The 142,364-nt window shown below is 52.3% G+C and overlaps 2 long non-coding RNA genes and 1 pseudogene across 10 annotated transcripts; 2 read left to right on the forward strand and 1 right to left on the reverse strand.

Annotated features, from left to right (window-relative positions):
• The first annotated feature begins 8,813 nt into the window (after positions 1–8,813).
• On the forward strand, positions 8,814–9,681 carry LOC140636358 (rRNA-processing protein FCF1 homolog pseudogene; annotated as a pseudogene).
• Positions 9,682–52,294: 42,613 nt separating this feature from the next.
• On the reverse strand, positions 52,295–86,017 carry LOC140637186 (uncharacterized). 9 transcript variants are annotated; one of them, XR_012034434.1, is made up of 6 exons: positions 79,749–86,017; positions 75,833–77,842; positions 66,194–70,003; positions 55,421–65,466; positions 54,875–55,001; positions 52,295–54,315 (listed from the first exon to the last, which is right to left on the reverse strand). It is a non-coding gene; the product is annotated as an uncharacterized lncRNA (long non-coding RNA). The 9 variants fall into 9 exon arrangements; XR_012034432.1 differs by having other exon boundaries at positions 55,421–65,493; XR_012034433.1 differs by having other exon boundaries at positions 52,299–54,315; positions 55,421–66,368; positions 69,368–70,003; positions 79,749–86,012.
• Positions 86,018–97,465: 11,448 nt separating this feature from the next.
• Positions 97,466–110,097, forward strand: LOC140637187 (uncharacterized). The gene is made up of 3 exons (XR_012034436.1): positions 97,466–105,919; positions 107,948–108,059; positions 109,445–110,097. It is a non-coding gene; the product is annotated as an uncharacterized lncRNA (long non-coding RNA).
• Positions 110,098–142,364: the final 32,267 nt, after the last annotated feature.

Below are 142,364 nucleotides of genomic sequence, written 5' to 3' on the forward strand. Positions count from 1 at the left end.
CTTTCTCAGCTCCTTATCTGGGTGAGACCAGATTTTCTTTATCTACTTCAACCAAAACGGCATGTGGCAGGAGATGGAATGTAGAAGCACATACAAGGATTTAGCTGTCTTCTATTTAGCCATTTATTTTTATTTTTTAAAAAAGATTTTATTTATTTATCTGAGGAGAGTGAGTGAGCACTAGCAGGGGGAGTGGCAAAGGCAGAGGGAGAAGAGGCTCCCTGCTGAGCAGAAAGCCCCATGCAGGGCTCCATCCCAGGACCCTGCGATCATGACCCAAGCCAAAGGCAGACGCTTAATGGACTGAACCACTATTAATAGGCACCCCTATTAAGCCAGACATTTAAAGAGATTTGTGAAAATGTGAACAATTTTGTTCTCTCTTTCCCCCAAATAGTCATCTTTCACAAAAATATATTACTTATATTAACATGTACTGAGTTTATCATTTTTATCTTTAAATGAGTTAATAAATGAATATTTATAATTTTCTCAGTTTTATTTTCAAATGTAGTAAAATATTGATAAACCTACATAAACAAAAGCTCTTTGGGGGCCTTAAATAATTTTTAAGAGTGTAAAGGGGCCCTGACGACAAAAGGTCTGAGAACTAGTGGTCCAGTACATGTGGGGTGGGAAGAAGCAAGTTATACCCAGGGCTAATGTGGGAGGCAGATGGACTGACTGCTGTAAGGTAAAAGGGCAAGCCAGGAGGGCTTCCGGAAGGAGGTGACCCTAAAAATCAGCTACCTGTGGCTGACAGGAGTCTGTCCAGGTTGCTAGAACAGAGGCTGATACGAATGTTCCCGATCCATATATAATAGCCACTGACTCAGGAAAGAAACAGGTAAGCCCCTGTGTGCTGCTGCAGACAACTGCTCTGGCCTGGGGAATCCAGAGGGGTCTGGAAAAATCAAAAGCAAGCTCCTGGCTGGGTTTGCCAACCCCATTGCCAAACAAACTTGGATAAACTCACTTGTTGTAAATGAAGCCAGTAACTCAAGAGAAGGGGCTTTGGAAGACAGAAAGGGAGAAATTTATTTTGGGTGTTGACAGCAGGGGGTGGTAGCAGGCCCAAGCCTTAACAACTGAGCCCTCTACCTCCCAGGTGGATGCCTAGAGTTTAAAAGGAGAGGTTCAGGGGAGTATGTGCAAGAGAGCAGCAGGCAGAGGGTGTGTGTTCAGTATGTGATCCTGGGCAGGGGAGGGGACGTGTGGGATGTGCTCTTCTAGGCTTTCTGTTGGCCTTCCCTGATCTGGCTGTTGGGAAGCTCCAGGCATTACAAACCATCTTTATCAACGCTTCAAGAAAGCACCATCAGACATAAACACAATGGGCTAGAGCATGAGTTAGGGAGTCCCGTCTATGTCTGGTTTTAACTGTTGGGATCTATAGTGGAGCAAGAAGGCTTGCAGACCTGAGGAATCTCCAAAACAGCAAGAAGAACCCCAGAAAACCACGTGAGAGGTTAACCGAGATCAAAGCATCTGACCAGCAATTTGAGCTGTTTTCCCCAGACCGCACTCAAGCCTTTAGGGACTCCTCCCTCCTAGGGTGCTGTGTGCACATGCACACTGCATGGTCAGATGCAGCTGAACACCCCCCCACCCCCCCACCTCCCCCTCCCGTCTCCGCGCGGTTCCCTCCCTCTGACCCCAGGCAGAGGGGCTCCTGGACACCCTGACCAGGATTGGGCCATTCAGCAAGCCCACACCCTGTCCACACCCCGCCCACCGCCAGGCCTCCAAACTGGGGTCCGCACCCATCCACTCTGCTGGCCTCCCCACAGCTTCAGGGCTTTTGCTAACCCCCCACCCCCACCCCGCCGCCTAGTGTCCCAGGGGGCTCCCTGCATCCCTGAATCTGTCGGGAATGTGTGCAGCCGCAGCAGCAAGCAAGGAAGATTGGACTGCCGGCCACCTTTCGTTTTTTCTCACATAACAAGAAGTCTGGAGGGCTGGCCCAGCTGCCTGCAGATGTCACGTGGCCAGCACCAGCTGCAAGGGAGGTTGGTTGGGAAGGTTTGTTTTACTGGTGTTCTTCCCATTACTGGCACAGGGCTCCTAAAACTCTGGAGTTTCCCTTTGGAAGGCAACAGAGTGACTTTTGTTATGTTAATGAGGCAATTTGGAGACCACACCTAAACCCGTTAGGCTGGTTGCCAGGAGCACCAACCCTGGGATTAGAAGGTTAGAATTTCCAGTCCCACCCCTAGACCTCCAGGGTGGGGAGCGGGGAGATTGAGCCAATGGCCAAATGGCTCATGATTTCATCAATCCTATCCGTGTAATGAAGCCTCCACAAAACCCCAAAGGGATGTGGGTTCAGAGAGCTTCCAGGAAGACAGTACCCCAATTGCGATGACTCGTAGGACACCCAGCTGATGTCACAGAATGCTTGGTGTGCAGAATATCCTAAACATTGGAATTAGGTTCAGACTGGACGGTGATAGGGTAACGAGCCCTAATGGGCACAAATGTCTACTCTTGGAGAACTCTTCTCCCATGGGCCCCTGCGTGCCAATGCCTCTGAAATTGTTTTAAACCACTGACATCGGGGATCCCTGGGTGGCTCAACTGTTTGGTGCCTGCCTTTGGCCCAGGGTGCGATCCTGGAGTCCTGGGATCGAGTCCCGCGTCGGGCCCCCTGCATGGAGCCTGCTTCTCCCTCTGCCTGTGTCTCTGCCTCTCTCTCTCTCTCTTTCTCTCTATGTCTATCATGAATAAATAAAAAATAAAATCTTTAAACCACTGACTTCTCTCCTGGGCTCTTGATCAGTAACTCCAGTTGCCTGGTCTGGTTTTTCCTTAAAAACACAGGTCCCAAATCCAACCACCCAAGATGAGCTCTCTTCCTGGGTTAATAGCCCTATAGTTGCCTTGGTTGTCCAAGTTGGAAATAGGAATCCAATGCCAGGCTTCTGGCAATGTCCTCCCAGCATGGCCAGCTCTCATCCTGACTCTCCCACTGCCCCCGCCCCCCAGCTCCCCATGCCATAGCTGTGTCCAGCCTCTCTCCACCGGGCCAGCTCTGTCTAGGACACACATCCACGTGCTCACAGTACTTCCTGATGCTCTGATGCCTCTCCCCACCCCCCGCCCCGTTATCTGGCCCCAGCCCACTCTTCTGGCCTCTGACCCCATTTGACATTCTGATCTTCTGCATCTCTGAGCCTTGTAGGGACAAATGGGGGTCAGAGGCCACTCTTCTGGCCTCTGACCCCATTTGACATTCTGATCTTCTGCATCTCTGAGCCTTGTAGGGACAGGTGCACATTTGTGCACACATGGACAACATACGTGTGGCCCCCGTACCTCACTCTCTTCTAGCTTGGGTGGACCACCCACCATCCTTATGCTGGGAACACCTCTTTTAACTGTCTTGCCTTTGTATCTTTGCCTACACTGTGCTCAGGGCTGGGAATGACCTTCCCGCTCAAGTCCTAGTTCAGGTATTTTGGCTTCAAAGAAAAGAGAAACTCAAGTTACCTTAATCAAAGGTTTGTTGAAGGATATATGTGGCCGGGGGCCAGAGCCTACTCATCGAGTGTCTCCAGTCCTGGCTGGGGCCCCCTGTCTGTGCCCGGTCCACTCCCTTTGTGGCCCCGGGAGGTTTTCTGCTCACCCATTACTCATAGAATGTGCTGTCCTCTGGTTTTGAGTCCATGGGGCCCATCGTGGCCTCTCCTCGTACTTCCTCTGCCCATCCTGCACTGAGAACTGCCCTGTCTCCTGCATTTTGGTCAAGATCCTGAGCAGATAACAGCATAAGCCATAGGTCAAGGCAGCCTCCATCACAAGTGATTAACTGCCCTAGAATGCGATCATGTGGTCCTCACCAAGCTCACCTTCCAAAGGGGCTGGGGCGGAGCCATGGGGGCAGGGGGGGTGACCCTCAGCAATCCTGTCCCCATGACCCCAGGTCCTCCACTCTGTCAAAGCCCTTCTCAAATATAAATCTCTCCAAGAAGGTGAACTTTTTTGTGGTTTCCTGCTGCAGGTACAGGGGCTGGCTTGGAAAGAAGGCCCATGGCAGGAAGGAGGAGAGAAGGGGTGGGCCAGCTTACCTACGGAGGGCAAAGAAGCTTCCCCAGCTATAGTTAGGTCAGAGACAGTGGGGGGAGACAGGTATGGGGCAAGATGGAGGGAGCAAGGTGCCCCCTTTGGCAGCTTGGCAGCCCAACTCGCTTCCTTACTTTGTCATTACCTGCTGCCCTGAGGGCTGCTAAGTTTGTGAACCTTGCCAGCAGCACCTGATCCTTTTATAGAGGACACTGAGGCCCAGAGACAGGGAAGGCCAGAGACCTCAGCTAAGATCACGCTGCTGTGCTGGGCCAGGACCCCTCACTCCCAGGGGAGCACTCCCAGCCACCTGCTCTCTATACCCTCCCACCCCAGGATTCTTTCTGCCTCAGGAACACAGGGGCTCTGACTAGGTCCCTCTCCCCTCTTCCCAGCTGCCTTGGGACAGAATCTAGTAAATAACATGCTGCCCATCAATCAGAGGTCACTCAGGCCAGGGCCGATCGATGGCCGCAGACAGCTGGGCAGGTGGGTAATGTAGGGCCAGCTCCTTGGTGGGGGCGAGGCTGGCCCTGGGACTTAATCCCCTTGCCTCCCTGACAAGCCTCCAGCTCTGGTGACAGGAGAGAAGACAGATGAGACTCTGAGGTCGTTGGGGGTGGGGGCAGGGGCAGGGAGGAGTTGGCGAAGCTCACCAGATGGTGGGGAGGGGGGGTGCACAGTCTTCTTTGCTACAGTCTTCTTTGTGGGCAGACTCTCCAGGCAGTCCTCCTTTAGTGACCTCCCAGGGGGATGCACACTCCCCACCCCACCCCACCCCTGCCCACTTATCCCTGCAGGCATAAGACTGTCTGTCCCTCTAAAATGGGGGTGCTCTGGGGGCAGAGAAGGACACAAGCATTGTTGCACATTTGGTATGTCAGCTCCATGTCATCTTATTTGGTCTTCACAGCAGCCCGGCTTGATAAATATTATGTCCATCCTGTAGATAAGGAAACAGGCTCAGAGAGGAAGCAATGTTTAACAAGTAGAGCGGCCCCATCATGGACCAGGCCAGGCAGCTTCAGAAGGAGGCGAGCTCTCCATCACTTCAGGTATTCAGGCAGAGACTGGAAGAGTAGCTGTTTGGGGGACTCTGGAGGAATTCCTGCAGAAGATGGGCTCTACTGGGGCCCCCTGCTTCAAAGCCTTCTGTGTTAGACTTTGGAAAACAGAATCAGCTGGATTTTGGGGTCAGGGCCCAGAGCCCCAGGTGGAGGGATTGCTGAGTGAGATGTGGCTGTGAAGCTACAGCTTCCAAAGCATGTGCACATGGAGCCTTGGGTACTCTGGAGGCACTGAAGAGTCTAGAAATGTTTGACTCAAGTTCATTTCTGATACCATTTTATGGTAAACCAGTATTTAAAAACAGATAGAAGCTGGCAATTAGATTACATGACTTTTAGCCCATTTGAAATCACAAGAAAGAGGGGCAGCCCGGGTGGCTCAGCGGTTTAGTGCCACCTTCAGCCCAGGGCCTGATCCTGGAGACCCAGGATCAAGTCTCACATTGAGATTCATGCATGGAGCCTGCTTCTCCCTCTCTCTCTGTCTCTCATGAATGAATGAATGAATGAATAAATAAATAAAATCTTTATAAAAAAAAAAGAAATCACCAGAAAGTTTGCTTTGAGTGGGGCTATAGATTCCCCTGCACCTGTGTTTAATTGAAGATTATTGCAAGAAGGGATGATAGAAGAAACAGAAAAGCCTCTTTTAACTTGCAATTACTTCTCTGCGTGAATAAATTGCGTACAACACTAAATGTGAAACAAGTTGGAAGCAAGGACAGAAAACATCATCCATAAGCCCTTACTTTTATTTTATATTCAACAAAACAACCTTGTTCTCATCTTATCTGATCTTGTTATAATTGTTCTCTCTTATTACAATAAGAATATGGCAAACGTGTGAGCATATCAAGTGCACTTATACCAGCAAAATACTTTGATCTGTTTTTCCCATCCTACTTCTACCTTGATTTCATTCCAGAAAAGAGCTCTGCTGTTGAAAATGCTGGAATGTCACCATAGCAAAGTGACCTAGGCTGCCACCCCCAGGCTCTTTCCCAGTGAGGTGGGGTGAGGGAGTTGGGATTCGGATTTACAGCCCCTGCCTCTTCTGATACGCAGGCCACAGGCTCGGTGAGTTTGGCCAGAGGCTGAGGAAGAGCTCCACGTGTTCGCTGCAGCTGCAGGGATAAAACTAGGGCAGCTGGAGCATTCTGGCTGGTTCTTCCCTGGGACGGGGGTGGGGGGTGGGGGTGGGGGGGTGTCTGGAGGAGAGTCAGTGGTGATAAAAGGGGAAGCTCTGGCCCTTCAGAGAAGGTTGTATGCAGGCTTCAAAGCAGGGTCCGTGGTTGAGGAGAAATAATGTGGGAGAAGAGGCCACGGACAGGAGATTACACAAAGATGGTGATGACTTGCTTTGGGAAAAGAAGGGTGGGTAGATGGGAGCCGGTCTCCACCCTTGACACTTTGTGTGTCAAGGTCAGAGAATAAGTAGGACAGATAGATACACAACATAGAAATGAAGCCAATAGGCATCTTTGTGATCCCATAAATAGCCTTAAAGCCTGGTAGGCCCCAGAAGGGAATTCTGGAAGAGAAGAAAGAGTCCATCTGGCCTGACCAATAAGACTCAAGGTCCCCCTCTCCAAACACCCCCAAGATATGGCCTTGATTCAATGAAGGTTTAGGAATCAAAATATCAAGCTCACCTCTAATCACTCACTCCTTCTCTCCCTACCTTTCAGCAACTCCAGTCTTTGGTCTGCCTCTCCAACCCCCTCTAGGCATGCTCCCACCTCAGGACCTTTGCACTCACTTTGTCCTTTCCCTGGAAGTTCTTTCCTGCAAAGCTTTATGCAGTGGGCTGCTTCCCAGTCTGGGTCTCAGCTCAGGTGTCACCTCTCCAGATAGCTTCCCCTAACCACCACATCCAATGTAGCCTCCCCTGCCCCATCACCACCCATTTCATCACTTGGGTTCTCTTTTCTTCATAGCACATGCCATGTTTTCTACAATTGTCTTGTTTCTTACCTGTTTCTTTTTTTTCCCTTAAAAAAAAAATTCTTTGCTTATTCATGAGAGAGGCAGAGACAGGCAGAGGGAGTAGCAAGCTCCCACAGCAAGCCCAATACAGGACTCAATCCCAGGTCCCTGGGATCATGACCTGAGCCAAAGGCAGACGCTCAACCACTGAGCCACCCAGGCATCCCTACTTTCTTGTTTCATTGAGCATTTTGTTTCTCCACACTAGAATGTCAACTGCTCCACAGGGCAGGGGGACCCCGTCTGCCTGATTCGCTGCTGCATCTCTTGCTCCCAGCACTGTGCCTGGCGCATAGTAGGTACTCGACAGATGTGTGTATCATCAAGGAGCTCAGAGCTTTGGAGCTGTGCTTGCTTTTCAGAGATGATGTCCTGAGAAATGGGGGACTTCATTTTTCAGCACAGAAACTTGGACCTTTCAATGGGGGAAATGGAGAGAGGGGCTTGCAGCAGGAGAGTGGAGGGAAGAGAGTGGCTGCGTAGACGGGGAAGCCTTGGTACGGAGGGGCAGCAGGAGTTCTGGAGGGTGGCAAGAGCTAAATCTTGCTTAGGGGGGAAAGCCAGCCGGAAGGCAGGAGGTTCTGGTTCTAAATGATGTGAGAGGAAGACACCGGGGCAAGGCGGCACAACGGAGGGGCCCTGTTTCTGGCCCTCATTAGACCCTACTTTCTAGGGGAGTGAGGCCCAGAGCTGACTACTTAGCTGAGAGAAAAGTGGAAGGAGAAATGCAAGGAGGCAGATCATCGGAATAAAGAGCTTTTAAGACACCAAAATAATATCCAGTCACATCATTATCCAGCGGATGCAGCAGACATGGCAGCTTTGCATTTCTCAGAACCATAGTGGAGCCCCATCTTTCCCTCAGGGGTCCCACCCCTCAGAGGAAGGGCCACTGGCTCTGCCTGGGGGGATCTGGGAGGGCTTTTGAGAGGTGGGGGGAGTTTGCTTGGTGAAGGGAGAACAGCCCCTTAGTTAAAGTTGAGCACAGACTAGGAAGAGCAGAGCACCTTCTGGAAAGGTGTCTAGACTGGTCTGACTGGCCTGGAGGAGCGTGTGGGGTGGGAAGGATCACTTTCTGATCCCCTTTAGTACAGCAATTACATTTTAGAGGCCCGTCAGCACAGCCCCTCGTATGCCGGCTTCTTCCCCGACAGAATTATTTAATAGACTGGATGGTAACTCTGCGGGCTCCGACTGGGGCTGCAGACCCACCGAAGCCTGGGTGGCTCAGTGGTTGAGCGTCTGCCTTTGGCTCAGGGCATGATCCTGGGGTCTGGGATCAAGTCCTGCATAGGGCTCCTTGTGGGGGCCCTGCTTCTCCCTCTGCCTATGTCTCTGCCTCTCTCTCTCTGTCTCTCATGAATAAATAAATAAAATCTTAAAAAAAAAAAAAAAGGCTACCCTTTCTCCTTGAATTGCCTTTGTACATTTGCAAAAATCAATTGGCCGCATTTATGTGGGTCTACTTCTGCGCTTTCTATTCTGTTCCATTTCCCTTGTTGTTTATCCCTTGCTTACTACCTTACCTTTATTATTGCAGCTTTATTAGGTCTTAAAATTGGGTGGTGTGATTCATCTGACTTTCTTTTATCAAAATTGTTTTGGCTATTCTAGTTTCATTGTCTTTCCATATGAATTTTAGAATCAGCTTGCATGTATCTGCCAAAAAATCTTTCCAGGATTATGATAGGAGAGAATTGACATTAAACTGCCTTGAGTGAAGAAATAAGAGTGCGGCGTGAACATGGGGAAGCAAAAGAAAGCAAGAAAGTATGCGACCATGAAGCGAATGCTTAGTCTCCGAGATCAGAGGCTTAAAGAAAAGGATAGATTAAAACCTAAAAAGAAAGAAAAGAAAGATCCCAGTGCACTCAAGGAAAGAGAAGTCCCCCAACATCCTTCCTGCTTATTCTTCCAATATAACACACAGCTGGGCCCACCTTACCACATCCTGGTTGATACCAACTTTATCAACTTTTCCATTAAAGCCAAACTTGACTTAGTACAGTCAATGATGGACTGTCTGTATGCCAAGTGTATCCCTTGTATAACTGACTGTGTAATGGCTGAAATTGAGAAACTGGGACAAAAGTATCGAGTGGCTCTAAGGATTGCCAAGGATCCAAGATTTGAACGACTGCCATGCACACACAAAGGAACCTATGCAGATGACTGCTTAGTACAGAGAGTAACTCAGCACAAGTGTTACATTGTGGCCACAGTTGACCGGGACCTTAAACAAAGGATCCGGAAGATCCCTGGAGTTCCCATCATGTACATTTCTAACCATAGGTACAACATTGAGCGGATGCCAGATGATTATGGAGCCCCTCGGTTCTAATTCTTAAAAGATCGTTTTTCTGTCTTCTTATACCAACTTTTTCTGTTGCCAGTTCATATTAGCAATATGCTATAGTATGAATTATTCTTCTTACCCATTTGCTCAGTTATGAGCTGAGTATGGTTAAATATATTCATTTTTTTATGTTTTGAAATCAGTATTTTGTATCATTTTAAGTATTGTTGCATCTTTCTATAAATCAGATGATTGTATAAAAAAAATAAACTGCCTTGAGTCTTCCAATTCATGAACATGGTATGTCACTCCATTTATTTAGGTCTTCTTTGCTTTCTTTCATCTGTGTTTGTAGTTTTCAGCCTACAGATGCTGCTTATGTTTTGCTATATTAACACGTGAGTATTTTGTTTTAGGGAACTATTATAAATGATATTTTTTTTCTAAAATTTTGGTCTCCAAGTGTTCATTGCTAGTATATGGAAAAATAATTGATTTTTGTAAATTGATCTTATATTCTGCAAACTTGCTCAACTCATTTGTTAGTTCTAGGAGTTTTGGGGTAGATTCCATATTTTCTGCAAAGACAATCCTGTTGAGGAGGGAAGTGAGGACCATTTTATTTCCTCCTTTCCAACCTCTTATCTCTTTTGCTTGCTTCACTGCATGGGCTAGGACTTCCAGCATGATGTTGAATAAGAGTGATGGGAGTAGACACCCTTGCCTTGCTCTTGATTTTGAAAAAAGCATTCTGTTCTTCATTATTAGGTATGATGTTAATTATAAGTTTTTTGTAGATGTCCCTTATCAGATTAAGAAAATTCCTTTCTATTCCTAATTTGCCAAGAGCTTTTTACTATAGATTGATGAAGTTGGTCAAATGATTTTTTTCTGTTTCAATTAATATGATCATGTGATTTTTCTTCTTTAGTCTATTAATATGGTGGACTATATTCATTGATTTTTCAAATACTGAACCAGCCTTGCATTCCTGGGATACCTCACTTAGTTATGGTACATTATTCAATTGATTTATTGCTGATTCTATTTGCAAATATTTTTCTGAGGATTTTTAAAAATCTGTGTTCATGAGGGATATTGGTCTGTAGTTTCCTTTTCCTTTACTATCTATAGTAAAGGTAATGCTGGCTTCATGAAATAGGTTGGGAAGTGTTCCCTGTTCTATATTCTGGAAGAGATAGGTATGTCTTCTTTAAATGCTTGGTTAAATTTGCTAATGGAGCTATCTGGGCTGGGAGATTTACTTTTTTGGAAGATTTTAAATTACAAATTCAATTTTTTAAATAGATACTCTTTGGATAATCTGTTCCTTCTTCTCCTTTTTCCTCCCCCTCTTCCTTCTCTTCTTCCTCTGATCTGTTTCTTCTTGAGTGAGTTTTGCTAGTTGTGTCTTTTGAGAAGTCAGTCATTTCATCTGCCCTGTTGAATGTAATAATGTGTGTAGAGTTGGTAATAGTATTATCTCATTATCCTTCTTTTTTTTTTCATTATCCTTCTAATGTCAGAGTCTGTAGTGACATTTATCTTTCATTACTGATATTGATAATTTGTGCCCTCTCCTTTGTTCCTTGTCAGTTTGGCTAGTTATTTAAAATTCTATTGATGTTTTCAAATAATCAACTTTTTGTTTTACTGATTTTTTCCATTGCTTTTTCTATTTTTAGTTTCATGGCTTTCTGTTCTTAATTCCTTCCTTCTGCTTGCTTTGGGTATATTTTGCCCTCTGCTGCCCTCACCCCCAGTCTTGTAGTTTCTCAAGATGGAACTGGATTGATGTTTTGAGACCCTTCTAATGTAAACAGTTTTAAAGCTATGACTTTCCCTCTATGCCCTGCTTTAGCCACATGTCACAAATTTTGACTTGTAATTTAATTTTTGTTCAGTTCGAATGTTCTTGAGACATTCTCTTTGACTTGTAGATTATTTATAAGTGTGTTGTTTTATTTCCAGTGTTTGGAAATTTACCAGTTGTCTTTTTGTTATTGACTTTAATTTAATTTCATTATGGCTGGAGAATAAATATACTTTGTATAACTTCAACTTTTAAAATTTGTTAACATTTGTTTTGTGACCCAGGGTATGGTCTATACTGGTGAATGTTCTATGTGCACTTGAAAAGAATGCATATTTGGTTGTTGATGGTTGGGTCCTAAAAATGTTAATTAGATCCAGTTTGTTGATGGTGTTGTTCAGTTCTACATCCTTATTAATCTGTATACTTTTTCTATCAAATGCTCTGAGAATTGTTGAAATCTCCACCCAAATTTTTCTATTTTTTTGTTCCATTCTGTTAGTTTTTGCTTCATGTATTTTTTAAAATATATTTTATTTATTTATTCATGAGAGACACACAGAGAGAGAGGCAGAGACATAGACAGAGGGAGAAGCAGGCTCCATGCAGGGAGCCCAATGTGGGACTCGATCCTGGGACTCCAGGATCACGCTCTGGGCCAAAGGCAGGTGCTAAACCACTGAGCCACCCAGGGATCTCCCTGCTTCGTGTATTTTAAAGCTTTGTTGTTAGGTGCATACACATTTAGGAGTGTTATGTCTTCTTGATGAATTGACCATTTTATCAGTATAAAATGCCTCTCTTTATTGCTGATAATTTTCCTTACTCTGAAATCCATCTTGCCTGTTATTAAAATAACCACTGTAGTTTTCTTTTGCTTACTGTTTACAAGGTATATCTTTTTCCACCCTTTTACTATTAAATATCTATTATAAAGTGGGTTTTTTAGAGACAACATATTGTTGACTCTTGCTAGTTTTTTATTCATTCTGATAATCTCTGATTTTTAATTGATATATTTAGATCGTATGCATTTAATGTAATTATTGATATAATTGGATTAGAACTTCCTTTTTAAAAGAAGATTTATTTATTTATTTATTTATTTTAGAGAGAAGAGAGAGAGTGTGAGCACAATGGGGAGGGGCAAAGGGAGAGGGAGAGAAAATCTTAAGCAGACTACTTGCTGAGTGCAGAGCCCAACAAGGAGCTTGGTCCAATGGCCCTGAGATCACAACCTGAGTTGAAACCAAGAGTCAGCCATTCAACCAACTGCACCACCCCTAGAACTTCCATTTTATAATTTGCTTTCCATTTGTTCCCTATGTTATTAGTTCCTCTATTTCCCCTTTTATGCTTTCAGTGGATCATTTGACTATTTTTCTGTATTCTATTTTATTTATTGAGGATTTGTTATGTTTATTTTTTTACTGTTATCTCCTGGTATACTTTTTTCCCCCTTTTACCTTAGGAAGACTGAGTAGATTCTAAATTATTTTCCCAAGTTTTCACAAACTCCTTGAGATAATTCAAGCTAAATCTAATAAATAATCTGTCAAGAGTCTCATTTTTTTAGACTTTTGAGAGAAACAGAAGTTACCACTTGAAAACACATTGTAATATTTTACTATGTGCATGCCTTCAAGGAACTGGATCCACCTGAGTTTCTCTGAACTAGGAAGAAGGTGCTCTGCTTAAAACTTCTTCTTCAGACTCTGGCATCCCATCTCATAGATGTTGGCTTCAGTAGATCCTGAAGATTTTTCTTTAGGGACCTATGCCCTTGGAATTAATGACATCTAATATCTGCTCTATACTTGGATTTCTTGGGCCCTATAAAAATCTCTTAATTCATTTCCATTCTTCCAGAATCAAAATAAATTGACTGTATTTTCTCAGGTCCAATGATGATAAATCTTTTTCCCTCAAAGATACGAAGTTACAGGTTTTTCATTTTTATAGAACTATAGTAGAAACTAGTATATTCAGCATTTTCTCAACAGAAACACCATGAGGCAGCACTTCTTCAATCTATCACACTATAAGGTGATTGAATCAGAGCCAGAAGAGCTTTTAGAGTTCATTTAGTGTAGCCCCTCATTTCATAGAGGAGGAAACTGCAACAGAGAGAAGTAAAATGATTTGCTCAAATCCAACAACAAGGTAAGAATGAGACCAGGACCTGACTCTTGTGTCCTTGGCATTCAGTCATATGTACTTTCCAGATTCTATGCTAATGTTTATGTGCTCCTAAAATATTTTATGGTGGTAACTCTGAAACATCATATGGTCTCATATGATGTGCTGAATTCAATCTTAGTGCTGCTTATATTGTTATATCCTTGCAAATAGTGATGTCAAGTAGATATATATTATATATGATAATTTGACTAATCAGACTATTTGGTTAAACAGAACATTTCATTTTCCAGGCATTTCTGGCACACAATGGGCACTCAATATAATATATATTATATTGATTTTATTTATTTATTCATGAGAGACACAGAGAGAGAGAGGCAGAGGCATAGACAGAGGGAGAAGTAGGCTCCATGCAGGGAGCCTCATATGGGACTTGATCCTGGGACTCCAGGATCACACCCTGGGCCAAAGGCAGGCGCTAAACTGCTGAGCCACCCAGGGATCCCCCACTCAATATAATATTAACTAATTTAAGTTGTTGCCATTAATAACATTTTCTTCTTTAACAGAATTTCCTGTACTTAGATTTTTTTTCTCAAAAAGAAAATTTTATTTTAATTATTATTTTTAAAAATGGAAATATGATTTATATGTAATATTAGTATCAGGTGTACAACATATTGATTCAATATTTGTATATATTGGGAAGTGATCACCACAATAAATCTAGTTAACATCCGTCACCATGCATAGTCACCATGCATACTCACGAATTTTTTCTTGTTTTTTTTTTTAAGATTTTATTTATTTATTCATGACAGACAGAGAGAGAAAGAGAGAGAGGCAGAGACACAGGAAGAGGGAGAAGCAGGCTCCATTCAGGGAGCCTGACGTGGGACTTGATCCCTGGACTCCAGGATCACACGCTGGGCTGAAGGCAGGCACTAAACCAGTGCCTGAGCCACCCAGGGATCCCTACAAATTTTTTCTTGTGATGAGAATTTTTAAAATGTACTCTCTAGTAACCTTCAAATATACAATCCAGTATTATTAACTATAGTCACTATGCTGTACATTACATATATATATTTTTAGACTTTATTTATTTACTCATGAGAGACACAGAGAGACAGGCAGAAACGTAGGCAGAGGGAGAAGCAGGCTCCCTGTAAGGAGTCCACTGTGGGACTTGATCCCAGGACCCCAGGATAATGACCCAAGCCAAAGGCAGACCTCAACCACGGAGCCACCCAGGCATACCACATATATATATTTTTAAAGTGGTGGATCTAGCAATTACATACATATACTTAACATTTTGACTACTCAGCAAATTTTGTTTGAACAAGGTCATCTGGCCACAGTGTGGGGTTACAGGGAGATCAGTGAAGATTAGGATTGCCAGATTTAGCAAATAAAAATACAAGATGATCCTTGAAATACTATGAGAATTTCATAGAATGTTAACTAAAAAAGAACATTTAAAAATACATTTGAATTTCAAATAAGCAATGAAAAATTGTTCATTGTAAGTATGTCCCATGCAATATTGGGAAATATTTATACTTTAAAAATATTTTTTAAAAAATATGAAATTCAAATTTTATTGGGCATCCTGCATTTTTATCTGGTAACCTTGGTTAGGATGTTATTTTTAGTGAAGGTGCTCAGGATGAAGGGTGGTAGTGATGAAACACATGCAAGTAGACTGATCCATAAAGATTTAGGAGGTGAAATCTAGAGGATGTGGTAATGAATGGGACCTGATTGAGAGAGAGAATGGAGTCACGATGGCTCCAGGGCAGCATGTGATCTGTGCATCATTGGATGGAGACTAGCACCCTCGCTAAGATGGGGAACCTAGAAGGAGTGGGTTGAGATACAGTGGGCAGTTTGGGATGTACTGATTTTTTGTACCTTTGAGACATGATAGTGGGGGCAAAAGGCAGGTGCTTGGCTATCTCTGGGTGTGTGCCTGAGAGAGCAGTCTGGGCTGGACACACACAGGTGCAGATGTTTGCGGGGTCCTCCAGACAGCACAGTGTGAGGATAGGAGGACCAGGACCTCTCCTCTAGGAGCAGGACCTGGCAGAGGAGGCTGAGAAGAGGTATCTGAAGGAGGGAAGCCAGCAGAGAGTGTGTCTCAAGGTGTAGGGAGTGAGCAGTGGTGCCAAACCCACCTGAGAGGTGGAGCAAGATGAGTCCTTAGAAGCCAGAGGGAAATGGGGTTGAAGAATGTTTCATTTTTCCTTTGGACAGGAAACTCGGCTGTATTTAAACATAAATGATGGGAGAGAGAGAATAAGTGAACGTAGGGGAGCGACTGGCAGCTGGATTGTGGAGAGTCTCCAGAAAAGGGGAGAAATTATACTGCATGGGTGGCTGGTGGCACGTGTGCCCTTGGCCGGGAGGAAGGACCCCTTCTCCATTACGTAACCACAAAAACTGGCTTCATTTGTGTTCCATGAAAGCAGAGCCCGAGACAAGACTTGGTACAAGTTAAACTCCAAGTTTAGCTTGGAGACTAGTTTGTCTGTGAGGCGATCCCAGGAAATAAATAAGAATGAGGGAGTGGAAGGAGTGAGAGCTAAGGTGGGACAGGATTATTGAGCTGGTCACTGGCTGTGGGCAATGGGAGGTAGCTCCTTCGGGAACCCCAGAGGAACACGTAGAATGTATCTCAGTACTGTCTCTCGCAGGGACAGTTATCCCTCTACCCCCATCTCCCATGAACAAGGTTGCCTCTGGGGTATTGACCTCCACCCCTTCGGACGCTATGTCTGCGGGCTGCCTGAGTCCCACCCCTGCCCCCTGGCCCAGAGAGCGGATGGGCTCCAGTGGGATGCTTCAGTGTGGAGCTGGCTGCAGCTAGAATCCCAGGAGGGCCGGTGGGCGATGGAGCAGGGTGCTCAAACCATCATTACAGGGATGGAGGGGGTCAGTCAACAGGCAGGGAGGTGAGGGGATCACTGGGGGTTGCCCCAGGGGGAAGGAAGGAGATGCTGTGTTGAGGGGGTCTGGGGGTGATGGAAAAGCCAAGGGGTAAGGGGCAGGAGGCCTGGAAGGATGAAGCTGTTCATTGAAGGAGAGAGAGAGAAGCCAGAGTAGGTGGATGGGAGTGGGAGGTGGGCTTCAGGGCAAAGCGAGGGTGGGGGGACTTGGGCGGGGTTTCCGCTACAGCCTATCCGACCCCTGACCCACCCCCATGTTCCTCCTTGACCTCATCCATCTTCCATCCTCCCCCTCACTCGTGCTGCCCTGGCCACACTGCTGGGACTCACCCTTTGCCCTCCCTGGCCTTCTATTTGGAACCCCCCCTACGCCCCTCACTTGCTTCAGGAGAGTCTCCTTGCTAGAGAGGCCTTCCTGGGCACCGCTATGGGGCAGCACCCCCATCCCTCTCTGACCTGCCATGGACTGTCTTCTCTGCATGCTTCCAGGGGATGTTGTCATGGGTGTTCATTCACTGTGCATCATTCATGCTTGTCACCCCTCCTGCCCATCTCCCTCCCTGAGGCTGGGGTTTGGGTCTGGTTGGATGTTGGCTGCAGGGCAGGTGCCTGCTCAGCGCCTGGCACAGAGAGTGCTCAGGGCATGTTGCTGAAGGAAGGAACAGGAGGACTGAGGCCCAGAGAGGAGGAGTGGCTTTTGGTGCCCCGGGGGTTAGCCCTCCCTCGCGCCACACCCCCCACCGCTGCACCCAGAGGCTTTGTGCTGGATGCCAAGGACACGGGGAGGAGACAAGTGGATCATTAAGGCCACCATGCGGAGAGGCCCTCCGGGCTGTGGGCACAGGGGGAGGCTTTCTGGAGGAGGTGGCACTTGAGTTCTGAAGGTGTCAGGAGTTAGCTGGATGCAGAACTGGAGACAGAGCGCTCAGCAGCAGAAACAGCGTGTGCAGAGACACAGGCACGAAGGGCCCCTTCTGGGCATCAAAAGAGATGCTGCGAGTACGGGTGGAGGGAGGCTTGCGGGAGCCGGGAGCGCATGGCTTGGGATGATTTCTCGATACAGAGTCAGGGGCTGGACCAGGAAATGCTTTGTGCCTTAGGCCACAGGGGCTTGGAATTTATAGCTTAAGCTGCTGGGAGCCCCTGAGATGCTATAAGCAGGTGAGGGACATGATCCGATTTGTAATTTAGAAAGATCTTGGTGGCTGCTGCGCAGAAGGGGAAGAGGCCTGAAGCCAGGAGACTGGTTAGGGACGATTACAGCCAGTGCTCCAGGCCAGGACGGGAATCTGAACCCAGGAGGTGGCGGTGGGGAGGGGTGCTTGCGAGGCTGTGCCAGGGCGGGGGAGGGGAGGTGTTCAGGTGGCCACGACTGAGGGCAGCACCTGCTGGAACCAGGGGAAGGACGTCTGTGCACTGGGTCCGTGGTGGCAAGAACAGAAACCCCAGTGCAGGCAGCCTGGATGAAGGGCAGGGCTGGCTCCATTATTTATAGGACCTGATGGGGTCCCTTGTTGGAAAATCAGTAATTTCAAGGCAGCAACAGCAGGACATTAGGCTGGGTGTGGGGCCTGGGACACTGCCCAGGTCACAGGGCTGTGAAGCCAGCCTGGGAAGGGTAAGCTTTGGCTCACAGAATCAGGGCAGGAGACTCAAAGTCTAGGAGAGTCAGGGATGCCACCTGGCCTTCAGACAGCTGGTATCAAGACACTGAAGTGCTCAACACTTCAACCACCAACACTACAGTTTTACCAGGGGATAGGTGTGGATCTTCACAGCACGATTGGGGAGGGCATGTCTAGTTATAGAACTGGCCCTTAGATAGTCCCCAAGGGGAGTTGCGGTGCACAGAGCCTCACCTCCAGGTGCTCTTCGGCGACAGGACATCCTGCTCTGCTCCCTGTTCACACTTTATTCCCTCTGTAACGGACTTACATTTGGCCCTTTGAGCCAAGATAGTGTGTGTGGGGTGATGGCACTGCTAGAGATGAGGGGGTGTGCCCCCCACCAGACCACACAGATGCCAGCCATCCCCCTAGATAAGCCAGAGGCTCTGAGGCTCCAGATCCTTCCAAGTCTGCACATTTACCCTCCACCCCATATAGGTTCCTCTGTGTCAGCTTTTTAGCTCCTGCCTTCTGTTGAAGGAGCTCATTCTTCACCATCCAAGTGTCAGAAAAGCCAATTCAAAGGGGCTCATTTTTTTTTACTATTTTTATTTATTTAACACCGATATTTCCAGGTGTATTTGCAGGCATGTATAGCTAAGGGTTTGCTTTTCTCTGCATAGCAACCCTATGAGATGGGTCTTCTCCTTCTCTTTCTTCTGAATTTGACAAAGGAGGCCAAAGTAGCTTGCTTAACAAGATATCAGGAGGTTGAGCAGATCCAGGGTAGTACAGTGGCTCAGCACATTATCTTGGCCCTCATTTCTGCTCATTGTTCCATTCAGCTACTCTCTGTGTGTCAGCTATGTTTCCCCTCACGGTCACAAAGTGGCTGCCACATCACATGCTCACAACTCTCTATCCAAAAGCAGAAAAGCAGAGTTCCTCTTCTAGCACAGGGCTTTCTTTTCATCAGGGAGCCAAACCTTTCCCAGAATCCCTCCACAAACTTCTTTTCATGACTTATTGGCCTAAACTGGGTCACATGCTCACCTTTTAATCGAAGGGAAGCAATGGGCTAGCTGTGATTGGTTTTGGCTTCAGGAGAAGAGGGTTCCTTCCCTGAGCCCCCTCAGCAGAAGGTGGGTGCCCCATAGCTGTTGGGTGGGTGTAACTGTTTGGCTTCTCAAAGGGTCAAACCTTTTTGCTTCCCCACATTTCTAAAACTATCAGGGGAACTCAAACAAGTGTTCAGGAGTCAAAAATAGCTTCTTCACAGGCATGAGGGACTGGCCTTTCTGGAGGAAATCAAGCCAGAGTGGTTTGGCTGCAGCAGTGTGCTTTTCAGTTAGGAAGGAGCAGGGCAAATGGTTGGGAAGTTAGTCAGTGGGGAGATTGGGGTGGGCTCTGAGTGGGGGAGTGCAAGGAGCCAGGGGCCTTGTTTTGGGCCATGGAGAGCCAGTGAGTGATTCGGAGTCAGGGAGAGGTGTGGTGTGGTGGGCTTGAGCTCACTCTGATTTGCCTCCAGGGTGCACTGGGAGAGGGAGACTGGCCAGCGTGGTTGTCCCCAGTCTGGGTGATGGTAGGAGTGGAGGGGAGGGAGTACCTCCTCAGTCTCCCCCTCCTCCTGGTCTCTAGTTCTTCTCTCATCCTCCTCCCCACCAGGAGAAAGCGGTGCCTGGCTTTTGGCCCTGCCTCCCGTTCCTACTCTCTCCCCTTCCCCATACCCTGCACACTTGGGGAAAGAGCAGCTTTCTCTCCAATCCAGGACTCCCACCCGCTCCTCCGTCCCTCACAATGGCCTCTGCTCTCTATCTTATATTGACAATTTTCTCAAGAAGCCCACCGAAGAGCCAAATTTGTAAGTAAACCCTTGAGGAAACTGAGATAATGGTAACATTTCGCTTCCCCTGAAGCCTTGTATGCAGGAGGCTGCTGGCTACAAGTAGCCTCTTAATAGGATGGGAAGGTTTGTCCCGGTGCCTGTGACTTCCTTGACTTCCTAGAGGCGTCTAACACCATCTGACCCAGTCTAACACTGCTGGTGGCTTTCCATGACCCTGCTGCTATCACTGTGAGGTGACATCCCATTCCCTTCCTGTCTTCTCAGACCTCTCCTTGAGTTGCTTTCCCACCATCTGCCCCTTAAATGTCAGGGTTTGTCAGAGTTTATCCTGGGACCTCCTTCTTCCCTCAGCCTACAGCCTCCCATCCATCTCCCACTCCCCACCCCAAGGCTGGAATCCCCACCTCTGGGCCAGCACCTCCCAGTCTTCCCCCCTACACTCCAGACTCCAGTCTGCACCTGCCTACTGGTGACACCTCCATCTGAATGCCCCCCCAGGTCCTCAAGCCAGTGGGCCAACTCAAAATCTTTACCTTCCTCCCTATTCCTGCTCTTCCTTCCTTCTTCCCTATCTTGACCAGTGGCTTGCTCCGTCTTCTCCCAGCCATGCAGACTAGAATATTTAGGGTCATTTTTAATCGCCTCATCTACCACCAGGAGATCAGTGAGCCAAGTGGACTCTTCAGAATTGTCTTCCAAATCTATTGTCAAATCTGCAGCCTGTGCCACAGCCCTGGTTCAAGCTGTTAGCCATCTCTTGCCTAGACCACTCCCGAAGCCCCCCTGCTGGCTCCCCTATCTCGGGCCTTCAGGTGCTGACCCTGTCTTTGGAAGAGCTGGTGGGAATGACACCCACACTCACCGCAGAACTGGCCCAGGAGAGCGGCGCCTCTGCATGACGGGGCAGGTGGGGGATCCCAAGGCCAACATGAGAGCTGTTAGTTTAAGAACACATCCCGCATGCTGGAGCAGCTGTGGAGTTTGACCCATTACATTTTGGGTCGATTATGGCAGTTTAGTCCCACCCCCGACTAATGCAGTGGAGGCTATGGTCATTCCCACGTGAGTATCTGCTTTCTGGAATAGGGAAACTGAGGCACGGAGCCTTGGGGTCACACAGCTAGTAAGTGGAGTGCCAGGATGAATTCAGGCAGCTCGGTCTGCACACTCTGTGCCCTCAGTAGACTCTGAGGAAGGTGGGGCCAGAGAGGAGGCAGTAGGGACCTGGAGACTGCTAGCGGAGGGGCTGGACCAGGAGGCTGGGAGAAACCAGAGGACAGAAACAGAAGCAGAAGGGGGACATAGCTCTGGGGAACACGCACGGAGGGAGCATGGGCAGGGGATGGGTGGAGGGGAAAGAGGTGCAAGGGGTGTGGTTAGCAGCCCCCCCCCCCCCCCGGGCCTCTGAGGTGGGGCCGAGTGGACTGAGGCGGTCCTTGTGTGTGGAGATGGAGATATGCGGATCAATGCAGATCTGAGCAGCACAGACGGAACCCATGCGTTCAGGACTCCAGGGAGCCTTGGTGACCCCCTGGCCCACCTGCTACTGAAGAGACAGGCTGGGTGGGAAGGGCTTAAGTGGCTTGCTGCACATCCCAGTGTGTGTGTGTGTATGTGTGTGTGTGTGTGTGTGTGTGTTAACACCAGAAGATGGCTTGTGTGACACATGCTCAACTCCAGATTCACATCTGGGGCCCGGGGAACCCAGGGCGCCCCCCGCCAGCCCCCCAGGTCCTCCTGGCGTCACTGCGCTATTAACTGTTGCACTCACAGAGAAATACTGCCAGCACGTTAAAGACGCCGTTAATTAATTAACCAGGCACTTCATTGAGAGTCAGTGGCATAATTGTTGTTCGTGGTGGATAAATACTAATTGAATATTAAGAACATATTTGTGCAGAAGCAGTCGCTTTGGGAGCCAGCCGTGCCCTTTGTCAGCCAGATGTTTGGACTCGTTACGGAGGCTGAGTCATTAGCCAGGAGCACCCTGGCATTCAGGCTCTGCTACTCCGTGTCGGAGAAGGCAGCCGTGGAACGACGGGCTCTCAGGCAGTGCGTGCAGGGACTGGGGGGGTCCCCACAGACAGACCCGGGAAAAATGGTTGTATTAAGCAGATGGCAAATATGTATTGAGCTTTAACTTAGGCAATTCTCCGTGTGATTTTAGGCATGGAGAATACCTCCTTCCCTCTGAAATCCTTCAAACATCTGGCTTAATCCTAGCCAGCAAGACAGGCAGGATGGAACATCTAGACTCCATTTTACAGTGAGAAAATTGAGGCTGTGTGAGGTGAGGTGACTTGCTCAGGATCACAAAGCCACAGAAGTCCAGTCTCCTTGCTTTTCGCTATGGCCTCATCCCTCGTGGCAGGGAGCTCAGGCTCGGCCCCCAGAGCCCTGGTCAGCTGAGGGGAGAGGACTGTCTTTCCTTGGTTCTTTGGAGACCCCATGTCTCAGGACTGACTTGGCCCCCAAGAGTCAAACCCCTCCCCCCAACTTTCCAGCTGTCCTACTGGCTCAGCCTGCCAAGGCTGTGTGAAGTAGTATAGTAAGGAGTGAAGGCTCTGAAGTCAGAATTCCTGGAATTAGAGTTTTAGTTAACTAGGCCTCTTACATGCTGAGAATCTTGGGCAAATTACTTAAGGGCTCTGTGCCTCAGTTTCCAAATTATGAAAAGCTTTCCTCTTCTTCCCCTCACCATCCGAAGGGTCACAGATATGGGCCAGGTATGCTGCTTGATAGGAAGAGCATCTGCTCTCCTCTTGGCCAGATGCTCTTGTGCAGTGAACAACCTGCCCAACTGTATGTGGCAGCCTTGCTTCCGGGGTTGTCATGAGAGTAAAAAAGACATCACACCTAATGTATGTTAGTAATCCTCCAGTTTTCTGACTCTACTTCCTCAAGAACTGAGCATGACTTCACTGCTACCGCATGCTGCTGGCAGCCTCCTTTACAAGGGCTGATAAAAGAATGTTGACATGTGAAGCGAGAACATGAGAGAAGATGGCTCTTGACGCAGCACCAAAGGCAGCAGGAAGTCTGCAGAGCCTGGTCACAAAGCATCTCCTTAAAGCCCTCGCCCGGGCCCCTCAGAGCCCCTGAAGGAGGAGCTCTCTGTCCCAGTTCCAGCCTCTGAGTCACTTGGTTGTAGGGAGAGCTGGCTCACAACCATGTGAAACTCTTAGTTTGGGCTCCCCCAGAGGCAGACCCTGAGATAAGAATTCAAATCCAATTACGCTCAATTTTAGTTGAGAGGGGATCCCAGGAGAGGCTGGGAGGCTGGGAGGCTGGCAGGTGGTGCCGTGGGCCGTCAGGGCTTGAGCCCTCTAGGGGCCTCTGGGAGAAGTGCTGAGCAAGCCCGCAGTTGCCCCACCGGGGGCTTCTAGTCCTGGCTGGCCGGGCTGAGCAGGGCGGCCAAGTAGGAGGATGGCGCTGCCCTGTCAATAGTGCTCAGAGGTCCCTGGCTTGACACGGAGTGGGCAGGTGCAGAGTGGAAAGGGCCTGGGGGGTACGGTCAGCCCATAGCAAAGCACTTTCTCGCTGCTTAGCAGGAGCACCCTACGAGGCCAGCGGGGCCTCTTCCAACCCAAGAATCATCCAAAGAGGAGCCCCAGGGGCTTCTGCCTAGGGACAGTCCTTGCTGTATGATGTCATCCGCATGATGCAGGTCCTCTTATGAGTCCCCTCAGAGGAAGAGAGGCTCAGAGGGGTTAAGTGCCTTTTCCATCATCACAGAGCTAGTGAGTGCAAAGTCCAGTGGCTCCAGAGCCCAAGCTCTCTGTCCTACATGATCCACACTGTTCCACACCCACCGGGCACAGAGGGATCCTCAGCCTCTTGTCAGCTTGTCCCAAGACTTCCCGCCTCCTCCTCTGTGGATGTTTGAACCTATTTCCCCAGGGTGAGGGAGGGCCCCCGGTCACTGCCTGGCTGGTCTTCCCTTCACACCCGACTGACGCCAGTGGCTGGAAGTGGGGGTGGGGAACAGGCTCTGGCCTCCCAGTGCCTCTCTCCTAAGCAAAACCCTCCTAAGAACATTCTAGGCCTGAGGTCTCAGGGTCTGGGTGAACACCACCAGCCCCCAGAGCCCTCAAGGGCCCCCCAGAGCCTTTCTCTTCTTTTTCTTTTTTTCTTTCTTTTCTTTCTTTCTTTCTTTCTTTCTTTCTTTCTTTCTTTCTTCTCTTTCTTTCTTCTTTTTTTTCTTTCTTTCTTCTTTCTTCTTTCTTTCTTTTTTCTCTTTCTTTCTTTCTTTCTTTCTTTCTTTCTTTCTTCTTTCTTTTTCTCTTTCTTCTTTCTTTCTTTCTTTCTTTCTTTCTTTCTTTCTTTCTTTCTTTCTTTCTTTCTTCTTTCTTTCTTTCTATTTTATTTATTTATTCACGAGAGACACCGAGAGAGAACGAGAGAGAGGCAGAGACACAGGCAGAGGGAGAAGCAGGCTCTCTGCTGGGAGCCCGATGTGAACTCGATCCCAGGACCCCAGGATCACTCCCTGAGCTGAAGGCAGACACTCAACCACTGAGCCATCCAGGCGTCCTGTCCCCTCCAAGCCCCGGACTCTCAAGGACAGATCAGGCTCTTGAGACAGAATCCCAAGGGACACCATCAGCGGGCCAGCAGGACCACCTTCTATGAAGGCAACTCCACTCTCAGGACAGAGGCAGGGAACCTCCACGAGCTTGATGGGAGGAGCAGTCCCTGTTCTCTGGGAGCTCCCAGGTGGTCTCCTTCCTCTGCCGTGTTGACAGGGTAGCAGGGTCTGACGAAGCCCGCACTGACACTCAGAAATAGTAGACAGGAAAAAAAAAAAAAAAAGAAATAGTAGACAGCAGCTTGGCAAAAGGGGGGTGGCGTGGCGTGGTGTGCATGAGGGTCTTCCCCCCGCCCCCCGAGTGGACAGAGCCGGGTCCAGGCAGAGCCATGCCGAGGAGGGTGAGGCCAGCATGGCAAGAGCCAGGAGCCATCTGTGTCTCTCGCTAAAATTTTTTGTCATTTCTTGTGCCTGGCCCCAGCTCACAGAGAGGTGGGGATCTCCATGAGGCGGCAAGTGTCCTCAAAGTCCCCCAAGAGCAGCCTTCCTGAGCCCTGGGCTTGGTGAGATCAGGGGGGAGTAATTTGGGGGTGACATCAAGGAAGAGGGGCTCACGCCGTGACCCACGGGGCCTGTGGTGCTGGGTCTCTGACAACCAAGGGGATGCTTGAAAGAGGCCAGGACTGCCCAAGGCATTGGCCCCGAGGCACGTGGCCTGGGGTGGGGTGGGGTGGGGTGGGGTGGGGGTGGGGGGTTGGGGTGGAGGGTTTCATCACAGGCCCCCTGCTCCACCGGTGGAGCTCTCCTGGGAAGCCCAGGACATCAGAAGTGTCCCAGAAAGTCGCCCGCCCCCAGGGAGACAGACGGGCCTATTTATGTGGATGAAATGCAGCCCTCTCCCCCTGCAGCTCCAAGATGTCTTCTGCTTCCCCCGCAGCGCCCCGGCTGCCACTGCCTAAATGCGGAGCTTGGCAGATGGAAGCAGCCGGGACCCTCCCCCACGCCCTGGGCTCCCTGCACGTGCCAGGAGGGCCCTGAGCCAGCCAGGGCCTGGCCCGCCCTCCCTCGGCTGCCTGCACCTGCCCAGGCCCCAGCAGGTAAGGACTCCAGGTCACGCTGATTCCCGGGGAGGGGGGCGGGGATGAGGGAGGGCAGGGGACAAACAAAAGAGACCCACGGAGAGAGGGTATGGAGAGAGGGTACGAGAGGTGGTGGATAATGTCTGGAAGACGCAGAGCAAGGAGGGGGTACAGGGAACCGAGTGGAGACATGGGGGTGGTGGGAAACCAAGGAGCAGGGAGGGAAGGGAAAACCTGAGAGGCAGGTGTAGAAGGGCTGGAGAGAAGGCCGAGGTCTCGGGGCACCCCCCAACCCACACCTGTACCGCGACTGTGTGCAAATTAGGAAAAGGCGCCCTCTGTGGGAGGATTGGATTAGGAGAGGGTGTAAGTCCAGCGCGTCTGCGTGTGAAGAGGAAGACGCCCTTCTTCCCAGAGGATCTGGTGCCAGGTGACCCAGCTCGGGGAACGGGCCCTATCGCAGCCCCCCTGGTGACCCGGACAGCTGTGCCGGCAGCCTGCTCCAGGGCCAAAGAGAGAGTCAAGCCCGCCTTGGGGCCTGAGCTCAGGGCTGGAGGCGGCTCTGGGTGGGCTGCGACGCTCTGCTCCCTGCAGCCGGATTCAACCATCCAAGACATGATCTGTTGAACCGGGTTGGCAAGTAGACAAACGATTCTTACCATCTCCCAAAGGAGGGCTCCAGGCTCACCGGAGCCCGGCTCATTAGGAAACCACAAAGCATGTTGCCCCAGCCAGGCAGAGAGCCAGTGGACGACCCACAGCAAGCTCCAGCCTGGTCTACTATGGGGGCAGCAATCCAGACCTCCGGCCCCCCACTTCTGGCCTCGCCCTGAAGCCCTGGAGGCAGGATGAACATCTGGCTCAGCATCTCAAGCCCACCCAGGGCCCATCTTCTGTCCCCTGTTTCTTCCTAGATCCACCAAGTGGGGCCTCTCACCATCCCAGGTGATTGGGGGTCCTGCAGCTTTGATTCCTGAAAGTGTTCCGTGGCTTTGGCACTGGGAGGTGTGAGACTGAAGTGCAATTTGCATGTTAATACAGAAAGTTGTATTTCAGTCATTTGCATTTAAATAAGGTGCTGCTTCCTCCCTCTCTCCCTCCCTCCCCTGCTGATGGTGGCACCTTTGGGAGATGGCTTCCCAGGCCTCCCTTCCCCGCTCAGCCTCCTCAGCCAGCTTCAGTGGGGGATGATGGGAAAGCGGGGATCCTCTCCCCATTCCGTGAGTACTCTCTGCGGAGCTCTTTAGCACGGGCACACATGCGTGCGTACGCGTGCATTGACACAGCATACGCGCCCACACCCCTCCTGCCACCGCGTGTACATGCACACTTGCACGACTGTCCACACTCAATACTTGCTCATGCGCATAGCACATGCACATGTACATGCAAACACTGGAGGGGGCCCGTGCACGAAGACATGCACAGAACCACACACTTGGTGCACACATACACACGCACACCCAGCCACCAAAAGTGACAAGGCACCCTCTTGCCTTGTGCTCTCCAGCTACCCAACATCAGGGAACCAACCCTCAGAGACTTACACCTACCTGTCTACCCTCACACCTACTCTAATGCATCCGATTATCCCTGGGTCTTAACTCTGGACTCAGGGGAGGATGGTGTGAGTCAGGATGGGCTGAGATCCCTGGCGGAGCAAGGATGGTGAGTAGTGGGGTTCATGACTCTGCATCTCCCCAGTGTCCCTAGGAGCCTCCTCCTCACTCCGGCTTTGAGTGCCTCTTGGGCTCTCCAGAGTGCAGATGTGCATGTGCTGGCAGTTACCTTCTTCCTCGGCCCAGCTGAGGCTTCCTGGGTTGCTCCGGAGTGGCTGCCAGCTTGCTTTTCCTGGCTAGAGCTCTGTCTCCCGAATCGGCACCCCAGTCTGCCTCCCCTCCGGTGTGCCCGACTCTCCAGACTTCAAGTTTCTTCAAGACGGCACTCTCTTTCCTCTTCACGCCCTCCTCTCTGTCCTCGCCTCCCCTTCTCTGCCAGGCATGCTTCGTGCTTCGGGAGGGAGCACAGACTTCCACATCACGAACACCAGCCTTCACTCCTCCCGGCGCTGGCTTCCTCCTCTCTGCATGGGACAGCTGCGCCTATTCCTAGATGTGTGAGGATTAACAAGTCCAGAGTCAAACATGTGGCTCCACGTTGGAGCCTCTGCCCATGGTCATTGTTTCCTGTGTGTGTTATAATGGGCAGAAGGTCAGGAAGCAGGGCCTCGGGCAAGGGAGCTGAGAGACCAATCCAGGCTTCCCTGAGCAGGAAGGGCAAGGATTTTGTCCTCTCAGACAGCAGTTGTAGTGTAAAATGGAAACCCAGGCTGCAGGGCAGCAAGGAGGGAGCTCAGGAGCCCCTGTCCTACTGGTTTGCCCCAGATGCCTTCCTGGCTTGGCTGCTCTCATAATTGCCTCCAGACTCATCAGTTGGGGTTTTGGAGGATTTCCCCTTCTAGGGGCATGATTAGAATTCCACCCCACTCCCCCAGACAAGAGTACCCGTGTAGGCACGACCCCCAGCCCACCCTCAATGGACACCCTGCCCATGGCCCAGCCCTGGCCCGCTCTCAGACATCTGCAGGGTGGAGGGGAGAGCTCTGTGGAATGCCTTTGCCTTCCTGGCTGAGGAGCCAGACCCTCAGGCAAAAGCCTAGAACTAGGGAAGCCACAACATTGACTAAAATATGTTATAATTTACTGAGCATTTACCATGTGCCAGGCCATGTACCAAGCACACTATTTTATCTCCACAATGACCCTATGAAGCAGGTATGACTGTGCATCTTACAGATGAAGAAATCGAGGCTCTGGCCGGTTCATGACAAACCAAGTCTCTGTGCTGAGCATGCTAGTGAGCAGGGCTCACCCAGGGCACTTTGACTCAGGCTCTGCTCCTGCCCCTAAGCTATATTCACTTTCGTGCTGTATTCACTCCCTCCTTCCCTCTCACCCTTCCTCCTTCCCTCCCTTCTTCCTCCGCACTTTCTTCCTTCCATCCATATATCTTGCTTTGCGTTGGGCCCTCTCTGCACAGAGTTGACCTTCTAGAACGGTGGCCCTTCACTGTCACTACGCTGTGGACTCTCTGGCATCTGAAGAAGCCTAAGGACCTCTTTTCAGAATAACATTTATACATCCACACAATAAAAGTTATAGGATTCAGAGGACACTGATTATATAAAATGCAGTTATCAAAATATTAAGAAATTGGGATGGAGTAATACATGAGCTTCTTTATTAATGCACTAAATAATACAATTGAGCAGTGGGCCTAATAAAACTACCATCACTTTGAAGTAGGGTTGAGCATAAATGGTATTTCAAAACTGGTTCTGCAATTATAATACGATTTGAAATTATCTGTGCTTTCTATGTGTGACAGAGCCACAGGGTTTCGTGACAACTGCTATGGTCTGTTGCTAACAGACACAATGGAAGCAAGTGTTAAATTTCAGCCCAAAATGAGTAAAATAAAGACGTGATTTTTTTTTCCCATTCACCTTCACTGACCCCCTGAATCCTCAGGGAGCCATGTTAATCCCTAGACCTGAGGCCCTCTCGAGTTGCTGGGGGCAAAGGGAGACTAGCCAGGGGGTGAAAAGCAGGGAAAATCAGTGAGGAAGAGGTCAGGGAGGGAGCCAGGGGGACCCCTGCTGGAAGTGAGGGGGGGTGCCTGGGGGCATCTGGGGGAAGAGGGATCAGAGGGAACAGGGAGGAGGCCAGTGAGGTTGGGGGTGCCTGAGTGTGTAGAGAGCAGCGGACATGAGGTTGTGGTATTTTGAGCCATGCTAAAAATGTGGATTCACCCTAGGAATGGCAGGGCTGTGAGACCATGGAGGCAGGCAGTCTGACCAATGCTCTCACAGGGGCGCTCTGGCTGCATGCAACCTATTGCATTCCTCCAGCCTCCAGTCCTGTGTGGCAGCCATAGGGTGGGAGGAGTGGTTGGATTTGGGGGCACACTTTTCAGGCAGAGCTGGCAGTTCTGAGGATTGCAGATCAGAGTGAGAGGAGAGGCACTTGGGTCTTACTCCCTGACCCCACCCGGAGGGCTGGCGGGACAGCCGAGGCTTGGGTTGTTTCACCCAGCTGCAAAGATGCGGTGTTGGAGCTCCGGTCCCACCACCTGTCCCCCGCCCCTCAAAGCCTCCTGTGGAAGCTGAGGCAGGAGGCAGGGACAAGGGGGGAGCCCCTGCCAGGGGCCAGATTGCAAACTCACTTCGCTGTTCCAAAGCTAATGTTCTCCCTCTCCCATCAATCAGTATTGCCTTTTACAGAAGTCTTTGAGGACACCTTCCTGCTTCCTCTACCTAGTACTGGCTTTGCTAAATTACTTGCTTTGCCAACACCCAGGGATTTCTTCAAGAGATTACTTATCTGCTCTGTTGACACGGATGTCCTCTATTTACTCTTATTTTCCAGGCAGCTCAGAAACGTCCTCAAACACACACACACACACACACACACACACACACACACACACACCCTCCAGGGTCATTTCCAAAGACAGCTGCAAGGCTTTGTCCCAAACTGAAAAACAAGGCACTCTTAGTAGATGCTCAGAACATGCTTGTTGATGGAATGAATGAGGTGAATGATGAGGAGAGAAAGCCACCTTCTCAGCCCCTTCTGAGTCTGTTCTCTCTCGTTTACCTTGAAGTCCCAGAACATCAGTGCTGAAGCTTGACCACCATTGTGGATTGTCCATGCCTTGCCCTGAAGTCAGCTGGATGGCAGAAGAACTGGTGGTACCACTCCTTGTCTGTCTCTCTACACTTACACCCCTTCCTCTGTCTGCCTCTGCATCACATCCTGCCTATCAGCCCGTCTCTGTCCCTCATTGTGGCCATGCTTGTGACCATGCATGTGGTTCTCTGGTGAAACAGGGTCTGGCACCTCATTTTTTGCCCTCCCAGCTCTCCGCCAATAAGACCGTATCGTGGGACTTCAAACTCCCTGCCCCAGGAGGGATCATATCCCAGGAACATGCCCTTTGGGATACTCAGGGAATCTGGAAGGTTCCTAAAGCCTAGATCAGGGGTTGGCCAACATGGCCTGTAGGCCCAGTCTGGCTCACCACCTGTTTTTGGACGGTCTGTGAGCTAAGAATGGTTTTTACATATTTAAATATGTGAAAAAGAATCAAAATAAAGAAAATATATTGTGGTGTGAAAATTACATGGAATTAAAATTTCACTGTCCATAAATAAAGTTTTGTTGGCACACAGCCATGTTCCTTTGTTTACATATTGTTTATGGCAGCTTTTGTACCACGTCTGCAGAGCTGGGTGGCTGTGACAGACGGTATGTGGTCTGTGAACCTGAAATATTTATATCTGGCCCTCTACAGAGCAAGTCTGCAGACCCCTGGCCTAGAGCCTGTGGCCTGTGGAGCCTGAACCTGGGGTCACGTCCAGGCCCCTGCCCCTGCCCCCCACCTGCTGGCTGACAGAGTGCTTGGGTCACGTAACCAAGCTCCCTCACCCTTGGAGGCATGTGTTTTCCCATGTAATCCATACCTCCAGCTAAGGTCTGTTTGAGGATTTCATGAGATGGGTTTGGGTGTCATCTGGCACTAAGGGGGCACAGAGCAGAAGCTCACAAAGCAACCCCTGAAAGTTGTCCTGAAGAGGCTAAGTGTGCAGGACGCCCAGGTGGCTCAGTGGATTAGGTGTCTGCCTACGGCTCAGGTCATGATCCTAGGGTTCTGGGATGGAGCCCCACATCAGGTTCCCTGGGGAGTCTTGCTTCTCCTTCTACCCCTCCCCTCCTTCTCTCCTTCAAATAAATAAATAAAATCTTTAAAAAAATAGAGCTAGGGGGGGCCCATTTTATACTAGAGAGTGGCTACCAGAGGCCATGGTGGGACCATGGCGGTGCCAGCCTGATAAGCAGGGGCAGTCAACTGGCTTCTCCTCAGAGGTTCAATAACTGGCCTTGGATAGGAAAGGAGACCCATCAGGGTGGGCCACCACCTGGCCAAGGGGGCAGGCAGGGGAAGAAGGGTGTGGTTTAAAGAGCACTGAGGGGTGGCTGGGATTTTGGGTGAGCCCCTGTCCTTTCTGGGACTGGGGTCTATTGGTATCACTGGGGTGAACTTGCAGCCTCCCCCCCTCCAGTTTTGAGACTGGGGAGACCCTGCCAGCAGCACCCGCCCTCGCATCCCCCTACCCTTCCCAGGTGTTTACCCCTAACCACCTACTCCCAGGGCAGAGCCCTCTGAGTGGTAGAGCCTGCGGGGAGAGAGGGTATTCGGGAATAGGTGGAGCTTGCCCAGGCTGGGGCATTGAATCCCTTCCTCTCGCCTCCCATGGTGGCTTTATTAATTGTTTATATTGAAGTCTGTTAATTGGCAATAAGCAGTGCGCTGAAGTGTCTTTTAATCACCCCCTCTCAGGGCCCTGAGGCTGTGAAGGATTGGTGGATTCAATAAAGTGAGAAGGAATTAGCACCCCCCCCATCCTCTTTATTATCACAGTTAGATAAACTGCCAACACCTGTCACACAAATGGAGTGGGAAAGAAAACCAGCCCCTCCTCCTGGCCCTGCCAGAAAGTTCTGTGGGTGAGGTGAGATGCAGACCTGGCCACATTGGGCACTGCACACCCGCGTGCACACCCACGTGCCCCCCCACGTGCCCCCCCACAGGTGTACACAGACCCACAGACACCTCCTGTGCTGTCCCAGAGCACATGCATTCAGTCACTGGGCATTTCTTGAGCACCTACTATATGCCAGGTGCTGCACTCCCTGAGATACCATAGTATTCTGTCATTGCCCTGGTGGAAATTGCAGACCAGATGAGATCAGACCAAAAAGTAACGTTAGGACAAGGACAGAGGTCGCTGTGGGGTGCTGTGGGAGGCCAGAGGGCCAGGGACTCTGTTCTTGGGGCACAAGGGCCGATAGTTCATATGGCCTCACACCCTCCTGCAGGTGCATACACAAGTGCACATGTGTGCTCTGCTCCACCTGCTAGAGCCTCTGGAGCTCCTATCTTTGTCCTTAGGGGAAGCTCTGTTACACCCACACTCCTGTGGTTACCAGGTCTCTACCACTGGGCTAGGGCAGCAAGGACAGCTTTGTAACAGGTGGGGGCTGGAGCAGGGGGTGCTGCCTGGGTGGGAGGGGCTGCAGTGGGAGGCTCTGGGCCAGTGTGAGGCCCACACACACTGTTCTGAATAGCAGGCAGTGGTTCCGCATTACCAGGGTCTTGGGCTCACATTTAAGCCCTGGCGATATCTGAGCAGGGTCTGCTCTCTGCCTGCCACCCCGCCCCCCCAGGGCCCGGCTCCTCCCGCAGCCTCCTCTAACGTACCCTGTGCTCCAGGCACAGGACCCTCAGTACCCCGGGGCCTTGCTTACAGATCAACTGCTCTGTGCTGCTCCCCTCTGCCCAAACGCCTCCCATACACCCCTCGAGGCTCTGTTTAGTCTCTTTTCATGGGGGAGGGAGGCAAGGGGGCAGTAGGGACCACAGTGGAAACAGGACAGGGCCTGCCCTTGTTCAGCCGTCGTGCCAGATAGTGAAGGAGCTGCTTCAGTGAGGGACATGAGAGTATCTGCATGTGGAAGAAGCCAGGTCAGAGAGGGACCGTTCTGCACCTTTACCCAGGGGACACGTGTGTCTTGTTGATGCCACTACAGTGTGCACATAGAAAACACGGTCCCAAGTTGCCAGGACTTGAGAAGGTGCTGCCTGCAGCCTATATGGGCCAGCCCTGGGGTCTCCCTGGGGATGGGGCCTCCGTGAGACGCTGAGAGACTCACTGAGCTGATGGGGGGCCGGCAACAAGCAGAGGCCTAACAGTCGATGTGACCATTCTTGTACTAGGAAGTGCCTCCATCTGCAGTTGTCTACAGGTCCAGTTTCTCCTCTGGGCTGTGAGCTCCTGAGGACAGGGACAGGGCTTTACTTATCCCCATGTCCCTGGCCAGGATCTGGCACCACGGAGGAGCTGACAGGGACAGTTCTACAGCTCATGCCTGATACTCTGGTACCTGATCAGAGCAGGAGTCAACCCTGACCCTTGGGCCTAGGGGCCTGGACAGGCCCTTCTCCCGAATGGCACGGCTTCCACGAGGCCCAGTGGTCTTCCTCGCTGGCTCCAGCTCCTCAGGTAACCTGCTGTGGCCCAGCAAGGCAGGGGCAGCACTGTGTACCTGTCCCTGGGCCGGGCCGGGCAGGCAACTGGGAGTAAGGACAAAGGATGAAGCGAGCTGTATTCCTCCGATGCGCCTCTCTGCCTGAAAGCAGGGTGGGCTGGCCGATGGTGGGGGGCAGCTCTGCACATCTAGGGCTCATGTGTCCTGGGAACCTCTGATAAACACGTGACCGAACTTCAGGGCTGTCCATAGTTAGACAGCCCTCTCTTTAGAAACCTCTCTTTAGAAACCGTGCATCCGCCCCATCTTGGCACTCCGTGCCTGCCATCACCCCCCCGATACAGAACTTCCAGAGGAGCCATGCCATGTTGGCTATCTACCCCCAAGACCTACATGGAGTCGTGCACAGTACCTATTTGCCAAGGGGGTGAGGTGGCACAAGGTGCTCCCTGAGGTCTGCTCTGGCTATGGGATCCTGATGTGGGCATGTATATGTGGGAGGAGGTGAGAATCAGTAGTTAGGGGATGGTGAGGTGGGGAAGCTGTGTCTTTGAGGAATGACCTCAGGTCCTGGAGCTCAGTGTAGCCCCAGCACCCACTGCCCCCCAGGCTTTCATACTGGGCCCACTAGGAGAGTCATAGGACTGAAGCATGAATTCAATAGGATTAGGTTTGACAGGGAGTAATAGGGACAGAATATCAATAAATTATATAATATAAATGTGCATTTCTCTCTCATGGAAAAGTCTAAGGATGACATGGCAGTTCTGCTCTACAGTCCTTGGAGACCTGAGCTCTTTCTTATTGCTTTGCTATCTATGGTCTCCGCTCTAGGGTCACCTCATGACCCAACATAGTTGCCACAGCTCTAGCCATCTCATCTTCATTCCATCATCAGAAAAGAAGGGATGAAGAAGAAGAGGCAAAGTGTGTATATGCCAACTGTCTTTAAGCAAAATTCCTGGAAGCTCCACATATGTCCCATTGGCCAGAACTTAGTCAGATGACCCCTCCTAGCTGCAAGGAAAACATCCTGACACTCCATATGGCCAACTAGAAGACGGGGTAAAGAGATATTGGGGCATCAGTAGCAGATTTTTCCCCAGGGGTCAGCTCCTGCATTCAGTGCATTCTCTCTTTCCACTGTTCCTGAGTCCCCAGGGGGACACAGGCTGGGAGTGTGTCCTTGTCTAGCCTCTCTGTGGACATAACCCGAGAGAGAGGCAGTGCTAGTCTGTCTGCCATGGCATCCCCTGGTCCAGGGCAGCGGGGAGTGGGGATGGGACAGCCTGAGCCGGGAAGGCCTGCTGAGCCCAAGAGCCAACCGGCCAGAGGGAAGCCTCCAGGCTTCATGGGCTCTGTCTCCATATCTCTGTGTTCAGCTCCAGGGGGGCAACTTCTGGTGAGGACAGGGCCACCACCTGTCTTTCTTTTGAGTGGTCAGTATTTCCAAAGTACTCGGCACCCGGCAGGTGCTGGGGGTGCAAAGGAGCTTAAGGAGCCTCTTGGCGAGTTAGAGAAGGAGTCTACATGTCACTGCAGGGAACATAGAGGACTCAATGGGACTCTGATCCTGGGCCTGAAGGCCCTGGGCTAGTCACCCCCCTCCTACCTTGCCCACAGAGGCCCCACATCCCACCTTCTCCTCTCACGACCTGGCTGACCTCAAAGCTAAGCTTATCTTCAGTGGCTCCTCAACCCCCCAACAGGCCACATCTTTGCCTTCTTTATTCTTCACACTAAGTGCCCCACAGAGGCTGGCCTCAAGGAAAATCTGTTTTTTCCCAGGTTTCCAGACCAGGTTTCCAGACCTTGTCTGATAGCTTAGCTTGGTTGATTGATTGACTGACTGATTGATTGATTGATTGATTCATTCATTCATTCATTCATCCATCCAACAATGTGTTCTAGGCCAGGAAGACACAGCAGACACAAAGTTCCTGCCCTCTGAGAACTTATGTGCTAGGGTAAGGGCCTTGCTTCCAGCCTCAGCTCCAGCTGCCAATTTCTACCTTTTACTTGGGGATCTCCCTCCTTTTAGTCTGTGTGGATTGAATGGACCCCACTCCTGGCTCAGGCGGCCACATGACCCCAGCCTCACCAAACCCATCGATACCAGGGCTTTGAAGACATTTTCCCTTCCCGTGGGGGTTTTCCCTCTAGTAGAAGGAAAAGCTGGGCTGCCAGCCTTCCCTGCCTGCCCGCGAGTGAAGCCAGCTCACAGGAGTCAAGACAATCCTGATGACATTGCTTGAGCATCTGGATCCAGCTGTACCTGAAATTCCAGACTTTATATTGGTTTAAGGAAATAAATCCACCTCCTCCCTTTTTATTTTGCTTGAGCTAAAAGTTTTTGGGACACACCTGGGTGGTTCGGTGGTTTAGCGTCTGCCTTCGGCTCAGGTCGTGATCCCAGAGTCCTGGAATCCAGTCCTGCATCGGGCTCCCGGTCTCCCTCTGTCTGTGTCTCTGCCTCTCTATTTCTGTGTCTCTCATGAATAAATAAATAAAATAAAATCTTTTAAACAAAATGAATACAGTTTCTATGACTTACAGCTTGATTACTACAAGGGTTTAGGATGTCACCTCTCCATGGGTCTTTGGATTTAAATAGAAAGAGCTCTGGAGGTGGAGATGTATTTAAGCCCTAAAGGAATAAGCTAAGGAAAGGAATATATTAGAGTATTTAGAATGGGCCTGGCCTCTCCAGTGAGCCTGGGCAGCTGGCTCCATCCTCCATCCGATTCACTGCTGAACCCCAGATCCACTCTACCTCTGCCTGGACCTCCCTCGGGGCTCCAGAGCTGCACGCTCCCCCTAGCTTCCCGCCGGACGAGCCTGCTTAAACAGCCTCATACCCACCCCACCTGCTACACATCCCAAATTCAGTACATCCGCGCCTGCCTCCCCTGTAGCCCTCTGTCTCCTTGGCCACTCTGGGCACCCCCCAGCCCCTCCCAGCCCAGCACCCCCGCCCAGGAAGGCCCGCCCTTGTGCTCTGGCTTCCTCCACTTCCCGCTGCCACCTGCTCCCGAGCTAGCACCCGCTTGTTCTCTCTCCCAACCTAGGTCTGCCCTCTTCCCACCCATTCCTGGTACCTGCCAGCGCCTCGTTCTGAGCACAGGTGTGTTTGGGACAGACTCTTTGGTCTCTAATGTCCAGGTGGGGTGCTGGGGCTGGGCAGGACTGCTCCAAATGGCCCTGATGGGGGAGATGGGGAAACTCTGGGAAGATCCTGGTTCCCGGTGCCTGGGAGACAGGAAAGGCCGTGGGTAGAGCCTCTGGTGGAGGGAGATGGAAGGATCCCCTGAAAGGTGGAACTGTCCAGAACATCCCACTCTGCCCAGTGCTGGCTAGATTTGGCTGAACCTTGTTGGCCCACACCTACCTCCCTACTCCTGAGGCCGGGGAGTGCGGGGTCTGGGGTGGCGGTGGAGGGGTGAGGGGGAGACGAAGGTGGGGGACGACCAACACTCTGGTGACAGGAGGAGAAAATGTGGGGCCTGGAGGCCCCACTGGGGACAGCCCCTGCCTCTCCAAGAGGCCTCGTAAGCATCAGTGGAGGTTTTTCTTTTTGGTCAGGAGAGAGGTGCAGGGAGGAGGCAAAGCTCCAGGGCAAACACACCTATCTCTCACTCGGTGACTTTAATTAATTTCTAAAAGCCCTGCCCCCGGCTGCAAAGCCATAAAGATGAAAAAATGTTTTCATTAATTTTAATGAAAAAATTACCTGTGTTCCATCCCATACCAAGACACTCAATTTCTCACAGACAGAAAAACACAGCGATTGTACATGGGGAAACATGTTTATGGAAGGAATAAACAGCGACCTGAAATTAAACACTGGTCTGTAACTAAAATGTACTGGGACGAAGGCTTCTCTTTCCCGCTGGGAGGGAAGGAAGGCAGCAGGGGCGGGACCCACCTCCAGGCAGTGCCTTTTGGGGCTCGTGGTTATCTTGCACTGAGAAGTAGTTAGAGGAAGTGAACTTCAGGCCAAAGTCAAGGCTTGCCCCAGAGCACCTGCAAACAAGTGGACAGGGCAGCGCGGGCAGCAGCCAGAGAAGCGGAGGAAGGCACCTCCCACCTCTGCTCTGCTCAGTGCACGCTCACAAAACGAACGGGTCCGGTCTGTGTAGACATGGCCGGTGACTCTGATGTATTATTCCATAGGATGACCTCTGCCTCGGGACTGCAGGGATGACTAAACAGATGGTGACAGTGTCTTTGTCTGAAAACAGCATGCAGAACTATCACTTTTTTTTTTTCTAACTATCACTTTCTTAGAGTTGATTTGATTATTGGGTTTGGGGGTGAAATGCTTTTATCACGACAAAAGGGAGGAGTTGTCTGAAAAGCTGTGTACCCTGTTTAAGAGCCATTAGGGCACAGTCTCCAAGTGTAGAACCCGAGGCAAAGGGCTATATCTTCCCAGGACTCGGCTCCCAGAGACCCCGCCTTATTGGTAGGTGGCTCCTACGCCCCCCAGGCACCCACCAGACTGGGGGGATTTGAGAGGAGAAGCCAGCCCTCGGGGTAGTGGAGGAGGGTCCGTCTGGGAATTCAGGAGAAACAGAGCTAGGTCCGAAGCACGTGGGTTTTCCCTTCCGCCCTCCCCGGCCCGGGTGGGGGTGGGGGGAACCACAGCTCCATCCCCTCCAAGCAGCTAGCTGAGGACACATGAACACGGGTCCCCCCTCATGAACATGGCTGGAGTCTGAGCTTCTAAGATTCCAGCCAAAACACCGGGCTGTGATTCTATAATCATGTGGAGAGGGGCAAACCTGATTCCTCTCTTCACCCCACCCCCATGTTGAGGCCCAGCAACCATTCCCCCCACTTGATGGCAATAAGGGCCTCTTACTTCCTTTAGAGGACCACCCCCTCTACCCTTGGTCATGCTGCTTGGATAGGATTGGCTCCCCTCAGACCACCTCCCCCTGGGTGGGCGGTGCAGTGGGGGTGGGCCTAGGTGTCTGCAACAAATCAGTGAAGCTCCCCAGCCACAGCAATTGGTCTACAAGGGATACATGACCCAATTTAAGCCAAGGTGACACAAGGATGCTGGGGGATTCCAGGAAAGGAGACTCTCTGCTTTCCTAAGAGTGGCCAGCAGGGCTGTGCTCTCTGCCAGCAGACTTGAAGGGAGTGTGCAAAATGCTGACAGCCATTCTGTGGGGGCCCGAGAGGGTAATGTTAGCATGAGGTCAATACCACAGGAGGCAGAAGAGGCATGGCAGAAATAAGGTCTTTAGTGATATCACTGGGCTGCTGGATCCAGCCTCACCTGAAGCAGCTAAGTACTTTGTATTTTTAAAAATTGTGTGAGTCCTACTTTTTAAGAGAGCATAGAGGGTCACTCCCATGTGGGACAAAAAGGAGAGGCCCTGACACAGGGTTACTCATGGGGTTACTGGAGATGGAGCTCTGCTGGGCACACCCCACATAGGGCTGGAGGCATCAATGCTATCTGCTTCAAGATGGTGAGTTCAGGCTGTCAACTGCTTAGTGACTCGGGTTTAGGTATTCTCATCTCTCTGGAGCCCGAGGCAAGAACCCATTTCCTCAAAGAAGAATAGTTTCTTATTCAGAAGCTCTACGGACTCCACTGGAGAAGTTTTGCCTGCCACAGGCTCCACGAGGCACCGTGCCCTGCCCCGGATACTCTGAGCACTGCTGGGCAAGCTCCGAGGTCAGAGGCTTGTGCCACAGCCCAGGCCACCTGCAGAGGACCCCACTTGCTTGGGACCCCACTCAAAGCTGCTCGAGACCCCACTTGCTCCACTTGCTCGGGACCCCACTCAAAGCTGGATGCTTTCCAGCCTGCTTACAAGTTGTGTCAGCAGATTTGGCCTCAGGGCTGCTTCCAAGATCCAAAGAAGTCCACCAAGCATTGTGTCTCCTTTTCAGAGGTAGCGGGGTTCAAGTTGCAGCAAATTCTCCTTCACTTTGAAGAGAGTATTCCAGCATATTCCAGCATATCCCAGACCATGGACCTGCAGGATCCTCACTGTGGTGGCGTGCCCTGAATTATGCCCCCGTCTCTGTCACATGCATCTTACCGAGAGGTCTAGGGCACCTGTGACTTCCTTCGTGTTGGATGCCATCAGTGTGTTGCTCTCCATTCAGAGCACAAGGCCTTGGGCAGAGGGTGCCCCGTGGAAGGGGGAGGGCATCCAGGGAGGAGCTGGAAGGCCAGCATCCCTGGGGCAGGCCAGTGACATTCTCCTACTGCCCCGCTCAGGGGCAAGCAGACTGCTCTTGGGGGGGTCTCTGTTTCCGAGACAGAGTGTGTTCCATTTTCCAAATCAGCAGCTGAATACCAAGTGCTGGGGCCACATTAATTTGCTCTACCAAGGAGACCACATCTGGAACCAGCAGCTGCAAATGGAGTCACCACCCGAATAACTACCGTGAGCCGTTGCGGTTTGCCGTGATCTAGCTGTTTCCGCACTGGCTGGTGGTGGGTGGCCTCACTCTAGTGAGGGCGTGATCAGGATCATCACAGCTCTGTCTTTCCAGTGTTTGAGGGTGGCACTCAGCTCTGCTGTCTCCTCAGGGTCGTGGTGTTGCTTGGGTTCACTGTGTCTGTAGGTAATGGGAGTGCAGTGGCTTCCTCCTGGGCCCTCTTCCTATGAGATCCCAGTCTTCTGTGCAGGACACTGGTGTGGGTTTACTGTCACCCACAGGACCTTTATTTCCTCTCGGGAACTGGAGACATAACCCGTGAAGGGGGTTGAGGCCCCAATGACCTAGCATAGGGTGAATTCAGCAGGGAACACAGTGCCCCCTGAACTCCGAAAGGGCAGCTCTGATCTCCAGACCATGTGGTATTCCTGTCCCCAGAGGTGAGACTTAGCCAGATGTTCATCTTACTGCCCCTCATTCTGGGCTCAGCAGTGCAGGTAAAGGGCAGTAATTTCCTTTGGGGGGAAGCTGGATGCAAGATTCATCATGTTTTCTGCGTGCTCTCATAAGGTCCTTGCTCAGAGGCACTGCCCACCCCTACATTTGAGAGGTCCTGGGTCTGGCCCACTCCTGGATTGGGAACCCTACCCCCAAGGGAGCCCATTACTTGGCAAACCCAGAGGTGAAGAAGGCCCCAGTGGTCTCCTTGCTCATCCCTTCCCAAGGGACCCTCGAGCAAGTACCTCTGCCTCCCAGAGGCCCTCTGCCTCTTCGGGATGACCATGCCTACCACCTTCCCATGATTTGACTGGACTGGGCCACCAGAGCTCCTTCCTTCCACCCACTCTAAGATTAGAAACCCCCTTGCAAAAGCAGCCCCTCTGCCAGAATTCCTCAACTACAGAGAGGAGGTAGCTGAGCCCATTTTAGACTTGGAAGGTTAACACTTGATAAGGAGTTTGATTGGTATCGGCCACGTTTCATGTGTGGCCATGAAAACGCCGCACAGGGCCTACTGCATGATTCATAATGACCCGTGGCCCTTGCTACTGCGCTGAGTCCTCCACTGGATTTGTGTTAAGGCCGCACATCCCCAGGCTGTACCCAGCCCAACTATGCCTGGCAGGGACACCCTGTCCTGTGCCACATGCAGGGCTCGCGCCTCTTGTGAGTGACTTTGGCTCCAGGACCTCCCACTGGCCTTGATGAACTATATCAGAACTGCGCTGCTGTCTGGGATTCTTCCCAGTGAGCCTCCCTCCCTCTGCACTGCCCTTCCCAGGCGTCCAGCTGTGCTGTGACCTGCTGGCCCTGCCGGCCCTGCCCACCCCTCCGTTGCCCTCCCCATTCTCCTTCACAGATGTTTCCAGGTCCCGTCCTCATGTCTACTTTCCTGGAGGACTCAAATTCACATGTTTCATGTGTTAGGTTGGATAAAGAGGTTTATGGATGTTTGTTACATTATTCTTTATACCTTTTGTCTGAAATATGTTACTGATTTTGATTAAAAAAGAAAGGTTATGATCCCCTCTCACTGGCAGTATCCTCCTGGGAAGCAGGAAGGGAGCATCCCGGCAGTGATGGGGATTGATAGATCTAGTCAGCATTCTTGTCTTGTTTTGCCTCCATCCCTCTAATTATGCCGGGGATTTTTCAGATCTTTTTACCCAATTCATGAGGATCACCGTTTGGCCCAGGTTTGCACTAGTGACTTCTGCAAAATGTCAGAACTTGTGCCAATTGCCCGAGTGTCGTGAATGCGGAATTTCTGGTGACTACACCCATCTCCATAAATGTAGTCAAATCCACGCTTCCATCCTGCTCCGCTTGATGGAGGCACCCTCAAAGTTCATTCCCACATGTATCCCTCATACCTTAGAAACACAAACTAGTGACTTCCCGCAGATCATTTTGGATATAACTTTTCCAGCCCCCTGATTCTACTTTGTTTCATCTGGACCACAGGGAGCCCAGATCCCCAGTATTCTGGGAGAAACTGAAGGATGTCACGAGGGAAGTCACAGGTTGGACAGTGAGCCACCTGGGGGCTTAGGGTCCTCCAAGTCCTCATAATCCTTCCAGATATCACCATTCCAATAGGATTTGAGTGCTTCCTGACCGATGCCCGCCCTCCTGCAGAGGGGGACTGGTAAGGTTGGGAATTCAACTGTCACTCAGTGACTTCAGAATCAATCCGTAAGTTAGTCTTCTGCAATTTCAACTCCATGGCTATCCTCAATAAAAGATTCCTTCAGCACAGTCATCTTAATGGCCCTAAATTTTATTCTGTGCCTTGGGGCAAATGTTTTGATTTGAACCTGTCATTTTCTTGCTTTAAATTATCCAGTGTTAGGGACAAGCACCCAGCGTATGAGTTCAGCATTCCTCATCCTTTATGCACTGGCCATGGCAGTTGCCAGTTCTCTCACGTTCAGTTGGTACATGGTCCCGGGTGACTGGAGGGTAGAACATGATTAGCTGTTCACCACTGTGTCCCCTGGGTTAACCTCTTTTCTATCCAATAATTTGAACCCGAGGCTTCCTGATTTGGGCCTTGGTGAGTTATGAAAACCAATTCTAAGTAGCTCATACATCCTCCAGGGGTTTTCATGAATCTCATTCCTGGTACTAATTTCTGAATCAGGATTATTTGGTTGCAAGCATCAAAAGTTGATTCTGAAAATGAGAAACAAGAGCAGGTGATTTATTGAAGAGGCAGCAAAGCAGGTCACAGAGCAGAAGGAAAAGCTAGACCACGGGTCTTGGGATGGATGGAAGCTGGGGCAGCTCTGGGGGTCTGAGGAGCATAGGTATTCTCTCTGGCGTACCGCCACGAGGTACCTCAGCTCATACCACCTTCCAACCTTGTGTCTCCATTAGAGATGCAGATTCTTGAGAGAGGTGCTGATTGGACTAGACTGGGTCATGGACCTAGCCCTATGGTGAGGGACACAGAGATGTGATTGGGCATCTCCCAGAAGCGACGCAGAGCCAGAGAAGCTGTGCCTCCACTTCCCCTGACCACCCAGAAGATGCTGAGCAGATAAAACCAGACTGATTCCAAAACTCCCTTTCAGTTCCGAGCCTTTGGCATTCTATCCCATCTTCTTATAGGGCTCCGCTCTTCTGCAGGCCTAGGCATAAATGTCACTACCCCCAGGAAGTTTCTGTGAGGTTCCACACCCAGGGTAAGTGACCCCCTAAGTGGTTCCATAGCATTTGTCATCCTGCATTGTCATTGTTTCTTTACTTGTCTTTTTCTCTCACGGGATTGTGAGTCAACAATAAAGGGGATTATGTTTGCCTTGCTTACAAATTATAACCGGAGAGGTGCCTGGGTGGCTCAGTTGGTTAAGCGTCTGCCTTTGGATTAAGTCATGATCCCAGGGTCCTGGGATGGAACTCCTAGTCAGGCTTCCAGCTCAGCGGTGTGTGTGTGTGTGTGTGTGTGTGTGTGTGTGTGTGTGTCTCCCTCTGCTTCCCCCCCCCCAGCTCTTGCTCCCTCTCTCTCTCAAATAAATAAATAAAATCTTTAAAAAAACCCCAACAAGTTATAACCCTCAAATCGACAAAATTCATGGCACACAGTAGGACCTCAATAGCTATTCATTACATAAATAAATGGTGAAGAGCCAGCTCTTTCACTAACCAGCTGTGACCTCAGGGAAGGCCCCTTTGCTCTGGACTTGGGTTTCTTATTCATAAAACACGGAATAACAGCATGTCTTATTCCGGGACACTCTGATGGCAAGAAGTAGAAATCCACTCAAGCTAGCTCAACAAAGGGAGGGTGTATTATGCAGAACCGGGGGTGTCTCACAGAACCCGAGGGCTTCCTCAGGGGTTGGGCAATGTCAGGAATCAGCACAGACACAGACTTCATCTTACTGCTCATGGGCTGTGTGGTCTCACATCTGCCTCTCACTGTTCCAAGTTCTTGCTCCTCATCTCTGTTCATGGATGATGGGGCCTCTCCGGCCCACACATCTCAGATCTTTCCAGCTCTCATGTCATGGGCTGGGTTCCCATGAGGCAGACTCTGAAATGGAGAAAGTGAGCTTGATGATAGCTTTTGGATGGCTCATTCACTATGTGGGCCGCAACCACTTGCTGCTGGTGAAACCTTGGGCAGGTCACTTAACTGTCCCAGCCTCAATGTCTCCATCAGTGAAATGGGGATAACTGTAATGCCCAAACCATTAGGTGAGTTCATAGCACCTGGTAGGTGGGAACCTCTCAACAAATGTCAGCCAGTATTATTACCCTGATGATCAATAGCTCTGATGGTGGCATCTGAAGCACTGTGGCACCATGTTGGGGGTGAGGCATCTATTACACTCTGTGCTCCCACATCCTGTGGGGTTCTGCCCCAGAAAGCACGGCTCACTGAGCTACAAGGGGTGTGACATGCTCCGCAGAGGCAGGTGGGGTCAGGATTTGGTTTCAATTTGAGATGTCTGAGGCCGGAGAGCCGAGCACCTGGGTGTGGGTGTGCCCCATCTTGGGAGCAGGGTGGCCAAAGTGGCCTCCAGCTTGGGAGATGGGGCTGCTCAGTGGGTGGGGTGGGAATGGCATGTGACAGGCTGGCTGCGCCCCCTAGGGCCAGCCGGAGTTCACTTCAATGAGTGAAATTTGGCCCTGGGGCCCCAACGCCTCATTTCTCTTCTTTACTGTTGGGGAATCAGAATAAGTTGATTGTGAGCAACTTCAATAAATTGATTCAATTTGGTGAACAAAAAAGGCAAAAGAGAGGGAAATATGTATTGCTTCTAGTCACAGGGCCAGTGGTTAATCTCAGCTTCCTAACCCCGTCCCGGTGGTGGCTTAAATAACCAAGCGGAGTGCCGGCGGGCTAAATGACCCCTCCTCTGAGCGATGGCTTTCCTGGGGAGCCAATGGCCAGTGTACCCTGATGCCCTTGGGGACCTGGGATGGTGTGTGGGCCAGGCCCCGAGATGGGCTCAGGGCATGCGCGCATCCCTCATGCCTGCAGACCCGTGCGCACACCCCTGCACACACACACACATACACACACAGAGGCATGTGTACCCTGCACACACACCCGCGCAGGTGCATACATTCTCACACACCTGTGAGCACACACACTGGATGATTCGGGAAGGAATACCTCCTACCCCAGCACTCTGCACATTCTCACATGCAGCTCCAGCCCAACGTGCCTAGGCCTGAGAGGTTGGCCTGGCCCCTCACCACTCCTAGCCTCAGTTTCCCCATCGGTAATGTGGGCACTGGAAGAGGTAACTGGTAACTTGGTCACTGCCCGGGCCTTTGATCAAGGCTTGCCTGGGATTTCTTTTGCACCCCTTGCCGTCTCCTGGTGACTTCTCTGGCCCCTGCCCTGAGTTGCATCTGGTCTCAGACAAGGACCTGGTCGCTGATGGCCTGGCTGCACATGGCCTTGTCTTGTCCCAAGAGACTCGCAGCTTGAGCCTCTCTCCTCACCTATGAGAGTGGCAAAGAGCTCAGCTCTGGAGCCCCACTGCCTGCATCTATGTGAACCCCTGTGTGCCTCAGTTTCTCCATCTATTAACTAGAGCATCGCAGTTGGGTCTTGGGGTTGTCATGAGGGTCCAATGAGTGTATAAAGCACAGAGAACCGTGCCTGGCCTCGGTGAGCCCACACATGGTTAGCATTCTTGATGGCAGCAGCTGGGTACTGGGGAGAGGTGGCAAGGACATATTGATATTGGTGACAAGGCCCTCTCCCAACCCCTTGCGTCAGGATTTCTGGGTAGGACATTAGGATCGCTAAAAACTCTCCAGGGGACTCTCCGGGTGATGGTACTGTGCAGCAGGGCTGAGAGCCACCGTGTCAGACAATTACTGGGAGGGCAGCAGGTGTGGGTGGCACGCATAGCATAGCCCAATGGGGCTTCCTGGGAGTCCCCACAGAGCAGGGAAGCTTTCTGGAGGGAGGGGCAGGAAAGCTGAGGGATGAGGTTAGGGAACCTCATCGGTGGTGGTGGTGGTGGTGGTGGTGGTGGTGGTGGTGGTGGTGGTATGGCTGAGGTGGGAGGCCCCCCCCCCCCCCTCGCCACCTACCTGCTGCCCCACGGGCTAGGATGCTGGCTCCTCCCAGCCGCCTCCACTCTTCCCCTCCTCTGTCTCCTGGGGCGCCTGCCCTCCAGCTGGCGCCCGCCTCGTTAATAAAGGCAGATTGCTGCTCAGCTCGTCCCCAGCACTCCTGACGGGGCCATTAATATTCCAGGGAAGATTAACTCCCCCTCTGTTCCCTCCTCTGCAGCCACTGGGCCCTGCCTGACAGATGAGGGCCTCTGGCTCAGGCAGAGATGACACCTGGAACCCAGCAGGGGGCTGCCTGAGATGACCTCTGGAGCCTGGGTGTTTTCCTGCCTCTCCCGGCCCTTCCAGGTTTCACCTGTGAAAGTGGGAGAGCATGAATGGGAGAGCCTGGAGAGGCTGCGTGGGGCTGTGTTCAGTCCTGGGACTCCGGATGGAATCTAAAGGGATCTTAATTCAGTCTTTTTTATTTGGCTCAAAGGATGCAAATGACCTACCTGCAGTCACATGGTAGGGGTGGAGTCCAGGACTCCTGATTTCAGTTCCGTTACCTTCATGTATCAGACCTTAGGGCCTGGGCAGGTGGGTGGCACCCCACACCTCCCTGGAGGCCTCCTGGCATGGGGCAGAGGTATGATAACGGTGCCCTCTGGGAGCTGCTGGCAAGGTAGGGACATCAGTAAGTCCTGCCCACCTCACCACGGGGCCTTCACCTGTACCTGCTGTACTCAGGGAATGGGGGGTGGGTGGGAGCGTGGGCACGATGGGACCAGATGTGCTGCCCCAGGGGCCCTGGACCAGGCTCCTCCCTCAAAGTGATCTCTGGAAACTTCTTCCCTGCCTGGCAGTGGCCGGGGTGGGTCCGAAGGAGGCAGGAGCTTTGAAGGAGGAGAGTGGGAGGCAGCAGAAAAGGGAATCCAGTCCATAAAGACTCTAATTTAAGGACACACCCCTCCCCTGACTTCCATCTTTTCTCTGCCAGCCTCCAACTCCCAACCATGTGCAGGCACATACACCACCTCCTCACTACACCTACCACACAGCACATGCCACATTAACCCCCCCCACATATATACACACAACACACAACACACACACCCACACAGGCCACAGGCACACTCAAGTGCACACAGCACCCATCCATTCCTGGGCTTTGAATTAGCATGTAAATGCTGCTGATGCCGAAGTCTTGTGTCTGGTCTGGTGTCTCTCCAAGCTCCAGACCCTTAGCTGTGTGATAGAGTGGACTCCAGTGCACCACCTCCTGGTATTCACATCCTGTCTAGTCCCCTATTCTTGAACCTCGGTTGGTGGCAGAAGTGACTCTGCATGGCTTAGAAGGCTGGGGCATTGGAAGCCTCAGTGCCAGGACACTCCTTGGAATCCAGCCTCCACGCCACGAGGAACCCACAGCCCTTGCTGAGCTCCCAGCCCGCGCCACCTGCCAGCGTTCCAGCCTAGTCGAGCCTACAGATGACTCTTGCCCTAACCATCCCCTGATTGTAACCTCATGTGGGACCCTAAGCTAGAAATGCCTGGTGAGCCCAGAAAACCCATGAGACAGAAATCATGTAGGAAGCTACTGTTTGGAATAATTGGCAATCGATAATCAAACCCAAGATGAATTTGGATGAGACCTAAGGTAGAATAGCCTGGACTTTGAGGAATCCTGGCTGTTGGCATTTCTGTGGGTCATGTTGTAGGGCCACTGTTAGGGTAGGGCGAGCTCTCCTCCGAGGGGAGCCGACAGTCACTTGTCCTAGGCACAGTGGATCTGAGGAGAGGAAAGGAGGACATGGGATTAGGAGTAGATCCAACTGCAGATAACAGAAAATTCTCAAATGGCAGGTGGTCATGACGGAAGTATGTTTCTCTCTTACGTGATGTCCGGAGGTAGGTAGTTGTAATTTAGAATAAGAAATATATATTGTCTTTGTCCACTGTTCCTGGCATGAAGCTCCAAACGGTGTCTTTTGTTAGGTAATTGAGGTGACTTTTGGATCCCCCCAGCTTGGGCGCTGGTTGCCTGGAGAACCTACCATGTGATGGAAGGGTTGAACTTTCTGTCCCATCCCCCACCCCCGAACCCTGGGGAGGAGGGAGCTGGATTTCAGTCACCAAATGGCCAAGGATTTAATCAACCCCAGCTAGGTCATGAAGCCTCTGTATAAAAACCCCAAAAGGGGGCAACCCCCGTGGCGCAGCGGTTTAGCGCCGCCTGCAGCCCAGGGCGTGATTCTGGAGTCCCAGGATCCAGTCCCGCATAGGGCTCCCTGCATGGGGCCTGCTTCTCCCTCTGCCTGTGTCTCTGCCTGCCTCTCTCTCTCTCTCTGAATGAATAAATAAATAAATCTTAAAACAAACAAACAAACAAACAAACAAACAAAAGGATGGGGTCCAGAGAGCTTCCAGATTGCTGGCTATGCGGAGCTTCTGGGAGAACGGCGCACTTGGAGGGTATGGCAGCTTGAAGCCCCCTTCCCATACTTCGACATGTGTATCTCTTCCATCTGCCAGTTCCTGAGTTGTATCCTTTTAGAGTAAACTGGTGATCTAGTAAGTAAATGTTTCTCCGAGTTTCACGAGTTGCCGAAGCAACTTAATACAACCCAAGGAGGGGGTCATGTGAAGCTCTGATTTAATTGGTTGGAAGAACAGGTAATAGCCTGGACTTGTGATTGGCATCTGAAGTGGGAGAAATTTTGTGGGACTGAGCCCCTCACCTGTGGAATCTGATGATCTCTCCAGGTAGGCAGTTCTAGAATTAAGCTGGGTAGGCCACCCCGCTGGTGTTGGAGAATTGCTTGGCAATGTTGGGGAAAACACACACCCCATGTTGAAATTGGGTGCAGAATCCTTTAGCGGTTGAGGCTGATGTGGTGCTCCGGTATCAAGGGCCCAGGCTCCAAACTCCAGGGACGCCCTTCACATTATATTCTGTAATCTATTTGCCATAGAACACAATGTAAAGGGTGCCGCCACCTGGAGTTAAGCCATGCAGAGTATGCCAGACTGTTCCATTGCGTGCGGCTTCCATTCCCAGGGTCACCCCGCCTCGTGATCCAAGGTCACGGCTGGAGCCCCAGATATTACATCTGTATTCCAGCTGTTGAGAAGAATGATGAAGGCCACGTCTCCTCCCTGCTTGAAAATGACACTTTTCCTTATACCCCATTAGCCAGGCTTAATCACATGACCATATGCAACAGGAAGTAAGGCTATGCTGGATGGCAATGTGCCTAGCTCAATCAGGAGCTCAGGGAGGAGGAACGGTCGGCTCAGTTGGTTAAGTGTCTGCCTTCAGCTCAGGTCATGATCCGGGATCCTGGGACCCAGCCCTGCATCATCTGGGCTTCCTCTCACCAGGGGGTCTGCTTGTCTCTTTCCCTCTCCCTGGCTCTTGCTATCTCAAATAAAATCTTAAAAAAAAAAAAAAAAAAAAAGCTCATAGAGGAGAGTGGATATTGGAGACACTAGCAGACTCTGTGGTAAGAGGAATCCTTGCTTTCTGGGTACAAGAATCACTTTGTCCCAGACCCCAGGTTTGGAGAGGTAGGGGTGAGAGGCCTGTGGCCACTTGGAGGGAAGCAGAGGGCAAGGCCAGGAGTACCGTGGGGAGCTGGCCTCGGAAGAGATCTTTTGCTGTGATCATGCGATAGAATTATTCCCCAAATCTTCAGGGACTTGTTGAAAGCCACACCTGGGACCCTCCAGAGAGGTGGGGAATCAGGGAAAACTTTTTCCCATGCTTGGAACAAGATGGATGAGGAAGGAGAGCAGCCCCTTCTTGGTCTGTGGCAGCAGGCATGTTGGTGCCAAGGCACCTGAGGGAGCACTCCCGAGGACACCCGAGTCCACGTCTCCCAGAAGCAGGATCCTCTCTTCTGGAAATCTGCCAGGAGGCCAGTTGGTGCTCTCCACAGGCCCCTCACACCCAAGTGTCCAGTAAAGCTCACTCCCCCTTGTTCCCACTCCAAGCCTGCTGTCTCCAGTCTTTGGTCTTCTGCTGTGTGTTCAGCCAGTCAGATGCCTGGAGACATGCTGGACTCCATCACACCCCTCCCAGTCCAGTTACCGGGCGGCCCCTCCACCCTCCTAACCTCTCCTCCCTCTGCCTCCACTGGGCTCTTGTCACCTTGCCAGGATCACTGCAGCCACCTCAGGATTTGTCCCTCCTCAGTCAGCCTGCTCTTACCTCGTTCTCTCCGACAGACTCCTTTCTGTACTTTTGCAGGTGAGTCAGTATACAAAATCTTCCCCAACGCCCCCAAGGGATCCAGCTCCTCTCTCCAGGTGGGCTTTCTCTTTCTCAGGCCCCAGGGCCTTCACAGGGGACACCAGTCCCATCTGCCATGCCAGGACGCTCCTCTACTCACTGCATGGCTGGCTCCTTGTCATCTGCTAGGTCTCAGCTTAAATGTCACTTTCCCACAGAATATAAGGTGGTGAGGCATTGGAAAACAGTGTGGCAGTTTTTTAAAAAGTGAAATTTACCACAGGACCCAGCAATTCCACTCCTAGGAATCTACCCAAGAGACACGAAGACATCCATCCACACAAGGCTTGCTGTGAAATGTTCGGAGCAGCTTTGTTCATAAAAGCCAAAAAATTGGAAGCAAATTACTTGTCCATCTCCTGGTGAATGGAGGAACAAAATGTGATCTACTCATACAGTCCAGTACCGTTCAGTAGTAAAAAGTTTTGTGAATGTGGATCTTCAAGACATGCTTAGTTGAAAGAAGCCAGACGAGGGACATCACATACCGTATGATTCCACTTATATGAAATTTCCATGAAAGGCAAATCTACAGAAACAGAGAGTAGATTAGTGGTTGCCAGGGATTGGATTAACTGTATATGCATTTAAAGAATCTTACTGGGTGATGAAAATGATCTAAAACTGGATTATGGTGATGGATGCACAACACAATTTACTAAATATTGAATTGTCCCTTTCAAATGAATGAATTTTGGATATATAAAATGTAACTCATTAGAGTGGTACTGGCACAAAAACAGACACATAGATCAGTGGAACAGAATAGAGAATCCAGAAGTGGACCCTGAACTTTATGGGCAACTAATATTCGATAAAGGAGGAAAGACTATCCATTGGAAGAAAGACAGTCTCTTCAATAAATGGTGCTGGGAAAATTGGACAACCACATGCAGAAGAATGAAACTAGACCACTCTCTTGCACCAGACACAAAGATAAACTCAAAATGGATGAAAGATCTAAATGTGAGACAAGAGTCCATCAAAATCCTAGAGAAGAACACAGGCAACACCCTTTTTGAACTCGGCCATAGTAACTTCTTGCAAGATACATCCACGAAGGCAAAAGAAACAAAAGCAAAAATGAACTATTGGGACTTCATCAAGATAAGAAGCTTTTGCACAGCAAAGGATACAGTCAACAAAACTCAAAGACAACCTACAGAATGGGAGAAGATATTTGCAAATGACATATCAGATAAAGGGCTAGTTTCCAAGATCTATAAAGAACTTATCAAACTCAACACCAAAGAAACAAACAATCCAATCATGAAATGGGCAAAAGACATGCACAGAAAAAGATATTTTAAAGAGTTACTTTCTGGGACACCTGGGTGGCTCAGCGGTTGGGCGCCTGCCTTCAGCTCAGGTCTTGATCCTGGGATTCAGGATCGAGTCCTACATCGGGCTCCCTGTGAGGAGCCTGCTTCTCCCTCTGCCTATGTCCCTGCCTCTCTCTCTGTCTGTGTCTCTCATGAATAAATAAATAAATTAAAAAAAAAAAAGAGTTACTTTCCCAGAGTAGCTTTCCCGGATACCTGTTCCCTGCTAAATGCAGTGGTCCTCGCCATGTCTCATAGTCCTTTGTTTTGCCATGACAGCCCTTGTGTTGGGAGAAACTATACCTTTGTGAGGTGATTAGTTTCATGCCGACTTTCTCCTCTAGAATGGAGCCTCCATGGGGAAGGGCCTGGGTCTATTTTCTCTTAAGCAGCTAGAATTTACATACCAAATGTTCACCCAGTTAAAGTATACAATTCAGTAGTATAATTAATATATTCAGGGATAAGTACAATCATCATTGACTCAGGCAGCCCGGGTGGTTCAACGGTTTAGCGCAGCCTGCAGCCCAGGGCGTGATCCTGGAGACCTGGGATCGAGTCCCACGTTAGGCTCCCTGCGTGGAGCCTGCTTCTCCCTCTGCCTGTGTCTCTGCCTCTCTCTCTCCATGTTTCTCATTAGTAAATAAATAAAATCTTAAAAAAAAAAAAGACAATTATCATTGACTCCATTGACTGTGGAGTCAATCAATATTATTATTTTTAAGATTTTATTTATTTATTCATGAGAGACACAAAGAGGCAGAGACATAGAGGGAGAAGCAAGCCCCTCGCAGGGAGCCCAAGGAGGGGCTTGATCCTGGGACTGCGGGATCACGCCCTGAGCCAAAGGCAGACACTCAACCACTGAGCCACCCAGGCATCCCAACTGTAGAGTCAATTTTAGAACATTTTCATCATTTTGAAAAGAACCATACCCATTAGCTATCACTCACTCTTTCCACCCCACCATCCCTCTACCTAAGCAACCACTAATCTTCTTTGTCTTTACAGATTTGCCAATTCTGGACATAATATGCAGTCTTTAGTGGTTGAATTCCTTTGCTTATTAGCATAACATTTTCAAGGTTCATCCATGTTGTAACAGTATATAATAGCATTTCATTCCTTTTTATGGCTGAATAATATTCCATTGTATGGCTATATCACATTTTGCTTATCCGTTCATTCATCAGTTAAGACAGTTGGGTTGTTTCCACCTTTGGCCATTATGAATAATGCGGCTATAAATATTTATGCACACATTTTTGTGTGGATATAGGTTTTCATTTCTCTTAGGTATATACCTAGGAGTAGAACAGCTAGGTCATATGGCAACTCTATGTTTAACTTTTTATGCCAGACTACTTTCAATGTGGATGTACCATTTTACATGGCCACCAGAAGAGTTTGAGGGGTCAGTTATCCCCATGCCCTCCCCAAAGTTTTTATCTGATTCTTTGATCATGGCTGTCCTACTGTCAAGTGCTGTCTCACAGTTTTTGTTTTTGTTTTTTTTAAGATTTATTTGAGAGAAAGAGCACGTACAGGTGTGTGTGGCACACCAAGGCGGGGAGGGGCGGAGGGAGAGAGAGAAACTCAAGCAGACTCTGAGCTGAGTGCAGAGCCTGACATGAGTCTCCATCTCATGACTGTGAAATCATGACCTGATATCACAACCTGAGTTGCAACCGAAAGTCAGGTGCTTAACCAACTGTGCCACCCAGGCGCCCCCATCTCATGGTTTTTATTTCCATTCCCGTATGACTAAGGCTGTCAAGCATCTTCTCCTGTGCTTATTGACCATTTGTATATCTCCCTCAGGGAAATATCTATTCAGATCTTTTGCCCATTTAAAAATCAGGTTGTCTTTTTACTATTGAGTGGTAAGGGTTCTTCTAGGGACAAGTCCCTTATCAGATATCCGATTTGCAAATATTTTCCATTCTTTAGGTTGTCTTTTTGCTTCCTTGATAGTGTTCTCTGAAACACACAAGTTTTTCACTTTCAAGAAGTCCAATTTACTTTTTCCTTTTGTTGCTTATGCTTTTGGTGTCATATCTAAGAATGCATTGCCAAATCTGAGGGTATAAAGATTTATCCCTATGTTTTCTTTCAAGAATTTTATAATTTTTGTTCTTTTTTTAAAGATTTTATTTGAGATTGAGAGACAGCACAAACAGAGGGAGCAGCAGAGGGAGAGGGAGCAGACTCCTCGCTGAGCAGGGAGCTCAATGTGGGGCTCCATCCCAAGACCCTGAGATCAGGACCTGAGCCAAAGGTAGACGGCCAACCACTGAGCCACCCAGGCGTCCTGAATTCTTTTTTTTAATTGAAGAATAACTGGCATACAATATCCTCCTAGCTTTAGGTATAAGTCATAGTGATTCAATATTGTTATATATTATAAAATGATCTCCACGGTAAGTCTAGTTACCGGTAAGTCTATCACCACACACTGTTTTTTTGTTTGTTTGTTTGTTTGTTTGTTTTTTTAGACTTTATTTATTCATGAGAGACACACAGAGAGAGGCAGAGACATAGGCAGAGGGAGAAGTAGGCTCCATGCAGGGAGCCTGATACAGGACTCGATCCCGGGACTCCAGGATCACACCCTGGGCCAAAGGCACACGCTCAACCACTGAGCCACCCAGGCATCCCCACCATACACTGTTGTGAATTCTGTTGCTTTTTGTCACCACCGCATTGCCTGAAACACTGCCTGTTGACATTATCTGTTGGATGTTCAGAGCCCAACCACCAAATGCCACCAGGAACACATCTGTAATCAAAAAAGTTAAGTTTAGTTGGCTTGCTGCAGGTAAAGGAGAACACACCCTACGGGATCTCCAGAGGATCTCAGAAGGAAGATTCTGAGAGTAAGTCCTCATAAAGGGTTGAGGTTTGTGCTGAGTGATTTGAGGAGAGATTGGCAAAGCACAGGCAGGCTGGGATTGGGTGCCACAAGAAGTGGGGGCAACTCAGTGATGGGGATCTCTGTTTATATCTTAGAGGCAGGAAGATTAAAGTAGGGCCAGAGCTGTCACTGGTGGAGAAGCACCTTCACTCAGAGTGGCTGGGGTGGAGTGGCCTTATCTGTGTGCTCTTCTGAGCATGGTCTTTATTCCTCGCGGAACTTCTTGGTCTGTCAGCAGGGCTGTTTTCTATTTTCTGGGAGTCAACAAGCAGTCCCCATGCAGAACTAGAGGGTCAACAGCCAACCAAGGCAGAGCCCATGTATCCTATGACATCAACTCTCAGGCTTGCTTTTGGGGCCAACACAAGGACAAGGGGCAGGCACGGAAGGTGTGTACTAGCCAGGGTCTGAACCACTGACTCACTGTGTGGCTTGGCCCAGTCACTCCTTCCCTGAGGCTTGATTTCCTCATCTGTCATGCAGGGAGATGGGATGGACAGTGCCTGGCTCTCCTTCCAGTTCCTTATCTAGGATATAGCAGTCTTCTTATGCTATTTCAGAGAGAGGGAAGTCTTTGCTGATACACGTGCCTATTTCATCCCCCCCACCCCGAGACACACACACACACACACACACACACACACACACATTCCCCTTCCTTCACTCTCTCCCTGCCCCCAAAACAGCTGACTCATCTGGCCTCAAGTCTCAACTTCTTTGTGACCAGACATTTGGATTTTATACCTGGAAAAATTTTCTAAAACATTTCTTGGGATCCACATAGGATTGCCAACAATTTATTTTGTCAAATAGGACATTAACAATCACAAGTACTACCACCTGTTGCAAGCACTGTGTAATAAAAGAAAGGATGATAGATCAAATAAAGGATAACGCTCTCAAACTGCCTTCACTCCCCTGGTTTCTTGGACAATGATGGGAAAGTCCTCTTGGAATGGACTGTTCTTACCTGGGCTTGGGCCTGGCTGCCTCATCTCACAGCTTTGACTCATTAAAATGCAGATTCGGTGAAAAAGTCAGGCTTGATTGTCCAAAAGGGAGTGATGGACTCCCAGAGGGGATGGTGGGAGGCAGATGTGGGGGTGGGAAGAACTCCGATCTGGGCTCTGAACATCAGGTTTCTGGCAACTGCACTGACCAAGAGGGAAGGACCCACGTGCCCAGACACTTCTCACCACCTCCCTAGTTGTGAGATTGGGAAACACAGGCCTGGGAGAAGGTTTTGAGAAGGCTGAACTAGATGATCAAACGTCCCTCTGGCCTTAACACGTCCCTAACTGGCCTCTTCTTCATCCAGTCATTTCTACCTCCAATGTTCCCCCAAAGCCTGTGAGAAATACTGCGGGTGTGTGTGTGTGTGTGTGTGCGCATGCGCGCGTGCACGTGCGCGACTCCAATAACCTCCATAGGTTTTGTGGAAGGGAGTAGGAAATGGAGAGTAAGTTGTCTACCCCAGGACCAATGTTGTGGGTCTATTTGTTTTTTAACTCTTTAGGGTCACAGAACAATATATGGCATCTGTGGGTTCCCTCAGGAAGGTGAAGAGCTACATTTAAAGATGGGACTCCTCCCACACCCCAGCCCATTCCCCAGGACCCAGAGGCACGCTCTGCTACTGTGCCTTTAAAAAGTGCTCCGAAAAAAAACAAACAAAAAACAAAAACAAAAAAAACAAACAAACAAAAAAAGTGCTCTGGTGTCCCCAAAGGAAACCAATCAAGCAGATGGGGGAGGAGCCTGGCCAAGAGTCCTGCCTACAAAGAGCCTGGTCAAAGCCCCTGGAGTGACAGCCTCCTGAGGGACCCTGAACAGACTTGTTTAAAGAACAGTGTCCCAAGTGGGCCACTCACGTGGTGTAATAACCCAGAGCCCCGGAACTGACCAATCATCCTCAAAGTGGCTGCTGCCCCCATCTTCCCCCAAGATGATAATTTGCTGGGAAAGACGAATGATTTATCTGTCTAATTGGGCTTTTATTTGCATTTTAAATCACGCTCTTTTGCTAAACTAATAGACCCCCTATTTATAGATGACTCCAACACAAAGTGACTACTAATTACTACAATTAATATCACGTTAAGGGCTTGGCAGCCAACTTCACAGCAACTTGTATCGCCTACTCATTTTCAATTAAGGCACATTGACAGGGAGAATACGTGGTTATTAAGAGCGGGTCCTGGGGTGTAATTACTGCTCACAAGGTCATTAAGCAGCTCCCCTGCAGGGGCCTGGGGGCTGGGGGCCTGGATCTCTGTCCTACCCTGGGGTCCTAAAGCCCCAGTGCCCCAGGCTGCCAGGGCAGATGGGGGCCTGGCTCCGAGCTGCCTGGAGGTGGAGCAGATGATGCCGGGAGGCTTGGGGCTGGGATGGGGGTGCAGGCGGGGAGGCTGAGGGGGATGAGCCACCCTTTCTCCAAGACAGCAGTTTGTGGCAGCCACTGGAGAGCTGATAGAACCGCAGGCTTCCGGGCGCAGCAAGTGTCTATGGAGGCCTCTCTGGGACAGGCAGGGGGTTGGCAGCGGGGCCTCAGACTGAGGGGATGGGCCGGGAGGGAGACAGCTGCGTGAGCACTGTGTGGGGGCGGGGCAAGCCTGGGTTAGGGAGCCGGCTTGGTGGGGGCGCTGGGGGAGACGCGGTCTCTAAATGCTGGGGAATAGTCCCTTCTGAGGAGGAGGAGGAGAGCTTGGAGGTGAGGCAAAGCCAGGAAAGAGAAAGAAAAGGCCTGGTGGGGGCGGGGGCAGATGTCAAGGAAGGTTGAGCACCTCAAGAGGGTGCTCCAGGGGCTGTCTCCTTGTTCTTCTCTACCCATTGACAGAGGCCCCCCCTGCAGCCCCCTGTCCCCCGGGGACAAGGTACAGACCGGTGGGGAGGCTCAGGGGCCCAGACACAGGAGTAGGGGATGGACGAGAAGCCCCTGGCTGTGGCATGTGAGCTCCACTCCTGAGGGCTGGTCCCCCGTTACCGGCTCAGCCCTTTGGTGCTTCACGCTGAGAGCTCAGAAGTTGCCAGGCTGGAGGAGTCAGGCCACAGAGGTCTACAAAGGCTACAGAACAGGACGTGATTTCGTCAGAGAAGCGGCTGTTAATCGTGTAGCGGCACGCTTCCATCCTGGGCCGGCCTGTCAGGGCAGCGTGTGCTGGAGGCTGCGGGGCAGGGACCTCTGTGAGGGGATGTCCTCAGCACTTGGCCCCATGTACATGTAGTACACACGGTAGGACTCCTATATGTTTACTGAGCGGAGCTCCGCAGGGACCCAGAGGAAGCCCGCTCTGAGAAGCAAGCCACACGGACAGCATGGGGGGCTCAGGCATGAGGTGGGATCTCCGTGGTCAACTCTACACCTATTGTCTTGATTTGGGAAGAATGTGTAGGTCTGGGGATACCCTTCTCCTCTATTGCCGGCCCCAGGCCCTCACTAAACACCCTCTCACCCAACTGGCACCCCCACCTCCCCACCTACTGCCTCATCAGGAAGGGGCACTGGGTCTTCATGGGCCAGTGGGGAGGTGAGGCAGTGCACCGGGCCCCCCAGGGGAGAACTGGGGTAGGCATGGATGGGTAGGAAGTCCCTGTTGCCTTCCCCTGCTCTTCTGGAAGGTTTGTCTCACCACCCCTGCGGTGACGAATCCTCCCCAGGCTCTGTCCTCCTCTTCTGGCGCTACCTCCGTTGCCTTGTTCCTTGGAATCCGACCCTTTCTAAATCACCTCTAGCTGCTTCCATATTCCTCCTCTGCTCTCCCCGCAGTAGATGCTTCATCAGCGCCCATGGAGAGAAAGGGCAAGGCAGGGAGAAAAGGTGGGAGGAGCTACACTTTTGTCTATGGGGATCAGGCTTGCCTGCACAAAACAGGGGTGTCAAATAGGACAGATGTCTCTCCCTCACTTTAGCAGAGGCCATCCAGGGCTGGTTCTCAGGGGCGCCAGGGTTAGCCATTCCTCTTCCATCCTCACAACATGGCCTCTGTCTCCTGGTCGGTATGGCAGTCGTTGCTTGTATGCCTTCCAGCCAGGGGCAGCAGGCAAGTCCCCTTGAGGGGCTTCCCAAAACCCACATGTGGCGATTGTTGGTGTGTCTGTTCACAGGGCCACACCGGGCTGCCGAGGAGGGCCACGGGGTCATGCAACCACCTCACTTCCACGTCACAGGCAGGGCTCTATCAGAAAGGCAGGGCTGGATGTGGAGGGACAGTCCTCCGTCGCATGGGGACAGTCAGCACGGTCAGGTCTGTGAGGGTGGGGGGATCCCTGATCCTGGATGGACCGGAGCTGCCAGCTGCCACACCCCACAGCCCTCTGGAAAGGATCAGAGGGGTGTCACAACACACGAACCTGAACAAAAAGCAGGGGCCACAAAGGGGCCAGAGGCCATTTGGAGAGAGGTTGGCGGTTTGGTGGGGCCAGAAGCTGGGGCTGAGCAGGGGGCTGGGCTGGAGAGCGCTTAGGGTCACGCATCCGTGTCACAGGTCTCCTGAATCCTACCGTGAGTGCTCAGTTTTTTCCCAAGCACTTGCTGTGGGTCAGACATCCTTTTGAGAATCAGAAATGCTTTATCATGTTTTTCTTTTCCTCCCGGAGATCCTATGAGAGACATGCTGCCCCATTTTACCTGGGGAGATTACCAAGGCTCAGCGAGGTTAGGTATTTGGGGAGACCGTGAGCTATTCATTCAAGAGGCTGCTATTCATTCACTGCCGAGTCACCTGCTGGTATGTCCAGCTCAGGGGCTAAGGGACCTTGCCGTGAAACCCAAGGGGAAGTGCCATGGAGGGTAACCCCAGAAAGTAGGGTGTCATACAGCCCTGCAGAACCTGGGACCGTCTCCCCAAGGGCTATTTCTTATCTCCCCCTGCCCTACCCCCCACTCAGCCTCAATTCTCCTGGCTGTGCTCACCCTTCTGTCTTCTAGCATCGCTTCACCCAGGCTCCCTCCGGCTCCCGCTGACCTCCCCCCGCCGCCATCCTACCTCCTTGGCAAATGAAACTTTACCTTCTCCCACTACTCAGGGCTCAGAAGGTGGTCAGAAGGGGGAGGCTAGGCTGTCAGAAGGGGGGAGGTCCCCAGGGCTGTGCCTCCATTCCTGGCCCTAGCACAGGCAGGATATTCCTTTGGGCAAAGAGCATGTTCAGAGGCTCTCCCCTGAGCCCACTAAGCTGTCTCACTCGGGGTGGCAGGGAACTTGGTGGGCCGGGGGGGCGGGGGGCGGGGGTGGAAAGGGGCTGTTGCTGCCAACCAGGGAAGAGAGGGCATATAGTAGGCACTAAAGAAATGCTAAGCATCCTTCTTGTCTTCGCCATCATAACACCTAAGGCCTTCAGTGCAGGTGCTCTGCCGAGGCCCGTCATCTCACCCAGCCTCTCGAGGACCCCTGGCACCAAGAGACTGCTCCTCATGTGGCTCCCAGGCTGGGTCAGGGGGGTTGTACCACCCTTGGGTTTGTTTCCTGCCCCACCACCACAGCCCTCAGACTTCATTTGTTTGGCATTTTTTTTGTTCCTCCCACCCTTTCAGCTGGAACATTAGCTCCAGAAAGGTGGGGTACTTGTCTGTCTTGTTCATAGATGGATTCCTGAGGCCTTGGCCATGTGATTGTGGCCTGAAAATATTTGTTCAATGAATGAATGAATGAGTGACTGTTCTCATCCCAATTCTACAAATGGGGAACTTAAATCAGCTACTCCCCTCCTGGGGCCTCCCAAGTCTTCCAGCTTTGGCCCAGCACCCCATTTTCCATCCTGGGATCCTTTCCTACCTCTGTCTCTGCCTGGCTCATCTCAAGCCCCTTCTCTGTGGGGCCAGCTGGGGTTCTTCCTCCCCCCACTCCCGTTCTTGTGCGAGGTTCTTCACCAAAGCCCCTTGGGTTGGTTCAAGAGATGAGGGGATTTACTATGGATGCCCAGTAGCTCACATGCTCTCAGGCCAGGCCAGCAGAGTGTCTCAGGACAGACCATGAGGTACTACTGAGCCAGAAGCAGCGCTCAGCCATACCTACGTCTGAGCTGGCTAACCACACCCTTCTCCCCACTTGGCAGCTGGGACACTAGAGCTGGATGCCAGAAGCCCTACTCAGTCTCCCAAAAGCTCAAAGGCTCCTCATTTTCTGGAAGATGGAACTTCCCAAGCAGCCTCACAGCAGCACATCTGGTGACAAAAGCCTATGTCACTGCCTCCACCACCTCTCCAGGAGCCCATGATGAGAAGTCTCTGGATTCATGATAGGGATCACTGAACTCCTAACAAGGGAAATAACCCCATTCTCATCCTAGAGGGGAAGGCGTCTGTGATAGGTCCCCGCATGGGAAAGTGTGGTGTGCACCAAAGTCCACTCTGATGGAGGCAGGGCTGTGCCCCTTTGGCATCCCTTGGGAACAGTCCAGAAAGCCCAAAGGTATGCCCCACTGCTACCCTCAAAACCTTGCAATATGAGTCTCCCTACATGGGGAGCTGGAGCCCTTGGGGTGCCAGGAGACAGGAGAGAGGCTGGGGTCTAGGGGATGCAATGAGATGGCATGGGATGGGGTGGGATGAGTGGGAGCAGGGGAGGGAGATCCCTGGGAACTCTCCCAGGTGCCCACCCAAGGCCAGCTGCCTATGTTGGATGGTGGCCCAAAGGAAAGCAAAGACCCATTTGTACATCCCTTGCCTTTGTTTCCCTGGTTGCCAGTAGCAGGAAAGTTTCATCCCTGGTGTTGGCCCCCGGCAGGTAGTATAACTGGATCCCAGGCCAGAACTCTGCTGAGCACCTAGACTAGATACCCACATCTTCCATCTCCTCCCCCATGTGCTTGAACCCAGCCTCTCCAACCGGACATGGTCCCTTCTGTCTACAGTGGCCCCTCCCTTGTGTCCCCTCCCCCTCACTGAAGGCCGCCTCCACACACCTGGTTTCCCACTCTCTCTCCAAACAGCCACGTCTACCCCTTTGTCGGTCTGTAAGCCTTGTATGGTCTGTCTCCGCACTCTTTCTCCATACCTCTGTCCCTCCCTGAGCATTGGCCCTGCCTGCCTAACTGCCATGGTCTCCTAACTGGCCCCCACCCCCCAGCCTGGCCTGTGCTGCTGGCTGGCTAAGACCTCTCTCCAGCCTGCACTGGGTGCCATCTCTGCTCACTCCTCTCGATGTGGCCCCATGTGCTCTGGCCTGGGCCTGCTGCTTCTCCTGCCGCAGTTCTTCCCGGCCCTCCAGCGGAATTCCTCCCTGTTCCTTAGCTGTGTCATCTTGCCACCCTCTCGCCTTCCTTCCCCTGGCTTGCTCCTTTCCATCCTTTAGGCTTTAGCCAGGACAACTCTACCTCCTGGACGCTCTCCGTGCCCGTTGTTCCCTCTAGACTGAGAGTCACACTTCTTCTGTATGCCTTCCAACCTGTTGTGCTGTCTCCAACCTACACTTCTCGCACCACTGCCCATTCTGTGGTGGCAGAGGCCATATCCATTCTTGTTTTTTGCCGAATTGCCATAAAATCCTAATCTATTCTTTAGGGGCCAGCAGGAAGGCTGGTGAAGCCAGGACTCTGCCCTCAATGTGAGGGACCTTGGCAGGATGGAGGAGGAGATAGGGAGGGAGCTATGCCAGAACACAGTTGACTGGGGTGCTGGTGTGCACCCCAAGGTCCTTCCTCCTCCGTGGCCATCATCAGTGACTGCACCTAGGGATGATGCGTGAGGTGGTTCCGGCTGATGAGATGTAAGTGAAGGTGATAGGCCCAAAAGGGCCCCATCTGCCCCATCAGGCCTCTGTCCCTTCCCTCTAGGCATGGTATCCGGAGAAGCTCTAGCATCTTGTGAGCACGAGGGTAGAGGGGACATGCTGCGGATGGCAAAAAGATGGACAAGGTCCTGATGGCCTGGGTCCCAGCCCCAGCTGGACAACTTCCACATTTCCTCTCATAACATAGTGGGTGCTATGTGGGTGCTATGCCTGGGCCACTGACCAAGACCTGGGGAGACTCCTCCCGCCCTCCTCAGTTGTCCTGGCTGCCCACTGGGGACTGAAGGCACCTCCTTTTCCTGCCACCATACCATCACCCATGGTCAAGAGACCCTGCTCCAGGCATATTCCTGGCCCATGAGCCCAGTGAGGATGTTCCCAGGCTTACAAGCTTTTATGATACTATGTTTTAATCCTCCATCTGAGCTGAGGTCTTAGTCCTCCTTGCCCCTGGAGGAAGGGCTAACATACAGCCTGGTCTCTAACTCTGGCCTCTCTGGCTCCCCCATCTACCGTAATTGTGGCTGCCAGAAACCCCTGGCCCTGCAGGCCTGTCCCCTGTTCCTGGAGGGTCTATTAGGGGACACTCAGGAGGCACTCCCCTGACCCAGCCTCCACGGATCATCAGGCAAAGCAGCCAGGCCCATGTCTCTGGGATCCAAGCACAGACTCTGGACACAGAATAATCTGTGGGACACAGGATGTTTAGCCCAAGGCCACACATGGGATCAGTCAGTATGAGCGCTTTGTTCTCTGGCTCTCCACACTAATGACCCAGTAAACACCTTGGGAAAGACCAGAGAATGCTGACAGCCAAGGAGTCCTCTTGAAGGCAGGAGGGCCACATCCCCTGACAAAAATGGGCTGATGGGGCAGCTGTGACATTTTTTTAAATTTATATTTTCATTGGAGTTCAGTTTGCCAACATATAGCATAACACCCAATGCTCATCCTGCCAAGTGCCTCCTTCAGTGCCCATCATCCAGTCACCCCAACTCCCCCCCCACCTCCCCGCAGCTGTGACATTTAACCAACATGACAATTGGGCAGAGAAAATGAAATCTCTTTATTTGGTCTATAGCTTAAGAAAAACAAAAAAATTAAAATACAAAAACAAAACAAAACAAAACAAAAAACCCTGCCCATATGTTCAATCTGGTTTAAAGTTCAGTCCCATTCAATAATGGAGAGTCTCTCTGAGGCCCCATGTGTGGCCTGCTCTGGTTTTCAGGGTGAGGCTCTCTGCCCACCCCTCTCCCCCAACCCCACCCCACCCCAGGAGCAGCGTCGTGGCTCCTTCTGTGGTCTGAGCAGTGCTCCTGCTGGCCCTCTGCACCGGCTGCAGCCTCCATGTGGTCTAGTGTGGTGTCAGCACTAGAGGTGCCACTATACCAGGCACCTCTGACTGAATAGCCAGGCTCTTCTGGGTCTTTCCTAAAGCACATGGGAACCAGGACAGCTCAAGAAAGCTCAGACTCTGGGACCCCTCAGTCTGCCCAGGGCCAGGTCCGTGGGACACTCGCCCTTTGTTTTGGCAGTACTCAGCTAAGAATGCTCTCTTCAGATGCTCTGGGGCCGAACCCCAGAGAGGGCTTTCTCTTCTCTCTTCTCCTTCCCAGAATCTCCTGGGTAGGCAGGGTTGGCTTTGTCCCTTCCTTTTCTAGCTGAACCTCACTTAAGTAAAAATTCCATAGTCTGGCTCACTCACTCAGCCTGGCCCTCAACATACTACTGAAGGGGACTGGAGAGTTAGACACTCTTCTTTCAGAACTAAACCCTAGTTTGCTAACTCCCAGTATTGTAGCTAATGTATTGCTATAGAACCAGACACTGGTGGTTATTTCCACAGCCTCTTTTGTTCTTCCTAGAACCTATTGGAATGCTCCCATATGCCAGCTTTCACTGTAATGCTGGCCGCTTCTCTATCTGGGCTTTATTCCTGGCTCCCTTGCTCCTGGATGTTTTTTTGGGGCATGGAAACTGGCCAGTCCATCATGAGACTTGGTGTCACCCTAGTCCATCACGAGCCCAAAGCTTCATCCCCATCTCCAAACCACCCCCATCCCTGTTCTTGTATATATTCTCTTCCTGAAAAGTTGAGGCTGGTAGAATGCAAGTCCCCTGTAGAGGAAGAGTCTCTGGCTATCCAGACCAAGTTCAAGGCCAGGCCACCAGCCAGAGAGGCCTGGCCCCAAGGATAGTACTGACACAGGGCCCTGCCACCAGCACCTCTGCACTTCCAAGCCCTTCAACCAGGGACCTTGCTTAAGCACTAAAGCACTTCCTGGTCCCCACCCAGGCCCTTAGGAAGCAATCCTCCCACTCTCTCGGCTGCCCCTTCCTGCTAGTAACGGCACCTCAGAGCTTCCACAGCCACTCCTGCACCTTCTCTACTGGCAGGATCCCCAGTGCTACACACAGGTTTCTGCTTTGGTGGCTATTTGGGGCTAACCCTTAGCCCTTCGTCCCCTTAACTTTATTTATTCTAACCTCCTAAATCTGTGTTTCCCCTGAAATCAGAACAGCAGTGAGATCAAACCCCAGAAACTCTAATACCTGATCCTTACAAAAGTGACATTCCCAAAAACCTTTGCAACAAGCTGTCCCAACTTGGATTCCATTACCTTGGCTTATGAACCAGACTATCAGGCAGGGTCAGTCCCAAAGAGGACTACTTTCTTTGAAGTTCTTTAGTGTGGGTGTCCTGCCTAGAAATTCCTTCTTCCTGTGGCATAAGACCCTTTGCTTGGTCTTCTCTGACCAGCGGGAGTCCAGGTGCTGCCAGGAAGGCCTAGCGACCGGTGCAGGGATCTGTCATGGTCCCCATCGATCTCAGCCTGTCTCAGCTTACACCATCTGGCATGGTGGCCCTGCTTTCAATGGGATCTTCCTGTGCTGCTCCAGCTGGCTGTTTCTGGCCTCCCATCATTGCCCCTGACTTCCTATAGCCTGTGAATGCACATACAATATCCAGAACAAGCCGGGTCACAGCTGACCTTTGGGAGACTCAAGAAAATCCAAAGAGGTATGAAAGTGAAGTGGGGACCACAAAGAACCAACCAGAGGATGAGCACCCGCTCCGCCAGCCACCAGCACTTCTGTTTGGTTAGGGACAAATGCTTCGTGTCATTTCTGAGATTTCTTGGACATCTTTATTTAAGCTGTTAACCTCACTATTCCTGGCAGAGAAGCATATAAAATGGACAGGACTCCGTGCCTGACCAGGAGGTGACTGGCCAGGCAGCTGGAGCACTGCTCCAAGGCCACTGCCGAGACCAGGAAGAAGAGCCTGCAAAGATAGGGCAGGTGGTTGCAGCTGTGAAGGAAAGAGGATACTGCCCTGAGACCCTGTGGCTCAAGCAACAGAGGGACCCACAGGGACGGACCCAAGACCAGGGAGCAGGACAGGGCTTTCACAGCAAGAGCCCTACTACAAACAGAGGATTGGGATAAGGAGTGGGAAGTGAGCAGGGTTGGGAGGTGAGGGTGACATGGGGGGAGCAGATGTGTGAGATGGTGGGTCCCTGCAGAGGAAATGCCAATGGGGCACGTTGCTCTGTGGGATCGGCAGCATGGGGAGGCTGCAGAGGCTCATCAGATTGGTCCCCAATGGGCAAGTGTGGAGAGTTCAAGGCCATGCCTCACTCGACGGCTCCTTGGCCCAGACACCGAGCCCTAGAGGGTCTCCAAGGCTCAGGCTTGAACACTCTTTGGGGAAGCTATAGGATGCTTCCAGACTTTCCATAGGGGTGAGGGACCTGGCCAAAGCCAAACAGGCCAAGAGGACATGGATGGGGTTAAGGGCAATATTCCCCCTGATTCTTGCTCTTTGAATAGTTTTGTCCAGCCCCAAATATACCCAACCCAAACTGGTGTCAGTTTGGGGTTCCTCTTTCCAAACCCAGATATTTTATCTCTTAAAAATAAAAGATTTGAATTCCCTCACAAGTATACAAAGAGGGAAGGAGCCCCTGGGAAGAGAGAAAAAGGCATCATCAACCTATTCTAGAACCCACCTTCAGTGAAGTTCGAAGTTTCTCTCTGAGCTTCCCTATCCCACTGTCTGACAGTCCCTGAACTCTGAGGTGGTCAGAACCTGCAGAGCAAGGGGAAATCTCAAGGTGCCTTCTGTTCCTTCTCCTTGCATTGTCCACGCTGGGGTCTCAGAGGCAGTGGTGACAGTGCAATTGGCTAGGAAGGAGAAAAGGACTGGAACTGCCTATGTTAAAGCTGAGAAGAAGCCCAGTTTACAGTGTCCATCTAGAACTCCTGCATCTGGGGGTGGGGGGTGTTTCCCTGCCTCCACGGGATGAGCATCAAGGAGATTTGATAGGACTCCCACCCCAGAGACCTGGTGTTCGTCCATGTGTTGTCATCCACCCATTCATCCATTCAACAAATACTCATTGAGTGCCCATCTGTGGCAGGCCCCATTCTAGAAGCTGAAGGTATAGCTACAGCCAAGAATGACCAGAACCCCACCTTCATGGAATTTACCCTCTAGGGAGGAACCAACAAGGAAACAGAGATGGACAAGATCAATCCAGAGAATGTCAAGAAAACAGGACCAACAGGGTGACAGGACAGTCTTAGGGGTGGGGTGGGCACTGGAGCTGAGAGGTATCAGATAAGGCTTTTCTGAGAGGACATTAGCTGAGCTAGAGGGAGGAAGATGAGCCAGCTATGCACAGAAGAATAGAAAGTGTTTCAGGAGAAGTCAGGAGGTTTCAATTCCAGGAACCAGTCAGGGGATGGAGGAAAGCAAGATCTGCTCCCTGGAGAAAAGCCACTGGCTGTCCAGGCCTCCCCTGGGGGCCCCTCTGCTTAGCGTCTACTGTGCTTGTCTGGGATGTAAACCCTTTTCCCGGCACCCCACCAGGAGCCTCCCCTGCCCCCTCACTTCTAACCAGCTGTTACTGAAGAGAAAGGGCAACCACAGCCAAGAATGAAACCATATCAGAGTCCCTCTCTCCCACTCCCCACTCTGTTGGGCCCTCCCAAAAATGCAAGGACATCTGAAGCGTGGTTTATCGTTTCCACTGTTCAGTTCAGGTTGGCCTGCATTCGTGGCCCACCTGGGCTGTGCCCTGCTGCAGCCATCCTGGACCCTGGCTGGGGACCCCAGCTCTGCCCTGGGAAGGAACTCCTACTTTCCCTCCCCTGTGCCCCAAACCCTGCAGGTCCCCTCCACTACCCTCCCTCTGAGCTGCCCTGCCTGGGCCATGACTGATTATGGAGCCCTCTGGTCCCAGGGCCCAGCCTGTCCACTAGACAAAGGGCTGGCTCCTAAGGTCTGTCCCCTCAGCCCAGCGTCTGAGTCCACATCCTTCCTGAGCAGATCTTTCCTGCTCCCTCTCCCATGACCTCCCTTCTACTGCACCCACCTGAGCTTTTCCTACATTCCTTTGCTCCTGAGCATGTCCCCAGCACCAGGTTTAATTCTTCATTGTCCTTGAACTCCTCTCTTCCACCCTCACTGAAATGTCATCAGTTGTCAGAGCCAATGTCATTGCTGTCTATGGCCAGTGCCCAGGCGTACTCAATACCTTTTCATACTAGACCATCAGCCACCATTACTCGGGGCCACCCAGCTTCCCTGAAGCTCCTCATTTATTCCCAGGGAGTGGTGGTGGGTGGGGGAAGCTTTACAAAAAGTGCAGGGTCAGGCCTGTCTTCAATATTATCTAGCTAGACCTTGCTTTAGTCTTAGAGATTAAAAGCAAGTTAAGCCATACATGGAGTATCATAAAATGCTAAATAAAATATGGGATGCAGACAATAAAATCTCTCTGTTATCAGAGGCCTGGGGCGATGGTGGTTGTCTAGAGTGGAGGGAAAGGGCCCCGGGCAGGCCTTGGAAAGCAGGCTGAGAGTGCTAGAAGCGAGGAGGGGGGTGGGAAGCTGCAGGTATTTAGATACGCTCCCCTCCAGCCCCCCTCCAAAAAGTCAGATACTCTTTAGTGACATTATAGAATGAATCCCCAGAATAGGAAGGAGGAGAAGCCCTTGGAGGCCTGCTTCCTGCTGCTTCCCTGTTGTTTCGATGAAGGCATGTGGAGCCCAGCGGGGAGGCCTGAGCGGCTGGTCTTGTCTTTCTTTGATGGGTCCCAGAGGACACATTGGCTGAGGGCTGGGTAGTTCTGGAGAGTTTGCTGGGGATGAAGAAGCAAAGAGGGAAAGGCCTTGGGGTGGGGGTGGGGGGTGCTTCAGTACTTTAGATTTGGGGGCATGCAGGAGGAGGAGACAGGCAGGATGCGGCCACCTCCATGCCCAGGAAAAAGGCCCTTTCAGCCTGGCTGAAAGTGGACTGACAGCAGGCTCTGTTGTTGGTACAGGTGGAGGGTCCGAGGGGTTTGGGGGTAGGGGGCAGGCGCTGCGGCAACTGCCAGAGACAAGCCCTTCAAAGGAGGCGTGAGGCGGCCCACCAAGCAGCGCAAGTCTGGCTGCAGAAGAGAGGTTCCCATCACATTGCCAATCATTTGCTTAGATGTGGTCCAAAAGGGTGGCCATCATTTATTTCCCCTCCTCCCTTCCCTGCTCCCAAGGCCCAGAATGCCTGTCCTCCCAGCCACTCAATTTCCACAGAGCATCCTGCCCCAGCATGAATCCTCGCACCTCTCCCTTTCACCTTATACCTTGGGGGTCTTCTTCACCCACCCTCTCTGCCTTATCCTCTTCATCTCCCCGGGCCTCATACTCCATGTATGGCTTAACTGGCCCTGGATTCTGGAACCTCTGATCTCCAGGTCAGTCCGCACATAGCGATTCCTTGCCGCCACCCTCTGTGGCCCGGCCTATTGCAGGCTGGTTCACCATTTCGTGCCAGCACTCCCACTCTGTCTGCTGGATTCATCTTCCGCTAATTCTCCTCTGAGGGTTTTGTTCCAATGCAGGAAACAAGTCAGGCAGGGCCTCTGAGACCAAAAGCATGGGCTGGATGGAGGGCTCTAAGTTGCTGGGAGTGGGGTTCAAATGGAATCAGGGTGGTTTCCCAACTAAGAAAAAGGACAACTGGCATCAGACTCTACTGGGATTCCAGTTGGTACCTACCCAGGGCCAGTCAGTAGGCACGAAGAAATGCTCAAGGGTTGGAAGAAAATAGTAAGGACATTTACCCACAGAATCCGACCACTGGTGGGCCCAGGGAGTGGCGGAAAAGCAAAGACAAACGTGTAACTGTATCTACATACGTATCACAAGTGGAGGAATCAGATGGGGTGCTTGGTGCAGGAGCCAGCGAAAGAGAATTAATTGGTGGAAGGCAGCTGGATGGATGGCAGCGGCTCTGACTGACGAGAAATTCTACAGGGAGGAAGAAGGTGGCAGGAGCTGCTCACTCGACTCCACTGTACGTAGATAAGCAAACGATCGTCACGTTGCTGTATCGCACTGGGTTTCATAGCTAAACCTCATTTTGCTAATTGCCCTGAGATGTCCCCAAAGCTTTCTAGAACTTTCATCTTTTCCAGTTGCACCACTTTTCTGGATGATGAGTTCCATATGTGATTCCCATCAGTCAGTTGTCATTTCACTCCTCAGAATGAAACTCCCTTCTCCTGGCTCCAGCTGCTGACTGCCTCATCAGGACGAGGCGTGGAGGTGAGGCTCTTAGTGAAGATAAATGGCTGCTTCCTCAAATACAGAGTTTTCTCATCCATAAAGATAGGAAAAGGGCTGGGTTCATTCTCCAAATGGACACAGCCGGAGTGGGAGGCGTCCTCAGGGTGGCAGCGAGGCTCTTAATGCCCGTGTGATATTTCACGCTCTGGTGGCAGAGGGCCGGCCCTAGCTGTGCCCCCACAGGTACTCGATTTCCGGGAAAGGACCTAGGATGAAATGTGGCCATCAATAAGGGGGGAAAAAACATCAAAGAAACTATCTAAAGCGCAAAAACCCCCGTAGAAAGCCTTGGAGAATGCTTGAAAACAGGAGAAGAAAAAAAAAGGTGTCTCGCAGAGCAAAAATGTCTTGGGCTGTGACCAGATGCCACTGAATGCCTACTACAAAGCTGCCACGAGCAGAAGGCCCCCTGGGGGAGGGCGCTGGGAAGGGCAGCCCTGGGCTCTTCATGTACCCCCGACCCCAGCACACATCAAAAGTAAGAACTAGAGAACCATCGATCAGGTTGCAGGAGGATTCCATCAGCGATAGAATGACAGCAGGACACGGGGAACCCCAGACACATGTCTTACAAATGAAGGCCAGGCGTCCTCCCTGTCTGCACACAACACACAGAGGTTTAAGAAAGCCTGCCGTGCCCACTGTCCATGGCCACCCAGCCAGCTCCCAGGGAGCCAGAGCAACTGTGGCCGGGAGAGAAGCTCCAACCTTTCTTGCCAGGACTTGGGCAAACAAAGCCCTGGCCACAGATAACGCCCCTTTGAGCGCTCTGAATAAAAGGTTCTATACTCCACCACTACTGTTGGTGTAATGCCACGGTTCAACCCTCACACTCCCTCCTTTCTGGCCCTGCCATTGTAAGACCTCGACAATGTTGGCCCAACAACTTCTAGCAGGGATACTGAGGATCTCTTGGGCACCTTTTGGACAAATTAGAAAAAGGCATCCCCTCTTCCCACCTCCCATCTCAGGTGAATCCAGGGCAGCTGGACCCTGTCCAGCCTGTTGGGGGAAGCTGGCACATGCCAGCAGGGGGAGAGGCCCCCCACCACAGCCCTCAGAGCTCCTCAATTTCAGGCAAAGGAACTGTGATACGATGGTTGTAGGTCTTGCTGCAGGAGACACTGGACGCAAGGCAGGGAGGATTTCAGAGGGAAAATGGCCTTTAGTATTTATGATGTGTTTGGACGTCTGGAATGTGTCTCACCATAACTGACGAGGTCAGGGGGAGAAGACGAACAGGGTGGGCTCTTCACCCAGAGCACTGGAGAGGAAGAATCACTGCTACTTTAATAACTTTTGTTTCAGCTGGCCAGGAAGATGTCCAGCTTCTACAGGAGACCATCTCAGAAGCAGCCAGGCCTTGGAGCCCAAGGGAAATACTTCACATTAGATAGTCTCTTTTTAAAGTGAACTTTTTATTGAAGTAGAATAAACACACAGAAAAATGCCCAGGTCATCAATGTACAGGCAACGCATTTCACTGACTGAATGGACCCGTGGAGCTGGCCTTGAGATTGGTGAGTAGAACAGTAGCAGCCCCCAGGGAGCGACTGGTACCCCTTCCTAGGGACCTCTTTCCCCAAGAGTGATCACTATCCTGAAACCTAACATCACAGCTTACTTTTGCTGTTTGTCGAACTTTACAGAAAGGATTGCAAATAGCACCTGTCTTTTATGTCTCACCTCTTTTGCTCAACAGTTATATGTTTTTGGGGTGTATCTATGCTATCGCATGGAATTGTAATGTATTCCCCTGCAGAAATACACCACAATTTATTTATCCATTATACAGTTAATGGGCATTCAGGCAACATGGCTTTTTAAATTGACTTCTCTTTTTTTTTTTTTTTTTGTTTTTTTTGCTGATTACAAAGATAAACAAGGATTCATCTTAAAACATGTTTCTATTTTTCAATCTCATGGAGAACTCCAGGTCCCGGAGTCCCATTGTTGGGGGGGGGAGGTTCTCAGCATCCAGGATTCACTTTCTTCCTTCTGCTTAGACACTGCTTAGACCCTGTCTCACCAATACTCAGCCCCATGGGCTCTTGCCCGTTTGCCTCAGCCTCCTTGGAGACCTTGAACCCTGACCATCTCCCACTTGGCAGGCTTTCAACTTCCGGTGTGATCACTGGCAGCTCTGGCCTGGCTCCCAGGGTCTCTCAGATCCGGGCACCCTCCTCCGGGTCCGAGCCCCTCCCCAACCCACCAGGACTTGGCCCTCAGTCTTCTCCCTCCCCCACTCAGAGGGCATTGCCCCTTCAAGCTGCTAACAGGGCAGTCCCTTCTTCCTCTGCGGGGGACACATAGCCCCTCCACTCCGCCACAGGAGCCAAGCTCACTACCAGCCTTACTAAGTCCACAGGATACAGCTGGCACCTTCAAAATGGAACCTCTAGGCCACGTTTGACATAGGTCACAGGCGGAGCTCTCTCTGTTGAAACGCTTCTCTTGAGTTCTGGGACAGCAATTTTTCCTAATCTCTTTCTCTCCACCTCCCCACCCCTTCAGAGTCCTCCTTGCCTGGGTCTCTTCCTGCAACTCCCCCTGAAGTGTCAACTTGACCCAGAGATCTGGGACAATCTCAGTTTTCAGCCTCCTCCTCTCAGCAACACCAACTATGGGGACCCCTCCGCACTCTCCCCCCATCACCCCTGCTCCCACCCTCCCCACTACCCACCCAGAGTTCAGGCTTCCTACCCAGCCATTCCATCTGAAGGTCCCAGAAGCCTCAGAAAGATACCTTTCAAATAAAAGCACGTTCAGATTGGAAAACAAACCATCTAGTGTTTTTGCAGCACAAACCACACCACGTGAAGCCCAGCAAAATCTTGGCATGTGAGGTGCCGAGCAAACAGTCTGTCCCTCTTGAACATCCATGGTGCCTAATCGTGTGGGGTGGGGGCTTCCCACCCAAGAGGTGCATCAGAATGCCTGGTGGAGAGCCGGATGCGTGCTGCCGAAAGGAAACAGAAGCTGAGAAACCACTGGAGAGAAGGGCTGTCTCAGCCAGGGAGCCAGCAGGGACGAAGGCCCCGCCACCCCGGGTAGCTTAAGTAAAGCTCAGTGATCCAACTCTCTACAATGACAGGATTTAGAACATGCTTCGGTAAGACATAGAGGACCCTAGAGCAGGGGAATCACACCATTAGGAGACCCAGAGAGGGCAGCTGTGTGCAGAGGGCAGCCTGCTGGAGCTGTGGCCTCCCGCCAGGGACATCGCCAGTCTTCTCTCCAGCCTCATTCTCCTCCTCTCAGCTCTCCCTGGGAGACATCGCTGCAGTCCATTCAGGGAGCCTCGTGTGGTCCAGAGTAGAACAGAGGGGCCTCAGCAGGGGTTGGGGGGTTGGAGCGTGCGCTAGAGAAGAATGTGAGTGGGAGTAAAACTGGGAGGGGGCAGGCATTGACATCACCAGAGCCTCGCCCCCCCACCTTGTAGTCCTCCCTTTTGTATTGCCTGGAACAGTTACCAACCAAACCCTTCACCAGCGTGGGAGGATGGGGAGGAAGGCAGGATCCTGCCTCTAGGATTTGGGTCTTTGGAAAGTGCTACCCAAGTTAGAAAGCTGGTGGAGGCAGGCAGTTGGTTAAAGATGAAACAGGCGTGCCCCTAGGGACTGGATTTTAAGGACGAAGAAATCTGAGACACAGGATGTATCATCAAACATGTGTATAGAGAAGAGAAACGGATCACCAAAAGCAAAGCTCAAAAGCAGAACTGAACATATAGGTTTCTGAATTGAGAACCGTCAGCACCAGGGTGGTCTGAGGAGCCGAGCTGGGATCGATCGCTGGGACAGTTTGTTTCCTGGGGAAACAGGGCACTCCAAAGAGAATTTGGGCCACAGCGTGGAGGAGGGCAGAAGCCTCCATTGGGGGGGGGTGGCGGAGAATGGCAGACTTGAACTTCAGGGGAGACCATGACAGTGCCTGTGGGGGAAGTGTGGCTTCCAAGACCGCCTTGCAATAAGGACGAGGCTCATGTGAAGCCAGTGGAAGGGTGAGACCACCAGCAGAAAGCACAGTAGAAGCTCATCTGACCCTAACACAAGGGGCTTCCACACCTGGGACCCACTCGAAGTCCTGTTCACTCTACCTCAAGCAAGACAATACGAGGCTTCTTCTAGTCCCAAGGAGGGAGCCAGGAAGCTCCAGGGGTTCTATAAAGAAGAGGGCTGTCTACAAATCCTTAGGGTCTGTGCATAAGGATTTTGTCGGCAGAGATCATGAATCAGTTCATGAGACCATGCCTTATGCGGAGCAGGACCCGCCTTGGAGCTGTAAGGACCCATTTAACAAAGCAGGTAGCTTCGTGGTGCTCCCAGGAGAGTTTGTTAAGCTGAAAATACATTTAAAATAGAGTCTAACACATGGAGAGCATGAGGGAGCCCCACAAAAGTTATGGGGGGAGCGCTCTGGGAGCCCTAACAGTGGTCCCAGCCCCCAGGTCCCAGGGGGCCCATGTTCTGCTCCTTGCCACAAGTCAGCCTGAAGCGCCTCTGCTCTGGACAGGGAGCCCAGGGCGGCATCTCTTAACATTCCCTGCCATTGTGGCAGTTGCATGCATTGGCATCTGTGAGCTCTTCCTGTGTATGGTGAAAGAAAGGCGGGGGGAAAAAGTTTGGTCTATAAGGACCAGAGTGGTTTCCAAGCAGTCATCAGCCTGACAGTCTCCACAGAGATGGGGGTGGGGTGGGGGGTGGCGAGGTAGGGACCCCAGGGCAGAAGCAGAGGAAATGTTGGCACTGGCTGGCAGGCCATTCTGGGAAGTGAAAGGGCAAAGGGACCCTGGTATGCTCCTGGGAGCCTCTGTGGGAAGGAGCCTGCTTTACATGCCCCGTCCTCCCCCACCCCTAGGAACAGGGCTTCACTGTGGGTGGAAGTGAGTGTGTACCCTCTTCCCCTCCCACCCCATCAGCCCCAGAAGGGGCTCTGTTTGTGGCACTTTGTTCGCCACACTTCTGCCTCGGCCCATCTTCTAAGCAGTTTCAAGTTGTTGTTGTTGTTTTTTAACCTCTCCTATTATTCTTCCCTAGAATTATCTGCTGCTACTCTCAGGTGGCCCCTGCGGATTGCAAGGGTGGATTCCCCACCACACTTCCTGCTGTCCCTTCCCCGAAATGCTTTTTTGTTTTCTTTCTCTAGAAGTAGCAGTTGCTGAGATGGGAGCCAGGAGCCCAAAGAGCAACCTGACCCCCTGTGGGTGAGACTTCAGATTTCAATGGCAAAAGGAGGAAAAAGACCTCAGGAATTCAGCTCTCCCCCTCCCCTTTTTCCCCCTCCCCTCCCCTTTCCTCCCTCCCTCCCTCTAATGGCTTCTGCCTCCATCTCTTCCAGACAGACCCTTCCGGGCTCAGAATGGCCCTCTTCCTCCACAAAGCCTCCTTGGCCTTTAGGGGAAGCCGAAAGCCCTAAATCACCGTACCTCACAGCTTTATCTGGAATCTGAGAGAGCCCAACTCGATTGTCCATGCCCTGCCAATGGGCAGGCCCCGTTTCCCAAGAGGCGGGAATAAAGACCAGGATGCTCAAGTCAAATGACAAGGTCAGTAGTGTAGAGAATGGGACAGAATAAAAGCAGGCAACCCTAGGAAGTGGGGCTCCATCTGGAAGGTGGCGTAATGGCAGAGGGCCAGGTAGAAGGTAGAAGGGTGCAGATAGAAGGAAGGGCATCCTCCCTGAGGATGGGAGCGAACCCAGGCCTTTGGGGCATCCCCGTCCCCCTCTCTCCAGGCCTTTTCCTGCGCTCCTGGCCCTCACCACTGCCCCCCAGCCCTCTCCTTCTCCTGACTTCAAGGTGGCCTGAAGGACAGAAAAAAGCCACTGAAGGACGTTTGCTGGCTCCCGAGAACGCGGTAGAACCACATGTGCCTGGTGGTCATCCCATAACACCCTCTCTTCCTTTTGGTCCCATTTGGCTCTGTGCTTGACCGCCTCCCTCCAGGCCATTCCTACCACCTCTGTGTGGGAGGATCATCTGGCTCCTCCTCCATTTTCACCCTTGTCTCTCCTACCACTGCATCTGGCCTTACCATGCCTCACCCACCCTTCTTGTTTCTCTCCACCATTGCACAGTGGCTGAGGGCCGGAATCCAGAGCTGAAGTCACAGAAAAGGGTGTCACAGTCCCTGGGTGGAGCTTCGTGGTGCCTGAGGACTTGCCTCTCTCCTCTGCCACCAGCCCTGTGCCATTCTGAGACCCGGGGTGTGAGGTGCAAGGAAAGCAGGGCAGGCTGCCAGGAGGAAGCTGTAAAATGTGCTAGCTTCCTGCCTGCAGCCCATCTGAAGCCTGCCTTTCCCGGATGGCTCCTCTCCCGGCTCTTCTAGAGAAGCAGCTTCTCTTCCTATCCATCCCAGGCCAGCAGCGCCCTCCTGACTTCCTGCCTCATCTTTCTGACCATTCTATTCTAGCTCCTTCCTTAGTGACGCTTTCTCCTCTTGGAGCCCCCACAGCCCCACGCCATGTGAGCCTCTTCTTCCCATCTTCATCTATCAGCAGCCCAGGGGATCCACCCTCCCTGCCAGGGCTGGGAAGAGTGCCTGGCACATAGTAGGTGCTCAATAAATATTTGTCGAATGAATGAATTGAGAGCTCTGGCCTCAGGCTCCCAGGTTTCATCTTTTCCTCAATCCTGCTGCCACCTAGACGATTTTAACAACTCCCACGTGGAGACAACCTTGTCCACCTCTGCAACCCATGAGGACCATCCCCACAGCCAAACCTTGAACCTGGACATCACCTAAGAGGCTCCCACCTGGCTCTCCTCAAGCCCCTTCTCTCAAAATGCTTCTGTGGCGCTTGACCCAGCTTGCAGGTCCCCAGTTCCACATCATGTTCCTCTACCTCATGTTGCTTCTTTACATCTGCCTTTATGCTGGGCTGGCCCTGCCTGTCCCCAGCCTTGGAACAATATGACCTTTTTCTCTAGTCTTACGCTTGAGCCCTGCTAACAGAGAAATGCAGAACTGCCTACTTGTTCTATTACAAAGGTATGGCTAAGTTCAGCTGGCCCTCCTCTGCCGCCAACGAGCAGTCAGTTTACTAATAGCCCCTTTTTCCCTTTCCCAGAGTTTCCGGTTACTGACAGATGTCCTTCAGCCATCTCCATCCCTAGCCCTCTCCCTTCGGTGACTTATCCACTCTCAGTTCATAGGCCAAAACCAGGTCATCGACCTGAACTCTCTTCCTGGCCCTCTCACCCCCTGTTATCTTCCCATACCCTCCCCCAAACATGCTCCCCACTCTTTAAGGATAATTCCTCCACTCGGACTTTGGATCCCACTGACCGTTCTGCACACGCCAGGCTGGCTCTCCAGCCAAGTATCCCTCTCTCCTTAGCATCCTGTGAAATTACTTCCACTCTTGGCTTTCCTCCCCCTAGCCTACCAGTGTGTCAACACCTCCCAATAGATAGAAACCTTCCCTCCACCATGCCTCTTCCTTAAGCGACCATCCTTCAAAACGGCTCTTCCCCAGAAAACTTCTCTACCCAGTGTGATTGGCCTCTGCTTCCCTCAGTCTAATGAATCTGAGCTCTGAGGGGGCAGGATCCCCACCTCATTGCCACATCCTACAATCTTTTTCCACAGAAGAAACACACGTTCATTTCTGCACCATACCACAGGGAAAGTCAAATAGGGTGGGTCTCCCCAAATATCCTACTCTGAGTCCCATTCTCCAGAGGAAATTGGTGTTAAATGTGGAATATGTATGTATCCTTGGCAGATATTTTTCTATGCATGAACATATATAAAATTTTATGCACACAAATAGCCATAAAAACTTAAATGGAATCATAGTACACATATCGATCTGTTGCTTGCTTTATTTCAATTAATGCATCAATATGTTTCCATATCAGTGCCCACATCCCCATCGCATTTTCGGTGAGGCTGCATCATATCCCAGCAGATGTATTGGCCACTCCCCAATTAACGACAGCTCGGTTTGCTTCCAATTTGCTTAACATGGCGAGGTTACCACAACTATCCTTGCATGCATATCCTCACAGAGTTACTCAAGCATGTCTGTTGGAGAGACTGCTAAAGATAAAAATGCTTTTTATGTTAAAAAATGGTCTTCCAAAGAGGCTGTCCCAGCTCCCCTGCCTGCCCACAACACCAGAGGGTGCACCTGCCTGTTTCCTGGCTGGTGCCTGATAACCATTCCCTCAGGACATCTGTAGCACGGTTCTACCCCATGCTTCTGCTGTTGGATTTCTTCTTATGAGACATCTCCTCATACCTTCTTCCCCCACCCCTCTACACTGGCCATCCTCCCCGCCATCCCTCTTGAATGTTGTCTCCTGAGTTTCCTGTGTTTGCTTTTTGAATGGCCTCCTGTCTCATCTTTATGCTAGTGGGCCTCACATGGGTCTCTAACCAGCCCCTGCAGCTCCACACCTCTTCTTTCCCTGTGCCTCAAGGAGCTGGGAAGCCGAGTGATTCAAGTGAACTGCCCAATGAATGAGGGTTGCACAGGTGAGTGTGAGGAAAAGGAGAACTCATATCACCCCCTTTCATTCATGCATTCTACAAATATTTATTGAGAACCTATTAAATGCTGGGGCATTGTAAGAGAAGCTGGGGGAAATGGTGAGCTAAATCAGGCAAGGTCAGCCTTGTGGGATGGGGGAAGGACGTGAGTCAAATAATCACACAAATAAATGTATGAGTTCAAACTGTGCTAAACGCCACAAGGGAGTGATTCATAGGACAGCTGCCAGGTCCAAGGGGCCTGGGAAGGTGCTCCCCAGGGAATGACATTAGACCTGCGATCTGAATGATGAGCAGGCTTTGAGCAGATGAAACAGGTCGGGGAAAAGCTCTCCACACTGGAACAGAAGGCCTGGCCAGAGGGGAGTAAGGCACATTCCAGGGACCTCAAGAAATGAGGACGGAGTTGGATATATGGCTGGGGGCTTGGGAAGACTTAGGGCAGAGCGGCAGGCAGTGGGGTAAATAAGATATGTGCTTTGTGAGATTCCTGCTCTTGACCTTGCCTGAATTTCTCAGGAAATAGGAAAAGAAGGAAGTAGCAGAAAACACTTGTTCCCCTTGCTTTGCCCCCTCCCAGACCACGGGACCTCAGATTTAGGATGGACTTATGGGAGAGAAGCAGGAAGCAGGAAGCAGAGATCTTCACCCTGTCTTTCACTGATTGTCTTTATTCTATCCCTATACTCTGCCTTTGCTGATATAATCCTTCCCCTTGGCTGGACACTCAAAAGCTTCCTACGAGTCATTGGAAAAAGCATGTTAGCGTCTGAGCCACAGCAAGGGTGGTGGGGGGGTGGGGTGGGGGAAGAATGGGAGGTTGGCTTTGGCCGATCAATCTACTCTTCTGTGAAGACCACCTCTGGCTTCCAGAGGCATGCTTTTCGCAACTCTGGGGATCTGTGCCGGCCAATGCTTTCTCTTGGGGGCGGGGTGGGAAGGGGGGGCGGTGTTCTAGTTTTTCATTCACTCTTATTTTCTGCTTTTGCAATCTGGGCACCTCTGAGTTAAGACTAAGAAATGCTGATCCTTGTGGATAAAACAAAGCCACTTAACTTGGCCAGTGGCCCCATCATCCATCCAACTTAAATCCCTCCAGATGGTGGTCTGATCATTGGCTGCCCTATCTGACTACTCAGAGGCTTCCACGGGCACCATCCTAAATGAAAGGAAAGGTGACAGAGTCTCGAGCTCCACCCTTTAGCCTATCAGCCAAGAACCACCCACTCTTTGCCCAGAGAGGCCACACTGACCTCCAGCCAAAGGGACTCCCATTTGTCTCCCTAGTAGGGATGCCCTGCTTCCACCACTCAGGAGATTTACCCTCTGCTGCCCCACCTCCAATGAAGTTTGAAATGTTAGGTGGTGGTTCTTTTCACAGCACCTGGCCAATCCTGTACTTGATGCCTCAAACCCCCTCGGTTAACACAAGAAATGCTAAGGTCTGGCTTACTTTCCTGGCCACCCCAGCCTCTTCTCTGCAGCCTGCAGCCCATGGTGTGAGGACTTAAAAGTTCTCCAAGAAACTGGCCAGCCAGCTGCCACCCCCTTTCTACAACAGCCCTACAAACATGAGGCAGTCCCACTGTGACCTCACTTGAGTTCACCCTGGTGCCTGTCCACACTGATTACCAACCACTGAGCCTCACCCTCAGGAGTTGCCATGGCACCTGCCCAGGGCCGGGTCTCTGACTTTTTGGACTTGTAATGGAGTGGGGAGGGGTTCTCCATAGGGTGACACCTCCCTTTCTTTCTGGATTTTGGTTCTGAAAGTGTGGCTCTGTCCCTTCTCAACCCAGCTCTTTCCCTTCTCATCCTGAGACACCTCAGTGTAGTTGCATTCCATCTCAAATACCTCCTCCAATCAGAAGGAAAATGGTCATTGCAATAATAACACCAGGGGATTCTGGAACAAAGAATGAATGAAGCCAAGCCCTTTAGAAGAACAAAGCTTTCAGGAATTAAACACAGTTCATTCCTGGAGCAAAAGACATGTGGGTGACTTTGGGACTCCTTTCACCTGGGCAGATATGTGGCTCCCACCAGAGCTGTCCCACCTGCTGTTTGGTCCCTGTGCCAGGTGTGATGGCTTCCTGGCCCAGGGTACATGCTAGCTTAGGGGCTCAGTGGGCTACAGTGCTGGCAGAGACAGTACTCAGTGACCTCGGCTCTCCAACACAAATTGGGGAACCCTCTTCTGTGCAAATGAAGAGCCCCACAAGGGCAGCACTTGCTGGCAGGTGTAGGGCCCAGGCCACCTCTAGCAGCTTCTCAACTTCAGGCCTCAGACTCTTCAAATACTTGATAGAGAGTAGATGTCCGAGGGCATAAAGTACTTTTCCCCCATGCACCATCTCAATTCCCACCCAGGTGGTCTCAATGATTGGCACAAACTATTCATTCAGAGAAGACTGGATGAATATACTTCACCCCGGTGCCTCCCAGGAGCTGGTGGGGCCAGCTTCCCTCCTGCTCCGTGGAAATGAACTGGGTTATCCTGCCTAGAGAAGTCAGCCCCACCACCCACTCTGTCCAGGAGTGTAAATACAAGGCCCCTTGGTGGGGTCCCAGAAGCCCTCCTCCTCCCAAAGTTGAAAGCAATGATGATCTGCTAAAGAAGCCAAAACTCCCAAGGAAACTGCTGAGAAAAGGAGGCAAGGGGCTTGGAAGCCCCGCACCCCCACCCCCCCACCAAAACCCCAGGTAGGAGCTGCATCCTCTGGGATGGTTTAAGATCACTGGCCCCTGACTTCTGCTCCTTATCAGAGATGGGGGTCTCTGACGGCCTGGGTTTAATTAAGGAGGCCTCAGCAGAGCCTCCAGGCTGCCTTCAGGACATGATGCTTTCTCCCATCCTCAGTGGATGTCTGAGCAACCAGTCCTCTGCCTGCTGGTGCCAGAGGGGATGTGTGGAGGGGTGGGTCAGGAGAGCTGCCCTCCACGGCTTGTAGCTCTAGGAATCCAGGGCCACCCCTCTCATGGCTGTGGGCAGCAGCCAGCTGTGCTTGGACAGCTGTCTCCAGGGGCACTGTTGTCCTAGGGGTGGGAAGCAGCTGTGGCACTGCCTGCCTTCTGGGGGCAGGGGTAGAGTGATGTGCGTGGTCCAAAACAGGAAGAGGGAAGCGGGCCTCTCGCGGTGCTTTTTCCTCCACATCTGGCTGTGGGTTTTTGCCTTTCTTGGCAAAGAGGTATCTCAGTGTCCTTTTAAAGCTGCCATTCCCTCCTCCCGTGCCTTCTAATTAATATCTACTATGTGAATTATTTATTGGGAACAGATGTTGGTGTTTAAAGAGTGTTGAGTGGAGATCCTTTGCTAATCAATGTATTTTAACAGGTTTACATATTTACTACAAGCCAAATTGGAGATTTCTCGGCCACGGGAAGCCTATGCTCTGTGTCATGAATATTTCTAGCCTGCCCCAAGCCTGCTGATTGCTCTTTTGCTCTCCACCCCCATCCTGACCAAGGTATCTCCTCCTATTGGGATTTTGATTTGATCTGGAGAAAGAGTGTTATCCGTCCCTCAACTCTCCCTCCAACCAGAAAAGACAAGCATCAGTTTTTGCTTTGGACTGAATGGTGACTCAGTGAGATCTGGGCATGCCTCCCCCAGGCATCAAGCCAAATTTTCCCAGGTCATGCCATTCAACATACCCGGGATCAAGAAGTCAGCCCGGAATTCTAAACGAAGAAGGGCTGCAGGACTCAATGACCCCATCTGTGCCCCCGCCCCGTGGCTCCTCTCACTGGGGCAGTCAGAGGAAGTTAAGGCAGACTTGCCTCTCAGCTCCGAAGTTTACAGCAAACTCCTTGGCGGGCCTGCTAAATGCTGGGGGCAACTTAAAATATTGGGGTGAGGGGCTCCCAACAGGCAAAGAAAGGCCCTGCTCTCTGAGAGAATTTATGGTCTTGTTTTTCTGCCCCATCAGAGTGAAGGGGGGAAAGCAAGCTCTGCCCCGAGTGACTCTTCTGTCTTCCCTTGCACCTGCCCCCCAGCTCAGAGCCACTCTGGGTTCTGGAACTGCCCCTGGCAGGGAGAAACTGAGGTGTTTCTGAAGTTCACGAGGATTCCCACGGCTACCATAACCCCCCACCCCCCGTTTGGTCCTCCAGCGGCTGCTCCCTGGGCGTGCAGGGGGGCTGCCACCCGAAGAGAGATGGTCTAAAGGGCAGACACAGGCCCAAGGGCAGGTAAGTCATGGCTGGTGAACTGCCTCTGCCCCACTACTCATCTTTCCAAGTCTCCAACCTTACTCCCATCCAGAGCCATGGTCCAGACTTCTCTGATGGTTCTGTAGCCTCAGGTTCTAGCGGCTTAGGGTGGGAGCCTCTCCTCCTGCCCATCTTTACTTAGGAGGCCTGGGGGAGGGGGAAGCCCAAGAGAAGGTTTGCTTTTGCTTCTGCCTGGACTCCCAGGGGGATCACTCTCTCAGGACTTTTTGGGTGGATTCCTCACTGTCTTGAATTTGTGGCTAAAGCTCATCTGAGGGCCCCACCATTAATATTAGAGATGTGTCCAGGGAGGGAGGGAAACTTTGCAATACTGGAGATGTGGGTGTACTAGCCATATGATGCAGCCAGTAAGGGCTCCATGCAGGGACTGGTGTCTTGGGAGCAGAGGACATACAAGGACCACACAGAGGAGTAAACCACTTCAAGTAGCGGATGCCTAGGTTCCATTTGATCCGATGCTTTACTGTGCCTCCCAAAAGGGGGGTTGGTGGTCCCAGAGCAGAGGAGAGAAGCCAAGCTTCCCTGCTTCACTCTAGGCAAAGTTTGGCAGGAACCAGGCTGGGCTGGGGGCTCTGCCTCTGGCTGAAGTAACCATGAATAGGACCTCAGACATGACCGTCCCCATTGGCCTTGTTCAATATTTGACAGTGGTCACTTGCCATTTGCAGACGTCCCTGTGAGATGAGCTCCTGCTCTCAGCTCCCAACACAGATCCTGACAGGAACCACTGTCCAGAATTCTGATAGCTCTCAAGCTGGTTGTGTGTGTGTGTGTGTGTGTGTGTGTGTGTGTGAGTGTGAGTGTGTGTGTGTGTGTGGTTTTTCTTTGGAGTGTGGGGGTGGGGGGTGTTGAGGCCCAATCCTGCTGTTCTTATCTGCTCTTCTTGCCAGACAGCTCCAGCTCATCTTTTGGGGGATTTCTGTCTGAGCAAAGCAGGGAGCCTCAGTGCAAGGCCTGGGCCCTGTAGGCTGGGGGTACCCTAAGTCCAGAAAGCCTCCTGAGTCCTTGTGTCTCCGCAGTAAACTTTGCAGAGCAGGCAAGGGAGTTTGCCTCAGAAGACGGTCTGGAAAGCACTTGTGTTCACAGGGCCATTAGGTGTAACTTATGGTGACATCAGTGCCTGCAGCCATGATGCACATCTGAGAATTTCACACTCCGTGGCCTTTCAAGCCCTCACACACAGAGGCGTCCCCATGTCCTGGAGCAGCTAGCTGACTCCTGTCCTCTCAGAGATGTTCATGTGGGGGCAGGGGGACTCAGCTTCCTGGGCTTTAGGGACCAAACACTCTGCCACAGCCAGTGAGAACAAGACCAAGCAAGACCAGTACAGCAGAGGATGTGACCTGGGAGGCCAATCGTGGCCCACCAGCCCTGGGGAGAGAGGGGCTCCAGAGAGCACTGATGCGGTGGTGGTCGCTCCTCAAAGTCAGAGCTCATATCACCAGCCAGGGTAATGGGCCTTTCCTTCCTTCCCAGCTCTGACTCGATGCACCGGCAGGACCAGAGTCCCACCCACCTCGAAGATGTTTCCCTTTCAACTCTAACCTTTTTGGGCCAGGCAGGTGGGTAGGCCTAGTGCTTCCTTGATCCCCTTTCCTTCAGGAAGTTAGCCCAGGGTGATCAGACAGGCTAGGATACGTAGTCTCCATACTTCTTTTTTTTAGGGAGCGGGAAGGTACCTTGGAGGTAGGGAAGTATTTACTGCCATGGCCCATAGACAACCCAGTGTGCACCCAGAAATCCTTCATGTTTCAGTGAGAATGGAACTTCCTAGTGGCTTTTCTGTTTCCAGAAGGCACGTCCAACTTACAGAGTGTGAGCAAGTGGGGCCTGCTCAGGTTCCATTCTCCGGTAGTTAAATTGATCTATTTCTTCAGATACTTTTACATGATTTTACTTGATTCTCCAGCTCCTCCCCCATCCCGCTGATGTGGATCTTCTAAATGTGCCTATGGTTTGGGCCTTCAAGATCCTGTATGTGCACCACTGATGCCAACTCTGTGCCAGTTCAAAACCCAGGCCATAGGGGCCCAGAGTGAATGAGGCACTCCCTGCCTACGAGTCTGCCTCAGGTTGGAAAATCAGATGAATGTAAGGGCATTGTGCCCCGGTGAACTTGCCTTCATCCACATATGCCACCTGGGCAAGTCTTGAACCATGGCTAACCTGAATCCTGACCTGACGCCTTGTGATCCTCCCAAAGACCCAAGGATGGAAGCCAACTCCGAGGCCATTGCCAAACCTCCTTCTCTCCCTCCCGGGAGGCTGTCATGAGAGTTTATCACCCCTGGGTTCTAGCTGGAGAAGAGAATATTGCGATGGAAAGAGCTCCTTTCCAGAGGCCCATAATGTTTTTAACAACTAAGTCATGAATAGTCGTGCCTGATGGATTCAAAGCCTGGATACCCAGAACCTTTGGAACTTTGGATCAGTCAAAAGATTTTCCTGGACTCCAGGTCTGTGAAAGAAAGATATTTCTCTGAGTATCTTAGTGGGGAGCCAGTTAAGGTCCCAAACTTCTCTTCCTCCATCCCTACTGCACTGACGGTACAGATTCCATCAGGAGATGTCTCCCAAAGGTAGCTGAGGACTGATAGCAAAAGGCTAATGCTGGGCAACCGGGAGCACCTCACCTACTTCCCCTCCGAGCCCTTTTAGGACACCCTAGTCCTCATTTAATAACCCTGGCTGGCACCTGCCCACCCCTGGAGTTCCCAGTCGTGTTCGCTGCCTGAAGTCCATTAATTTTCCACAGGTCCGGGGCAGCCCGGGTGGCGCAGCGGTTTAGCGCCGCCTTCGGCCCAGGGCGTGGTCCTGGAGACCGGGGGATCGAGTCCCACCTTGGGCTCTCTGCATGGAGCCTGCTTCTCCCTCTGCCTGTGTCTGTGTGTGTGTGTGTCTTTCATGACTAAATAAATCTTTTAAAAAAAAATTCTTTTCCACAGGTCCCAGCCCAGGGCCTATGTACAACGAGCTGTCACTGACTTCTGCTCCGTAAGAGCACGCTCCAGCCCACTCCCCGAATCACACCTGCTCCTTTGTGCACCCGCCCCCCAGACCCTCCAGGCCAGAATTTCTTCAAAGGGCCCACAGTGGCCCCCAAAGAGGCACTTCATGTGAAGCTCACTTCACAGGCACCAAGTTGTAGGCCATGCTATCTAGACTTGGAAGTGCAACTTGAAAAGGGAGATTTGGCAGATCCTAAAGTATCCAGACAATATTATGACCTGGGGCGGGGGTGGGGAACAGTTGCTTGCCTTCCATTTGGGGCCCAAATCCTGCACCCCTGGGCGGGGCGGCCTCCAGCCCAACATCCTCTATCCCACTTGAAGCCCCTGCAATGCCTCCCCTACACTCAGATGCGCGGCGGCCCCATCTTTTGTCCCAGCCTCCGCCTTCCGCCGGTCTGGGACCCGCAGCGACCCACTACGGGGGCTCCAGGCTCAGGCGGGCTGAAGGCGCAGGAGCGCGTCTCCTCTCCCGCAGCTCCCCAGCCTCCAGGACGGCGCCCCCCGCGCACCCGGCCTCGGACCCTTCTGGCGTCCCGCCCCGATCCCGCCCCGAGAGCGCACGAGGCTCTGCGCGCCGCCGGGACGCGCGCAGCAGTTGGGAACTGCCGTTTTCCCGGAGCCTCGGCGCTCGCGGGGGGCGGAGCCTCGGGGCGGGGCCTCGCCCAGCCAACGGCCAGCGGCGGAGAGAGAAGCTCGCCGGGGTGGGCGGAGCCGGCAGGGCCCCGCCCCGCCCCGCCCCGCCCCGCCCCGCCGCGCGCTCCTCCCGCGGGCGGGGGCGCTGGCGCTGGCGCTGGCGCGGGGGTTCCTGGCGGTTCGCGCCTGTGGCCCTGCGCCCCTCCGAACTCAGACGCTCGACAGCCCGGTTTTCTGTTCCAACCTCCGTGGGGAGGGGGCGAGGACCAACTTAGAGGGTTTCCCGAGACATCCCTGATTTCAAATATCCTGTCCGGTTGTCAGACGGAGCCCCTTTCCCTGCGCTTTGGAGAATAGCCCATGCGTTCGCTTCCTAAAGGGTCTCAGATTGAACTGAATAGAAGTGATGGAGGGTTCCCATGTTCAGGCTTGATCCACCACATTGTCTCTGGGGTCCGGAATGTCTGTTTGCGGGGCGGGGGGCAGCAGACATCGCCTTCCCAAGTCTTTGGGCTTGGAGGACTGGGCAGTGCCGAGGCCAGAGGCCAAGGACTTTGAGGGAGCTGGAGAGAGCAGGACGGAGGTGGGGGTAGGGTGGGCTCATCTTACCCAGTGAGACTGAGGCCCTGCCCACAGGTTTGGGGTGCCGTCAAGTCCTACTTCCTCCCCATCCACCCTGAAATCAAAGGATCTTTTTTAGCTTCTTCAAGAAAAATTCAGGCCTCAGTTTCTACAAAGCACCTTCTTGCCAGAAGGAGCAGGCAGACTACATCTCTCTCCCTATTTTAGACAGAGTCCTGGATAATCAGGTCCTTCCTCCCCACTCCGTCTTTCCTCCCCACTGAGATTCCAACTCTAGTGAGGAGATAAAGCAGTGACTGAAAAGAGAGGGGGTGAAAAGTCATTTCCTTTCAGTCTAACAGGTCCTAAGAGAAACCTGGAGGAAGTAGAATTAATAAACTGAAAGTGGTTGCCACCAATCCCTTGCATGCTTCCACCTCATCACCCCCCCCCATCATTGCTTTTAAATGCCTGAAGAACTTTTACAAAATGTAAAGTGAATTGGCTATTTCTTGAGGCAAACAAAAGGTGGCTCTAGAATTATACCATTTGTTAGTATATAAGTTCATTAAAATAAAAAGTTTATAATTGTTCTCATTGTCATTGATGACCCCAATCCAACTACTTTGCAGTAAACTCCTCCTGGCCCTCCCACCCAATCCATCTATGACTATTATTCTCAAAGAAAGTCATGGTAAATTGCAAGTCACTGTGCCCCCAAAGTGGGAGGGAAATCTGTTTTTAATTAGAGCTTGGACTTTATAAAGTAGCAAAAGCTTAGAGGGACTTAAAAATGCAGATGTGTGTTGTGATGGTCTGAAGGGGGGAGATACTGAAGAATCGAATCCATGGATATAAAGGAAGACAAGGTGGAGAATTCTTCCCTGTGGCCCATGACAACTAGGTTAAGGTGATCCCCAGCGGAAGCCAGAGCTGCTCTGCCCCACAGCAAAGAGGAGTCTCAGACTAGAGGGAAGTGCAGCTTGTCTCTGGTGGAAGTGGTAGTTATAGCAGTGCATCTAGAAGGGGCTCCCAGCTGTGCTGTGCTTTCACCTTCATTGGCTGTGTGTGTGTGTGTGTGTGTGTGTGTGTGTGTGTGAACCAAGCTTCATGGGGAGCTGGAGAGGGAGGCTGAGGTTTGATAAGGGGATATTCACACACTCAGATTCTTCTCTCAGAAAACCAATTTCAGATCACCTACCGATGGGCTCTGGGCTCGGTTATGTTAAATCCCAAATGAGAGTGTCCTTGAAAACCTTGGTAATTCTCGGAAAGGGACTGAAGCCTGGTGGGAGGGCTAACCAGGCATCAGCACTGGGTAAGCAAGCTTGGGATGGTGCAGAGGTGAGGCCGTAGAATGTGCAATGCCTCAGTCATACCGGGAGGACTTCAGAATGCCAGAAGCATTTGCAGTTGACTGTGATTCCCCTCTGAAGCCCTCTACCCAACCTCCTGGAGGAGCAGCATCTGCACAGGGACAGCTTTGTTTTTTGTTTTTGTTTTTTTATTAGCACACCCTTGGTATTAAAAGCAGAGAGCCAAACTCCAATGGTGCTTCCAGAAGGAAATCAGAAGCTATAAACTAGGAGCCAGGCCTCATGGAATCTTTTGAAGAGTCTGTATCTCGTCATTTCTGAATGTTTCTATTTTGGTCCACTTTCTTTCTCTGTAGTTAAACCCCTAAAACACAGCAAGAAAGTGAGGAGCAAGAAAACTGTGCTTCTTAAGCATTAGTCTTGAATAGAGCCAGATCCCTTTCAGAGAAATGAGAAAGATTGAACCCTTGGGGCTTGCTGTAGAAAGAAGTAGTGGCTTAGAGGGGTGTCGGCAGAAATGGGGTAGTCTGGGGGCTTTAAAGTACAGAAAGTCCCTGGGGATATCCCTGGGGGTAGACCTCATGGCCCAATAAGAAAAACCCAGGAACAGAGAATTTGCACAGACATCTGGCCAGTGCCAGGAGGGACAAAGGAAAGAAAGTGGGCCTGGCAAGTGAGAACCTGGATCACGGTGGAGCGTAGTTTAATCTCTCCTTTCTTTGATTTGTCCCATGAATTTGCGTATATACTGTCTGGCCACGCCAGCTAGACTGTTTGCCCCTCAGGAGCTGGGGCTCTGTCTTACTTTCTGTTCCTTATAGCACTTCGCTCAGGGCCTGGCACCCTAAGTTGAATTTTATTTAAAACCATTTGTCTTAGATGATATATTTGCAAACTCAAATCTTCCAAATCTCAGTTTATTTTTTTTTCTAATTCTAATGGGATTCTCTTAGACCCTCTGTAGGCTAAAGGAACTGATCTCACAGTGCTTGAAGCTTCCTTCCAGAATTCTCAGGAAATGGAGCTTGTTGGCTTAGTGAGCTAGTTCATTCTATTTAGAATTAACGTTGTCTAATTAGATATGTGTATGAACTCAGAGTGGGTGAAATGCTCTACAAATGGAAGATGGTATCATTTTTTGTACATCTTTGATTAGAATAGATTATTCTCTGCCAGACTCAGAAGGCCTAAAGCAAGGCAGGTTGCTGAAAGGGGAGGAAGTCCGAACAACAGACCCAGAGTTTTAACTAGGCGTTTACTACTGGGCGCTCAGCATGGCAACAGGAAACTCGCCTTCTGAGTTGGGGCTGACGGGACCAGGCTTTGCCAAGGAGCACCCATTTCTCTCCCAGTCCATGCTTCAGCCAAGGCATGCTGTCTCGAAGCTGAACACCTGAGTGGGTGCTGACCCTGGACTCAGCCAACATTGGAGCCACCCAGCCTGGTTTCACTGATTCAGATTGTTCTTTTAGCAATAGCTTTGCCTCAGGGGGTCCATTAAGAACGATGCTTCCTAATTTAAGAAGCTCTGAGTGCTTTGCAGGTTTCAAAACAGAGGGACCTGTGCGCTTACCTTGGTAAACTGGAAAATGTCTCCACCGCATGTCCTTGTCCCCCACGGGCCCTCCTTCTTTCTGCCATTGTAACCTCTGGCATAGAAGTCTTTCAAAGAATAAAAAACAAAAACAAAAACAAAAGTGAAAAGCTGTTGCTTCTCAATGTTTCCTAATGTCACACATGCACACATGTCGCATGCACACGCGTGCTCACACACGCACACACACACAAGATGTGATTTTGTGGTCTGCACTTGAAATGGGATTATATATTTATTTGAACATTCTTAACACTGCGCAGCAAAAAATTGCTCTGGCATTCATCTGGCCAGTACCCCAGAATGTGGAGTGCAGGGTTCCCTCTAGTCTTGTGACTCAGCCTGGAAACTACATTTTTTTGGCAGTTACTTTTTATAAGCAAACCCAGACAGCAATGTTTCAACATTTATCAGTTTATCAGCAATGCTGGGTGCAGACTGTACCAAAATTTCGTTTGTGGGGGTCTCTTTCTGAGTTAGCAGGATGCAGCTGAGCCAGGAAAAGCCCGTTCCAATGCATCATTTCCTCTCCGCCTCCACTGGGCTGGGTGACAGGCAGATCAAGTACGCAGCCTGTCTGGTACAACCCCCTTATTTTACAGATGAGAAAACTGAGGCCCAGAGAGGGACCACTCTCACTCAGTCCTATAACCCCTACACCTTGTCCTCCTGCCTTCATTTCTGATGCTTTCTGGCATGAATGACACCAACCTTGCCTCTCCCTGGCCCCACGCCCTACATTACTCTTCAGAATATTTTTGAGTGGGTGGCCTGTCACCCTCTCATATTACTTATCTCTTCCCTCCCCCAACCCCCCCCACCGCCCCCCTCCCACTATGAGTATGTTACACTGGCCCCGTCTGTGCCCTCCCATTCATCACAAACTCAGCATAGTCAGCTCTATCTCTTATCATCTTGCATCCACAAAATGGGCTGAAACAGGGTCAGGCTATAGAAATAGATCAGGGAAAATAAATGACAATTTACGACAGAATTGTATTGAGCAAGATCCTCTTCTATTCGAGACAACTTGGCCACTGTTTGGCTTGCCCCTTAATCAGGATACAAAAAAACTCAGGAAAAATATATATCAAAGGCGCATGAGCATCATTCAAACCTTCCCTAATCCATCGCCTTCATTTGAAAAGCCAGCATTTCATTAAAAACAGAACTGTTATGGGTGACACTTGACAGTACATTAATTTGTCGTGTGAATCTGTCACTTTGCAAACAATGCCTGGGATGTTCCCTGAATCCCTGGTTATAGCATGGCAGTCTAGAAGGAGGTCAGGGCTTAACTTTACAAATGAGGAAGCGGACACCCAGCAAGGGGAAAGGACTTGCCAAGGGCCACCTAACTAGTACTAAAGTCAATCAGAGAAGGACAAACATTATATGGTCTCATTCATTTGGGGAATATAAAAATAGTGAAAGGGAATAAAGGGGAAAGGAGAGAAAATGAGTGAAAATATCAGTGAGGGTGACAAAACATGAGAGACACCTAACTCTGGGAAACGAACAAGGGGTGGTGGAAGGGGAGGTGGGCGGGGGGTTTGAGGTGACTGGGTGACGGGCACTGGGGGGGGGCACTTGGCGGGATGAGCACTGGGTGTTATGCTAAATGTTGGCAAACTGAACTCCAATAAAAAATAAAAAATAAAAATAAATTAAAAAAAAACTGGAATTAGAATGGAAGCCTCATGCCTCACCGTGGGGACCCTCCCCCACCTCCCCAAACCCACCCCCAACACGTCCTGATGGTAGAACTGGGATGTTGACAATGGAAAGGATCTTGGAAGTCTTCCTAACACTTCTAAATACAAAAAGGGTTGGACTGCCCACATGGAGAGAAAGCCAATTACCCTGAAGCATTTGTCATTACCTCCTGACAGCTGCCTGAATTAGAAGCCCAGGTCCCCAGACGTGAGACTCTCTTCCCCAGAAGCAGGCTCAACAAGCCTATGCACACCCATGGAATATGTGTTAACTTCCTTCCTGCTCATCAAGCTACTTGAGGGCAGGCACCAGGCATCCCAGCTTTGGTGTCACCCCCTCAGCCACCAGCTTTTATGCTTCGTCACCCAACAAGTGGTCACAGAAGCCCGCCAGTTGCTGGGTCAGTTGCCAGGACTCTTGAGATGTCGACAGAAAGATAAAGACCAGGAAACCGTTTCTAACACAGTTGGCCCAGAGCAAAGAGTAAATGCCAGAAATGGCCTGGAAGAGGCTATAAAAAGAGAATAAAACAGGATGATAATTTATGATGTACAGTAAAAAGATCTGGGGAAGCTGAGCAGCCAGTGAGATTTCATTTCCTTCTGCTTGGTGGCTCTTCAACCATGCTGAGCAGTGCCCCACCCACCCAGGCAGCCCCCTTGCATTTTGGAGAGCCACATCAAGGTAGGAAAGTCAGTGGCAGCCGTCTTTTGGGCCCCCTAGAGCCCTCACTGCACCAATGCTTCCCTCCAAAGGCATCTACCCTTCCAGGGCCCAGAGTCCCCAAACCCCTGACAATAAAAATCCGATTCCACTACAGACCCTCTTACACACGATAAAGCACTTTCCCACCCATTATCTCATTTGATCCTTACAGAAACTCTGTGAGGGTCTTCTCCAGAGATATGACTGGCTCAAGGTCACACAGCTAGTCAGTGGCAAATCCAAGACTTGGATGCAGGACTATCTATTTCAAGATCAAAGTCTTTCTCAAACCCAGACCCATTTCCGCTGCAGGGAGCAGAAGATTCTGAAATTCCAGGAATAAGTGAGGGCTCTAGGCCACTACCAGCCTCCTCCCCCACAGAAGGCCCCAAAGGCTGGAACCCAGGCCTAGGCCAGAGGAGACTCACTTTAACTGGGCCTTTGAGCTGCACGGTGGAAGGAGGCAGCTCCAGAGGGAAGCTGACAAATCTCCCAATGTCAGATATACCAGGCTTCACCCCACTCCCTTGATTGGGGTCATCTGCTGGTCCCTGGGTTTCTGGAGCTCGTGGGCTGCCCCTGCTCTGAGGGGCTCAGTTGGCTCGCTACCAGCACTTGTCAGGTACACCAAGAGACTAAGGCAGCCCCTTTCCCACTGAACTGCCAGGTGTGAATCATTCTTAGTGGTCTGCTGGGTGGGGAACACCTCCTGTCCTATGCCCCCTCCCACTCCCAATCTGCAAAGTTCAAAGACAAGGCAGGTAGCAATTAGTGAGAATGTCCCTATCACATCCTTCCAAGGGGGTTTGGAAAGCTGAATATGAGGAGGTTCCTGGAAGCCGAGAGAGCACCGCACATGCTCACATTCCAGGGATTATTTTCTTGGGGTGACTTGGGGACCCCCTTCCATCTTGATAGATGGGAAGGGGGCAAGAATACAAAGAGCCAGAGATGAGCACTCTGGGGCTGGAGTTGGTTCTACCACTGGTGTTGGTGTTGGTTCTACCACTAAGCCGCCACATACCCTCAGACAGGTCACCTCTCTGAAACTCAGTTGCCTCTGCTTTCCTACCTCAAAGTGGCTGTGGAAAGCTCCAGTGAGAGCCTGGATACCACAGGACTTTATAAATCCTCAAGATCCTTGAGTTGTGACAGGCTGTAACTATTGCCGGCTGAGCAAAGAGGTTGCCATCAGACATCACTCTCGAGGCCATTTCTGGTCCTATCCCCAGGCCCATTGGTGCCACCATGTCCCCACCACACCAGGGTCCAAAACATTCTCATATACCTTCCCACCCAAGGCAAGCCTAAAATTAGGGAAAGCAAAGCAACTCCATATCGGGCCAAGGTGGAGAATCTGAGGGTCACTGATCCAGAATATCCCCCTACAATGACCCCATTCCCCACCAGCATCTTTTCTTTTCACTCATCCATCCTCCCATGATCCCACAGGGGAAGGCGGGGGCCATCCACTCAGAGCACTGGACTCCACCCAGCTTATCCACCTCGAGCTCAAACTGTCCTGATCACTCACTTTCGAGAACTGGTGTCTGCACCATCACCCAGCATCCTCCACAAGGGTCTCTGCTTGAGGCTGCTCAGCCCAGCAGCTGGCCTGAAGCCCATCCCTGAATCCTTGAAGACCGTCTGACTACCAGGCTTGGCAGCAGCTGCCCCAAATCTCTCTCCAGTGGGATAATTTTTCTGAACCACTTCAAGAACTCCAGATTCTCCTACATGACTAGTCCCCTTTAGCCCAGCGAACCCTTGAATCTGTTGATGTTCAAGAGGACAATTCTTTGTCACCCAGAGTGCAGAATCTCAAAAGTGACTTTTCAGGGATACGGCTGCCACTGCCAGGGTCTTGAGCAATAACTTGTCCTTGCTCTCCAGCCACCCCAGTCCCTTCCTGCTGCACTCTTAAACATCCAGCCCTACCCTACTAGTCTCCAAAAGTGCTCCTCTTTCTTCTCTCTCACTCCATAACACCCCTGTCTCCCACAAGGCTTCCATTCCATGAGTGCATTGACACGAGCTACATAACAGTACAAAGAAATCAAGTTTTAATTTACACAAGGAATCTGAGCACTGCAAGGACCTCCAGAGGGATTTAAAAAAAAAAAAACCTGGTGGTCTCTTTGGCTAAGCTCTGCCATGTTTAACCCAGCCTGCTAGCTTCTTCCTACTTCCTTTTCAAAAACATGATCAAGGACTCATGATGGAGAACCCACCCAGACCCACTTAGTCGCACCTCCGCAGAGGTGCCCTGTCCTAAACCATTTCTCATTGGTTTGGGTGTATTTTTCCAAACTCTCCCAAGGAAAAGGACAGACTGTGCCAGACTGCTGCCTGGCCCAGTTGCTCTAGCCAAGGCAGGTCCTCAGGTGTTTTCTGGGTACTTGTGGCACAGAGCATGCTTGGCTCAGGGGGCCCCCCGGTCCCGATTGCTGTCCTCATGGAGCTTACAATCTGGTGAGGGACATGAGACACTAAGACATCCCTAAGAAAGACCTGGCTAGAAATGGTGCAGGATGCCCCTGCAAGGCCCAGCTGCAAAGCCTGCCTGCAGGGATTGAGCTCAGCAGCAGGTTGTCCCTCCTGAAAACCCTTCTCATTGGACCTAGGATACAAATGGGCTTTGGTCTAGGCCGGAGGGGTGTCATGGTGGGTTCCTAATTAGTGGGGCCTGAATAAATGAGTCTTTTTCTTTTCATTGACAATGCAGATGAGGTGCTTAACTGAATGGAACTGTTCCCTAGACAAGGCTGTCTGGCTCTTTTCCTTCCAGAACCTACTTAGCCCCCTGCCCCTGCTTCTCTCAGCCTCCCTCTGTTTATGTTCAGCTTGACGTTTCTATCGACGTATTGATCTCTGCTAGCCGAGGAGCATTTCTGCTGAACATGCTCACTGCTCATTCTGGGGGCCAGAGGGCATAGCTGACTGAAGCTTCTCAAGTGCCAGGACTCCAGGGGCAGGCCTGATGGGGGTGCTGGGGAGAGTGACAGTGAGTTGGAGTGCGAGCCCGGGCACAGAGGAGCCTCTCTGGAGTTGGGATGGAGATCTTGATGGGAAGCGAGAAACAGCTATTTGGAGGGATGAAAGTGAGCAAATCTGTGGTCCCCCAAGGGGAAAGGAGTCACCATGTGGTACTGAGATACAGATTGACCTAGGAGTCTTTCTACCCCATTCCAGAACTGAAGGAACACATGTCTGCATTTGCCTAGGGAAGACTTTTTTGCTCCTTGCTCTTCTTTATCCATACTTAAGTGGAGGCTTAAAATAATATAAGAAAGTCCTTTAAAACCTGTTTAAAAAAAAAATGATGAAGGACTGAATGTAAGTTATGATTCCTTGTTGCCACCACCCAAGGCCCTGTGAAGTGAAGCTAGCCAAGCATGGCCTTGAGAGGGTAGTCTTCTCGCTGGCACCTGGCCAGTAAGTAGCTGCAGGCTCACAAAGTGGGCCCTTTGGGTGTCCAGACAAGGGACACTTGTCTCACTTCATGGTTCACAAAGCAGCTCCATAACAGTTCCCTCCTAACTGCCAGGATTCCCTCCTGGCCTCCATGTGGCAGACTTTGGAATCGTCCTGGCAGAGTTCTTGATTTTTGCACATACCCCAAACAGGCATTTAACCAAAGGCAACATTCTAGCTGATGGGTAGGGAGGAGGAGGGGGCGCAAAAGGTAGCTACTTCCTCATCTTTAACTTGTCTTTGGTCCCCTGAAATGTTTCCTCTCTCCTTTTTTTCCCACCTGCCCACATGGTCCTTGCCTCAACACCATCGTCTTTCCACTCAAGGGGGAATCAGCTGGCCCTGAGTGGGATGCTGTGAGCCACTCCTTGGTGATAAGAGTAACGTAATGAGACATTACATTAATTCTGGCATCCTGGAACATTCATGCACACAACCCGACAAGATATTGGCAGATTGCTTGTCAGGAAATGCATGTTCTCGTCTTAGTGGAGTGGGAAAAAGGCAAGGCCCAGGGCCCAGTTCCAGCTCTGCTGTGAGTGGGTGAGCAGTTACATGCTGCATCCAAGCTTTGGTTTCCTCTGGGTTCTGTTCTAGAACTTTCCCAGAGTCCTCTTTGGCTCAGATATTCTAAGCTTTAAGAACACTGGGGACACATTCATCATGTTTTGAGTAAATTCCATGAAGAATCATGTAGTCAGAATCACCCACAGAGGCCCCACCTGGCCCCCAAGTGGGGGGAGGGGACAGAAAGAAATCTGAGTCTGTCTAGCCTGCATTTCCTCTCCATTAGAGCCCTGCACCATCACCTGCACGCAGCTCTGATTGAGAGCCAGGTCTGAAGCCGGACGCATCTGATCACCCTCTGCTTCCTAGTGGCCTCCATCCCTGGCCTTGTAGAACGAGCCGGGCTTCCTCCACACACTGGCGTCCATTGGGCACATTGTAACACATGGTCCCCTTGTCCCTTCTCCATGTGAAACGTCCTCAGGATAACCTGATCCAACCACATGGAACATGGCACGTGTTGAAGCCACAAGATCCAGGTGTTTATTTTCTCTGAACACTCAAGTTCTTAGTGGGTAAAACTGCTCAAGAGCCCAAGGGCCTCTCATCAGCAAGGCGGCAGGAAAGCCAGCCATCCCATTCTTCATCCCACTGGCTGCCCCACCTGGACCCATGTGCCCCAGCCCTGACTCACCAACACCACCCCACATCCGCAAGACAAGCCCTTTTTGGACATGAACAATGTCAGCACAGAGGTGACCAGTACTAAGACTTCTGCGGAGGACAAACCTGTAAACAATTAAAAATGAGAGAATGTGGTAGGATTTCTCAGTGGGGAGCAGAGTGTTCTGTAGCCACACAGAGGCCGGTGGGTTCAGGGAAGAGCACGTGGGAAGATGATGCTTGAGCTGAGAGGAGCGGTGGGATGCCAAGTGTGGGCCTCATGGACGGGCTTCACAAAAGGTGGGGTCTGTCCAGAAGCCTCAGCAGAGAGCCCCAGCAGGGGCAGGAGCATCAGAAGAGGCTGGAAAGAGTGCATCCACTCTGGCCAGGGAGACGGGCCCAGGCCTTGAACTGAGCACGGGGTAGCAGACAAGCAGTGACCAGGTGGGAAGTCACGTGGTGGATCAGCTGGACAAGAGCCGATCCTGCCTGGGGAGGTGGCAGGGCTTCACGCGATGCCTCGTGGAGCTGTCCTCTGGCCCAAGAGTGGCCTGGATGGAGTATCAGCCACAAAGCCGGAGAGGCCAGAACACGCACTTTCGCACTTTCGTTGATGTTCAGAGGGCTGCCCCCCTCTCCCTGTGGGCCCTTCTTTCTTCCCAGCGACCCTGATGTCGCCATGGCAACAAAGCTCAGACTGGGGCTGCTGGGGACCAGCTTGTAAGGTAGGGTGGTGGGAGGGGCTGGTGAGCTCAGGTGGAAACCATTCCCCACCCGGAGGTGCTACGTGCACACCTGGGGAGGGATTACACATGACAAGGTGAATCTGCCTGGGGTGAGGGTGGGGGTGATGGCTAAAGGAGTGAACTTCTGGTGGAGGGGTAGAAATGACAATCACCCACAAGAGTGAGTAGTTACATGGGGCTTCCTCCCCTGCTCTTCATCCTCAGTGACACCAGGTTTAAGAGCACTGATCACTCACCCCAAGGCCAGCTGAGCACACAGTCCCCAAGCCCCAGCCTGACCCCATGAGTGACGCAAGTTGAGCTCCGCCTCTGCAAGGAGGACAGAGTTCCAAACCTTTTCCAGCAGTCCCCAGAGTGTCATGGACCATCCCTCTCAGCAGGGGTGATGAACATCATTCTGACCTCCCTAGCCGCATCCCCACCGCATCTGAGGTGCCCACGGCATACATGGGCAGCAAATAGTCAGGGTCTTCTTGAAGTTCTTCTGAGGAATGACTTGGGACAGATGCGGGAGGGCTGGGTACTCTGGGACCTGATGTGGCCCTGAGCTGCGGCCAGGGGTGCAGGCTCGGGAGAAGAGCTGCCCTGTACCACCAGTGCTGATCCATGAAGGTGGCCGGCAGCCATGTGGCAGCTTCCCCACCCTGGGGAGGAGTGTGATGGGGTAAGGGAGAGGGCTAGATGGGACTTGTGGGATACAGTGATGTATGCAGGTTTATCTGTGGCTGAAAGGCACCAAGAAGGCCTTGGGGCCTGGTCCCTGGCCCTGAGGTGGGATCAGCGGAAGAGCCCTCCTTCCTGTTCACAACCCCACTGTGATTTTTCCTCAGGCTCCCTAGCCATGCATTTGAAGAGTTCTTTGGTCACCCCCAGTCGGCCAGCCCAGGGCACGCTGTCTCCCCTCACCGCAGGACCACTGCTGACACCCGGCTCCCGCTCCCTCATCATCTCCCCCTTGTGTCAGCTGTCCATTACCCCACCTCTACCTCTTCCTTCTAATGATCCTTTTCAGTTTTGACTCCCATTGCTCAACCCCTCAGGCTTCCAGGTCAACCTTCTGAGAAGCCGAATCCATCAAACCCTATGTCATCTCTCCTCTTCAGGCTATTATCTCAAGCTGGCCGACCTCGATCGGCTGCCCATAGGCTGGGACCAGGCATGGTACAGAGAACTCTGGCTCTCCCTCTGGGGTAAGACGGTCATCTTTTGAAGGAATCATGAGCCTGGAGCAGCTGCAACTGGCATGTCTGTCAAAATTTCATGAACTGAGCACCTAACACATGCAGGGAATTATTCTAGGCCTCCAGGACACCATGAGGTCAGAGGCCCGGCCTGGCCACTACCATTTTTTCTGCCAGCACACCGCCCTCTGGAGCCCAGCAGACTCTTCTCTAAGAAATAGGAGATGGGGGTGTCTGTAGAACTCAGAATCGTGTGAGGGACCTAGCAGAGCCCCAAGAACTCTTCCTGCCCCTGCTGTTCATTGCAGACCAGGAAACGGACGTGCAGAGAAGTGGCATATCCAATGATTCCTGGTTGAGGTGCCGGCACGGCCTCTGTCTATCTTCATTTTGGGGAAATGTCCATCATGTTTCTCCCTTGACTCGGAGAAAGAGAAGTCCTGATTCCCTGGTTCTGCAATTCTTCTGCTCATGCACCTTCTCCCTTTCTCCCACACCAACCCCCTCCTGCCTCCTCAGACTGCACCCAGCTTCAACCAACATCTGTGGGCTTGGGGAGGAGGATGCACTGGAGATCTTACGGCTGAGGAGCCCAGGGCCGGCCCTTGGCCCTCTGAAAAGCCACATGGGCTACCTCCCTAATGCTTCAGACTCCTCTGCTGTCGGCTCTGTGGCCTTCTGTCACCACGTGTTGATAAGTGAGTTTGAACTCTAAGGGAAGTTTGCTAAAACAGGACACCGCTGCCCTGATGCCTACCATAGATGACCTGTGTGAGAGCCTGGGCTTCCTGGCCCTTGGGCCACATGGGATGCAAGCAGGTTCACATCCAGGGGAGTCCAATCACTCCTTTCTAACCCCCAAATCTGCCTTCAGCCTAGCAGATTCCCTCCACATTGCTGCCTTTTGGCTTCCATTCCAAGTCTTCTTACTTTTTGTGCTCTGCTCCTTAAAGTTGCCCCTGTCCTTACCCTGAGACAGAAGTGTGTGTCTCTTGCCCCCCATCCACCCTCCCACTGTAAGTACCTCCCATTCTCCTTGCTACCCTGATCCAGCCTCACTCACTCTCCCCAGGATGGACCAATAGGGTGAGACAAAGAAAGACCAAGACAGGTCCTGACTGCCCATCCAGCCAGCAGCAGGGAGGCCCAGGTCTGGATTTCCAGCCTGGACTGCAGATCAGCATCCTAGAGACCCTTCTTAGAAACTCCTGTGCCTGGGCCGCCCCCCAGGAAGCTTGGTCAGTAAGTCTGGGACGCGGCCACGTTGAGCTTGCCTGTCCAAGCAGGAAGCCCCCCTCTCATCCCACTGGCAGTCTCCAAAGGGCAAAATTGAGAGAGAGAGAGAGAGAGAGAGAGAGAGAGAGAAGCAGAGAGAAATTGCATTAGGGAACAGTTGCCTCTAATTGTTACCAAACTTTTGCAAACCAAGAAACAACAAAGAAGGGAAAGCAGTAGATAATTAAGTACATAATTGTACACACCACTCGTTAATTAAGCTTTTACTCCTGGAACCTGCCAGAATCTGCTTATAAGGTGATAGCGAGAGGGAATGTGGCATATGGCAAGCCATCTGCAATACGAATGCTTTGTCAATGGAAACTTCCCTGCCCCACAAAAAGAATGAGATGCTAAATGCAGTTTTCCAGAGCAAAGCCATTTATCTTCATTCTGTGCAGAAAACGGGTTGACAGTACTGAGTACAGATGAAAGAGCGCCACAACGAGCCGAGGGGCTCCATCTGTGATGGTGGTGGTGCCCCAGCCACACACACCAGGCCCCCGCTGCTGGGCGGCCCGGGGCCGGCAGTGTTCTGGGGACCCCTTGGGTGGCTTAGCTGCTGGGAGGCAGTTCCTTCAGGACACAGGAAGCGCAGAAGAGGGGTGGCACAGCCAGGGGCTATGATCAGCTCCTCTCTGAAATGCTCCCCTTCTGCGTGTGCAGGGAGTCAGACCTGTGGAAGGTCTTGAGAAAAGTGAGTGAAGACAGAGGGAGAGTTGACTGTCCCCTGTGTGTCGGCCAACAGCCCCCTGGTGGCCATCCCACTTTTGGAGCTTCTGGGACTTGAAGGTCCGTAACCTGTTCAAGCCCACTTCCTCAGCTGTAAAGTGGAGATAAATAATCTATCTTGGCTGCTGCCCTGGGCTGATGAAAGACCTGGTAGGATGATGCAGAAATGATACCCAACACTGGGAGGTTAACATCTGAATGGAACTATTATTGTTCCATTGTGAACTCACACCTCCGCTTTTGGCCAGCCTTGTCCTGCAACCGGGCTCACAGCAGGCAAGCCCAGAGGGAGGGACTCTGCCCCGGGTACCCCAGGCAGTGGTGCCTGCAGTTCCCTTCATCCTAAGGGCCTTTCCAGTTCTGTTCCCTGCATTCTAAGAATCTTTTCAGTTCTGCTCCCATGTTCTAAGAATCTTACAGCTGTTGGAAAGGGGGCTCCCTTTCCTCCAGAAATGAGAAAGGGGGTCAATGGGGACACAGCAGGTCTGGGAACGTGGACACAGGCATGGCCCTACCAGGCTCCCGGACTGCATCTCCATCTCTGCTGCTCCTCAAACTGGGTCACCACCCCAGGGGAGAGGGGGCTGCCTTGGCCCTGTCAGTGGAGTCACATAGTACAAAGCATGGTGACTAATGTGTGTGGAAGTTCCCCTTCCCCCCATGGACTTCCTAGTCTAGAACTGCCCTCTGCCTGGACTTTGGCCGGGACCCCAGCTGTTCACTTCTAGACTCTAAGGTGGGGGCACCTATTGCACTCATCAATGCCCTCTTTCTCTCCACAAGTATTCCAAGAAATCGCTTGTTGTACTGTGGAGACGTGGCTACCTGGCTTTGGGGCTCCTTATGTCCCCCAGCGACTTGCCTCTTCTGCAGATCCCACTGCTGTGTGCTCCGTGGTGGCTTGCTCTCCCTCACCCAAGCCTGACCAGGCCCTTCCACCAGGGCTTAACCCTTCTGCACAGGCAGCCCCTGGGAGGCCCCCTGTTCCTGTCACACAAGAAGGACTCTGAGTCTGCTCCCTGGCAAGCAGGGCCATGGCTGGTTGTCATAGCTGCTGCCGGTCCTCATGATTCAACAGAAGATAGTCTCTGAGTGTCTGCGTAAGCCTTTCCTGTGGACCAGCACCCAGACATAGAGCCTCCTATGGCTTCCTCCCAAAACCCCAAAGGGTGGGCAGCCGGGGGCGAGGGGCATGGGGAGCCCTGGGTGCCGGCTGGACTCTGCCCCATGCCCTGGCCAGGGCCCTCCTTCCTTTAATGCTAACCATGTTCGTTCCAGAAAAGACAGAGGGAGTACTCTTCACACTCAACACTTCACATCTCAATGGTTTTATTAGTCTCCACCTTTTATCAATCAGGCCACTGAGGCTATCCAATCCCCAGCATCATCACAGAGAGATTTCTTAGCTAGAAGGAACCACCGAGATGATGGGGTCCACTCCCCACTCATTTTACAGATGAGGAGAATCAGGCCTTCAGGGCAGGAGGGACTTGTGGTAGGTCACTCCCTGCCTCAGGACCTCAGCCCCAGCAATGCCTTGAGCCCAAGCAGATGGAGCCATGACTCTGGGAGGGAGCTGGCAGGAGAGGAAGCACCACTTTCTGGCCATCCCTGGGAAGGTGGCTTACCAGGACAGAACTGATCCCCAGGGCTGGCCAAATGGCCACTGTATTTCTAAGAACAGACCCGTTTTTTTACATTGCTAAGGGCCAGAGCTCCCTTGGGACATACTGTTTCTGACCAGCTGGGATGTGGGAGAGAAAAGGGAGAAAAAAGGTGGAATCCGGGCTTGGTGTCAGGTGGGAGGTGGGAAGCGGAGACCAGAGAGAAGAGCCAAAAGCGAGGCTCCCCTTCGGGCCCAGCCCTTAAAAAGGAACCGAGGAGAAGGCCCCACAGGCCTGCGCTCTGCTCTGAGCTGGCTACACTCTGCAGCACAGCTTCCTTCTCCGGGGTCTGCCCAGCTGTGGGCTGGCACAGAATTAGCGCAGATCCTGGGCCTCGAAGCCCCCAGGTCTTCACAGGAGGACCACAGGGCTCCAGAGGCCCCTCCTAGGAAAGCACATTTGCCTCGGAACCTTGGCATCTCTGGGCTGGAGGGGTGGAGGAGAGGAGCACTCCTTTGCAGGCTTTAAAGCCAGTGGAGTGGTTGGAGAGGAAAAGGAAAAATGAGGTGGGGGGGGTGGGCAGGGGCGGCATTCTGGGACCCTCCTTCCTCCTGCCACCTCACCCCTGCAGACAGTTTTTGATGCCCTCCGCAGAGGAAGGGAGTGCCTGATAAGGGCTTGAGATGACAAACAGCACAGAATTGCCACTGGCCTGCCCAGCACTCCCACAATCCCCCCATTCTGCACACAGTTCCCCCAGAAACCTCTCTCCAGTCGGCTTGTGACCGGCCCTGGCACCCCCCAGGAGGCTCAGACAGCCTGCCAACAACCCATTTTGAGCTACCCCGCAGGTGCAGCTATGGGGCCACCTCTCAGAGAGCTGGCTCTCACCCAGATGCTCCAGGCAGCCAGGCACCTCTTCCCGGGGCCAGCACTCATGCTGGCAGGAGGGCATGACGTTGGTCTCTTTGGAGCACCTGCCCACTGCTCTGGGCCATGCATCAGGCCCTCAGCTACCCCCTACCCAGGCTTCTCCTTTTGGACGGTCTCTGAGGTCTCACAAGCCGGACCTGATGGGGTGAGGAGTTCTATCCCTGACAGGGCCCCCCCGGAAGTCCCCCACTTTTGCTTTTGCCCAGGAGTTAGGGTAGGCCAGGGAGGGGGGAGGGCCAGAACCTTCCCTTCAGGATCTCAATTATGTACCACCCACCTGGCCAGCCCTTCCTGGCTTCCTCCCACTCCTACCCTATGCCCATGGCTTCTCTCTCAAGCCTACACCAGAAAAAAAAGAAACTGGCAGTTCTGCGACCCCCTTGGGTCCCCAAACCCTGCAGACCTGATGCTGGCCACAGCCTGGAGTCCATCCCCTGGTTCTCTGTCCCTCCCACTGTGACCCGTTACCACTTGCTTCCTCCCTGTCTGCCTTCCCTCTGCTCAAGCTGCAGGGTACATGCCAGGCTGCCATGCTGTCTCGTTGCCCCTTCTCACTGGGGTGAGGCTCCCACACCCTCAGGAAGTCTGTTTGGGACCTCCCTCCTCCTTTGCGGCTGCTTATAATGGAAAATCTGGACAGGTAGGAGGGAGAAGAGAAGGAATGGGTAGAGGCAGAGGAGGTGACTCTTAAACGATGCTGCTGTTGGGAAGAAACTTCTCAGGTAAAGTTGGGAGATCACGTTCTCCAGGAGCAAACATGCTTGCCCAACCCCTGGACGAGGGAGATGAATGGCCTATGAGACGTCGAGTTAATCTCCGAGGATCTTGCTCAGGGATAATATGAATTGGTTGTCCTGGGTGTAGTAATCAAGTGGACGGCTCTCCAGTACAAATGCTTGCATTCTTTCTTTGTTAGGAGGAGCACGGTTTAAAAGAAGAGCTCTCAGATGTCCCTTCTTTGTCTTCATGCATGAAGGGAATATAATTTGGTGTCTTTGGCAGATCCCTTAGAATGATGCACATGGGGATGACAGTCCCGTCACCTGCTCTCCTGTGGCTTTTTACCTGATCTGTACTCTTTGGGCATCTTTAGAAAAAATGTCCAGAAAGGGACCCCAGAAAGTTATCCCACGCATCCACTCACCTCTGGTTAGACCCCCAGGAGTCCCAGACAAAGAATAATCTTGTGCTCACATATTCTCCACAGCACAGACCCCTTTGCTCCTAACCCTCCCTCCCTGGCTGTCTTGGACTTGGAGGGTAGCTCTCCAGCCATTCGTCTGTCCCTCCCACAGTGCAGAACCCCTAGGTGCCCAGCGTTCAGCCCACTATCACTGAAGAGGGACAGGGTCTGGAAACTCCCAGAGAGTCCCACCCAGACAAATTTCATTTTTGAAAGTGAAGGTGATATTCCAATATATCCTTAAACGGGCTTGATCTTTTTAAAGCCTTGGTGTGAGTGATTTCACAGAGGCTGTAGTTTTCGTTTCTGCTCTCAAATGCATGGTGACTGATGGAGGGCACCGTCCTATGCTTGTGGGAATGGAAAGGTGCTGCTAGGTCAGGGTCATGGACAGGGCCAGCCATGGTCCAGATATTCCCCATGCCGTCACCAGGACCTGGGGCTAGGTTACCAGCCTTAGAAAAAGGGACCTTAAATGGCTGGTGGCTTGGAAGGGACAGGTTTGGGATACTGGTTCATAGGCTGTAACCTCATGAGCAATCAGGTTCTAAAAACCCGAAGGCCAATTCTTTCCTTACATGAGAACAATAACCATCATGAGGAATGCAGTCTCCCATTTGCCCATCAGTGCATTCTTCCTGTAGATGAGTTGACAACCTGGGACAGCGAATCCGAACCAGAGGCTTGGGGCAGAAATCAGATTGGAGAGGAGGCCGTGGGAGCTGCATTTGTGGGGTTCCCTACTGAGAAAATGCTGGCCCCAATGCTGCTGCAAAAGGGCTTCAACCACCAGGCAGAGGGAGGCCTGTGGCCAGGGTAGCATTGTTTGTCCAATCTGCCCATCATCTGAGCCTCCTCCTTATGCCTGGGGTCCCCTCGTAGGATAAGCAGAAAGGTTGCCTCACTTTAGCAGAAATGCCAACCAGTAGATACTCATTTTTCCATACTCCTCTGCAGCCTGGCTGCACAGAGCCCCAGGCCCCAGCGTGTTTAAGCAGGAGGCTGCAGATGGGAAAGTTCTCCATCCGGGCAACAGTGGTGGCCCGGCCACAGCCAGTTTCCAACGCCAGCTATTCTTCCAAGAGCTTTCAGCATCTGCCCAGCATCCAGGCCTTTCTATCTGCTGTGCAAACTGCAAGGGCCAGGACCTCAGCGTGTCAGTGGTGTCCTCTGGACCAGCTCTGCATCCAAATTTCACACACTGCTCCTGGTGGATTGCCTCCAGGCAGAACTGTTTGGCCCTTGCAGAGTTTGAGCTTCCTGGTGTCTTTAATAAATTCCATTTCTGCTCATATCCACCAGCGTCATTCTCTGTGACCTGCAAATAGGAACCCTACCTTGTAGATGACCCCTTGGCACTGTCACCTGTCACCTGTCCAGAGTCACACAGCTGGTGGCGCACCGTGGACAAGTCCTGAGCTCTCACTGCTGTCCTGCTGTCCCCACTGTCTACCTGGGGAGCCGTGAATGGGAATGTCGCGCTAGTGTAAAAGAGGGACCCATCCCTGCCAGGCGTGGTGGCCAAAACAGGCTTCTTGGAGACACTGGGCTAGAAGGGTGAGTAAACTAATGGGTGGGGAGAAATGGGGGTGGTTTTCTGGGGAAGAGACGTCGTACGGAGCCTGGCCCTTTGGGCAGTAGAATTAGGAATGTTCTCAGGTTCCGGGGACACAGCCCCTGTGCCCCTGTGTCACCCCCCCCCCACTCCAGCCTCTGGCTCTGAGGTGACAGCAATAGAAAACAGAAAAATGAGCACTTGGCATCAATTAATTGCGAAGATGCAAAGAAAAATTGTTTTGAATATTAAAATTATAGATATAATGCTATTAGGAGCATGATTCAGAGTTTATGAAAACATTATTTATATTGATTTATTCCCAGAGCCATCAAGACTCCTTGAACATAATTAAAGTTGACATTTCCATTGCTGAAGCTAAATGTTGGTATCATATAATGAATATTCCATGCTTAGGATGGGCTGTGCGGCAGAAAGCATTAAACCCCAACATCTAGAGATTCCCACCCCACCCCCATCCCCCCATCACCCAGCCACCGTTGGACAGGCCTCTGAGGCCCTTTCTGGCCCCTGGCCCAGGGCTCCAGCCATCAGCCACCCCAGGAACTCTCAGAGCTCACAGGGACAGTGAGGACCAGCACCCCAAGACCTGGAGCAAGAAGGGGGCTCAGCCACAGACTGGGAGCCAGGGAGGAGCAGGGTCCAGACAGGAAGCCAGCTCAGCCAGGCTTTGGAGGAAGAAAGGAGGTTAGAGATGGAGAGATGGGAGGAGGAAGGAGGGGAGTAAGGAAGGCAGAGAGGATGGATGAAGGGGAGGGAGGGAGGTATGGAGGGAGGAAGGAAGGGAAGTTCTTCCTCCCTGCCTTAGGAAATCCTCCACACTTCTAGGACCACAAAGCTGTGGCCTCTGGGCTAGCAGCTGGATACCAGTCTCCTCTTTCCCCAGAGGCATCCCTGGGCCATCCGCCCTCCTTTGTTGATGGCTTTGTAAGAGCCCCTGTGTCCTCCCAGGAGCCCATGCCCTGTCTCATCACCTCATCCTCCAAAGGCTGGAGTCTGTTCTCTCTGACCCCCTTTCCCCACCAAGCACACAAGGCAGCTGGTCTCTCCTGCTTGCCTTTATAAAACCCGAGGTGGAGGGAGATGCTCTAAGACGGTGAACTTCAAACAGTAAGATGGAGACCCACTGGCGAGCAGTGAGACCAATTTCATGGGCTATGACCAGTATTACCAAAATAAAAAAGAAGAGAATAAAAGAAAAAATTCAAGCAGAATATATCAGAGTACAAAGCAAGTAGAGTCCTGTGTACTATTTCTTTTTCAAACTACTTTGAAATCTGTTTATTGCTCCAGAGTTTCGTCCAGATTTTAGTGTTTCCATGTCAGTTTCTGAAGTGTGGGAGAAATGGGTCTGTTCAACCCTATTATCCCTGTTATTTTTTATGTTGATTCCAGAATGTGTTCCTTTGGGCCCGGATGGGCTGGGGAAGGGGGTGTAACCAGGTTACACTACACACACTGCCCCACAACACACACACACACACACATACTCTCTCTCTCTCTCTCTCTCTCTCACACACACACACACACACACACACACACACTAGCAGAGACTCAGAACTTATGCTCTCTACATGGTCTCTATATTGGCCCTCCATAACGCCTGCAGGAAAAATCAGTCAAGAGAACCATCTAGGAACCTGATTTTGTATTCATTAAAAGCTCACAAACAGGTAAAGCACCCACAATAGATTTGGTCACTCCCATAGACAGCATGTGCTAAGGCAGGAGCTCCACAGACAGACCTCCACTGCGCTGGAGGGCCACCTGGAGGGCTTTTGAGTAAGCCTGAGCCACACTGTGGGGTGTCAGGGCAGAGACGGGGCTGGTACTGGGGGCAAGCAGGGGGATGTGGCCACTCCCAGGAGCACATTGACCACCAGCCCCACTGCCCCAAGTAATTTTTTTTCGGCCTGTTTTCTTCCTTGGTAAGTAGGACCCTCCCACAAGTTCTTCTGACAATTCTGTAAATGAACTCTTGGTAATATATTCCTTTCTGCTTAAACTAGCTAAGGAGGAGACTGCTCTCTCCAGACAGGCGACACGGGGAGTGGTGAGTGCAGGTCGAGTGCTCTGGACTCCGGGCCAAGGTGGTGGGAAGAGCCCCAGGCCCTGGCATAGGTGAGGACCCTAGGCTTCCATGGCTCTGGTCTTTAGAAGGTTGGGGAGATGGCTGGGGAGACGGCTTACCCCTGGCAGGAGCCATGAGGAAGTTCCCACTGGAGGGATGAGCTGATGGAGCTGTGGCAGCTGTGGGGACCCCCAGGAGCAAAGGGAGGACCAAGGAAGGGCTGGACTCCATTGGGTAGGGTGGACTGGGCTCTTAGCTGCAGATGGCAGACTCCCACGATTCTTATTCCAGCAAAAATAATTTATTAAGGGGGCACAGATAGCTCACAAAGGCACCAGAAGATCCGAATAGACAACTCCTAGCAATGGACAGCTGTCAACACCACACCCCAGAACGAGGCTACCCAAGTGAGCTGCTGCCTCCAGAAAGTGCCAGAGCAGGAAACCACCCTCAAATGACTGACCCTGACATCAACTCTAGTAAAGTGGACACTCATGCCCTTCCTCCCTCTCCTCAAAACACAGCTCCTGAGTCAAAGCCTCCTGTGAGTGCACTGGATGGCAGGACCCAAGGGCACCTGGGAAGTGTAGCCTGTAGCTTCCCAGCCTTCCAGTGCAGAAGGGAAAGCACAGCAGGGTGTGGGGATAGAGGGTGAGTGAACCCACCCACCATGTCCACACACCCCTTCCACTGTCTTCTTCCTCAGTCCCAAGGGCTCAGGAGTGAGGAGCAAGGTGGTGAGATCTCCAGCTCCCTGCTGGGCTGTGAGCAGAGGCTGTGTGTGGGGCAGTCGGGTGATGAGGGCCGTGAGGACTGAACACATGAGCCCAGCCTCTTAGTCACCAACCACAAGCAGCTCCAAGTAGTTTAAGCAGAAACCAAGTTACCAGAGGATGTGCCGTAAGTCAGGGACCCTGGGAGGGCCCAAGAGCAGGTTTGGCAGCTGTCCAATAAGGAATATAGTATCGTCCAACATCTCACCGTAGAACAGCCAACACAGGCACCCCATCTCGCGCACCATCGCTGAGGATACAGCACTAACCTCTGCCACCACAGACCCTGGGATCAGGGGTGTCGGCAGCCACCCTCTCCATAACCATTTGCTTTCTGGGGTCATAGCTTCTGCTTGGTAGGATGTGGGTCATAGGCCTATGCCCTGGCTGTGAGGGAGTCTGGGAAACTAAGCATTGGGATTCCTTAGTGGGAGACAGGGACGTCTGGAGTAGGACTCCCCCCAACTTCTTAGGGTCTGGGTGGCCCAAAAGAATGACGAATGTCACCTCCAAACCTCCAAAGCCTAGGCCAGATGGGAGTTAAACCAAGAAACTGGGCCACTAGGGTGTGGGGCAGGGCCTGCCACAGCTCTCTCACTCAGGCCCCTTCAGATCCTCCTCTGCATCTCCCAGCTGAGGCACCTTTTTCTCCATCTTCCTAGCTCTGCCCTGCTCCTTGGTGCCAGACTACTGCCTGGCACATCATGGGTGTTGGCTAAATGTTTGTGAATTGAGCTGAACCGTCTGCGTTGTTAATCCGCCTGGCTCCTGTCAACACAACGCGGGTGTTTGCCTGGTGATGAGGCCCAGCCTGTTCTCCATCCAGAAACTCTGTGGGGAATGAGAAAATCTTGCTTTTGCAAGCGTCCTGTTAACTGTGACCGTGACCTTAAAGACTGGAGATGATTCTGGGACATGGTTAAAGACAAGGGGCACCAGGGGATCATGCGAGGGAGAAAGAGCTACATAATACAAATAGCAGGTGCCATTGATCAGATCCAGTAGAGAGGCCACGTGCTCCAGGTGGAGTCAGAGTACCGGAGTCTGCACCCACCTCCTGCTCAGCCCTGGGTAAGGTGCTTATCTAACCGGTGCCTCAATTTCCTCACACATAAAAATGGGGATAATAAAAGGATGGATTGGGCACCTTGGTGGCTCAGTAATTGAGTGTCTGCCTTCAGTTCAGGTCATGATCTCCTGGGGTCCTGGGATCAAGTTCCACATTGGGCTCCCCACAGGGAGCCTGCTTTTCCCTCTGCCTATGTCTCTGCCTCTCTCTGTCTGCAATAAATAAATAAATAAATAAATAAATAAATAAATAAATAAATTCTTTCAAAACAATTTTTTTTGGTAAATGTACATATGTGTGTAACCATCACCCCAACCAAGATATGGAACACTTTCATCACCCCTAGAAAGTTCCTTCATGTCCCTTTGTAGTCCCTATTTCCCTACCTCCCCCTCACCCCCTGCCCCGGCAACCACTATGGCTGAGCTTTAAAAGGTGAGTAGAGGGGCACCTGGGCAGCTGAGTCAAGTGTCTGCCTTTAGCTCAGGTCACAATCCCCAGGTCTTGGGATCAAGCCCCCGGTTGGGCTCCCTACTCAGCAGGGAGCCTGGTTCTCCCTCTTCCCCACTCCTCACCTCCAACCCCCCGCTTGTGTTTTCTTTCTTGTTCCCGCTCTCTCAAATAAGTAAAAATCTTACAAAAAATAAAAGAGGGGGGGATGAGTAGAAGAATAAAAGGTGAATGGGACTCAGCTAAAAAGGGGAGGTGGCAAAGGCACAGAGAAATATAACATCAGTGTGGTTGTAGGAAGCTATAAGTGGTTCCTTATTATTGGAGTCCAAGGAGCAAGCCAGGAGAAGCCAGGGATAAAGCTGGAGTTGTATGAAGGAGCCTGACAGAAGACATCATACACTTGGAAGGAGCTGGAACTTCATTCATTGGACCAAGGATCACAAACCCAAGTGCCAAAAAGAAGCCAAATATGAGACCTCACTGAGGGAAGCAGGGTATGTGCACAAGAGGAGCAGAGAGCCCAGTGTCCTGAGGAGCAATAGGGGTGGTGAGGCCTGCCGCCAGCTAGAGAGTGTAGACTCAAATGGGAGCCTCCCCTACCCGGCCTCTTGGCACTGTTGCTTGCAGAGATTTGGGCCAAACAGGGCCAACATCTGGTTTCTCTTTTTCTTTTTCTTTTTTTTTAAAAAGATTTTATTTGACACAGAGAGCCCAAGCAGGGGGAGCAACTGGCAGAGGGAGAGGGAAAAGCACACTCCCCTCTGAGCAGCTCCAACTCACTTTGGAGCAACTGCAGGAAATGTATTCTAAGACTACTGAGGCCAGTCAAATGTATAGGTACTGTACTCCTCGCTTATGCCAGGCTCTGATCCAGGCCCTGGGAATAGAGCAAGGAAGACGACAAGGCCCCAGGCCAGCCCTTTCTGGGCCAGTCAAGAACATGTCGTCTCAGCCAGGTGAGTGACTTGGTGGCCTTGCCCTCCTGGATGGGTAGAGGAGAAAAGCCTCTGAGCAGACAATTTGTCAAACACTGAGAGTCAGTGCTGGGAGAGGCAAAGTAGAGTGAGGTGGAGGCAGAGATGGCATGATCAGCAATGCAGGGGGCACCTCCCCAAGAAGGTGCCCTGATGGCACCAAGCCATGGGGAAATCTGGGAAGAAGAATGTTCCAGACATTCTGAGGAGCAGACCCTCAGAGGCCCAGGGGCAGAGTGTGTTGGTGTGGTTGAGGGGTGAGGCGAGGCAGATCCTTAGGGCCCTGTGGCTTTGACTTGGAGTGGGGACAAGAGCCACTGTGGGGGTCAGAGCAGAGGAGTGGAATGGTCTGGCCCAGGTTTTAATAAGATCACTCTGGCTGCTGGGTTGAGGATGGGGCACAGGCAGTGGCAGTGACGCCAGGCTGCTGTACTCCTCCAGGAGAGACAAGAAACAGCCGAACCAGAGCGGAAGCAGTGAGGCGGTGAGAAGTGGTCAGACCTGGCTGACATCTTGAGGTGGAGCAGGCCGCCTAGCTGGTGGACTAGGTGGGATGAGGGAATAGCTCCAAGGACTGGGTCTGGCTGCAAGGATGAAGCTGCCATTTAACAAGATAAGGAAGCTTCGGGAAGAGCAGGGTAGGTTTTTTTCTGGGAGGCAGGCAGGGGTGTGTGTGGGTGCATGGACAGGGATGTGTGGACAGGACGGCAGCACAGTTATGAAAATAGCTGGCAGAAAGGCAGCACCACGCATGGGAAGTTGGTTCCTGAGGACTCTGAGGCCTGATGTGATTTATTATTTTTTAAAGGATTTTATTTACTTGACAGAACACAAGCAGGTGGAGCGACAAGCAGAGGGAGAAGCAGGCTCCCGGCTGAGCAGGGAGCCCGAAGCAGGGCTCGACCCCAGGGCCTGGGCAGAAGGCAGAGGCTTAGACGGAGCCCCCAGTCTGATGTAATTTAATCCTCCCGGCAGCCCAGGGAGGAAGGTGCTGTTTCTGTTCCCTGCGGCAGGACAACTGCTTAAGATATTACTCTGCATTCTTTCTGCCGGTCCTTGCCTCCTACCTTGTCACCTCCCCACCGCAAAACCAAAACAAAACCCAGGCAGCCAGGTCCCAGGTAGTGGAGGCAGAGAGCAGAGTGGCTTGAAGGCCCAGCTTTTCCTGCTTTGGGTCAGAGCCCAGGCTCAAAAATGAGCTAGTATCTGGGGGTTGGGGAGGGGAGACAGAGCCCCAGGTCAGGCCACAGAGGAGCTTCGAGGTGTCCACAGCCTCCTCTAGAGCCCAAAGCAGCAGAGCACAGCCCAACGAAACCACAGCTACCCCCATGGCGTAGTGAATGGGGAACACCACATACTTGCTCAGTCTTGATAGGAGCCCACACCCAACTGAGAAAGAGTTCCCTCCCAGCATAGTGGGACTGGGTATGGAGGTCAGATCATTCTAGTTATCAGTGACACAAAGCCCAGCCAGAGGGGCTTAACCCCAGCAGTGTGCTGGAGCTGGTCCTCATAGACTTGGAAGGGCCAACCGTGTGTACTTCTTCCCAACTCTGTTCAATGACAAGCAGTCGGTAGCTTGAGTCAGCCAAGGTAGGAGTGTGTACACTCCGGGAATTGGCAAACACACCACCTCAGGACTCTCTCTACCCCACCCCGCACCCCTGAGCCCATTGTTACACATCCTCAGGCAGGTGGCCCTGGGCCATCCAGGGGTAGGATTGATTGTGGGACACCCATGCATCCTCACCACAACTCAGACTTTCTCCCCATTATGTCCCCAGGTTCTTCCCAAGGTGGCACAATGGTGGCCAACAGCTTTAGACCTTAGAAGTCCCAGTGGAGGAGAGAACTTCTTTTTCCCCCATGTCCCAGCAGAAGGCCCTTAACGAAGCTTCACGGGTTCTACTGGGTCACAGGCTCAGCCTGAACCAATTGATAATCAGGAGGAAGAAAATGCTGATGGGCCAAGCCTGGATCGGGACCCATGGGGTGTGTGGTGTGTAGTGAGGACTCCTACACTAACCCACACACTGGGAGTGGAAGGAGGGGTAATGGACGTCGCGCAAGTAACACTGCAGGGTTCCACCACACTTATCTTTGTGGTACAAATTTATTTGGAGTGGCCCAGTGTCACTCAGCCAACTCAGGAGTCCTGTCACCAAGACCCAGGCTCCCTTCATTGTCCCACTCCGTCCTCCTCAGGATCAGCCACGACTACTGAAGCTCTCCCACCGCACCACCCAGACGGCCAAGGGCAGATTGGGGGCCACAAGTCCTCTGCCCCCGGCAGCCTGTCAGGAGAAACCCTCCCCTCACATCTCACTGGTCAGGACTGGGTCACACGGCCTCCCCTCAACCGGTCGTGGTTTACCTGCGGGAGGACAGTGGTCAGCAGGGTCTGCTCAGGGGGTTGATTACATTGCTGAGAGCAGCATGGTCCCCACAGCGAGGCAGAGATTGAAGAGAGGCGTCTGCATGCCTCCTGAGGCCCAGGTAAGGAAGAGAGAGCCACGCGCCTGCTTCTGAGCCTTGGAAGGGGAGGAGGGCTGGGTGGGCCCCCACAGGGTCACCACTCATCCTGGTTTGTACAGATACCTGATTGATGCCCATCGTCCTAGTGCCCTTTCTAATCGCACCTCCTTTCCCTGTTGGAGGGGTCCAGAAGGTGAATGCTGGGGTCCCTGTAAGAACAGAGCGTAGGACACTGGGGAGATCTCTAGGTTGGGCCAGGGCAGGAAGCATCTCTGCTGGGGTTTTCCAGAGGCCTCTTCTGCAGGTTCCCAAACAGGCAGAAGCCTGGAGCAGGGGCTAGGAGCTGGGGTTCTGTTCCCCACCCTGCTCAGAGAGCCTGGAAGAGGTTGGCATACTCCCTACTGAGGCGTCAGACACAGCCTAGCCAACATCTCCCCCAGAGAGCTGAGGACCTGGCTGTGGCCTCCTCGAGCCTCATCCCTGATGCTGTCTTTGTTGGGGACGTCGGAAAAGTCTTTGAAGGGGGTAGTGCAGGAGCAATGAGCAGCAGAGAAGCTGGGGACCATCTTAGGCAGTATTTTCCAACTGGCCATCGGCACCTGTGAGTGGGAGAACCACTTCATGGATTGCAACCAGCCTTTGGGGCAGGAGTGGGGGAAGAGAACACAAAATAAAGAGTATGACACATGTAGTAAGGGAAACATCAGTTTGCAAAATTTGGTCTCAATTTAGGTTTTATAAATCAACATATGGGGATTGTATGGTGTCCGGATGTGAAATGCATTTCAAAAACCTATGGAAAACAATAGTGCAGCCCAAGCCCAGAGAGGCAAAGAGGCCTGTGCAAGGTCACGCAGCAAATGGGTGTGAGGGCCAGGCAGTGAGATGAGGTCCCCTGGCTGGCAGCCCACCCGCTGACTCAGCAGCTGATTTTGGAGCTTCTGATCTCAGCCTGCCTGTGCTAGGTGCTGGGACAGGGCTGCCTGGATGACTAAGGCACAGAAGCCATTTCAACATGAGGGGCGTATGAGGAGCCCAGGAGAGGGACATCTGGCCTAACCCCCAGGTGGGAGGTGGGAACTGGGAAGGGGGAAGGGGGGATCAAGAAAGGACTCCTGGAGGAGGGACCTGCGTGGTTAGATGCACATCTATTCACAGAGGAAGGAGCCATCTGAGTGCTCTCTTTCAGAGGGCGTGGCTCAGACAAAAGCAGGGGCACGAGGGTACAAGGTGCTGTCAGGGGACTGGAGAGGGTGCCAGTCCGTCTGAGGCTGGATACTCCCTATACTATCCTTCCAAGGCTCTGCCTTCTTCCTCCCCCTCTCCCATCTCTTTGGCTCCAGCTGGGGAGGAGGATCCCCCCCAAACAGCCAATGACCTCAGGCCTGTGTGAACCCTCAGCCCAGGCCCCTGTGCTCCCTCCACTTGCTCTGGGCCTCTGAGCTGCCCAGCCTACCCAGCCCCCATCTGCCCCCTCCGTGCACCAGAGGACAGGGTGGTACCAACGCAGCACCTGGGAGGTGAGTGGTACTCACTGAGCAAGTGGACCCATGTCTGGAGGGGCTTTCTGCCTCTCTGCAGGTCATCCCAAGCACCAAGGGGTGAGTGGCCCAGGGAAGGATGACCTGGTTCCCTCTAGTACCCATCCCTTCCTGGAGGGGAGTCTCTACTATCTCTCCACACCCCCATTGGAGACATTGCTGGGCTCAAGGTGAGGCGGAGGGTAGACAGAAAGCCTAATTAATACAAAGAGCACTGGACCGGAGCTCCCCTTTTGACCACCCACAAGCTATGAGATGACGAGCCAGCAATTTCCCTGTCTCTGTGCCCCCAGCTGCAAAAAGAAAAATATCTAAAGTCCCACCAGACAGAGGCTGAAGATGCTCTACTCTTCCCCTGGAAGTCCTTCTAAGAGCCTACCTGCAACCCCCAGCTCTCTGCAAAATCCATGAGCAACAGTTTGCTCCAGACTGAGGACCCAGGAGCTAGAGCCAAGACCTCACTCACCCTGGGCTCCCTGGGCAAACCACCCACCACTCATTCCCAGGAAGCCCCACCCAGACAGCGGTTTGATGGAGGTACTAGGGACAGGGTGCTAATGGGCTGTTGATGATGCTCCTCTGCCTGCATGAGAGTTAATTACTCTGGAGGCCAGGGAAGGGTGGATACTTCATAAAGTTGGAACCACTGGTTCATTCATCCTCCATGGTTGTAAGAGAGAGTGATGGGATGACTCAGAAGATGAGGGTGCCAAGATGCTCCAGGACTACCTGTCACTGCACACCCAGAAAGACCTGTTCCTCTCACTCCCGCCCTCACCCCTCGCCTACACCCAGAGGTGACTCAGCCAGGCTCATCGGGGGACCCTGGGCTCCTCCCCTCCCCTCTATAGCCCTGGCAACAGCTGCGGACCACATGGCATACTCTGCCATGCTCTGACATGGGGCATATTCACCTGAGTGGCATCTGCCAGGACCCAGGCCTGTGCCATGTTAACCCGGGGGCTTGGAGGGGAATGCTGCGGTTGAGACCTCCCTCTGCCACAGGAGACGCTCGCCTGGGAGAGAAAATAACCACAGGCACAAGAAACTCCCAGCCGGGCCACAGGCAGTCAACCTGGGAGCATCAGCCACAATGGGCTGGAGACGTGGGCACGGGCACTGTGGGGTGACATTTCCCCATCACACACACACACATACGCTCACACACACAGCTGCAGGGGTGGGTGGCAGATGCCCTAGGGATCCCCCCGACCCTAACCCAGTACTTGTCCATGGCAGCTTCAGGGTCCCCTGAGGTCTTGGTCGGAGCACAGGAAAGAAGGGACTGGCCTTGTCCCTAAAACAAGTCAGTCCTACAACATCAGCTTCTTGGACTGCCTCCTGAGCCTGCAGAACCTCCCAAGGTTCCAGAACTCCCTGGTCAGCCATGGGGCCAGTTCATGCACCACAGCAAGCATCACCTTCCTGGAGCTTTCTGATAGGAAGCAAGGTAGGGCCCGGCAGGGAGGGCAGCTCACCGCACACTGGCCCGGGGCCCCGTGGCCACTCTAGCTGCTCCTGTGCATTCTGACCTGCTTGGGAAGCTGGGGGCAGGGGCACCTGGGCGGCTCACTCAGTGAGGCACCCGATCTCAGTTTCAGCTCAGGTCATGATCTCAGGATCCTGGGATCAGGCCCCACATCCAACTCCACACTCAGAGAGGAGTCGGCTGAGGATACTCTCTCCCCTTCTCTGCCTCTCCTCCTACTCACATGCGCCCTCTCTCTCAAATAAATAAATCTTTTTTTTTTTTTTTTTTTTTAAGAGAGAGAGAGAGGCAGAGACACAGGCAAAGGGAGAAGTAGGCTCCCTGCAGGGAGCCCAATGCAGGACTCAATCTCAGATCCCCAGGATCATGCCCTGGGCTGAGGGCAGCGCTAAACCATTGAGCCACCCAGCCTGCCCCTAAATAAATCTTTTTTTAAAAATGGCAATATTGGGATGCCTGGGTGGCTCAGCAGTTGAGTGCCTGCCTTCAGCCTGGGGCATGATCCTGGAGTCCCTGGATCGAGTCCTGCGTCGGACTCTCTGTGTAGAGCCTGCTTCTCCTTCTGCTTGTGTCTCTGCCATTCTCTCTCTCTCTTTCTCTCTCTCTCTCTGTGTCTCATGAATAAATAAATAAATTTTTTTTAAATGGCAATATTAAAAAGAAAGAAAGCTAGGGGCAGGAGGCACTCCTGGGGACACCCCCCACCCCCACCCAAACAGCCCTGATGCCCTGAAGCAGACCTGTGTCTCTGTGGGTCCACGGTCAGGCAGGGTGTCAGCCCAGGCCTCTCCTGCTCCTTCCCACCCATGGAGCTGAACCCCAGCCCTAGAGGAATCTGTTCTCCCATGGGACAGAGTGATGCCTCACCTTGGCCTGGCCCTGCACCCCAGGGCTGCATCAGACAGATGCAGGATCAGGGACCAGGAAGGAGGTGTGAACTCAGGGTACAGCATGGGGGACCAGGGAGGGCGGGGAGGCTCTCAGAGGGGCCTCCCACTCCCACTGCCTTCCTACCTGGACCACTGCCACTTCAATTTTCATAGCCCCCTGAGACTCTAACACAGCCTTCATTCACAGGAAACAGTCCCCTTGGGAGGACACTTGTTGAGGGGCAGACATGCACCCTCTGGCCTTCTCCCTGAGGCTTCATCCCCATCTCTGCCACTATCCTTCCCTCGGGTCCACTTCTTCCCGTCTTAGGCCCTGTCTCCTCATCTTTAAAATGGATGCTTTGGACCTGTGACTTCCGGGTCCCCTCCTGATCCTCCGTCCCACACCCGAGGCTTCTTCCCTCTGGTGCATCCTCCTGGATTCCATTTGGCCTGTGGCCAGCTGTGCTGCCTCAGGCAGGATTCCAGCCTCTCTGAGCCTGTCCCTCCTTCGTACACCAGGGTGGCATCCCTCGCCTGGCTTGGAACCTGTGTGAGGATCAAACTTTACCAAGGATGGGAGTGTGCCTTGAAGCCCTAGAGCTGCCTGCAGATGTGCAATAGAGGGATTACATACTTCTGGGGTCCCGAGAGTGACAGCCCAGCTCTGTTTCCTTTGGCTCCCCTGGGCAGTTTCATATTGGAAGGCCACTAGATAGGGCATGCACTGCCTGTGTCCAGCGCTGAGCTCGGGGGTATCAGAGTCCTCACTCCCAATCAAAGGCTTCTGGGGTTCTCTGGGTGCCTCCCAACAGAGGACCACACAGCTGGCAGGGGGCCCAGCAGGCTGCCTCTGCCTCCTGCCCACCTCCTGCTGTCTCCACACCCTCCAATCCCTAGGTGCCCCCGGCCTCCTGGGTCTCTGGGTACAAAGGGCCCCCAGGTGCCACCTCTAGCCACGGCTTAGGACAAATCGTCCTCATGGCTCTGAGGCGGCTGCAGAGCTTTCCTTTCTTCCATTCAGAAACTTGCCAAGTTGCCCCCAGCCTCCGTCCCCAGTCTATACCCTGCCTGTGCTCCTCAGACCTTAAAGAATATTTAACTACCTGTTAAATGATTTATCCCATTGAGGCTCCAGAGCTCAGGGCATCTCACGGGCCTCCTCAAGAATTAACTAGAGCCATAAATCAAAGCGACATTTGAGAAATTTCCAGCCGCCCCAGACAGCAGGCAGTGGCTCGGGCCCAGAGAGGGGAAATGGCATTTAGATGGGGGGAAATGGCATTTAGGATGGAGAAGCAAGAGCGCTGGCTGGAAGCAGACTCCAGGCTGGCTCAGGAGGAGGTGGTGGGCCAAGGACGTCCTGCTTCTAGAGGGTTCTGTTGGGACCACTCTCAGCTCTCTGTGTCACTTGCAGGCAGCGCTTTAACCCTTCACATGTACAGAACCTTCTATGGTTGGCAAAGAGCTCTGCCACCTGTTGTCTCAACTGATTTCAAACAGCCCGTGAGACTGACATCTGTCCCCCGGGGTAGGGGCAGCCTGGACTTGTGGCAGCCCAAGAATAACAAGTGTGGTGGGACACAGGGGCCAGATGGCTACTCGAGTCAAGGCACGGCAGCAGAAGAGGACTGGGTGAGGCTGTGTACAGAGTCTGGTGGGGATGCAGGCCAGGCGGGAAGAAGAGTAGGAAAAGTTAATTGATAATGAGCCTCAGCCATGTGCTAAACCCAGAGCCAAGCTGCAGATGGACCCTTCAGCCCTCACAGGAACCTAGGGAGGTAAGTGGATCATAGTTTTTTAAAAGATTTCATTTACTCATTCATGAGAGACACAGGGAGAGAGGCAGAGACACAGGCAGAGGGAGAAGCAGGCTCCATGCAGGGAGCCCGATGTGGGACTCGATCCCAGGATCCCAGGATCCCGAACGGAGCCGAAGGTAAACGCTCAATCACTGAGCCACCCAGGTGCCCCAGTAGGTCATTATTTAAACCTCATTTTACAAATGAACAAACTGAGCTTAACTGGCTGGGCCAATGTTACACAGCCAGCAAGTGTGAGAGCCAGGAATTGAACCCAGATTTGCCTGACTTTGCATCCTGTTCTTTTCAGGTCTGCTAAAAATGAAACCTAAAATCTAAAATCTAAAATCTAAACTGTGCTGGGCACTTGGCTCTACCTGGCACTTCCCTAAGAGCTTTACCTGCCTTATTCCCTGGAGTCCTTACAGCAGTCCTGGGAGATTGGTTCTCTTGTCCTACCCATTTTACAGGTGAAGAAACTGAGGCTCATAAACCCTCTGAGGAGCAGCGCAAGGGCTCACGTGCAGGCAGTCCAAACCCAGAGCCTCTCTGGTCTGTACCCACCACACAGTATAGTCTTCTGTGTTTGGAGGCTCCGAATAGGAGGCTGGACGGCAGTACCTTTCAGCCTGGAGTGAGGCAGTTGGACCATCAGACCCTATCTTAGAGGGAGAAGAGGATTCTATATGAAGAGGGACTCAAGCCAGGTGCTCAAACACTAGGCTAGGGCTGCAGACAGAAGACTTAACAAGAAGGCTTCAAGGAAGGGCACCTGGGTGCTCGATAGGTTGAGTGTTTGCCTCCGGCTCAGGTCATGATCCCAGAGGCTTGGGATGGAGCCCCATGTCAGGCTCTCAGCAGGGAGTCTGCTTCTCCCTCTGCCTCTGCCCACCCCCACTCCTGCTCATGCTCTCATTTTTTTTTCTCTCTCAATAAATAAAATCTAAAAAAAAAAAAAAAGAAGGCTTCAAGGGGTCTCTGGGGTTCCAGGGGCAGTTACCCCCCGCCATGTCAGAGCTGTTGGCAGCAGGCCTCAGTGGGCTCCCGGCACCTAACCAGTATCGGCTTTATAGGAGAGGAGTAGGGCCACGACTTGGGCTCATCTCCAGCCAGGAGGGCACCCTCAAGAAGGTGTCTGCTCCCTGATGTCCATAGGCAGCGCTGAGGGGCCATCCTGAGCCTCCCTCTTTTCCGTGCCCTAAGAGGAAAGGCTGTGGCCCCAGCCACGAAAGCCTCCCGTCCAGGCTGGGAGCCAGAGTCCTGCTGACAAGTTGCCACCTCCTCAAGTAGAATCATGTCCTCAATCTCCCATCCCTTGTCCCTAGGAGTCTTGAAATGTCTTAGAAATGCCAACATGGGGCACCCAGGCTTTGTCCCCACACTACTTCACCCCAAGAACAGAAAAAAAATCTCTCTTTTTTAAACGTTTTATTTCTTTATTTGAGGGAGAGAGGGCACGAGCAGGGGCAGGAACAGAGGGAAAAGCACACTGCCCATGGGAAGCCCAATGTGGGGCTCATTCCCAAGACCCCAAGATCACGCCCTAAGCTGAAGCCGGATGCTTAACAACGGAGCCACCCAAGTGCTCCCCCAAATCCCTTTTTGATTTACGACTCCCAGCTGGCAATTTGAAAACTTCCAAGTTTGGGAGGGGAGGTATCAAAGTCGTGCTGGCATCAGCTTGGCCTCACGGTGGGAGGTGGACAGAAAAGTGACATGAAAGTGTTCAAACCCCAGCAGCAAGGTGGGGCAAGACACACCCGCTGGCCAGGGAGGCGGCGGTGTCCCCCATATCTCCCCTGCCCCTGTCTGAACCCCTTTGAGCCTCAGGATCCTTCCCCCCACTAAGGATGGCCAGAGGCTGGTGCCTCCAGGAAGCTGGGATGAGGCAAGGCCCTTCCCGTGGGGACAGGCCCTGGTGAAAGGACCCTGCTGCTGGTCACCTCCTTAGCAGCCTGGCTGGTCAGCCCAGGCCCAACCCACCCTGGAAAGCAGGGCTCGAATATGCCCCTCCCCATTGACCCCTTCCCAGAGTGTAAATTCCACCAAGTTCACAAGGAGACCACGGCCCCCTAGCCTCTGCTCCGGGCACAACCTGGGCTCCCCAGGCCTGAGGCCACTCCTTTCCAGGAATAAGGAGAGACACCCCAAGAGTCCCAAACACAGGAGTGGAGCAAGACAGGATAGGTTCCTGACCCCACCTGCCCACCACGTGGACCTCATGCTGCCCTTAACAACCCCACTGCCTCTGGGCCCCAAACCTTCCACCGAACCACTCTCCCCCAGTTAGACCCTCCTATTCTGTGCATCAGTTTCTCAGGTGGGATCCCAGCTGGTCTTGACTCAGAAAATCAGAGCCAGAGGGGCGCAGGGACCCAATGTGTTTGTAGACATGAAAACCAAGGCAACGGGAGCATGTGGCACCAATGTCTGCGTCCTGGGCACACAGTGAATGCTCATTAGGCCAAGGAGCCAGCGCCGGCTTTGCAGAGGCCCAATGCTGCTGCCGTTGGAGTAGTTCTGCGACTGACCCCCATACTGACCCCAGCCCCACCTCCCCGGCCACCTATCCTTTCACCAAGCTACAGGCCCTGCTGGGGCTGCCTGCATTTACGGAGGCCCGCTTCTGCCCCTGGGTCCCCTGAGAGCCGACCTAGGAACAGATGCGTGGAGTGAAGCATTCCAAGCAGATGGAGCCGAGAGTGCCAAGACCCTGCAACAGGTGGGTGAGGGCACGTTCTGGGGACGCAGCGAGGCCTCTGGGCTGGAGCAGGGGGAGTGTGCTAGGTCCCTGAGAGTGGTGTCTTAGGGCTGCTACTCTGACAATGTCAAAATACACCTCGTCGATGGAAATGATTCAGGGGCTTCCAGACAAGGGAAGAGGAAGACCACTCCCACATGAACCAGTTCCTGTCCCTGCCAGGAGAGGGGAGAGGTCCAGAGCCTCGTACAGGGCGGGGCTAGGGATGAGCATGGTGACCCCCCGTCTTGGACTCAAGAAGGAGAGGCCCTGCCCCTCTCACGGTTTCTGTCGATGGAGCCCCGGGGTCTCCTGCCCCCGAGAGTGACTTTAAGGCTCTGACAGCTCAGCACGTCTCCAAGCAACAAGTGTGTGTTCTTAGCAGGCCGGGTGCTGGGAGAGAGAGCACCCAGCTCTCCTCCCTCACTGCAGGGGCCCAGGCCCTGGGCGGGAAGCTGCTCCAACGGAGGTGGTGGAGGGTCCCAACTCGGGCCGGAGCCAGACGCCCTGGGCTCGAGACCCCGGGAGAAACCAGGGAACAGGGAGGTCGTGGTGATGGTTGGGAGTCCTCCCCGAGGCCCTTCCGGGGCTCAGAGGCAGGCCCAGGGCTCAGGGGAACAGGCGAGATGCGTAGCCAGAATCCGTGAGGACAAGCTGTTATTTGGGGCATAGCTGGAGGGGGCTGGTCTATAGAAAGCAAGACACCCAGAGCCTGGCAGGAACATAACCCTCACGTATTTCCTAGCTCACGGGGGCCTGTAGCCTGTCATGGCGATTTGCCATCTCTTCTCTCCTTTGCTTGTCATAATTAAAGAAGATGTACAAAGAACACTAGCAGCGAGCCTAACGCAGGAGCCACTCATGGGGTGGTGGCTGGTGTTGTTCTGTGACAGCTGCAAGGACACACGACACAGTGACGATCCCTTGTTTGCAGACCAGGAAGGAGGCTGAGGCCAAAGGGTGCAAAGGGAAATGATGAGCCCCGGGCCCAGCAGTGGGTCAGCACAAAGGCAGGCCCAGAGTTCCCAGTCCCGACTCCCACTTCCCATCCCTCCCCAGGCTTCCACAACTCCAGTCTTGGCCTCAGAGGCAGATCCCAACCCAGTCCCAACCGTGACCCCAGTCCTTAACCAAGCAGCATTCAGAACGCCAATCCCAAATCTGGTCTGAGGCTTTGTTCCTAACCTGGAAGTGACAAGAATCCAGATTCTACCCCAATTCCAAATAAGTTTCAGTTCCTCAAGCAACCCTACCCCAGTCCTCCCTTGCCCTTGCCAGTTCCAGCTCTGGCTCTGGGACAGGGGCTGGGGCCCACTCTACTCCTGCCTTGGGGTGTGAGGTTCTGACAGATTAGGTAACTTGTCCTAGCAAAGCGGGAGAGCCAGGTTCTCATCTCACGGAGTCAAAGTGAGAAGCTCTGGGGGCCATGGAGAAGCCAGCCCTGGAGACGCCCTGTACCACCAGCGGGATATGAATCAAATGAGCTACCTCGCTGTGCCCCCAAATTCCCTTGCGTACAGTGGCACCTTATAGCTATGTCACAATGTTGCTGAGTGGGGCGCCCGGATGGCTCAGTTGGTTAAGGGTCTGACTCTTGATTTCAGCTCAGGTCATGATCTCTGGGTCCTAGAATCAAGCACTGTGGCAGGCTCCACACCAGCGGGGCATCTGCCTGAGGATTCTCCCTCTTTTTCTCAAATAAAGAAATAAATCTTAAAAAAAAAAAAAAAAAAAGATGTTGCTGAATCTTAGAATCCGATGAGGGATGCCTGGCTCGTTGTAGGAGCTCCCTGACCTAAGATCCCCCCTCTGTATCCCCCCCATCTCTGGGGAGTGTCCTCTGGGCATCCCTTCTCTCCCCCACCTGCCTCTGTAGCGAGCAAATCTCCCGGGACCAGGCACTCAGTTCTTGAATCCTGCCAAGGGAGTGCATTGTTCACACAAACAGTGGTGGGGTGTGAAGACCCATACCCCAACTCCTCTGGAACCACTGGAAGGCCAGCTGACAGTATTCAGCCCTGCCCACCTCTGGAACATTCTGACAGACCACTCAGGTGTAGCTGGCGAGTCTCCAGGGCCTATGTGGAAATGCCCAAAATTTGAAGTAAGCCTGAAGGTGGAAGAATGAGGAGTGATTGGAACATAGCACCCAGCCAAAGGGCTGAGGGGCTGAGGAGCCAAGGAAGGAGCCCCTAGGGTGGAGATCCAGGCTGGGAGCCCACCGTGCTCGGCAGCCCAGACGGAGGAGCAGTTGGCATCCTGGACAGGCAGAGGGTAATCCCACCAGGAGAAGACAAATGGCCAGATGGCAGAGAGAAGGCACCGGCTGCAGCCTCCACTGGGAAAATTCATTAAGCCTTCAATTAGCGCAGGCCTGCCCCTGTCGGCTCCAAGGGGCGCCCGGGGCCCCAGGCTGCCCTGCCCCGGCCAGGAGTTAATAATTCACCCTTTAATGAACTCAGCAGAGGGACAGCCAGAACCACCCAACTGCCCACCTGCCCACCTGCCCGCCTGCCTGGGCTCTGGGCCGGAGGGAGAGGTGGGGGCGCCTCTCTGGTTCCTCTTATCCCCCAAGAGTCCAGTCTTATCACAGGCCAGCCGGAGGGGGGCTGGCACTGCAGACCCCCTTGCACCTGGGACTTGCGTGTGGTTATAGTATTCCTAGAAAGGAAGAAACCAGAACCCCAGAATGTCAGAGCAGAGAGGCCTCAGAGCTTTCCAGATTTGCCATGCCTGACACTGCCTGACACTGCTAGGGACAGAGGGATTAGAGCCCAGCCCTGCTGACGGGGCAGGAAGTGAGGAGGAAATAGACCTGTAACGGACCCTCGGACCTATCAGAGCATCCATAGCCTGTGCTGTCAACAGCAGCACCCTCTAAAGAGGTCTGAGGGATGGTCCCAGCTCACAGCTGAGGGAGACCTGTCCCAAGGTTGGCCGCGTGAACAGAGAGGTTGGGGTCGGAGAGTCCCATCCTGTCTTATGGGTACAAACCTAAGGCCCAGAGAGGGCAGGTGACTGACCCAAGGTCACACAGCTATTGCAGGGCAGGACCAGACCTGGAACTCAGGCTAGAACCCACCTCTAAGGCTATCAAGGGTGTCCATCCTCACGTCGAACAAAACAAACGGAGATCCAGAGAGTCACTTAATTGTGACATCGAATGGAGCCCTCCCGATGTCCACACCTAACCTGAGAATGACTGGCCCTCTGAGCATCACCTCACACATCTCACGCTCTGGAAACTCTTGTCCAAGAGTCCACACTTCCTTTTCCATTGAGAGTTCCCAGCAAGCCGGGGCTCCCTTGGGTGCACAGGCTCTACCAGTCAGTTCCTCTCACCTCCCCATCTCCTGCGCAGCACCCTGAGCCCTTCTGCTAGCGCCTCGGGCCGACTGGGCAGGCCACCAAGAACGGCCCAGCTCCACTTGACGCTCTCCAGCACTGGCCAGGACCAGGTTAAAGCCTGCTGCTCAGACACAAACCCTCACCAGGATCACCTGGGGAGCTGGTTCAAATGCAGACTCCCAGGTCCCACCCCAGACCCAAGGAACCAGAGTTTCTGCCAGCGAGTCATAGGAACCTGCACTTAAAATCAACTCTCCAGGGGCATCCCCAGTGGCGCAGCGGTTTGGTGCCGCCTGCAGCCTGGGATGTGATCCTGGAGACCCAGGATCAAGTCCCACATCGGGCTCCCTGCATGGAGCCTGCTTCTCCCTCTGTCTGTGTCTCTGCCCCTCTCTCTCTGTGTCTATGAATAAATAAATAAAATCTTTAAAAAAAAATAAAAAATAAAAAATAAAATCAACTCTCCAGGGCTTTTCCTAAATGCTATTAGTGGATACATGAATACAGAAGACTGACCAGCTGCAAGAGGATGGCTCAATGCATTCTCACAAATTGCATCTGTTTAATCTACACCAGATCAAAACATAGAACATAAACAAGCCCTCGGAAACTGCCCCCCCCATGCCTTCTTCCCGTCACTAACTTCCCCAGAGGGTTCCACTATCTTGGCTTCTAACAGCTTAGCTCCTTCTTGCTTGCTTTTGAACTTCTCATGCATAGAATTACACAGCTGTTTGTGTCTGGCCTTTTCTGCTTGACACTGTATGTGAGGCTCCCTCATACCGTTATGCCCCGTTGTGGTTTATATACGCTCACCACTGAGGAGCACTCCAGCCTGCCTGTCCTACAACCTACAACCTGTCTGCCTCCTACGGGGTGGAGGGGGGCTGGGCATTGAGGTGTTTCCAGCTTTAGGACAGGGTTGCTATGAACATTGTGGTACGCATACCTCTGTGGACACTTGTGTGCATTTCCGAAGGGTATCCATCTACTACAAGCAGAATTGTTGTGTCCTAGGGTTTAAGGGATACTGCTGAGTGATTTTCCAAAGTGGCTACACCAATGCAGGCTTTCGCCAGTGCTGTCTCAGAGTTCCACTCGATCTTCATCCTCACAAAAGGTTGAGGACATTTCTCCTTGCATTTGAGCCATTCCGGTGGGGTGGTATCATTTTATGCTTCAACGTGCATTTCCCTGGTGACTACTGATGTTAAGCACATCTTCCTATGTTTATTGGCCATTTGGGCCTCCTCTTTTATGAAGTGCCTGTTCGGTCTTTTGCCAATTTGGAATCCTATTGTCTGTCTTTTTCCTATCGATTTATAGAAGTTCTGTACATATTCTGGATTCCAGTCCTTCCTTGGGCACATGCATTGCAAATATCTTCTTCAACTTAGTGTCTTGCCTTTTTGCTCTTACTGATGTCTTTTGATGGACTGAATTTTTTATCCAAATGTGGTCTGAATTACCTTTTTTTTTTCCTTTGTGGGTAACATGTGTCCAAGTGATTTTATGCACATGGAAGTTTCTGGGATGGGAGTGGAGCCCCTCAAGACAGACAACAGTCCTTGTTGCTAAATGCCACTTCCTTCTCAGAGACAGACTTCGCTTACTCGTATGAGCTACACTTACCAAGTACTTACCCGGCTTTCAGGCACTTTATGTGTTATAGCAGACAGCCTTGTGGGCATCTGCTCAGTCTGTGTCCCTTGGACCACATATGCTGAGAACCGCTCCTGACCCAGATGAGCTAAGGTACAGTGGCCCAGTCGGCACATGCCCCCAGCACCCTGGCAGCAGGTGGTTGGACAGGAGCAGACATTTACCATGTTGAGCCAATCAGGTACTCTCTTCTGGGGACAAACTCCAATTTGTCCTGAGGGGCACTACTGCCAGTCCAGATGGAGACTGAGGGAGGAAGAAGTGCCCGGAGCTGAGGAGCTGAGGCTGTCATGGGACTTGGGGGTAGCACAGCTGGCCCCACCCCCCTGGGAGCCAAAAACATAGTCTGCAGAGGAAGCAGATATGTAGAGAGGAAAGCTGAAGGATGGGTTCTGGACACTGCCAAGGTTACCACGCTCCTGGTTTGGGGCCTTCATGCTACACTTCTGCCCTGAAGACACCCAGCATCTTTCCAATACATTCCTTTTTTTCGTTTAACACGAATCCTGTTCTTGCAACCAAGAGAGTCTTCACTAAGATATGATTATCATCTTGAATCCTCAGAGCCGTGGATTCTTCCCTTTTGAGAGAAAATGAAGAAATTTAGACTTGAAAGATTGTGAGTACTTCCCTCCTACCCCCGCCCCCAAACCTAGCTGCCCCTAAGAACCAGAGCTGGGAGGGACTCCAGCCTCATCTGCCTAGCCCAAAGCCTGCTCTCATTTCTCTACTCCACAGAGCTGTACACTCTGAGCCTGTGATCAAGGTTTCCCAAAGTGTGTCCTCTAGAACACTTGGGCTCAGCAAATGAGTCTTTGGGGGGAAAAAGGGTATTTTGGTTCCTTGGTCCAGCTTTGGGAACACTGAGCCAAACACATAGTAAGCAGGATATTCTTTACCACAGAGCATTTCAGAGTCTTCGATAGAGGGAACACATTGGGAGTCTACAAAATGCAGAATTTCTCTAACTTATTTGGCCACAAAAACCCCTTTGGTAAAGAGCATTTGATGAGATTTATGTTTTATGGCAAATGCCTCAAGGAACCAAATTTCTTCTCCCCACCCTGAGGTGGTGGCCCTGGAAGGGGGCGTCCTCAACAAATAACTGGAAGTGTCATTCCCATTGGGTATGGGACCCCTTGTTAGATACACAGAAGAAAGGGATCTATTTTATAAACCTGCTTTCTGGGTTTGACTAATCTGGAGCATCTCCCTTGGGCCTGTGCACCCCTGGATGAATCAACTAGAACTCAACTTCAGAACCTTCCAAGTTGTTGATGGGCCTCACCACGCCTAGGACTCCAGGCCCTACCAGGCCACCATCACCCCTGTTGAGCCTGGCTCTGGTTTTCCCTGGGGAGCCCTTCCCAGCAGGAATGAGCCTCAGGAGGGACAAAAGGAAAAAGATTAGAGAGAAAAGGACCAGGACACAAAATGGGCCAGGAGGAGTGGAAGGCAAGGCAGAAAGCAGATGGCCCCTCAAACGGGCACTCTGGAAAAACAGCGGGAGTGGTGCATGCCTAGGGGCAGACAGTGTGGGGACTCACAACCACGCCGAAACCTGCAGGGGCAAAGGAGGGAGTGGGCCCGGAGAGGGCAGGCATGGAGGAGCTGCCACACAGGAACTGCCACAGCTTTGGTATTAAAAAAATTATTTTTTAAATTTTTATTTATGTGAGTAATCTCTACCCCCATGGTAGGGCTCAAACTCACCACTCCCCAGAATAAGGGTCCTATGCTGGGCACTTCTGAGGGAGCCAGCAGGGAGCTTCAGGGCTTTGGTACTAGCCACCCATAAACACCCATCCTATTATCCTCCAATTCTTTGATCATCTGTGTGGAGCCTCCCTTCAGGCCAATCAGAGGACCCCAAAGACAGGGAGCCTCCTGTGCAAATGACACTGGGGCCCCTGGGGCCCCAGGCAGGGGCCGGGGAGTGAGAGGCAAGTGGGAAAAGCCTGTGGGAAGAGGAAGAGGAGAGAGGAGAGATGGAACGCAGGGCCCAGGGCGCACCAAAAGGGAGAGGAGGGGGGAGAGGAGCCTCAGGAGTGGAAGCGGCTTTGTTCTGCTCCTCCTGGAAGCATGCAATAGTTGCCAAGTTTAAACCCCCAGATCTCTGGGTACCAGAACAGCACACCCTGGGGGGCAGACATGTGAGTAGGGCCTGCGAGGGGTGACCGCGGCCTCCCCCCTCTCCTGCCGGCTCCCACATATCTGGTGGGCTGAAGGCTCTCTGCTGAGATCAGCTCGGCAGACCTGCCTCTGATGTGCGGAGTCCTCCCTCTATACAAGCCACGAGTGCCCAAAAGGTTGGGAGGATAAATCAATGCCAGGCAAAAGAATACTCGTTGAAATCCACCAGGAAAACACATCAGTGAGGACCCCACGGTGAGTTCCTCTCCGCAGAGGACAGTTGTCCTCCCCATTTGGTTTTTGCCTAAAAGCAGGTGTTCACACGCTGAGGTGGCTGAAAGTGGGCTGGTCCTCTTTGTAAGATTTCATCATGGGGACGTTCTGGAGGACTGTGATGGGTGATGGGCAGCCCCTGCCTCCCAGACCCCAGTCTTAGAGGACGCTTGCCAGCCTGCACCCCTCTCCAGCCTCCAGTCAGTCTGAAGAGGGAAAGTGTGTATGTCTCTACTCATTCTGCAGAGAGGCAAACTGATGGATGGGCACTGGGGCCTGCCAGTTGTCCGGCCCTGCCATCACTTCCTCAACCACCAGCTGCTCCCAGATCCTGGCCCAGCAGGGACATAGGGAGAGTCGCCCTCCCAGTGCATTCTGAGCACAGCAGCACCAGCTCCTTCCGTGAGATGAATCTGGGAACACTGGAACACTGTAACGGGGCTGATGAAAGTGATATCTGAGGCCCGGAAATCCATCAAGGAGGGAGGCAGCTGCTGTAGATCAAAGCCTGCTCTGTCTGCCTCTACATCATCATTAGCTGAGGGCAGAGGTAGGGGGAGGCCAGGGGGCAGCAGTGGAACTGGAGGAGGGATGTTTGGGTCTTAAAGTAAAGCTGGATGCCCCAGAGGCACCTGGTGGAGGTACGGGGTGGGGGGTGGGGGGCAGCTTCAATGCCCTCTGAGCCCAGGATGTGCTGGGGGCCAAAGGAGGTGCTCCAGGCCCAAGACACATGGCAGGAACGGAGGAAGCATCTGAGCATCTGAGCTGAGCCCTAGGGAGGTGCTGGTGGTATCCAAACCATGCTTGGGGAGGCAGACCCTTATGTTAACTCTTGGGGGCTTAACAGAAAGAAAAGACACCACCAGAAGTCTTAATTCAGAGACCCATCACAAGGTGCCCGTTAATGGCCGGGCAATCAGGAAAGGCTTCCCAGAGGAGGTGAGCCTAAGCAGTGCTTTGAAGTAATGAGGTGGAGAGAGACTGCAGACCTGGTGGGCTCCCCAGCAGCATGCCCTCAACGGTCCCACGATCTTTCCTCCTCCCTCAGCTGTGGTCTCAGTTTGAAGTTTGTACACTTCCCTAACTGTCTGCCACCTGGACTGTGGGCTCACAGTTTTGCTCACGTTTTTTTTTTTTTTTTTTCTTTGATTTTATTTATTTTCTCATGAAACACAGAGAGAAAGGCAGAGACATGGGCAGAGGGAAAGCAGGCTCCCCGCCCCAGGGAGCCCGATGCAGGACTCGATCCTGGGACCCCGGGATCACAACCTGAGCTGAAGGCAGACACTCAACCACTGAGCCACTCCTGTGCCCCTTTTGCTCACCATTGTGACATAGTGAATGCTCAATGTTTTCAGAGTGAATGAATGAATGAATGATCGATAGCCCTAATTCCGGTAAGGCCTGGAGATGGAGTGGATCAGTCCCACTGAGGCACAGAAAGGCAGCAGAAGGCCCTGGGGATTTCTGAGCACAAATGGAGCAAGACTGTTGAGCTGGACAGTTTGGGGGAATACGACAATAAACATAGGGTATGTGGGACTTTTTTCCGGGGGACTGGGAAGAGGGTGGGGCTTAGGAGTGGATATGGAGCCTGCCATCTGGAACTATGGGGATGGCTGGAGTGGGCAGGTGTGGAAGACAAGAGGTCCCAGGACAGGGGTCCCAGCCAAACCTCACAGCCGCAGCACCCCCACATCATGGCCCCTATCCCCAGCCTGGGCTCCTCTGGGAACCAATGCACCTCCCACTCCCTGCCTCCTTGGTCTGATGGTGCAGAGTGATTTGTGGCCATGACAAGTTGAATTGTGGGTAGAGCGGCTGTCCAAATGGGGAGCAAATTGGAAGTGCAGCTCCAGCCAGCGGGCCATCCATCATGGGGAGAAGGGCTCTGTCGGCGCCTCACTGCCCCTAGCCTGGCTGCGCCCCACCCCTCCCCATGCCTGCCCAGGGGTGAAGAAGGCTCCTCCTTTCTCTGCCTTGGTTCTGAGGGGGCCATGGAGGGCAGCCTGGGCTGGGGGCCCAGTATGGGGAGAGACAGAGAAACAGAGGCCTGAGTTCACCATTCCCCACAGGGTTTATATTTACAGGGTCTGCTTTGGGCTTCTCCATAGCATGTATGCTGATGAATGTCCTGGAAGCCTCCCAAGAAGTGTATATATTTACAAAGTAGGAAACTGAGGCACAGTGCACTCAGGTGACAGACCCAGGTTGTCAAGAGGGAAAGGTGCATGGACTTTGCTGCTGGGATACCTGAAATTCTTAACAAAGCAGTTCCCTGCAGTCCGGTCCAGTCAGAAGCAGATGAACACTCCACTCCATCTGGCAAAACTCCTGGTTCCCAGAGGTGACAACTCTGTGGCTCCATTATGAACCAGTGAGGTAAAGGAACTACAAAAGCCTAGAACCCCTAGGCCGGGCCTTGAAGGACTGGCCATCTCCAGTACTAGGTGTGTCAGCTGTGCCCTCACCGGCAGCTCCCTCTAAGCCTCCTATGCGTGACACCCCACACTGCCATCCATGTGGCCCACTTCCTGACCACCGCTGCTTAGACCAGGGTTGGTCAGCAGAGCCACAGGCCATCTCCTCACAGGCTGCTCAGTGGCCTTGACTTGGGGCCTGGCTAAAAATGATGAGGTAAGCCAATGAAATTGGAAGAATTTGGAATTGGAACTCAGCAATCCAATCAGGGAGCTGTGTGAGCCAAGCTCAAAGGTCACATATGACCTCAGGCCTCCTGTTTCTCAGGCCCAGGCTATCTCTGCCCTGCTTACTTTCCCTCTCTCTCTCCCCGCAAGTCTTCCTCCAGAAAACTCTGTGTGTATAGAGGGGAGAAGTGCAGGAAGCTTGTTCTGTGTCATCCCACCTACTCCCGTCACCCACGTGAGTCATTTCCATTTCCCTTTGAGGGATGTGATTTTTTGTAAACTCAAAACCCAGGCCATGACTACTTATTTCTTTCTTTATGCTGACTCATCCCTTCCCTGAGACAACAGCTGTCCTGCTGGCTACTGAACAGGAACAGCCAAGGTCAGGGATGGGGGCATACCACAGTATATATGAACTAACATGTCAACAAGACATCCTATAACACAAGGCTATGTGTGGCTAACGACCCCAAACACTGGAGAACCGGGGAGGGAGAAAGTACACACGTCCTTCCAGTGTGTGTGTGTGTGTGTGTGTGTGTGTGTGTGCATGGCAGGCGGTTGGATGGGCCCTTCTCTGCAGACACTGTACTCCTGATTTCACTTCTGTGTGGTCCTTCAAGGCTACCCTGGTCCTAGGGCCCCTCATGATCTATTGGCTTCATGCTAAAAGTCCAAACTGTTGGCACAAAGTACATTTGTGTCTGTTTCAATCAGGGTCCAGTGCAGGAAACAGAAGCAGCAAGGGGATTTTAAGCAGAGAGGGAATTAGTGCAGGGAATCAGGTGTTTACCGAGTCATGGGAAGTGCTATAGGCACCAGCTCTAGGCTAGGCCTCCAGAAACGTCTCAGAGCAACGCTGACACGGTCCTTCTGGGGAGGTGTTATCGCCATCCGGAAGGTGCTGAATCCAGAGCCACCAATGGGACACAGGGCCACAAGCAACTGTCACCACCATACCTGTATCTGGGCTCCCACAAGGCTGGTGACTAGAGGGGGGAGTGCAGCTAAAAGAAAGCCCAAGTGCCATCAGCACACAGCCAAAGGAGCAGGGAGTGGCTCTGTTTCGCTTCTGCCCTTCCCGATCCCAGACAGGTGCATCTATTCAGCGGAACCTAATGTGAACTAAAACCCTGCATGCAAGGGAGTCTGGGAAATGTCGTCTTTAGCTTTGCAGCCCCTGCAGCCCCAGAAGGAATAGAATAGATGCTGACTCCGAGCACGTATCTCAGAGCCCAATACCAGATTGCCCAGAGACCCCCACGGGCTGACTTGGCCCAGCTTTTACAGCCAGTGTAGGCTGACTGCTTTTGGTGGAGGCCCTGCGGTGGGGAAGATGTGTAAATACAGTAGGGTTTGTTTGGCTGATGGTCATGGCCAGAGACTGAAGAGCTAGGTACACATTCGTGAGTGTGAGTGTGTGCAAAGGCCTGCCAGGGGAAGAGGAGCAGAGGGCATCTTAGGGGCTGATCCACCCCAGTTCTGTCCATATTCTCACTGGGGTTCTGATGACAGGAGCAGCCAAGGCAGTTAAAATCCAGTGTGGAAGTCCGAGGTAGGGGGCGGGGCTCCCCAGTCCTGAGTCATTACAGTCATCTCAGAAGCCCAGAGTCTTTGTCTTGCCTGGAGCTACATTTGTTGGAGGTCCCAGCATCTTGAATTAAAAAGCCAGACTACCCGAGGGTACCCCTCTTCAAAATACAATTGTGAAGCAAGCACTCTGGCTGCAGATCCCTGAGGGAAATTTTGCTGGGGTGAGGTTCATGGCACTAAGGACACCTCATCCCATACTCCCCCGTTCCCTACCTATGACAATGGACAGCTCTCTGGGGGTCACTGGCCTGGGGCAGGACTGAGAGGACCAGAGATGTCAGATCCAGGAGCCATGTGGCCCTGAGGCTGGGGCCTCCTCTGCTGGAGCTTTCATTGGGACCCCCTCCTTTCCCTGCACTTATTCCATAGTTCACCTGCCACCCGCACTGTTTGCTGGAAAGATGAAGCCCGCCTCCCTCCCACTCCTGAGGAGGGAGGGCACATGCAGGCTGAGCTCAGGTTGCTGGTGTTGGGCTGGGACCTCAAAACGGCCGACCCCAGGCCGGCAACCTCCCAATAAGGCCGTCTTGCCGCCTTACCCTACCATAGCAAAAGCCCCGTGACCCTTGCCTTAACTGGAATGCCGCCCTACCCCCATCTTCCAGCCAACACCATCTAACCTCCCTACCCTACCATAGCAAAAGACCTGTAACCCTTGCCCTAATTGGAATGCCGCCCTGCCCCCATCTTCCCACCAAAAACTCTTTATAGACCCCCCTGCGGTTTGCCTGGGCGAGACTTCCCTGACTCAAGGCCCGGAACACTCCCCATTAAAGCACTCTTGAACCTACTGCCGTTTTTTGTTTTTTTTTTTTTAATTTCTCCCTCCCCCCCTCCCCCGTTCATTTGGGAAAAAACTAACAGCTGGACGATAGGGACAAGCCACCTAGGAATGTAACCTGCTGCAGGCAGGCAGGACACCCTCTCTCCATCCTCCCTCTCCCCCCCTTCAAGAGGTGCTGCAGCCCCTGGGGTAAAACAAGCCTGTGAGCAGTCTGCGGCCTCCTCCTTTGTGTCTCCCATAGGGATACACTTAGTCCACATAATTAGGTGGGGCTGGCCCCACTCTCGGACCTGCGAGGTTAGGGGTGTACTGGGCCTAACCAATCAGAGGCCTTCTCTGCTCTGGCCCCAGGGATTGGCTTAGGGATGGGCATGTGACTCGAGCTGGCCAATTAGAACCCTCCCCTGGGATTTTTGCCTCAGCCCCTTCTCTGGGATTCTGAGCTGTAAGGATGGTAGGGACATGCCTCCCTCCCCAAGACGTATTCACTTCTAACACTCAGAACCTATGAAGGTTACCTCATATGCCAACGATATGATTGAGTTGTAGACCTTAAGAGGAGAGGCTTATCCTGGATCATCCAGGCAGGCCCTAAGTGCCACACACAGAGGAGAAGGTGACATGAAAGCCAAACAGATGAGGTGACCACAAGGCGAGAAATGCTGACAGTCACCTGAAGCTGAGGAGGCAGGAACAGATTTTTCCCCTGGAACCTCCAGAGGGAGGGAGCACAGCCTTGCTGGCACTTTGATTTTAGACTTCTGGCCTCCAGAACTGTGAACAAATAGATTTCTACTGGGGCGCCTGGGTGGCTCAGTCAGTTAAGTGTCTGCCTTCGGCCCACGTTGTGATCCTGGGGTCCTGGAATCGAGCCCTGCTTTGAGCTCCCTGCTCAGCGAGAAGCCTGCTTCTCCCTCTCCCTCTCCCCGCACCCGCTCATTTTCTCTCTCTCTCTCTCTCAAATAAATAAAGTTTGGGTTTTTTTGTTTTGTTTTGTTTTGTTTTTTGTTTTTAAGAAGGAATACTGGGTTTGTCGTAATTTGTTTCGGCAGCCCTAGGAAACTAATACAGCCAGTGGGCACCTAGAGTGGCAGAAACACCTGTGCCTTGTGGAGGCGCCTACCTGTGAAGAAGCTGATTCTGAGGAAGGCAGAGGTGAGGGTGGAGAAAGAGGGACTAGTGGGTGGCAGAGGCCTCAGAAATCAGCCCCTGAGGACAACCTTCTTCCCTGGTCTTTTCAGCAACATAAACCAGCATGTGTTCCCTCCTTACTTAAGCCAGTTTGCATTGGTTTTCTGTCACTTGCAACTGAAGGAGTTCTGACAAACCCTGTGACCCCCAATAATTACCAAGAGCCTTAAAAAGAGCTTAAATCTTTGACACAGCTTTGTGCCCTAAGAAAATAATTTGTATAAGGACAGGCACTATGATGAGGAAAAATAGGAGAAAAAAAAACACCAGTATATGTAACAATAGGACATGGGCACATCCCTTTTAAGGGATACTATGCAGACATTAATAATCATGTTTCCAGGGAACCCTGGGTGGTGCAGCGGTTTAGCGCCTGCCTTTGGCTCAGGGCACGACCCTGGAGACCAGGGATCGAATCCCACGTCGGGCTCCCGGTGCATGAGCCTGCTTCTCCCTCTGCCTGTGTCTCTGCCTCTCTCTCTCTCTCTGTGTGACTATCATAAATAAATAAAAATTAAAAAAAAATCATGTTTCCATGTTCATTATAAAATGTGCAGTGAATAGCAGGACATCACAGATATGCACACAAACACACACACACACACAGAATGAGCCCCTTTTTAAATTTTGTTTTAGATCATTTTTTAAGAAATAAAGCATTACACATACAATTGAAATCCTTTGTATATTTCTCCCAGTTCCTTACGTAGCCTCTTCCCTCTCCAAAAGTAGCCACCCTAAGTTGGTGTCATTCCCATGCATGATTTTAAACATACATACCACTCGTGTGTATCTATAAGTAATATATAATATTTGTTCAGTTTTACAGCTTCTTAAATAGAACAAGACTTTCTGGGAGTTGCTTTTTTCAATCAACAATGTTTATGCACTTAATCCGTCTTGGTAACATGAAACATTAATTTTAATTCTTGTCAAGAACACCATTTATGTATCCCACACGTTATTTATCCTTTCTCTGGTTAATAAATGCTGAGACTATGGACAACATTTTTCCCCAAAAAATGCTGCAGCTCTGGGGTCCATGGGTGGCTCAATGGATTAAGTGTCGGAGTCTTGGTTTTGGCTCAGGTGGTGATCCTCAGTTGTGAGATGGAGCCCTGGGTAGGAGTTCACAGAGAGTAGAATCTCACCTGTTGGAGATTCTCTCTCTCCCTCTGCCCTCCCCCACAGTCACTCTCTCTCTCTCTCCAAACCACACACACACACACACAGAACAGACTGTAGCTCTTAGGTTTCCTTGTGCACACGAGTGAGACTGGCTCTGGGATTTACACCCCAAAGTGCAGTTGGGGTGCAGGGCATGCCCACCTTCCCCTTCCCAGGGCGCTGCTACCTTGTGCTCCCAAGCAGTGATACCAAGAGTGGAGTGTTTCTGTTTCCCATATCCTGGATGTAGAGACATTTCATTAAAAAAAAAAAAAAAGATCTTATTTATTTATTCATGAGAGACACACACAGAGACAGGCAGAGACACAGGCAGAGGGAGCAGCAGGCTCCGTGCAGGGAGCCCGACGTGGGACTGGATCCCAGGACCCCGGGATCACGACCTGAGCCAAAAGCGAACGCTCAACCGCTGAGTCACCCAGTGTCCCCAGAGATTTCATTTTGTCAGTCGGTGGGTAGGAGCCGTGTCCCAGGGGCTCTGGAGCGCACGCCCTGGTTGCGGTGCCCGGCATCTTGCCACACGTGGGTCCTACTCGGTTTCCTCTTCCATTACACACCTTCTCTTCTACGGGGCGTTTGCCTTGCGAAGGGAAACTTGGTAGGAACCGCATCCAAATGTGACAGTGGTTTGACAGGGAAGCTGGACTCCCTCGCCCCCAGGAACAGGACGCCTAACTCGGGAGCCTGCTCTGCTGGAGGAAGCAGGAGGGCAGTGGGAGCTGATCCCGCCCACAGGCCACGGCGATTGGCCCGGGGTGAGCATGTGCCCCAAGCTGGGCCAATCAGAGCTCCCGCGAGGTCCCCGGGCCTGGAGCGGTCTTTCCTGCCGCAGCCTCGGGGGGGTGGAGCCGCCCGACCCGGGACAGGCTGAGGGCGGGGACGGGTCCCGCGCCGGCCCGCCCTTGGGGTCGCCAAGTAACGGCTTCCCTCCCGCCTGCCTGGGCTCCAGGCGGCGGCCCCTCACGTGCCACCAAAAGGGCTCTGATAACGGAACCCTCGTCCTCGTGCTTCAGGCCCGTAGGTTACCACCTAGAAACAGAAATTAAACAGCACGTGTATTGCCGACTCGTACTGTCCCTCTTCCGTGAGGGCTTCTCCGATCGCGCGGCCCAAGCCCTGACCAGCGGCTGTCAGAGCTGGGGCCTGGCCCCGGGCAGCCCTGGGCTCCTGTCCAGGGGAAGGGCCCAATGGAGACGGGCAGCGGGGGGACACGCGCGTGGGCTCTGGCCGCCACTGACCTGCGCAGCCGTGGGGGTGAGGCCCGCCTGGCCGGAAACCAGCCCCGCCGGGGCACCCCCCTCCCCCGCCCCGCCCCCCCCCCCCCCCCAGCCTGCCCAGCGTCACCTGATGCCCAGCCTCTGGCCTCTTAGACCGAAGGCTGTGAGTTGCCTGCTCTGGATGCTGAGGCAGCAACGCCACCAAGCTGCCACCAGGCTTCTGCACTGGTCCAGGACCCACTGCCCCCGGGGAGGTGTTTGCCAAGGGCAGACCCTTCGCGCCCACTCCAGTTCCCACAAAGCTTGCACTTCCCCTCCTTGCTCAGTCCAGAGGCTTAAAATGAGAAGCATGTTCCAAAAGATGAAGCTTATGGGAAAACCTCAGCCAAATCAATTAATGATAAAACCCATGAGCAAACACAGCTACTTCTATCATTTTAGAATGTTGTGATTTGAGCAGCAAAAGAAATTAAATTAAAAACGCAGAGACTCTGGGTCAGAACCCCAGCTGCTCTCATTGGTTTTTAATCTCCTATTAAATGATTTATCTTCTGATGGCTTTTGTCAGCTTACTCAATGTAATAACACAGGACGTGTGGCCCACGGTGACCCTCTCCATACCCTCTGCATGGCTGAGGGGGCTGGCACTGCTGGCCGCCAGGTCAATTGACCAGCTTAAAGTGAGGACAGAGAGGTGGACTGGGGTCAGGGGGAGGAACAAGGGGCTGCACGGGTCTGTAGGACACCAGAGCTGTGTTGGCAGAGGGCAGGGCCATGAGGTGCCCTGGGACCACCTGTCTAACCACCTACGTTACAAATGAGGCACTCAGGACCCAGAAAACAGACGTTTTTCCCAAGTCACACTGAGTCAAGATGAGAACACAACTGTCCCAATCCCTAGCCTGTAGCTCCTTCTGCTGAACTACCCACATAGGTCATCCAGAAAGGAGACTGGGCTTGGTGCGAGGGAGTGAGGTCCCCAGCCCTCCACTTCTCTCAGGGCCTTAGCAGTGGGGCTTATGAAGCACAGTCTGGAAGGCAGTTAGGATTCCAGTTCCCATCTTTGGGGAGATCCTGGCCATTGGGGAAAGGCTGTTCCCAGGCTTGGAAACCTCCCAGTCTGATGGTGGGATACAGACAAATACATGGAGCTGAATCCACAGGTAAATTGTTCCGGTGAGAAAAAACACAAGAAAGGATGGCTCGGCAATTGTGTCATCTTCACCAAGGTAGTCTTCCTGGAGGAGGCGAAGACTTAGGAAGGAAGAGCTGGTCTTAAGACAGCTTAGGCAGAGGATCTGAGGCAAGACAGGAAGGCTGAAGCTGGTAAGGGAGATGAAACAGAGGATGAGTCGCCTCCATGAGTTGTCTGTACCCACACATAGGCACATCGATAAACACACGGGCCTGTTTGCATACACTCATGCCTACGGGCACATACTCAGCCGTGCGCACTCATAACCACATGCTTACATGCCAGGTGTAAGCACACACACACTTTCTCATACCTCCACATGCACACACACATTTTTGTGCCCACACTCCTACACATGCAATCATATGTAGTCTTGTACTGGCCAACCCAGCTTTGTATACAGCTCAAATATGCTCTGCTCTGTACCCAGATAGGGGGGGTCCACTGCCCACAGCCTCACTTGGGGCCCTCAGAGCCTGTATCACCTGCCAAATATCCCCGAGCCACCCCCTCACCCCCGCACCCCCTCTTGGGCTCTATCTGCATCCCCTGCCCCTGCCATGGTCCAGACACATGGTTCCCAGATCTGTTGCCTCTCCTCTGGCCTTGTGGGTGGGCAGGGACCATGGGCTGATGTGGAGAACTCCCAGGGGAGCCAATGAGAGCTCCCTCCTACCCAGAGGACCCATAGGCTGGGGAGGAGTCTCCAGGGGTTGTCTGGGGCACCTGCCAGCTTCAGAGTGGGACTCCCTGCAACCACTCACTGCTCCATCTTGTTTACTCCAAATGCGACAGGTCAGGTTCCTGGGAAACAGACTCTGAGCTGGAGGGTCATGTGTGGGTTTCCTGGAGACAGGACCCATGGGGGAGCGAAGGAGGTAAGATGGGGCAGGGTACAGAACTGGGCCCTGAGGCAGGCACAGCAAAAGCCTTGGCTTCCCCCACCCCGACCCCCATCCCCAGGAGCTGCCAGTAGGGGATGGTCCTGCAGGCAGCCGCCCAGGAGGCCTGGAGGACCTTCCCTTATGCTGTGCATTTACCAGTCACTGGATGCAAGCTGCCTCGGGAAAATGGGGTAACCTTGGGGAAGGAGGGTCCCTTCAGCCGGCAAAGGATCCCTTTCCTCCTGCAGGTCAAACTCCAGTCCCTCCCACTGCAGCCAGATGTTCCCCTCGTGTTTCTGGGCCCTGCTCCCTCGTCTGTCCTTCCCACATCACCCCATCTCCCTGGACTGGTGATGATGACTCCCCATTGCAGGCTTAGGTTTCCCTCCCAGAAATCCAAGGAGGAGGCTCTCTCCAGCACCCCTTCTCCTTCCTTCCCCCAGGCAGAGAGCATCTCTGAGCAGCAGGGAACTGAGTAACCCGGGGGAGGGGTTAGGACAGTCACTGCGCCTGCTACTCCTCCATGACTCAGATGGGGGGACAGGGGCTGAGGCCATCTGTTTTGCTCTGGGCTGACAAGACGGTGGCTGGGCTTGTGACTTTATTATTCAACAGGCTCTGTAGGTGGTAGATTCATTTCCACTCTCTACTGCCAGGATCCCCTTCTCAGCTTCCCACCCCCCCCCCCCAGCCCTCTGTTGATATCACCCCCATCTCTGGTTCTTCTCACAGACAGCCCTGGCAAGGGTGGGAGCCAAAGCCTTTGGATCAGAGGCAACCCTTCCATTCCTTCCTTTCCAGGGAAGGTGTGAGCCAGAGAGCGCCTAGCTTAGAGAGGAAGGGGCCGTTCCACCTCCATCACAACCGTATTTTATCAGAGATGCACATTTGCTCTCACATTTTAATATCGCTGAAACTAAGGTCCGTCTAGTTATTGATGGCGCCTCCTGGTTTAATCAGCAGCATTTCCCCCCTTTCATGGTACCTACGACAGCCGCCACTCTTTAAATGAATGGAATCTTGGATTTGACGTGACCAAGTGGTGCCGCCTCCTCAGCACCTAAAGGTGGGACTCTGTCCCCCTCCCTCAGGTTTTCACAGCACAGCTTCGGGCTCGAGGCTCTCCCAAGGCCTCCTGCAGACGAAGAGCAGAACCAGGTTCCAGAGCCAAATAGAAAATACTTTTTGAGACTCAGGGCTAAGGTTCTCTTCCTGTGCCCTGCAGACTTCATCTCTGAGATAGAAGTAGCTGCAAGCAGGTCCTCCAGCCGCCGTATGTGGCTGAAAGGATGTCAGACATGTTAATGTGGGTGCAGACATTCTGGGGGAGAGCTGGGAGCTGCAGTGCCAAGTGAGGCCTCTTAACGTGGCACGGGGCCTGGCGCTGTCTCCAGGTGAGAGGAGCGGCCCCACGGGTGCCAGCTGTACCAAGCCTGGGACTTGCGGAAGAAAATGCTGCATGGGAGGAGAGGCAAGGCTGGGGGAGCCAGGGACGCTGAGCTGAGCAGGGAGGAAAATCATCTGGGCCTGATCTGGCTACAGACAGCGCAGAGAGTTCTGGGGTGGGCTCCCCCCAAAACAGCCTCACTTTGCAGCCAGGCACTTAACTCGCTCTGTTTTCCAGAAGCCTTCATGAAATCCCAGGTGGCCAGCTGAGCCAGGTGAGATTTCAACAAGCAGCAGAGACTGGAGGAAGCCATTCAAGGGGCAGGGGCAAGTGTGAGGGAGGCCCAAAGGGAGACACTGGGTGCTGAGGAGGTGGGAGGACCTGAGGGGGAGGGGTGCAGCGTGTGGCCTGGGAGCCCCCTGTGCTTCCTCCAGAACCAGAAGCCCACAGCAAGGGCCCCTGCGAAGCGAAGTTTGCAGGAGAAAGGCAGGAGCCCTGCCAGCACCCCAGGACCCTCAGGGCCCCCAGGCTCCCCAGGTCAGCTCTCATGCATTCCTCCACCCACAAATATGTTTGAGCACCCACGGCAGGCCATAAGCTGAGCTGGGTGCTGGGGATTCAGCAGTGATGCAGACAGACAACCCCCTCCCCTCCACAAGGAGACTGTGTT

The sequence above is a fragment of the Canis lupus genome, chromosome 7, assembly GCF_048164855.1.
Source record: "Canis lupus baileyi chromosome 7, mCanLup2.hap1, whole genome shotgun sequence".
Lineage (NCBI taxonomy): Eukaryota > Metazoa > Chordata > Mammalia > Carnivora > Canidae > Canis > Canis lupus.